This window comes from Cavia porcellus, unplaced genomic scaffold (genome assembly GCF_034190915.1).
Source record: "Cavia porcellus strain 051 isolate PalLab524CR breed Dunkin Hartley unplaced genomic scaffold, mCavPor4.1 scaffold_11, whole genome shotgun sequence".
Lineage (NCBI taxonomy): Eukaryota > Metazoa > Chordata > Mammalia > Rodentia > Caviidae > Cavia > Cavia porcellus.
In genome coordinates this window covers 61,262,188-61,406,366 of record NW_026947494.1, presented here as the reverse complement: position 1 = coordinate 61,406,366, position 144,179 = coordinate 61,262,188, and the positions used below count along the sequence as shown (strand labels likewise).

General features: G+C 42.5%; 2 long non-coding RNA genes across 2 annotated transcripts; both read left to right on the top strand.

Annotated features, from left to right (window-relative positions):
- The first annotated feature begins 1,931 nt into the window (after nucleotides 1–1,931).
- LOC101787949 (uncharacterized) lies at nucleotides 1,932–9,382 on the top strand. The gene is made up of 3 exons (XR_216114.4): nucleotides 1,932–2,292; nucleotides 6,235–6,330; nucleotides 7,465–9,382. It is a non-coding gene; the product is annotated as an uncharacterized LOC101787949 (long non-coding RNA).
- A 17,573-nt stretch (nucleotides 9,383–26,955) lies between these two features.
- On the top strand, nucleotides 26,956–118,882 carry LOC134478015 (uncharacterized). Its single transcript, XR_010050357.1, has 4 exons — nucleotides 26,956–27,056; nucleotides 40,129–40,241; nucleotides 42,785–42,928; nucleotides 116,826–118,882. It is a non-coding gene; the product is annotated as an uncharacterized LOC134478015 (long non-coding RNA).
- The last annotated feature ends 25,297 nt before the right edge of the window (nucleotides 118,883–144,179 follow it).

Here is a 144,179-nt window from a genome sequence, read left to right as displayed (position 1 = left end):
TATTGATAACTAGGTCATGATTTGAGAAATAAGTTAGGGTTAAATAAGTAGTGCAACGATTTGGAGGAATAAAAACTCCAGCCCAGCCACCCACAGTCCCACCGGCCTATAGCTGCTGAGCTCTGAGCACAATAACTATGAGCTCTTGACCAGTGGCCTGGGGTTCTTGGGGCCCCCAGCCTTCCTGGCTAGAGACGGAGTCCTGGTCCTGGGGGCCCCAGCCTTGGAAGCAGTGGTGGCTTTGGGGGCAGCAGTGGCTTTGGGTCCAGGCCCTGGGGCAGCCTTCACTGCGGGTTTTGTACCCTTCAGGGAGGCAGCACATTTTCCAGCCTTGGAGGCTGCAGTTGAAGTTTTCCCAGAGGTTCCTGTGTCTTCTTGCCTGCTCCTGCTGCCTGGGACCTTGGGCTTCCTGCCAAGCTTGTGGACAGCTGAGGAAGCCCCAGCTGACTTTGGGGGGTCCTTCTTGGCTACAACCTGCTGTGGCCCAGTGCCTTTCGCCTTGCAGCCTCCCTGAGGGGCTGTCTCTAGGGCTTTGGCTTATTTGCGGGGAGCTCTTGCTTCACATGGTTCTGCAATCTTTTTCTTGCTGGAGCCAGCAGGCCCTGTCCGAGTACTTTTCCTGCTGCATCTGCAGCTTCTTCTGACGCTTGGGGACAAGCTTGAAGCTGCCATTGGCACCCCTGGCCTTGGAGTTGATGGGCCTGGCAAGGAGGCCACGGCACATGCCTGTGGCAAGGGCCTGCTTCAGTAGGTACTTGAAGCGGGTGACATCGACTGTGGGGTTACTTGTGCAGGATGTAGAGCTTGATGGCTGCCACTGAGGTGCCCTGGCGCTGCTCCTCTGCCTGTAGGGCCTCCAGCACCATGCACAGCACTGTGGGGTGGCGACGGGTCACCATGACCTTGTTTGAGGTCGGGCCTGGCTTTCCATACTCAGGGGGCTCTGCTGGCCCTGCTGTGGAAGAGGAGGAAGAGGAGGAAGAAGAGTAATTGGTGATGCTCCCAGGAGCCATCTGGAGGACACTTATAAATGATCACCTCCGCTGTTCACCTACCTAGTGAATTCAAGGCCAGCCTGAACTACAAAATGAGACCCTGTTTTCAAATAACAACAACAAAATGTGGATCAGAGTACTAAACTGAAATTTGTCTAATCCTCCCTTTTCCACGTTTACCCTTTAAAACCAGGGAGAATCAGCCTCTGGGGCGTCCACATGAGCTGTAGGCCCCAGCAGAGACGGCTCCACCTCGAAGGAGGTGACTCACGGCAAGATCCCTACGGACAGCTTCTTTTCTGCCCTTATTTTCTGATTTCTGATCTTGGCTCCTGAGCCAGATGTCCTGATTAAGGAATAAATGAAGGCTGGGGACGCGGTCCAGGGTTCAGAGAGAGGCAACCGAGAGAAGATGCTTCTGGTAGACCAGGTGTCTTCCGAAAAAAGAAATGTAATCCAATTGTAGGTTAAGTGAATTTCCTCTGGACCCAGGACAACAGGAAATGTCATCTGTCAGGAAAGACAGAGTGGAAGACTTCATTTTCGAGTTACCACGGTTCCTCCGCCAGAGGAACTGCTCACTTCAAAGGCGCAGAGGAGGGGCTGCTTCCAGGGAGGGTGGCAGCCGGGAAGAGCGCAGGGGCGCCGGGGCTCTGCTCGCTGCCTCCCTGGTGGCCGGCTGGGGAATTAGGGCTTTTCCTGGGCCCTTCCTGCGGGGCTGAAGGAAGCCGGACCCCAGCAGATTCTCCCTGTATCCCCCTTTCACATGTGGGTACCCCAGGCCAGAAGGCAAGGGAAGCACCCCGCCCTCGCGCCCACTCCCCTCCGACCCTCAGGCCCCAAGTATTTGAATCCTAATTAAAGAAGAAACGAATTCCCTACTTCATCCTCTCCCCACCCTTATCCGTACCGGGAGCGCCCAGCATTCTGCGTGGAATCAGGGAAATGTGCTTTTGTGAAGGGCTGATTTTTACTGAGCACGACTCAAGCTGCACCTTGTGCTTTTTTTAAAGGATAATCACTTCAACGTGATTAATGATGCCTAAAGCCACCCGTCTCAGTTCCTGCGGTGAAACGCGGAACTTTCGTGCGCGCCTGGGTCGGGGGGAGGCTGAGCCGCACGCCCGCCGGGGGAGGGCGGGGCCGGCCTGCACACACAGTCGGGTCTTTGTTCCGGGAGGGGCTGCAGATCGGAACCGCGTCTCCGGCTGGGTGGGCAGCACTGCTCCGGTTACGGAAGGGAACTGAAATCGGTACCTCGCAAGGTGCCAGAACAAGTTTGTGGCTGGCATAGCAGGTGAGCCTGATCCCGTGTGTGTGTGTGTGTGTGTGTGTGTGTGTGTGTGTGTGTGTGTGTGAAGAACAATGTGGAGGATCTTTGAAAAGTGGCTGGGTGACTGAAAAACCTGCGGAGGAATAGGTAACTGCAAGGACCACCGCCCTGCTGGGATGCAGCCCCCGGACTTCCAGGCTGGGCTGCGGGGGAAGGGGCTTCCCCGGGAGTGTCCACCTCTCCCGGGAGCGCGCTGGGACCGTCCCGGTGCTCTGGCCTTCCCGGCAGCAGCCTCCTCTGCAGGGCTCCTCACCTCCCTCCGCTGCTCACGCAGGGAGGTTTGCAGCTGTGGCACAGGACGTTTCTGTGAATCTTATTTGGAAACAAGTTTGGATTGTTCTTGTTTTATCAAGACTAAGCACAGAATACTGTTGACAGATTGTCTCCCAAGGTTTTGGAAATCTCATGCTTTGTCATGTAAATATCCTTCCTTCTCTTCCCCACCCCATGCTTCAGAGCTGTTCTTTGCCTTTATGTTCTGAGAAGGGTATTAAAATTTTCTTTTTTGCAAATTGCAACAAACTTAGGATCCCTGATGCCTCCCGCCCGTAAGATGCTTTTGGGAGAAGCCAAGCTTTCTCTTCAACAGGTAGACTGCACGGGACACAAGACTGGTTTACAAAAGACAAGGAAAGGAAGGGAGAAGGATGGTAGTAGGGCTCTCAGTGCTAAGGACTGAGCCAGCCAGTGGGTGTGTAAGTGAGTGCACACAGACATGTGCAAGCTGTGTCAATTCTGAACAAATTAATCCCGATAGGGATCAGATTCGTTGGGCACCATCATACTATCAACCTAGAGGGGTTGATGAAGATCAACAAGATCCTACAAAGTAGTATGAAAGCACCAACTATTCTGGCCTCTTGGAAAAGTCAGTTGTGAGAAAAGGCAAACAAGTGAACTGCCCAAACTAAAAAGCTTGTACTGGCTGGAGCTGAGCATAGGTTACATTGTATAGGTCACACTCTCAGTTTACCTCTGAGAGAGATGCAACTGTATACAGTTCTCAGAGAGAATTGAGTTAGCATAAACTGCATTAGACAGGGTAAGTAATTTTGGGCAGACTGCCCAAAGGTTAGAGCCAGGACACTGATTTGTGTGTTAGCAGGCAAGAGCACCTGCCTGAAAATCTGGGAATACAGGTTTCTTCCCACAATGCCTTCTCCATTTTCGTTGGTATATCTGTCGGTTTATTTAGGAGCATGTGTGCTGACAATTTGCTTCTGACTGCAAAATATGGTCTTGGTGGGAAAGAAAATGATTAATTGCCTGCTTTCCAGCGTGTGTATGTATGTGTGTCTGTATGTGTATGCCTGTTTGATGACAGTTACTTTTAGCGTGCATGTGTCTACATAGCTATAGCCAAAAGAAAACAAGTGATCAGTAAAACATTGGAAGGTGTGAATAAATAAAAAGTCTCTTGAACTTGTCTGGATATTTGTGCTTTCCTGGTGGACACAGGAACTAAGGAAATCTTATTTTTCACTGAATGCATTATTTTCAGATAGAAAATAGGGGCTACTTTGAAGCAGAAAGAATTCCTTTTGATCAAGTGTTGAATAGTATGGTGAAGCATCACTTCTTCAAGCAAAACAAAACAGTGCTGTGTAAAAACATTAAGTAGGTCTAACCTACAACAAACAGTTTCAGATATTTGATTTTCCTCCTTTTTTTTTTGGTACTGGGGATCAATGCATGAATATCATCAAACTCCTGACCCCATGTTTGCCTTGCAGGCACTTAAGCCACGGAGCTAAACCCCCAGCCCAGACATTTGATTTTCAAAGTGGTAGTAAACTCTTCATTAATGTGGTAAGAAAAGTGAAATCACTTGGGCCCGTATAAAAATCCAGACTAGAGGATACCATTTCCAAAAATGTAGGCCATTTACAGTTATGAATTCTGTATTTTCAGACATAAAGATACTGACATAAGGCAAAATCAACCTTGCACACATCACCTTAGTTCACCACGGACCTGCTTCCCCTAGCAGGCTTGCATCTTCCAGTTCACTTAAGTCCCCAGCCCAGGAGGCTCTGGAGAGTGGCTGGAGCTGACTCCTTTGTCCAGAGGACAGTGAAGAGCCAGGAAAGGAGAATGCTACAGAGGCAAAGAGGGTGAGCTGGAAGCCTAAGGAGGAAGGGAGGCCAACATGGAACTGAAAAATAAAACAGGAGAAGGCACTAGACAAAGAAAGCAGGAATGGAAAAGCCACCTGATGCCTCGGAGGTCCAGAGAATGGGAGATGAGCAGCAGCCAGTAGCCTAAGAGATTAGGAAATCATCTCATACCACCTCATATCACTAACCCTAGGTTGGATCCAGGGTAGGTTGTTAATAGAAATCAGCTTGCACAGAGGTGAGCACTGGGTTATGAGAAGCTGAGTGACAAAGAGAAGCAAGGGTCATGATTGGGTAGCATTTCCAGAAAGCAGCATGGTGAAAGATTGTTTTTCTTTCTTTCTTTTTTTATGAGAATGACTTAAAGATTCAATCACTCAACAAACATTTATTGCTGTCTCCTAAGGAGAAAGGATTGTATTGAGTTCTGGGGATCTAGAGATAAAAGGAGCTATCTCTGCTCTTAAAGAACTTTCAGTCTGGGAACTTTCTGTGGGAGGTGAGAGGGTAGCAGACAGGTTACTGTGTGTTCTTCCTCCGGGAGAGGAAAGCCTGGGGTTCTGATCGTGCAGGGCAAGGAGTGTCAGCCTTTGCTGGGGACCATTGGTCTGACGGACAAGAGTCAAACAGAACTGGGCTTTGATGGCTGAGTAGTTCTCCAAGCAAATCATGTTGGAATAATTCTTCCAGGTGGAGGAAATTGTGAATGGAGGGAATCTCCGTGAGCTGGAGAGCCCAGTGGGTGTGGTGTTGTGACAGGAGGCGGTTTCTCACTTATATTCTGCACTGAAGAATTTGGTGGTCAGCATGGTAGCAGGTCAAGGGGAATGGCCAGTGGAGCAAAGACGGCCTACCTGAACAGGAAGGATGGTGACTGGGGGCAGGACACCGCAGAGAAGCTGAGGAAGAGGAAGGTCAAGGTTGTTGGTGAGGGATGGCTTTGGTTTCCCCCTTGGGGAGCAGGCTGAGACCATCTGGCTGAGGAGGAGAGGATGGGAGGGGGTGGGACCTGGAAGAGGCTCCCGGGAATTCTAGAGGGAACACAAGAATTGCCATGTTGTCATTATTTGAGAGTCACAAAGGCTTTCATCAGCTATGGAGGTTACTCTCCCTGACACTACTGGCTCTACATCTGTCCTTCTGCTTTTAAATGTGGTGCACAATTCCTTTCCAATATCCATTTTCTGCACATATGAGATGTGGCTGTTCTGAACAGGATTCAAGAGATACTGATCACATGTTTTGTGTCTTTCTGTTGAAACTCATTTATGTTTCACAGACTCAAACATCAACTAACAGAAGGGACTCTTTAGGGAACCCTGATCCTTATTGTTGGTGGGAGCTTTTCAGTCATCAGGGAAATCAGGACCAGTATTAGAATCTAAGAATCTGCATGAAAAAGTAAATTCTCATCACTTTTTAAAAAAAATTTTATCTCAAGAGAAGAACAACACAGGAAGAAAATGTGGCTAATGTAAACAATACTGGCCTGGATACCAGAGGCTGTGGGTTTCAACCAGGTTATACCAGTGATAATCCTTAAATATCTTCTTGGGTCCACTTTGGATTATGAAGCCCCCATGCCACACTCATATAAACACAATTCTAAGTATAGTAGGAGACTTTAGACTTTCAAGAATTTTAAGGGACAAATAAACAATTTCAGGAAATAGCTCTGAATTCTATGCCTATGTCTAGCTTATAAACTGAAATTGACTAGTGCGTGTCTTATCACTTTGGGAAGCCAGGGGATATCTGCTCAGGGGATTCACTAGTCTTTTTTATGAAGGAAGAAGAACAGGACTATGAGAAAACCAGCACCCAGGATGTCAGAGGGACACAACGTGGAAATGTTTTGAAGAAACTGGAAATGACAGACGAATAGGTAGTTTAAAAAAATTTTTTTTAATCATTACCGGGGATCAAACTCACGACCATGCATTTGCAAGGCAGGTGTTTATGCTGCTGAGCTAAATCCCCAGCCCTAAGAATAGGTATTGTCAGAGATAACTGTTGGTTTTGTCAGAGGTATCTGATGAATGATGGTTTTAACATGTAATTTGGCTGACTTGTGGAAAGTTTTTTAATAGAATAAAATTTATAGGATAATTTCCTTTTCCCCATAAAAACAGATAAAGAAACAAGACATAGCTTTTTCACAAAAGTAGTAATATCATCAATTCATGCAAAAAAGTTTTAGCTGTTCATGAACCACTGTAACTTCAAGGTGCACAGAATAATACCACCTGTCAATTTGCCCCCTCAGTGCCCCACCTGTACTGCCCATACAGAAGACAAACATGTCCTCACCCCTTGGATCTGTGTGGTACTTTAAAGGGCAAAGGGACTTTGTAGATGTGATTATTATTATTATTATTTTTTATTGGTACCAGGGATCGAGCTCATGACCATGCACTTACAAAGTAGGCGCTTATGCCGCAGAGCTAAATCCCCAGCCCTTAGATGTGATTCTTTAAAGACAAAGTTTATCCTGGGTGATCTGGATAGGTGAGTACGATGGAAACAGGAGGGTTCTTTTTTCATAGTGCTGGGGATTGAGCCCAGCTTGGCAAAGTGAGGAGAAGATGACAGCTGAGAGACAGGAGGAGCTGTGACAGTGGAGGCAGGGGTCAGAGTGAGCCACAGACACTGGGCCTCCAGAAATTAGAAGGGACAAGGACTGCATTCCATCCTGGAGCTTTCATGAAGGACGCAGTACTGCCAAAGCCTTCATTTTAGCTTCCTAAGACCCACTTTTGGACTTTTGATGTCCACAACTCTAAGATAATAATGTTGTGTAGTTTCAAGACATTATGTTTGTGATTATTTGAGGTGACAGCAAGGGGAAACTGATACATGGTCCTGATCCTCTGTGTTCCATAGCTCCCTGCATTCCAAGTATCATCCGCTTCTCTCATAGGGCTGGTCACTCTCTTCTGTAACTGCTGTTTTAATTGTTTGTTTCCTTATGGGACATGAGCAGAGAATTGTCTTACTTATTTTTGTGCTTAAATTCTAGGTAGAGCCAAGGGCGGAGCAGGAACACAACCTCTGATTGAAGAAATCATGCCCATACTAAGTGTCATTTTGAAATAGAGGATAAGATGGGACAGAAGACATCAGGCCTGCCATTTCCGGCATGGTCAGACCTGGGTGTCATGCTTGGACATAGATGGCTTTGATGGAACATGGGAAACTGTTTTTTGTTTCCTAACTCCTTGGCTCCAGCCATCTCCTTCCCGCCTTTCTTTCCCTGCACCGTGCTCTGCAAAGGTCTGGTATGAATAGTGGGCATGGGTGACTGAAACTGAGTAACATGGAGGCCTTCCCTGGTGACTAGTCCAAGCAAGAGCTTTGCCAAGTCCTGCCCAACTCACAGAGCCTGCACATTGATCGGTCACACCATTATAGTCCCCATGTGCACTGAGTCTCCTTCAGTGTCCTGTGCTGCATCTCTTGGGACTCTTGACTTTCTGAAGACTCTGCTTTGCTACTGCTGTCTCGGCCTTGCCTCGGGGCAGCCTTCTCACTGACCTCAGTCTCTAGAAGCTTCTTCTCTTGAGCTTTTGGTCAGACCCCCGTGTTATCACCATGGGCTCTGAGACCACCTGAAGCTGGTGTTTGCAGGGATTCTATTTTCTTTGTTCTCTTTCTGGCCCTGGCTGAAGCTTCCCTTGAGAGGCTTGTAAGTTCTGCTGCCTGTATCGGCAATTCTCCAGTTTCTGAGCCTCAGGATGCTGTGAAAATCTTTCTCACTCCTACTCTAACTCCATTTCTTCTTTTTATTTCCTCACTCTCCATTCTGAGGTCCCACTTCTTTTGTTAAGCAAGGAAGCTCCAGTCTGCTTTCTTTTATGTGAGCATCAGCCACCCAAGAGGCCCTGCTGCGACTTCCTTCTCTCTGCAGCAGCTGTCTTTCCTCCTGCTGCTGCACTGCTGTGTAAAGTCACCCGGCGCATGTTCATGGTGAAGACAGCTGCCACCCGTTTCACAGAAGTCCCCAGGGGTTTAAAAATCCATACAATTGGACAGAGGATTTAACTTAGTGACATACACCCCAAAGCCTGCCTGGCAAGTGCAAAGTCATGAGTTCAATCCTCTGTCCAAACAACAACAACAACAACAACAAAAATCCATGCAATTAAAAAAGACTGAAGAAAAAACATGAGGTTGTAACTTCTACCACTCTTCTGGTCACCAGAGTTGAGTTAGCTGGTATGGGGGGATAACCCACTTCCTCTCTCACCAGCGTAGTGACAGTTTTCTCAGAAACACACGTGATGTTGAAAGAATGGTGTTCTCTGACAAAAGAAAGCATTTCAGTAAAGATAATTAAAATAGCATGGAAAGCACATGCCCCACAGAATTGAAAACAGGGACTTGACAGATGTTTATTCAGCTGCATGAGCCCAAGATGGGAACAAGTCAAATATGTGTCACAGAATGGATGGTACTGTTGAATGGATCAACACACTTGGTATATATGTACAGTGGAATATTATTTGGTCCTAAAAAGAATAGAATTCTGATACATGCTATACCACGGATCAAACTCGAATGCCTATGTGAATTGAAATAAGCCGTAACTAAAACGACAAATACTGTACAATTCCACTTGTCTAAGATACATAAAAGAGTTAAATGAAGCAGAATGGTAGTGACTAGAGCCTGGGAATGGGAGAGGTATTATTTAATGGGTAGCCAGTTTTAGTTTGGGAGGTGATAGAGTTCTACAGGTTGGTGGTGATGTGATTGTATAATGGTGCAAATGTACTTAATGCTGCTGAACCATACAGTTAAAAATGGTTAAAATGATAAAAGTTATGTTTTCCACAAGAAAAAAAATTAACAAAATGTAACATATAAGTCATGATTTTATGGGTTTTCTATATTTCACATGTTAATAATAATAATAAATAAATAAATTACATTATTTATATTTGACCAGAGGTACACACACAAAAAAAAATCAAAAGGTATATCAAAATTCTTGGAGGTGATGTGGTTCACATTTTGCATATCTTTCTCTTGCCAAGTAATGGTGAGAAAATCTTATTTAAATAACATTCAAGTATGCCCTTCTATTAAGTAATTTTTTCCTGTGACTTTTGGCTAATCTAGGGGGAAAAAACCCATGTTTAATTAGCCAAAGGCCTATTTGCAAAAGTTGCCAAGTAAACTCTGTGACCCTGGCAACTTCTCAGAGTCGGGTTGGGTAACCCGATTTTGTAATCTGTCCACACACATTGGATAACGCCTTTGGTCCTGGAGTCCCTTATTTCACACAGGAATTATGTGACCTCCAGCTCCCCAGGTCCTCTGAAAGAGAGCTCTGAGTGAGGCAAAGCAAGCACCAGCATTCCTCCGGGTTCAGGTAATCTTTGTGGCTGATAGTTGTGGTGAACTTTTGCAAAACAAATACCATCTGTTTACTCCGGGAATGAGAGTTCAGGTGGGATGAACACAGATTCCCTGAGCGTTTGGCAGGCTTCAAGGGTGATTTCTAGTGAGTCATCTGACCACGCTGCGCTGGCATGCAGCAGGGCAGGCAGGGTATGCAGGGCCCAATCACACCTGCTCAGCCGTCCCAGGTCAGCCTGGACTGCATTCCTGTCTGCAGTTTGGGGTGCAGCCACGATGGGAGCAGAAGCAGTTCCTGTAATGTAAGTTAAAGTAAAACAGTATCAAATCGTACAAGAACCCAAACAGATCCCACTGTGTACTCTGATAACGGATTCAGAAGTCTTCTAAAATACAAAATTGCAGTTCCCTTCCTGCCGCTTCCCTCTGGACCTTTGTTCCTTTCCTTCTTCCATCTACCTTTTCCTTCCTTCTTTTCTTGAGTCTCTTTTACAAGTCATGCACCTGGAACGCACATATACAGAGTCAAATTAAATCCTATGTGTCCTACTACACCATCATATCTTCAGGCAGAGGTGAGGGGTGATACAAGAATACACAATGGGAGATGCAAAGGCAGGTGCAGCGAGCTGGCAGATAAATGGTTGATCAAGTTGTTAACAAAGCTGTCTGAAGACAGAAAGCTTAGGGGCAATGTGGAGGTGACCTCCACCCTCCACCGCCAGCATATTCTTTCCTACCAAGAGCTTTCCCAAACTCCACATGCAAAAGCCCAGATTTCTGCTAGGAGAAAAAGGATCATGAGCCTCAAAGAGAAGACTGAGGCGTGGTCAATGCCTGCTCCTTCTTTTTGAGCAGACGAGTGGCATGGGTGGGGTGAGGTTGCTGTGCTGTGAGGGAGACATCCATCCTGGACAGGCAGCACACAGGAAGTACGCTGCCCAGGGCCGTGAGGATGAGGACCTGCTGGCTCCTTCTAGGTTGTCTACATGGCTCAGACTGATATGACAAGATCAGGGGACACATGCTGCCCTTGACCTTCCATGACTGGGAAAATTCTTCCACTAGCACTTGACAAGATGTTAATACATCAGTAATCAGTGATAATAATCACATCTAAGAGATCTGCTTAGTATTTTTATGCATCTCATATTTTAAATCCTGCACCACATTTGTTTCCTTCATTTTAAATGACTGTCATCATTGCTGCTGCCTCTGTCACTGTGATAAGTTTCTTGTCCAGACTAGCCTCTAATATGAGAGCCTCCTGCTTCAGCCACCCAAATAGCTGAAATTACAGAGGTGTGCCATGACTATGTAGATGCTATGAATATCTGCAACATATGGGTATGTCCTGTGAAAAGACAAGTGAGTCAATCAAAATTTTGAGGACATTATTTGAACATACAGAGATTCATGATGGGCAGCTCTGGAGGGTAGGCTGTGCGGTCTGATGAAGGGTGGAGGTGGGGAGTGCTGTGAAGGGAACAGAAGCAGGGCAGGGAAGAAGTGTGACTGGCTGAAGTGGAGCTGGCCAGCAGTCTCCGGTGGGTGAAGCAGTTTGCCTCCTAGGATGTGATGGTTCCTGTTGAGCTGGGATTTGGTTTGCTTATGCTGGAACCCTGAGCACTAGTATCTTGCTACACATAGGAAAGCTACTGGTGAAAATGATTTGCCCCAAGACAGGTTGACTGAGTGGCAGATGCTTCATTACCCATCTCCCTATTACCTTCTCCCGCTTTTTTCAACACCGTTGATTTACCAAGAAATGACTTGATCTCTGTGAACAGCAGGAAACAAAGTGAAATCTCCTTGGGAAAGGGCCCCTGAGAAGGGCTGCAGTAGGAGCCGATACAGCGGCTGCCTCCTGCCTGCCCAGGGGCCTTTCTTCCCATGATGGTGGCCCTAAGGACACTAGGCAGGTGATGTTTCCTTGAACGAGGCCAAGAGACAACAGTAAAAAAGAATAGCTTCAAATATGACTGGAGGTGGCATGGAGATATGCAATTTTTTTTTTTGTCTTTTTCCTTTTTATCGGTACCGGGGATCGAACTCACTACTGCCTGCTTGCAAGGCAGGCACTTATGCTGCTGAGCTAAATCCCCAGTTTTTTTGCCAATGGATTTTGAGCGGACAATTATAGAAGTTGAGCAATGTTATTTTCTGAATAAAAAGAAAAACCACTGTGCCAGTTCAAAGTGACGATGATGCAGGGCTACTTCAGCGGATGGTAACCAGCAACTGAGTGACAGTGGCTTCCGCTGGGGCAGAGTCCCCAGCGAACCCCCTGTGGTGGAGCTGGGCACCCTGGCCCATCCCTGCTCTGCCTCTTTGCCTGGAGAGCCTGGCACTTGACATGTCTATCTGCCTCCCTCTAGGGGTGCTTTTGGCCCCTGGGAGGTATCAGTGAGAGCCTGGTGGGATAAACAGAGAGAGATTGGGGTGTTTCATCCTGTTTGCTGCCTGCTTGGGGGGCATGTCCTCCAATGTTGCTGTTTCCTTCAATGCAATACGGACTCAAGTGGTGCTATTTTCCATCATGTCCCTTTAGCCCCAGGGGCTGCAGTGGCTTCAGTGTTGCTAGTCCACAAGGCACCGCCAACCCACATCAGTGCTAATGGGACTCTGGCCACAGTACCCTAAGCAGACCCCTCACGGACACCTTTTGTCACATGTGGTTAGTGGTGCTGGATCCTTGGAAGCCATTGGCAGTGCTTCTGATTCTGATGTCGATGGTGTGGGCTGGGGGTGGTAAGACACTGCATTTCTAACAGGGGCCCAGCTGCTCTGAGGCTCTGGGCCCGGGACCATGCTTTGAGCAGGAAGAATCTGTAGCACTTCCCTGTTCACTGCACCGTCACGGCTTTTGGGAAATAAGGGCTAAGAAATATTTTTAAAAACCTCATTACAAAACACAGTAAGTAAAAATGAAGGTCTCCACTTCTGAAAGTTAGGAGTGAACTGATGTCAAACCAAAACAACTCTTTACACTTTTCAGCTTGGACTCCAAAACCACATACTGTGTTTGCATGTGTACTATACACACAGGCAAGTGGAGGAAGACAGGTCCACTAATTGCTGAATGATTGTAGCTTGGTCCCAAAAATCTTCTGTTTGAACACAGGGACAGGCAGGGTGCAAAGAGATGTAGAACAAGCCACTGACATTTTTCTTAGATGAGGGGATTGGTGAACTAAGGCCTATAGGCTGAATCTACCGTGCATCTGTGTTTGTAAATAAAGCTTTACTGGAGATCAGCCATGATGTTTGCTTATGAATTATCTTTGGCTGCTTCTGCCCTATGATGGCAGATGTGGGAGGTGACAATGGGGACCATATGTCCTTGAAACCTAAGTTGTTTGCTATCTGCATCTTTGAAGAGAAGACTGCCAATGCCTTCCTTAGACTGTTATGTAGAGTTTCTCAAGAACTAAGATCTCTGAGTAGAAAGGAATCTTAAAACATTATCAGGTCTCATTTTACAGACAAAGAAAATGTGTCCCACATTGTCTTGGTGAACTTCAATCTATGTTTTTAAAAGAAATATGGAAAAAACTGGAGGGATTTTGGAGAAGAAAATAAAAAATTACTAGCTATTCCCTGAGAAAAGCTGACCTAGTTGGAAAGCTAAAGGTGTAACAGCAATTAACTTTAGGTTATCAGAAAAATAGGTGGACTTGGTTTTCTGTTTCTACATAGGAACAATTTTTCTGGGTTTCAATGCATCAGATGTTGGAAGTAGGTTTCCAAGGGAGATTAATACCTGGAGATCTTTAAAATAGCAGAGGAATAGCTGCTGCAAATGACTTAGGTTAAGACTGGTGACCTTTCCAGGGCAGTACCCAACCTGTCACTTATTACCAAACACGGAGGAAGGCAGAGACCTAAGGCGAAGGTAGGGCAGTTAGATCACACTCATGCATGTATGTTCACACACACACACACACACACACACACACACACACACACATCATGCCCATGTACACACTCACTATTTGATTCTCGGCATCACTGGCCTCATTAAAAAATCATCCTGAAGCTAGCTGGCCTCTGAACATTGGCCTGAGTATCTATCACTGTGATGAAGGACCCCTTGGAGCTTGGTGATCCTGAGAGCAGTGATGGAGCTATAATTTGGAGCAATGATTTGAAACACTTGTAGATTCAAGAGAAAAATGTGCAAAATTGTGATTTGTCACACTACATGTCATGGCCTAATATGGTCATTGCTAATGGAAGTCAGCTATAACATTTTTGCACTTTTTTTTTGGTGGAAGGTCTTATTTGGGGATACTCCTAGCTTTGGGGAGAGTCCATTCCCTCTAAACTCAATAAAGAAATGCTCAGTGCTCCTATTTTAATTGAGGGTGCTAAAAGGGTAGAACATAAATTAATTTCTGTATTTGTACCATAAGCATGGCCTTGCACACTGTAGATGAAGAACTGGGGTAGGAGGCATAGAAGGTGTGCACTGAATTGTAGTGTTCAGAGAAACAACCAGGGAGAGCAGGGTGGGCTAACTAAGACAGTCACGCTGGCCAAGAGGACTGCTTCCTGGTCGAAGGCACTGGTGCCCTTCCCTTGCCCAGAAAGGTCAGAGGTTAGCTCCGCTGACAGCTAGCAGTTGCTTAAGTAGCACATTTCTGCCAGTTCGCACCAAGTCTTGACAATCATGCTTGGAATTTATATTGAGCCTTTCATCTTTGAAGTTCAATGTTCTGACTCTAATCTTTACGACTTCTTTGTGAGGTGGAAACTAGCCGGTTGTTTTTATTTCAGCTTTACAGGTGGAGGTGGGGAATGTGAGGAACATACAGGTTCAAGGGCCCGGGTGGGGGCTGGCATGAGTCAAGGTCAAGGTGGCAATGGGGCTGGGCACTTTGTAGGCCGATATTAAAGCATTCTTTGTTTTCTTCTTCTCAATGACACATTCTCTCAGTGCAGCAGGGCCTTTTGTTTTCTCCCTGGGAGAGAGATATCTGCAATGACTCTTTTTTGCTCATTCCAAATATGCTTAGAGCCAGAGAGATGGAAATCAAAGAATTTGCAAAGCCTCTATTTTCTCGAGTCTTTTCTAAAATACTTATAATGTCTTTGGTCCAACTGCTGGATTTAATTTGAAGCTTAGAATATAGTCATCATCTCTACTTTCCCCCCTCAGCCTGGCTTTTCTTCCCAGCTGGTCTTATTCCCGTAAAGTAACTATTAAAATGTTTCTGTTGCAACTCATGGGCTTATGATGCCTTTGTGATTATCAGCCAACTAGAGCTTTAGGCAGATTACCTTCCCTCTGATCCTAACACAGCGACTGTGGTTGAAAACTCATGTCTTTATAATTAAAATAATTAAAGTATGATGATTATTTGGAAGACAACATAGAGTTACAATACAACTTAAAAACAAGACCCTGTAAATAATAATGCATCCAAACATGGGTAGACAGACAGATGAAATAATAGGTGAACAGATAATACCAGTTTCCCTGAAGGGTCTCATTAGCATTTATCAAGCAGTTAGCGGTCTCAAAACTCTTGACAGGTAATCCATAGAACATTCTTTGCAGATAATTAAATATTCTGATCTTAGCTTTGTGGAGTATCCACCAAGAAGCTACATGACTTGACCGGAAGAACAAAATACAAAGTCGCCGTGGAACTGGGAGATGGATTGCAGTCTAAGGCGAATAACTCTTTGTACTGTACCTCAGTCTCTGGATTCAGAGATCCAGTTCAAACCCCAGCAGGGAGAACGTTTATTTTCATTTTAACAAATTTATACTTAATGTGTGATTAAAATGTAGTTAATTCACATTAAAATTAACCCTTGGTTGCTGCCAGCCCATTTGTGCAGACTAAGCAGCAAGTCTTCCCGGAGGTAGAGGGGCTTTTCTAACTCCATCCCCCTGTAGTTGTAGGATTCCTTTTATATGTGAATATATTTGCTTCAGATCAAACTTTGCTACTAAACAACATCTTGTTAGATTGCCTACAGTAATATTAAGACTATGAAAATATAAGACTTATCTTGCCAGGGCAGAAAACAGTTTTATAGACATAATGTGTCTTTGGGGACCATTGTCCACTTCTGTAGCTGCAATGTGTTGTGGAAATTATTTTAAAATCAAATGAACTATTGTTATCTTTTGGTAAGTAGTTCACACAATGTTATTATTTCGCTTTAAAACTCCATTCAGTGTCATTTTACATTTGTAACTCAGAGAGATGGAAATAGCTTTTATAGAAACAAAGCAGTATTGAATAAGGACATATTCAGTGTATGTTTTATACCAGTGTAAGGTTTTATACTAGCGATGATAGATAATTATCTTTTATTTTGGAAAACATATAAGCATTTAAGACTTTTTTCCTCCCACATTTATTTATGCCTAAAGTCTTTTTTTTTTTTTTTTTTTGTCTTTTTCGTTTTTATCGGTACCAGGGATCGAACTCACAACTGCCTGCTTGCAAGGCAGGCGCTTATGCCACTGAGCTAAATCCCCAGCCCCTAAAGTCTTTAAAATACCTATTTTTAATGTGACCAAAATAAATGTCCATGACATAAAACAACCTTGGAGACAGATTTCTGTAAAAAAAATACTGACCTTAAGAAATAAAAGATATTTTAAATTATTACTTTCTGCAGAACCAGTTGCTTTTAAATTTTCATTCTTTTTCTGTTTTTCATTTCTTAGCAGAATTTTATTCATTCACTTATCCAGTATTTATAGGAGTCGGAGGGGTCACGTGGTACTCATTTCTGTAACATCAAGGAAAATATGTTCACACTGATAATGTGAACATACTTTCTTCTTACAATGAAGATGATGATTTTAGCAAATTCTCAAATACCAGCCGTTGTTCTCAGAGCTTTGTGTCACTACGATTAATCTTTCGGATAATCCTCTGAGAACTCAGTGCTATTACTATGCAGACAGGGAAACTGAGGCTCAATAAAACACCCTGATGAGACCATACAATTAGTTTATGTGGGTGTCAGGTCAGAATCTGATATGAACCTCATAACTCAGCTCCAGAGCATTAACTATTATTTATAGCAGTCGCCTAAGTAAGCCCACGAGGAAAGCTTTGTTCCAGAGGTGAGATGGAGAATATTTTTAAAGAAATGTCCATGATAGCAGGAAATTTAAGGAAAGTATACTCAGGGAGGAAATTGGAACAGAACTGATGTCCAGCATAAAGTATTTCTAATATGAATAATAACTTAAAGTCAGAGATGTTCTGACTTCAGGTTAGTAGGCGATATAAATGATTACTTTTAGATTCTTTCATTCTACCTGACTTTGCCAAGAGGAAAGAGAAGAATAGATGTAATGGTAGGTTAACTGCACCAATTTGAGAAGTTTAGAAACTTAACTGAGTCAGCTCAGCAATTCTACACCAAAGGGTGTAAAGGACTTGCCTTTGGGAGGCTTGTCTGCACCCGAGGATGTAGAGATGTAGAGGACCTGCCCTAAAGAAGCTCACCTCCTGGATGGTGTAAAGGGGAAATGAAGAAGGATGGATCTGCTTCTGTTTTTTGGAGGAGCTCCAGTCTTTGCCCTCAGCTCGGACGTCATCCCCTGGCTTCTAGAGCAGACTCCTCGGCTTCTGCCTTGGGTCCTTCAGCCTTCCTGTGTAGATTCTTCAGTTTCCATTGCAGATCCTCTGGCCTCCCGATATGGATTTACATGGGATGCTGCAATGAACTCCAGACCTTGGACTGAAACCTTGTCTCCAGTGTGCAGACACCCTCCGCATGCTTCTTCATCTGACTCTGTGCCTGACCATGGTAAGCCAGTCTTGTAAATTCTTACACATTTGCATCTATGATGTTTTATCTGTTTCTTTGGTAAAACACTGACTGATACAATTGACATTGGAAGGATGACAAAGGAAGAGCCATCATGGTTTCCAGTGACTTAAAACTTTCCCAGCTCTGGGCCCAATGCTATTTTAACATACATAGCATCCATCTAAGTCAGCGTTTCTACTTATAATTTATGTGCACTATCGAGATGTAATATTCTTGATGGTGATTTCAAATTCTTGCATGCTACACATCTCTACTATGCTGATGATTACAATGCTTGAAATGAGTTGTGATCACTTGTTTGAATCATCCTTTTAGCAAAAAGTAGAGATAGATTACTCAAAGGAAAAGAATCCACTCTGCAGTAGAAACTGGCAGAAGTTGAAATGGAGCCCTTTGCCATCTCTCTGTAAAGTCTCATCCCTCAGAGTCAGGGGTGAAAGACAGAAAGTCTCTCTCCTGTTTGTTTATTTCCAGCCTCTTGTGCTGCCAGTGGCTTTGTGTTTATTTTCCTTCTGCTTTCTGTTTTCTAGATAGTCTGAGACAGCCTGCTTGCCAGCTAGCTGTTCAGACAGAGAGACATCAATATTGTGGAGGGCACAAGGTCTATGGGAGACAGCAGGGACCTTGAGCAGAAATAAATAAAGCTGTCAGAATCACTGATTGGGCTCTAGGTGAGATGAAAAAACAGTGCTCCTGGGAGGTTGGTAGGGCTAGGTACCCACACTGGAAGGTGAATTGATGGTTTGCAGGAGGAAAGCTATTGGAGAGTCCTGCTGGTCCTCTCAGGGGAGGTTTCTTTTTGATCTTTTGTTTTACTCCTTTCCTAAGATATTTATTACAGTATTTACAGTGGTCCATATTATCAGAACCATCTCTTAAAGGTAGTTGCCCTTCTCACTTTAATCAGTAGTTCTAGATCTTTAGATATAACAGCCTAGTAAAGATGAAAAAAAAAATCTGAGGAAAGGGGAGAGGAGAAGAGGGGAATAAAAGTGATCGAGATGCTATAGTGTATGCTCCAATTCCTCAGGATAAATGTAATTATTATGTATCACAAAGATACGCTAACATTAAAAATATGCCACATTAAAAATATGACACTTTAGAAGATGGCAAGAATGAGTTAGGTGTGTTCAAAGCAAGGGGCTGTATTTTCTTTGAGGGGGAATTAGTAGCAATATGCCTTTTACCATAATCAGTTTTTATTTTGGTTTTAGAAAAAGTAAATGTATGTATCTGTTGGAAGTTGGGGAGGGGGATGGATCACTTTAGTGTTACCAATTTTTATTTTTGCCAAGTAAAAATGTTTTTAAAAAGAATATTTTCCCTTTGTTATTTCACACAGGAAAAGATAGCGTAATCCTGAGGAATAGGAAGTAGGACCATCTTTCCCAAAGAATGATGCGTGGCAACTTTAAACCCATACATATGTTTAGAAAGATATACTCAAAATTTCTGAATGTAGAAAAATTATCAAGTAAACTTCTGGTTCATCCCATCACCTTTTAGGTGCTCATTTCTTTGCAAGCTTGTCAGCTGGAAGATGATGTTCTGCAGGGTGAAGAGGATCCCAAATGTCCAGCTTTGGGAACTAAATTTACAAATCATAGTCAATATCCCATACCTATACTGATGCAAGTGGAAATGTCATTCCCAGTGCTATTTCATTAAATTAGGAATATGTTGGCACATGATACTGGCAAGTGCCTGAAGCTATGAAATAATTTGGAACTCCTTTTACTCTGGTAACACTTAGTCTGCACCATGGTGTTGGTGAAATGGGGGTGCTAGTCCTGGAGGGGAAGAAGTACAGAGAAGGCTGATGGCAGAACTCAGTCTTGCTTTGAAGCATCTGAACAATTAAACCTTGCTCCAACCTTGAAAAGCCTGCTGCATAAAACTCAAATCCTTTAGCTAGTAGAATCTGTTCTTCTATAGACACTCAGGGAGACCAAGGAGACATCTACTATTTGACCATGGTCTCAGTGGACTGCTCAATCCCACTCCCAGCTTGCTTTATCTCCTTTCATTTTCAGGGCTCCAGTGGTAGCCAAGGTTGGAACCTAGGAAAGATGCATTGCCGATCCCTCCTTCACAGGGCACAATGCTGTGTCAGCAGGAGAAGCTGAGACAACTGTGTCCCCAATGAGTTCCTCTGCTACCCTTTCAGGGTTGGGAGAGAGCAAGCAGTTGTAGAACAGGTGTCTGGTCAGGGCAGGTGACAGGTCTTGCACTGTGGCTCACAGTGGGGAAGACATGACTTTCTCTGCAAAGAATGCATCTGAGCTGAGGGTTGCAATTTCTGTCTGCTTTAGCCCTCAACGAAGAGTTGGGAGTTACTGACTCGGAATTGTTAGGTCCTTTCACATTTCATATGTTGATATGTTAACTCTGAGATTTCAAAATATGACCTTATTTGAAAATAGTCACTCTAGATGTAATTTGTGGAGGTGAGGTCATGCTTTTTGACTTGCTTTCCGGACAACCTGGGGCCATACTGTTCATCCTCCATTTCCTCTAGGTGCTCTGCTGACATGCCTGTAAAATGCCTCTAAACCAGAGGGATGTTCTGAGAACTGGCAGGAAAAATGACTGCAGCTCTCTCTACTCTCCATTAGAGTTCCCCTAATCCATGCAACTGGGGCACGAGACACTTTTGATTGGGGGTAACAGTTACCCAAGGCAATGTGGAATGTTAGAAATGAACTGTGAGAGTTCTCCCGGGGAAGATTCTAGGCCTGTCACGACTAACCAACGTGAAGTTCTCAGGAGTTAAGACGGTTAAAATGAATGGGAATGGAAAGCCACATCCTGAGTTGCAACTTTCTCCCAGAAAGGGTTTGCTTTGCATGCATTAATTGGACCTAACCCACATGAAGATTTTATAAACTTCAAAGAGTGAGGCAAATGTTTGTGGATTTCCTTGACATGCTCTGGAGAGGTAGCTGTGTTATCCTTCTGCAGAATGGCATCTCAGGCAGGAGTGGTATTTTATAACTGCAGGGTGCCATGCTGCCAAAGTCAAGGTTCCTGAGCCAATTTTCTTCTGTTCCTCATGCTTTTAATTGTTCTTCTCAGGGCTTAAATTGGAGACACAGCAAGGGCAGATGTGGAAAGAAGGAAGACAGAGAGTGATTGTTAGACCAAAAGCCAGGCTCTTTTAAATGTCCAGGGGTTACTGACAACATAGCTCAGCCTCTCTCTGAGGCCAGCATCTTTAATTATTAAACACACAAGCTTCATCAACATTTGGACTCCTTGGAGACAAGCAGCAATTATCTCAAATTCTGTCCCCACTGCCACCCTTCCCCAACTTCAAAGGAAACTCATTACCAGGTCCCAAATTCTTCAAATTACTTTCCCATCATCTCAAATGATGTTTATAAGTAGTTCATAATGAGAGTCTAATCTCATCTTTCAGATTGTTAAGAAGCTCACAGAAGATGGACTGGGATAAAATTATTTCATGTCAAGGTTACTATCTTTGCATCAGTCTTCTCAATATTATATTCACTAGTTTGTTAACAATTTTAGAAGATATTTTATGTACATATATTTAAAAGAATAATTTATGTAGACTCTTTCCTGACACTTACTTGCAAATTAACATCCAAATGAGGCATCCTCACAAAATGAACTATTTTATGTATTACAGGTGAATAATTAAAAAATGCATATTATAACAGAATGAATGTGGTAAGCTTGTCTTGGAGGTTGCCAGTAAAAAATAGTTGCCTTTATTTTCTGGAAGATCATAATTTATATATGAAAAATCAAAATGTGCCTGAGAGTTCAAACCTACATTAATAGTCTGCCAGCCTAGTTCATTAATTCGAGCAGTATTCCTTCTTAGATTTTTCTTTCACTTCAAAGAAAGCAAGTAAACAGAAGAGGCATGTAGAGACAAGTGCAAAGTTGTCAATCAAGACTTTTATTCACTAGCCAATTTTAAAAAAATAATTATTTACATGAGGCCTGATGTGTGGCTTAGTGATACAATACCTGTCCAGGTTCTGGCCCTAGAACACACACACAAAAGTACAAATAAATAAATAAAATAAATTACATGATTATTTCTTAATAATTTAAATAACAAACAAGAATTTTCTGGAAATGATCTTCATATTCATAAACACCTCCGTCAAGTGCCAGGCTGGCCTTGCCCTGCTGAAATCTTTACTCTCCACCTCTTGCTGCCCTTCCATCAGGTGCCTACAGCCTCAGACACACTCTCCTCTGTGGCAGTGAAGCATCTGTGGGCAGCTACTACCTCCTTCCAGGTTGCAAAGTGGGGAGAAGGAAAGGGGTGTAGGTGTATGTGTGGGAGAACAGCAGAGACTCCCTGAAAGAATCTCAGCATTTATAGAGAAAGATAGCTACTGAGTAGCAATAGTGACCATTAGGGCATGCAGACTTGGCAAAAGCAGCAAGAACAAGAGGGATCTGATCCAAGATAAGGGGCCCAAGAAAATTCAGCTGCGTCCATCAGACAGACAGAGCTCAGCAGCATGACCCCTGCTTTATGCATAAGAAAGATGACTAGGGAGGCAGGTAGACAGAGAGATGGAACCATGGCAGACAGAAACTATAGCTCAATTTTTTGTACAGCCTTTGAACAGAGTACACTTGGTCATTTTCATTCATAGTAGATCCTCATTTTTCGGTTTCTTTCCCTAATTCTGTGTTAAAACTAGAAAAGTCAGTTGGCGAAATAAACCAAGAAAGGCCATGTTTCGCACAACTATGGAAGAAATTTAAAATCAAGGTATAAGAAGGTGTTATGAATATGATGTGACATTCTTGTACATTTCTGCGAATATTTCCTAACCTTTTTAGGATCAGGCAATACAATAAAGATGGAAATTTTTTCATCTGAGGACATTAATGTTTAACTCTAAACTCGTGGCATCGAAGAATGAATCACCAAATCTAGATAAGGCATGTAGAAGCGCTCTGAAAACTTCATAGACTGTTCCTATGGAGGAGGTCAAGAGACAGAGAAGGGAGAGAGACAGATTCAGACAGAAGAGTGAAAAGGCAGGAAAAGAACTTGTGTCCTTTCTCCTGGTTCTCTGGGTGTCCATGCAGAGTCTGCCTACCGTGTCTCCGGCAGCCCAGTTAAGGGGCAGGGCGTCATAAAAAGAGAAACGAGACTTAAACAGAAGAAAGGAAACAAAAGTTGAGTGGAAAGAACAGAAATCCTGTTTGGCATATAAACCAAAAGGAAAACAGGCCATGATTCATTTCCCTAAGCTTAGATATTGTGTCTCTAAGTCGTCCTACTTTGGGTCCCGGCTTCCAAGAGTTCCCATTCTGAGACATACAGGTAGCTGCATAGTTCAGCTGAACCAGCATAAGTTACAGACATATAGGTGAGATGAAAGAGTCAGGGAAGTTTGCCACCTACACTATCGGTATCCTAGTCACTAATACCACTAATGACTGAGGAAAACCAAGCAAAGCAGGAGGAGGCTATATGGTTCCACTTTCTACTGAATGTTTTGCTAGCTACAGACCCAAATGCAAGCTCTTTCTTTTAGATGATTCCATTTCGTTTGGATCTTATTGGTTTCATGACTTGTCAGAGAAATGTGTTACAGTCTGTGAAGTCAGAACACATCATCACCTCTCCTATTGGTCCTGACAATTCGGAAAAAGGCAACTTCAATTCCCAGAAGGGCCTAAATAGCAAAATTAATGTAATTCTACTATTTTAACACCTACAGAGTAACTCAGCTAATGGTGATAAACATTGCCAATGCAGGACCCAGAGACAGAGTTGCAATTGTCATGTTATCAAGAAGCATAGATATTTATGTACAGGAGATTAGAAGAAAAATCTATATGGCCAAATTTTATAAGAATAATTTGCTTGTAATGAACGTACTGACTGATCAAGAGAATAAATCCTACTAAATGACTATATGCCATTTGTTCCTATATGAAGTCTGAAAATTTCCTCTCCTACCCCAATATTTAAAATATTTAAAAAAAATTTCTTAGGCTCTTTTGGAGATCTTCAGGGTTTGAAATGCTGCAGAACCTAAAATTTTAGGCTCTCTCCTTTTCTGCCACCAGCAAGATACTCCTTGCCTCTGTTCTGTTCCTCTTAACAGGGCACATGGGTGGATCTTAGTCTTACTCTAGTCCTTGTAATTTCCAAACATGAACATGTAACTCCTCATCATTTGTTGATTTTGATAGAAATAATAGTTTAAATTGAAAATGTGGGGAAATTATAAACCATTGGTGTTCAGATATGTAAGGCTTTTTAAACAAAGTCTTTTTTGAAAAATATATAACTTCAAATACTCTGTTTTCTCAAGTAGCTCCCATGAACTTTTTACTCTCCTGGAATCTCTCTGCCCAGCCTGTCCCACCTGTCAGCATATTTAGGATAGCAGTGCTCAAAGCTGCCAGCATTGGCAGAGTGGGCAGAAGGGCCCCTCACTGTGGTGTTTTGCTCATTAAATCTGGGACTTGAACTCCAGTGCTGAAGAGTTATAGAGCATTATCTGTTTTAGAATTTGGATGAGGTGTTGTCTCTCCTAGGGACCTCGGGACTGAGATGGAGACAGAGAGGCCACCACTCTCCTGTCTGCTGCTCCTCTTGCAGCCCTCTTTGATTCTGAGGCTTTGTTGTTCAGCCCTGCTTCCTGACTCATTTCTCTCTTGTAAGGAGCTGCCTCCCAGACCTGCCTCAGTCCTCTCTGAGAGTGACATTTTGCCTAGTACCAGTTGGCCTGCATACCCTCTGGCAGTGGTACAATATGGGCTTGTTTCCAGAAGGCTGCTGGGTTGCAGGCAGCAAACATGCATTAGGCTCCACCGAGAAGAGTTAACCCCAGGGAGCAGATAGAAAGCCACACCGATGCTGAGATCCCCTGTGAAGCCATGGCCCGTAGTTCCTGGTTTGGGGATAGTAATTGGAAGTCCTGCATGTTGGCCTTCTGCCCTCCACTTTATTTCTGAGTGTAGGGCTTGCCAGGGCCTCCCAAAGAAAATGGAATGAATTTCAAAGTTACGAGTTTTGGCAAAGCCTACAGCGGGAACCACGCGTTCTCAATGTCAGGAAGCCTGAGTGGTTGCTGCCTGTTGTAATGAGCTCTTTTAGCTGTTTAATGAGCACAGTCTCTTTAGATACTACCTGACAAACCACAGAGTATAATCTTTACCAATTTCTGGTTATCTTTCCACAAATTCAGAATTTATTGGATCAAGTAAATGAGATTTTCCTGATTTCAACTTTCACATCAAGATGCTGTGTACTGCATTCTGTGTGATTATTGTCGAGGATGGAGCAGCTTTCAAATTTTTGAATATAAAAATACAACCTTGACTACTCCTCCCTTGAAAAACTTCAGAAGATTTTTCTCCTATGCAAAAAAAGGCTCAACTTCAGATGTCATAAATGTGCTAGACAAAGATAAGAGCCAAATCTGAGATAAGTAAAACATTTACTCTGACAGTTGTTAAGTCTGTTCTTGATTTAGAATCTAGAGCTATCAGTCATTTGTCTCTGAAACTCACCACTTTAGCATTCAGTTTCCAGGTCTCTTGGTTGTTACCATGATTTTCTAACTCGCTTTCTTCAAAATCACTCACTATGTTGACCCCCATCTTGATTTCATGTGTTTCCTCAAAGGTCCCAGAGACCCTGGATAGACAGTAAAGTTGACTGTAAATTTAAGGCCACCTCCATGTCCTGCCTGAAGTGAGTTGATTTATGACTCAGTGTTTAGTAAGCACTCAGAAATCCTCCTATGAAATGCAAGATCCAAGTGCTTCACTTTATTTGTCTTTTGTAAAGTGTCCAGTACCATGACAATATTTCCTAAGTAAATAATAAATGAAATGAAACACACTTCCTTCTCCATTTTAATAACGTACTATTCATGCATTTTTTTCTTCTGGAACAAAGAATCATTGTAGGAAGTTGCTTTGCCAATATTAGGCTGATATCTTATTGCAAGCAGAATAAAGAGATAAAATGGCATGCTAACAGGAAAACTGATAAGGTTTCTTTCCAAAACAAAGGACAGCAAGGCAGTAATACAGAATATGAAAGGCCAAGAGACTGTTTACTGGAATTAATACAAATATGAATGCATGTTCTTTGGCATTCTAGTACTTTCTCTGGTTATAAAATAATACTGAGATATCCAGAGGAAACTTCAAATTATAATTTCTTTATCAATTATATGCTGTTTTTGCAAATCTATTGTTCTTCTCTGTTGTGATCTTGTTTTTAAGCAAGTCTGACAGAGATGTTTAACAGAGATTAGAACCATAGCCAACCATTTCCGGTGGGAATTGCGCTACCAAATATTTTTCCTCAAATTGTAGAAAATTGCCATTTGTAGAGTCCACATGATATTTAGCTTCTTAATTTAGGATTAAACATCTGTAATTTGTTGTTAGGACATCCAGAGACCTTGCAAAACTGTATAATATGAATATGTCTCTCTTTTTTTAGTTCCATAGTGTCTCTGAAGCAAATTATTCTGTAAAGATTTGTTGATGGTCAAAAGAACCACTCTATAATTTTAGAGTGAAAACTCTGAGGTCTTCTGCAATGCAATGTTGACATGTTTTCATCCAAATGTGCCACTGGCTGACCAAGGATGTGATAGTGGTTACCACTCAGCTACCTCCTATGCCCCAGCTGGGATCTGGTGGAACAGAAAAAGATTAACTTCCGGTCTAACTTCTCTGGCTTTCAACAAAGATGGAGACACTATAATCACCATTGGAAGAATTTATAAATGGCCATAATTTCCTTCTGGATTTCCCCAAAAACTGTCAGGCAGCACAGAGAATGACTTAGTTTTAAAACATAAAAGTACATAAGTACTCTTTTAATGATTAAGATAGCTGACGAGCTTAGGATTTCTGATGGATCGAGGGAAACATAATTGACTTTGAACCTTTTATTTGCAATCTTTTCAGGTTAGTTCAATTCTGTTTCTTGAAATAAATTCATAGAAGACTTCCAGGGAAAAGCTGCATTTGAAGAATGACAAGGATGGTATTGGAATGAAATTCATGAGGGGATATAATGGAGAGTATTGTGGGCAAAGTGAAGAAGTGGCAAAGTTTTGGGGGTGCTTAAATATTGGCCAGGGTTCCCCAGTAGTGCTAGCAGTACAAATGAAACTAGTAAAGCTCTGCAAAATCCTCACAGATGGCTGGCCATGATATGTCATTTCCACTGGGAGGCTATCTCTGTCTTGCAATACTGGGCAAGTGCCATGTGTCTGGGATTCTGGAACCCTCTGCCTTTGTTCCAAAGCATTCAATGTAGTTCATAGTGCAAGTTATGCATTTACTAGCTTTTATTTGTTATCTCTTTTTCTGTTTTAGGCTCTGTAGAGAAAAGGCCTTGTCTTGACTGCTTTCATTTTGTCATGGTCAGTGCTTCTGGACAGTGCTTGGAAGGTACTCAAGAAATATTTTTTGAACTGAATGAAAAATGCAAATGTTTTCCTTACGTGATGTCTTTTAAATGTTTTACCTTTTTTTCCCCCAAAGACCTTAGACTAGTCCAAATAATTGTTTTAAGGTCATAAAGTAACAAATTTTCCATAAATGTAGACATACATTATAATTAAACTACTAAAAATGAACTTATATGTATCTATTACAGAGGGAATAGAATACAGTATCAAATGAATAAGCTTTGCATCCACCTAAAAGACATTAAACTGCTGAAAGGACCTCCTCATAAGGGAGTTCTGTCTGTAAAATGACTTGCCAGCATAAGCGACTATTTGAAAAGTAACATAAGCATGGGCAAATCCCTTATACTCTGCTAGGGATACTCTGTGCAGAGAACCCTGGTCTTTGAACCAGAAAACATGGGCTCTAACTCTAAAAATTGATTGTGATCCTGGAAAAGTTATGCAAATTCTCTGATCTTTACATTCAATCATATTACCAATTCTGCCTGCTTTGAAGATTTGTGAAGATAAATCTGTCTAGACATGAGACAATACATTATAAAGGCTTCTCCCTCTTATAACCGTCTGTGAAGTAAGCTGATCTCTTGAATCCTATGGTGCCTTTGGTTTACCAGTTGAATAGCAGATTCTGGGCCTTAGGATTTTTAATTTGTTATTCAGTCCATTGACTAGACCCTCCTGACTCTTTTAGTCTCTCAAGGAAAAGAATATGAATCATAGGTAGAGCAATGTAGGACCATAAAAGTTTGTCCTTGGCAGGACATTTTATAACCTCGGCATTTAACACCAAATCCCAGAGACAGTTTCAGCTTCCAGGCAGTTTCTGTGTACAGTGCACTAAAAGTTGGACAGAAACCTCCAGTGACAGATTCTGGCCCCAGTTTTGGCAAGTGCTGGTGGGTCAGATGCACACTGTTCCTCAGCACATTTCTCCATTCTCTCACCTTTCAGGCTGTCAGGGGATGGCTCTTGCCAACAGGTTGGAAGACCTGGCCAGGGTCCCTTCAGTGCTGCTCACTGTAGGTTAGTGTGTCACCAACTCTATTTCTGCATTAACTATTTTGACAAAAATCTAAACTTGATAGGAATTTATCACTCCCTGGTGGCCTTTGGTCTCAGTTCATGACAGGTTTATTATCTTTGATCTGCCAAATCCAACAAGTAGAGGATGGAGCTTGATTTCATATACCAGGTACAATTGACTTTAATTATCTTCTTGAAATCAGTCTTGCAGTCACAGATGATGGACTGAAACCCCAAAGCACCCTCTAGTTTGCACAGTCTCTAAAACCATAATATGCACATATAATATAGTTAGTGCTATTTGTCACAAAAATGCTTTTTATTGAGTCGTGATTTATGATATGTTCCATTTTAAATCAGTTGTTTATGTGTGATAGATCTATAATTCTGACAGGAAATAGCTACACAATGTAAATGTGTAACCAGCCAAGGCTGGACCATAGACAGATTATTTCTCTATTTGGCCTGCTAAAACTGGTCACATGTAAAATCCCCTTCTTCACATCTGGCTAGTGATGGGAAGACTAGAAGCACAGTGCCAAGGGGAATCAGTCACGTCCCACTAGCTGGTCATGAGAGTCAAAAAGGTTTTCAAAGTTTTAAATATTTTTCCCTAAAATGTTACTTGCATCCTGTCTGGTGCATCAGCGAGTTTATACACCAGCCAGTCAGCTGTGGAACTAGAGCTTGATTAAAGCACTGTGTCCCCTGCACCCACTCCTGCATATGGGCGTGCATGTGTCTACCACAGGTTCCTTGGTGGGCATGTACAGCACAGCGGAGTCAAAACTCAATGAGCGTCCATGGCAGAGCAGTCATTTTTCACCCATCTTGTGCTCTTTTGAGAACCAGAGGAAAACTATGGATCTTCTCCTTGGCGGGAGATTTATTAGAAGGGATTCATGAACTACCCATGGGCCCAGCAGTAAGAACTTGTACGTGGGAGCAGAGATAACTAAATATGCAACCACAGTGGAGTCGTCTATTCTCCTGCTGTGTCATTTTCAGAGTGCTGTGTGCTCCCAAGGGAGGAAGTGCTCCACATTTTCACCCAAGAGAAAGACCCAATTGTCTTATCCACGATCCAGCATATGTTTTGACTATTATCTGTTAAAAATATAGTGAACTCTCCCTGTCCTATCAGGGGTACGAAATCTCTTCATAAGTCATAATGTTCTATCATGACACTGACAGTCGCAGGCACTGTATTTGGGGAACTGACAATGTATGATTACAGCAGAGGCATCTGGTTGTATCTGGGGCATTTGGTGGCTTCTGGTGGTGGGAGGGTGACCCTGGGCAGCTGTCAAGACCTGTAACCCTCCGTAGGGTGATGGCATTAGTGGTGGGAGTTGAAGTTCTGGAGTTGAGTCTTGATCCCACCTCTGCCAAGTGGCTCTGTGACAAGACACTTTCTACTCACTGGCTCAGATTTTTTATCAGGAAAACCAGCTAGCAATATGTTGTTTGCCTGCCTTGCTGGACTGTTGTGAATCAAAGACCCTATCTGCTGTGAAAAGTCAGCCATTTATGAGGTTATTATTATTAGTATATAAATATATACATTTATTAATGAAATGAAGAAAATGGAGAAAAAGGCATCATATTACGTGTTTATAGATTGATTGCTTAATTTGTTTCTTACTTAAGCACATGGCAGAGTGCTTGGCTGCCTGGTTCTGGCTGTGAAAGATACGTCTAGAAGTTACTGATCAAAATATATCCAGGAACTCTGCTTTGGCTGTGCAATGGAATCTTCCACTGGAGATTTTCACATTTTATATTTTGCAAAGGGAACATTTTCCAAAACCTTGTTTGCTTTTTAAGAAGCTATCAATTATATTCTAGCTTCTGCAAGAATAAACACCCATATGCTCTCTTTCAATTCTTTCTTGCCTTCCTCCTTCTCAACTGTCTCTCCTCACCTCCTCTTCTCCCTGCCTATTCACTGCATATTTGCAGTCCCTTCTGGACTGCCCACACACTTGGATACTGTGGGTCAAGCAGTGAGCGTATCCATAGGAACCTGAAAAGAACCAGGCAGTCTCTGCTTTCCAACCCACATGTTTGTGGTGTGGCCAGATTGGCTAATGAAGGAGTTTTGTTCCAATTGGGACACTTAGGAATAGTCAAGGCAGAAGCTATCAGCTTTAATCCAGGCCGTGGGATAGGAAAAGGTGCTTGGGGGCAGTTGTAACCCATTTCCTCCTGACTGGATCCTGGAATTTTGCTTTCTTTTCTAAGCTCCAAATTAGGCAGGATACCACTCTTGGAACCAAGGCTCCAATTTATAAGCCATTGGGTGACACTTAGGATGCAAACTATGGCACCTATATTACTATTTTCTGGTCTTGTCCATCAGGTTAGCAATATTACTGACTCCCCAAACTACTCTATCCAGTCTGGACGTGAGGCTCTAACCAGCCTGGTACTCCACCAAGTTCTCTTTATCTTGAGAGAGGGGTTTATTCTTTGATTCAACAATGTATTGTGTATCAGATCCAGATATTTTAATAAGTGCTAGAGAAAAATTCAATTAAATAAGATAAACTCCCTACTTATAAAGAAGTTAATGGTCTAGTGGAAAGAATAAAAACATACCCAGCAAATTACAGCATGCAATAGGTGCCATTTCAGGACCAAGCATTGTAAGAACCATGGGCAACAGTAATGAGTGTTGCTTATGTGCACAGGGGCATAAAATAGGTGACTTTTGACTTGAGATGTACAAGATGACCTAGATTCTAACACGTGGAGGAGAAACAACTTGGCCAAAAGGAAGTCAGGGATACAGGAAGAGGCTGAAGGAAGTGTGAGTAGGGTGTCTAATAAAGCTGGAGCCCAAGACTTGGTGCACAGGGGCAGAGGATTGGGAGGATTTTGGAAGGATCAACACTTAAAGGCACTTGGAGACTGGGATCAAAAACCAGCTAAACCAGGTATTTTAAAAATACTTTTTATTAAGACAAACTCTAAACTTGCAGAAAGTTCATTGAGAGTGTTTTTGCTGGTGAGTGATAACAGCAGATATGTGTTTTAGATGGATGCTTTGGGGGAACATGAAAAAGGGATGGGTGATGGGGACGGGAAACTGTGGAAGACAGGGAAGCCTTTAGACAGCTGTGGGAAGCAGTAAGCCAGCAGCCATGGATGCAAAGTAGAGAGGGCCAAGAGGAAGAGGAGCTTGGTGGGGAATCAGACACATCAGGGCCTTGGTGCAGGCTGCGTAGAAGGGTTTGGGCAGTCAGCAATGTTAGAAGCTGGTGGAGGAGATGGCGTGGGCAGGATGTGGACACAACATAGTAGTCTGGATCGTGCCTGTCCTCTGAGCTGGATGTGTTGGAGGCGTGGTCCTACTGGGATGTGGTCCTACTGGGAGATGGTAAAAGGTCTTTAGGTCACTGAGGGTTTGCTCTTGAAGGGAAATGTGGGACCTTGGCCTCAGTCCTCATTCTCTTGTGTTTCCTGCTGATAAAACAAGGAGTTTTATTCCATCATATATTTATGCCAGTATGCATTGTTTTGCTGCTGGCCCAAAGCAATAGGATCGATTCACTATGGACTGGAATCTCCAACATTTTTGAGCTAAAACAATACTCTTTTTTTTCTTTATAAGTTGCCTATGCCGTATGTTTCATTATAAAGACAGAGATGAGTACAGTGAGCGTCGGGGGTCCTCGGAGGAGGGGAGCCTGCACTCAGCGCAGTGCTCTCAGGCTATTTGGAGCTCCCAGCTGGGCAGGGCCAGGGGCTGATCCTGTTAGTAAGTCTGTGTCCTGGGACCAACCTTTTGGATATCAGAAAGCTGCTTTTTAGTCCTCGCTGAGCTTTCCCATCACCAGAATAAAACCATTTCAATCCCTTTAGTCTTCCTTCAAGGACCTTTAGGAACGTAGGTTGATCTCATGTTTTCTCATATCCCACCTAAAACACGAAGCCACAGGCTAAAAACAACCTGAAGCTCTCTCTTAAGCAACACATGTAATTATATATTGAATGTGTGCTGGGCATGGTTACATCATTTATTAAAGATACTTTAATTTCCTCATTTGACTTGTTACAGTGATTAAATGCTTGCTTTTCCCAAGAAAAGTGGTAAATTTAAAACTATTATTTTGCACTTCCCCCGTGTTTCTTCCTGACAGTGCTTTTGTCATCCTACTCAGTGACCAAGTGTATTCTTCAGGAGCCTCTAATGGGGACACCTCATGACCTCTACTGTAGCATTCCAGACTCTGATTACATTTTGGAAGAGGACTACTTTGGCAAAACATAAAGAGCTATTTTGAGAACCATATCTTGCCATGAATACACTGAGGGTCTGGCAGGGTCTTCTAGAAGGTCTGAGAATTGAGTTTGCACAGGAAGGAGGGCTCTGATGGCATCTTGGAGAAGTTGGCGGCCCAGAGACAAAAATGAACCTGGGGAAGATGTTGTTTATTCTTGGGACTTTATAGTTGGAAAGCATTGCTGTGCAGTGTGTGGCTTGATCATTTTAGGCATCTGAATACCTTGCCCCACCAGAGAAATAGAAAAGAATTGGGCATTTTAGGAAATCCGTCAGTTATATCCAAGGAGACATTCACTGACTCCTCCTTAGAATCTTTAATAATGGGCCCTGTGAATTACAGTTCCTTTCGCGGCTAGGGGAAGGTGCCCATGACTTGCTGAGTGGGTCTTCCTTTCCTGGATCTTGCTGGTTCCTGGCTCTGTGTGCTCAGCAAGACCAGATTCCTTTGTCACATGTCACTGATAGGTCTCGCCCTCCTTGCTGCCTCTCTTTGCTGCTTGGGATGCTTCTGGACTCTTGACTCCCCTTTCCTTCCCTCTAGCCAGGCTTTCTCAACTGGGGTTTCTCATGCAAACCGTGGTACTCAGAAACGTTTTTAAAAGTTATCCTGAGGATGACTAGCCTCTCTCCAGACATGCAGGAGAACAGGTAATTCATTAGATAAAGTGGACCTCCTTAGGCTTAATCCTGCTGTGGAAATTTGTTTGAGAAAGACCATTAGGCTTGTGAAATACTTTTCCTTCCTGGGAAGTAGAGAAAATCAAGCTATCTGTACCCTGGACCTATCTGTACCATTGATCACATTTGCCCCAGATGTTCTGATGTGGGGAAACCTCTCTGATCTACCAAGGACTTGGGTTTTTGGAAACTTTAGCCAGAAAGGTTCTCTGAGAAGTTCCTACCGTGCACATCTGTGCCCTGACACAGTGTGCTCAGGACTCCACATAGGGACTTGTTGGAATTGGGGAAGGGCAAAAGGGGAAGGTACTACAGAAAAGAGTCAGAACTGTCATCCTGTCACCTCAAATGGGAGCTATCTTCAAGTATTTCAAGTCTGATAAGTGAGTCCAGGAGCAGCAGGCTTGTATTTTACTCCAAAAGATACCTGTGTCTCAGTAAATAATGCTACCTACTGAAACACATACCTCTCAAATTCCAGGGAATGAACAGAAGAGACATTTGTTTCTAGCCCGTACGGCAGGCTAAGTAGAGGTGTGTCCATGCTATCGTTTCAGGAACCAGGCTCTCTTATCTCGGGTCTTGTCCTCTTTGCTCCCATAATCTTTTCCATTCAACTAGCAGAAGAAGAAAGACCAGGGACTATACACAGTACCTTTCCATGGGCCAGGCCTGGAAGAGTTACCCAATACCTGGCTCTCATTCCACTGGCCAGAATCCAGTTCTCTGGCTCCAGGTAATTGCAAGGAGGCTAGAAAATGTAGCCTAGCTGTACGGCCTAGAGGAGATGAGAAAATGGCTGTTGGTGGTAACCAAAGTTTAGATGGTTGGGTCTGAGAGTTTTGCTCAAAATTCAATTCTAATTACTCATGAGAATTAGCATAGTCCACGGAAGGCAAGCTCAAGAAGTAATAAGCCCATTGTCACTGGAATGTTGGTTAGAGAACAAATTCCTGCCATTTCTCCTTTGGAGTTCTGTAATTACAGCTCCCAAATGGCATAGTAATTCTTCCCATCCTTCTGCTTGCACTTTCCCTGTGGTACAAAATGCTTGGTTTATATTACTGAGAAAAGAGGGGCTCACACAGTGTTACCTCTTCTGGGAAAGATCGTTTTCATTTTTTCATTTCTCTGACGGTAAGCTGGATTCTGTGTATTGAGGTGGCCTCAGCAGGCAGGCTCTGAGGACAGCCTTGTCTGGCAAGAGCTCTGTGTGGTACAGTGCTGTACTGGCCTTTGGGGGCAGGAAGATCTTGTCAACCCCTTTTGTACCAATAGAGCAAAAGTAAGGATGAACACAAGCACCACAATATTTTGGAAACCTAGTATTTTAATACTGCAACTCTGTAACCCAATTCTTTTGTGAAGAAGGTCAAGCCCTTTGTCCTTTGGTTAACTCAGTCGTTATAAACCTATGTCAAGATTGCCCATGGCTCTTATTAACTCGCCTTCTCCAGATCTGTGGACATCATGCCCTTGTTGGAATCACACACAGAAGGAGCTGTGAGAGGCAAGAGACGGGATTTGACCCCAGCTGTCTATAGTGCTGGACCTGGGGATGAGCCTTGAATTTCTCATACATGAACTGAGGAGTGAGAATTGGATCAGTGGTTTTCAAACAGTGGTTTATATCGGAGGCCTCATATCTGCTGGTCTCTGGTCCCTTATCAGCCATACTGGAGAATCAGAGTGAGTTATTTTAACAACAGTTTCTGGCTGATTTTTGTTAAATAGTTCTGCATCTTAAAATGCTTTTAAAACCTGTGGAAGAGGCATCTTGGAGTTTGTTTCTATCTTTAAATTTTCTGTCTCTTTTAAGTGTACTTCATGAATTTCATTATTAAGGCTCTTTATATAAGGACTATCTAACTGATGAAATAAGACACGAAGTTGTGAAAAGTTATATAACAGACCAGAGTTTGCTATGGTCACAGATGCATATGAAAATACTTCTGAAATTAAGTGGTGCTGTCAATGAAAGAAGTGTTGGGCTGGGATGTGTCTTTCCCAAATTTATAAATTGGAAAAGACAATTTCTAAGTACTCAAGAAACTGATGATATGGACATGGGGCTCCTAAAGAGGAGGTTATGTTAGTGGGGGCCTGCAAGGTGGACCCCATCCTATGTAAGTGGTTTTCCTATCAGAAGAAGAATGTGGATTTAGACAACACAGAGGTCAGATCATGTGAAGATACAGAGAAAGAGCAAAGGAGAGAGGCCTTCAGAGCCAACCTTTCAACATTTGATGATGTATGCCAGCCTTCAGAATTGTGAATAAGTCAATTTCTGTTGTTTAAGGCCCCCACTCTGTGGTATTTTATCATGGCAGCTAGCGAGCTCATACAGAAAGGTGATATGCTCCTGGAGAATGGCAAGGGGTGGCAGCAGGAGTGTCCATGTTGAGTGAACTCATTTTGGCTAAGCAGAGAAGGTGGTCTCCAGTCAGTGGATTACCCCACGTGGGAATATTGGCTCAGTGCTGCCAGATGTTTGGAAAATTCAAGGGAAGGTAGAATATTCTTCTAAACGTGCAATTTGTCAGTTTTAAAAGCTTGAATATAGGCAAATAAATCAAGTCTGTAGGCTGAAGTTGACATCCAAACTCCAGTTTGTTACCCTGGGATTGAGGAAAGCATTTAAAAGTGATCTCCCAAGGCAAATGTGACTAGAGAGAAAATGCTAAGAGACAGAGCGCTGACCCAAAATCCAGGACACCCGGCTGCCTCTCATGGCCTGTCTTTCTGTTTGACCGTGAGCTAGACAATTCCCACCACATCAGAGGAGGATCCTGAACTGGTCTCTCCCGTACAAGTGATTGGAGATTTTAACTCTGAATATCACACTCTGGAACATCAGAATAATTACTCTCTGCCTGGCTGTTTCTTGCGGGTGCAAAGTGTCTGCTTCTCTAGTCACAAAGAAAGAGGCTGAGTGTGATGAAGGATTTTAGTACATAGAAATGGGTAGAATAGCCCCATGTCTTAGCAAGAAAAAAGGTCGCTCAAACTGGAGAGAAAAAGAAAACAGGAGAAACTGATCCAAATTAATATCATTACAAATATTGTGAAATGAAGGGGAACTTAACCCTTTTATTATCAAACCCTGTTACGTGAAGTTGTGCTTCTTTGCTTTTGCACTGGAATTCCTGGCTTTTTTGTCACCATTTCAAGGACAAGTTATGGTAGGCACAGACTTGTAATATTCATAATTTATTTATTTTTGATACCTGGAATTGAACTCAGGACCTTAGGCTTGTCAAGCAGGCATTGTGCCACTGAGTATTCCCTTGGCCCTGTCATTATATTTACTGAGTCCTTACTATGTGCCAGGTCTTCCACATATGCAAGCATTTCTGCTATGACACAAAATAGCACTTTCCAGAATGTTTTCTAGCCTGCAAAACTTTCTGTAAAGAAATAATAGGTCTTAAGGGGAATTTAGGGCTAAGATAGATCGTACAACTAAGAAGCCCATACAACTCTGAAAAGCAGAACAAGACTGGCCTTTTTTTGAGTTGGGGATCGAACTCACAACCTTGCATTTGTCAGGCATGCAAGCTAAATCCCAGCCTTCTCATGCAACTTTGATGAACTAACAATCACTGCTACCCGGAGAGATCATTTTTACCACTTGGGTAGTAGTGGAGTGGCTAGATGCTGCCACACCATGAAAATGCATAGAAGCAACAGCCACAAAAAGCTGGTAACTCTAATTAGACAGGTGCTGGCAGGGGCTGATATAGAGCAATGGGAAGGGAGCTGCACATGTCTGGGGTACAGGAAGCAGGACAAACTTTTGGAAACTGAGAGCTGACGGCCACAGGAGGTAGCTGTGGCCACAGGTGCTCATTTTAAACCTGTAAAAATGTTCTTGATGCTGATACCGCAGCCAACTCTGAGCCTTCCACTCCTGTGGAAGGTTATGGCTCTGTTCCTGCTGTTTCAGCTCTCTTATATTTTTCTCATGATACTGAACATTGAACCTCGGATTTTCACACAGAGCCACATCCCCAGTTACTTCCCATTTAGTTTTTCTTTTAAAATCTGAGACAGGTCTTGCTAAGTTACTAAATTGCCCAGGTCAGGCTTGAAATTATGAGCCCCTCTGCCCCAGCTTCCCAGAGTACTGAGGTTATAGACTTGTGCTACCACGTCAGGTTCAGCTCCTTTTGGTTAGGAAAATAATCTAAGATATTATAAAAGCCAAAGAAAGCTTTCTATTACATTGGCATCATTTCTCCATAGCCATCCCCGATGGGTTCACACAGACCAGTAAGATCATATTTAACTCTCCCACTACCCCAGGGCATAGGAGTACCATCTCTCACAGGGGCCTGCAGCGGCATTTCCTGGAGGGCTTGTTAAAACAGATCCTTTTGTTCTATACCAGGCTTTCTGAATCAATAGGTCCTGGGTGGAGCCATAGAATTCATATTTCTCAGAGGTTCCCACAAGATACTGGCCAGAGGACCAGATTTTGAGAACTATTGTGATAGAGGAAACTGATAATTGGCAAGATTTTGTGGCTTGTTCAGATTGCTGAGGAACGGACCACGCAAGCTTAAACCATGTGCTTACTGAGGCTGCCATGCATGAGAAATTGACCTCTGATGATCTATAACTGTTAGGAATGTGCTGGGGTTGGTTTCAGTGGTTACTTGCACCTAGTTGGCAGGCAGGCATGTAGCTCAGCCAGTTGGGGGTAGGGTTTGCGGTGAGCAGCAGCTGAACATTATCATGGGGTTGGGGGTTATGGGGAACCTAGGCCTCTACTGGGGGGCTGGCTTGTGTGGTCTCTTGTTTTGTAAGACAAAGCCCTAAACTTGTGTCATTTGCTATTTAAAACCTTATGCCTGGAGTGTGTATGTAAGTCCTACCTCCTGCTTTATAATCTCCACACCGAGGCACCAGTGGGCACCCAGCCCCAGGCTTCCTACCCAGTCCCTCTGACCTTGGCACCTCTAGTCTCTGCTGCTATGGTCTGAATGTTGGTGTCTCATTCAGACTGCAGCCTAATCCATGTGCTGAAAACCTAACCCCACAACGTGATGATGGTATTAGGAGACAGAAGCCTTTTCTAGGGCATGATTGTGTTACAGGGAAATGAAACTCCCAGTCTACTGGATGTCCAGTATGAGTCTGTGTTCTTCAAAATCGAAGAGTAATTTTAGGAACAACAGAGGTTAAGAGCAGAACATATTTATTAAGAGGAAGAAAGCTTCTGTCTGAGAGAGAGACAGAAGGGATTGCCAAAGACTCTGTCTTTTTTAGGGACTTTTATAGAGCAAAGTCACGAGGTGAGAGGAGTCCAAGATGGGGAAGACACGGGAACTCACAAGGCAGATAGGCATGAGGTGGGACAGAATTATGATCAGTCAATAAGATTAAGTGTTCAGGTAAAATTGACAAAATCAGGGACAAATGGGGAAATGAGTCACGTAGCAAGCGGGCATGCTTAAAGAGCAGTGACTCTTCCTATAGGGGGTTGGGATGGTGACTCCTGGCTTCCTCAAGGTGATCAAACCTATTAGAGTATCAATCTCTGATGTTTATACTTAGGGTGTCGTTGCATTTGTTTTGCCTTTTGTCTTGAGGTCTGGCCTGAAACAGAGGAGTCTGTCTCCCCCCACAGTTGTAAGGTATCTCATGTTCTGTACTGGCTCCTTTTGGCCTAGCCCTGTCTGTCTGCCTATAATATTTCTAATTCAGCTGCCTGTCATGAGGATGGAGCCTTTATGAATAGGATTAAGGCCCAAGGGAGATTTCTGCTCTTCCCCACATGTGAGGACACAGCTGGAAGGTACCATCAGTGAGATGGGAAGCAACCCCCTCACCGCATCTTAAATTTGCTGGTATCTTGATCTTAGGCTTGCCAGCCTTCAGACTGTGAGAAATAAATGTCCATTGTTTCTAAGCCACTCAGTCTGCAGTATTTTGTTTCAGTAGCCTGAATGGACCGAGACATTCCCCAAGTAGTTGCAAGGACTCTTAAAACTTGCATAAGAGATGCTGAGGTGGGCGTCTTCCTGTGATTTCTTCTTCCCATTTCGTACGGCTTGCTTCAGCTATGGACCCAAAACAACGGTATAAAAGCTGTGGCTGGATAGAAAATGCAAGTTTGACAGTTGCTTTCTATGAGCCCCCTCAAGAATTGATTTTGCTTGCTATTGAAAGGGTTGCTGGCCCAGACCGGACGCTATAGCCAGAAAAAGCCTCAGCCAGAATTAGGGAGCTCCTGCCTACCCCGACCCTAGAGATTTACCTGTAACCCTATACCCCCACCCCTAAAAACCTGTCCCTGGCGCCAAACATGCCAATGGGCTACCTGTACAGCTACCTGTAATGCCCCTTAGGGTCCACCCCAGACTGAGGCTACTTATGTGCCTCACTCCACGTTTTCCAGAGAGAGATCGACGGCCCCGGGGTGGAGATGCCTTGCCCCGGGGGGTCGGGGGGGGGTCTCTCCCCCCATTCCCAAAATAAAGGTTACTTATATTTTATACTTCTTATCTTTTCAGCCACCACCGGCCAGTCCTTCCCCCTCTCTCCCCTTTACAGACCTATCAGCTATGTTTTTCAGATTTAGAAATTTGTGGGAGAAAGGAGATGTGACAACAACCCAGACAGGAATGTTGCTCATTTTCATCATGAAAATGACGAGCATAACCAGTGTAGCTTTTGGTTTACATTGTACATTTACTGTGCCTCTCTGATTCTGAGACCGGTAACATATCAAACAGAAACCTCCCCATGCTGTAAGGTGAAAACTTTATTTCAAAGAACTGTGGTTTATTAATACAGTAGAGTTACGGAGTTGTAGACTAAATTAAGAATTAAGCATGGAAGAAACTCGCTGACAATTACTAAAGGTCTCTATTTCAGATACATCTTGAGGGTATGGCATGATGCAGAGCTTGAGAGGCAGTGGGCTTTGAGTCAAGTATTTCACTGACCATGTGGAAATAGTCTCTACCATTGTGGGATGAAGTAGCCAGCAGTAATGCAAATTTGTGTCAAATACTCACGTGTGTCTCTGGTTTTCTTGCGGTATCACCAGTCTCAAGAAGGTTCCTACAGACTGTCTTGAGCTGAGCTTTGCTGCAAAAGATCCTGAAACCACACAGCAGTGTCCTCTCAAGGATACAGAAGGTGACATCTGTCAGAAATCAGGTGGGTGAAGACTCCAGTCAAAGCATCAGGAAGCTAACAAATTTTTCTTACTTTTTACTAACATTCCTACAAAGAATTAAAAAAAAATGAAGTTTATAACACTGAAAAATGACTAGCAAATTCCAGAATTATGAAGGCACTGACAATAATTCCAAGGCCAATGGGGCAGACTAAGAATAAGCAGGAAGATCTGACTGACATGCATCCTGCTTTCTCTTGCCCCTCCCTGCTCCTGAGGCCCAAGGTCTCTGTCCTGTGAAGGAGCACAGCGCTTTTTTCACCACCTACTTCCTTCTCCTCTTCATCCCCTCTCACCTGCCATCTTGATAGCTTTAGGCCAAGACCACAAATTTCAGAAAAGAAGTGACCAAGGGGTAGAAGGGTGCTGGTGATCATCGGGGCCCTGTGAGTGAGACAGACTCTGAGGTGACTGTGAGGGAGTAGGTGGGCGTGGAGGATGGAGGCCGCTCCTTCAGTTCTGTCCCAGGGGCTCCTGATGTCTCCCCCTGGGCTGGAAGAGGTAGCCGCCATGCTGCCAGTGGGCCTGGGAGGGTGATCTGTGCAGGGAGCTGAGCTGAGCTTTGCACTAACAGGAAGCAGCTGCTCCTGAGCTGCCCGAGGCGCAATTCCACCCCCAAGGCCTGAGGAGGGACCCGCTGAGCCCTTCCCAGATCTCAGGCCCACGGAAGCCTCGAGAAAATAAAGCTGTGTTGTTCGAATTTGCTAAGTTTGTGCTAATTTGTTACCTTAAAAAATAAAATGCACACACCCTCTGTGGTGGTGTATTGAGTAGAAAACAAACAAGAGATCCAGAAATCGGGAATCCTGCGAATTGGGAAGATGAACTTAGTTCTCAGAAACTAGAAACCCACATAGTAAAGCCAGAGGAAGGCACCGAGTCCAGAAGACAGCAGGAAAGTCTGTGGGAGAACTTCTGCGGGAAAGTGCGATAAGCAAACCTGTCCTGCAACTGTAAATCCGATAAGGAGATTCCAACCTCTACGTGCTTGTGACCAACAAGAGCAGGGGGAGGGGCAAAGGAAGTCAGCCTTTCACAGCTGACCAAGAAATGCAGGGTGGGGTGTGGAGGTGGGGGTAGGGGGGTAGAGGGGTGGAGGTGGGGGAGGGGGTGGGTGGGGGGTGTTAACGTGGAGAAACTTACAGTCTACTGACAGGCCAAAAGTATTTCTATAGAAAATACTAGATTCTTTATAGATTAACGCACAAGCTTAATATAATTCCAGCAAGAATCTTAATGGAGAATTACACTGAATTAAAAACAGTAACTCTAAACCAAGCGTGGTGGCGCACTCCTATAATTCCAGCACTTGAGAGGCTGAGGCAGGATCTTTGCAACTTTGAGACCAGCCTGGGAAGTGAGCCAAGGCCAGCCTGAACTGCATAGTGAGACCCTGCCTCAAAAAGACAAAGAAAAAAAAGTAACTCTAAATAACGGAATTGATTTAAGAATAATTAATGTAGTTTTGAAAAAAACAGTAATGAGGGAGCTTTTGCCTTTGAAAATAAAGCACATCTTAAAACTATAATGATGATAATTGTATAGTATTAGCTCAGGAATATGCAGGCAGACAAATGAAATAGAACAGTGGAAGTCCAGAATGTATCCAAGCTTCTATACATGTGCACTCATGTGGATCTGCTCTTTTTTTGGGTAGATAATGATTTTATTTCTCCTCAGTTTATAAATGGTGCTAGGACAAGTGACTAACTGACCGGGATGAACCATTTATAGGACTGCCTCATATATGCCACAATACACATTTTATGTTATAGTATAGTATATTTATAATATTTAATTATAGCAGATGACATTGTGGACATTAAATAAATTATGAAGAAACAGATTTTGGTAACTGTAGGTAGAAAATGCACTTCTAAGTATGCTAAGTTTCCATTGTATCACAAAATGCTTGAGGGAAATCACCTTGAGGAGGGAGTTATTTTTGCTCATAGTAACAGAAGCTTTAGGCCATGGTAACTTGACCTCCCCCTCTACCACTGCTTTGGGCTTGTGATGAGACAGAACATCATGATGCAGACTACACCATGGAATGAAGCTGCTGCCTTCCTAGTGGCTAGGAACAGAAAGAGAAACAGTGGCTGATGGGCCATGCTCCTAGTGACCTCAGTTCCTCTCACTAAGCTGCACCTTCTATAGGTTGGGTCATCTCCCAATAGGGGCTCATTGACCAAGCCTTTACCAAATGAGCATTGGTGGGCACTTCCAATCCAAGCTGTGACACAGGTAAGATCCCAGAGCAAAGACTCACAAAGGAGAAGACTATTACACTTGATCACATACACAATGCAGCAAACTTCTCCGGAGTATAAAATTCCACACAAAATAGTCAAAAGACAGGCAAATATAGAAAAAAATGCACTATGAATGCCAGGTGAAGTAAATCTTTGAGATTTTACAAATGAATTAGAAAAAAATAAGCAGAGAATTGAAAAAAACTGTAGTCACAGAAAACACTACCCCAGGCTTTGTTTCACTCTATTTTTTTTTTTTTTTATTCTAGAAATTGCAGTTTCTGAGGCTTCCAGGAACAGAGGTGATGGGACACTGCCCTGGTGGCCAGCGTTGTGGTATTTTTGGGAGCTGTACAGTACTAATCATCTTTCTGCTAAGATTCATTTTCTTCCATATTCCCCAGAAATTTCCAGTAAGTGATTACACCTTTATTACATCAAAATGTACTAAGTAGAGATTTTTATACCCCTTCAATCTTTTATCCTAAAGAATGCATCAGTACGAAAGCTTATTTTATTAAAAGAATTATATGCCAAAGTGGATATAACTTATCTTTGTATAATTATGAAATTACCTCATGCTTCTTATAAAAAGATTTGTGCTATTTGGAAATATATAAAGAATATAGCAAAAATACCCCATGTGATTGTCCATAGATAACTTCTGTGTTTCTGTGAGACTGTGTGCACATATTAATGCACACACTCTCGTGTGAACATGTGTTAATTTATATTGTTACAGAAATGAGATCATACTCTTTCCCCAGCTCAGCAGTATATCATGAATATCTTTCCATGTTAATAAATGTGAATCTACCTTATGATTTGAAATGGATGCATCTTATGTTCCAAAATGAATATGCTATAATTGATTTAACCAGCCTCCTTCTGATAAAATTTCAAATTCTTAAAAAATCATTATGAAGAGCTCTGTAATTGATTCCTTATGCATACGTTTGGCCATGTCTCTGGTTGTTTCCTAAGAATAGGTTCTTAGAACACAGAAGATTAGTCAGTTGTCCTAAGGGAAGAAAGAGGCAGGCAAGATGAGCTGATGCAACAACAAGCTGTAACATTTGGCACAGAGAAGAGATACTGAGTTTATCAGTCACTATCACTTGAATCTGTGCCCCGGATGGAAAAGCACCTCCTTGGGAGAGAGAAGATATAAGCAGCTCTGTTTCCAGAGCTGAAAGCTTTCCTTTTGAAAGTGGGGATGCAAAGGAAAGGAGGCTGCAGTTCCTTTTTGCTCCAGGCCATTATCCAAGGCTGTGGCAATCTAGGGCAGCGCAGTCCCAGTGGGCTGGAACTTGTTTCTATGCATACACATGAAGTCCATGGGGACTCCCAGAAATACTCAGCAGGGGAATCTCAGGGGCTGGTTGAGACATGTGCCCACGACATTGGAGTCATTACTTTTGCATGAGTCTATCGATACCAGGTATCAGGTGAGATCTGGAGACATTTGGGTGATATTATGACTACATAGGGGCATATAAATGAATCCTATATGCCTACTACCTCAAAAATACTAATTATGCACTCTGATTTTAATCACACACCTGAGACTTGTGCTTTCTGTTGTCTTGCAGTCAAAGGATTGTGCTGTGGGGTCATTTGATAGTCTCAGGATAGCATTTTCTTTCTCACTGCTGGGCACTCATAGCCAAGGCGATGCTCTCGGGTTCTCTTGACAGCCATTGGCCAACTCAGTCATATATGACCCAAGTTCTTTCACCCCTTATTTAAAATTAGCTATGCAACTGCATTTCTAAGTGAAGCTTTTTTTGTGATTGATAATTATAGAGATTATGCCTTTTGACTTATTCCCTCATCTTACTATCTTGCTTTCCCACAGGACTATTACCCAGGGGACTAAACAATAATGAGAAATCAAACAATTCAAAGCCGAGGAGTGTGGTACACATCTCATTGTCACCTACACTCCTGCCTCTTCTTGCTTGGTTTTCTTCCATTTACTTTAAATAAACTCAGCCTAGATCTGCTCTTTCTAAATCTCTGATACTAATCAAATTGGCAAGAAGGGGTTTATGACACTCATTCCAGTCATCTGTCTCATCCTCACCAACATGGGACATGTGTGAGTCTGAACCATTTCACCCAAAAGCGTGATGACAAGTTGTATCCATTTACCTACAAGAGCCTGGTGACTATCCTTCTTTATAGCTGGGTAGCTTTCCATTGTATAAAAGTGCCATATCTTTCTTGTCCATTCTGCAGTCGATGGGCAAGATACCCCTGCTTTTTTCTTGTTCCCTGTTGCTTGGAGCATTGTTTTTTCTCCTTTGACTTTAAGTTTATGAATTTCCTTTTGAGTTACTGTGTTTCTTGTGTCCTGAACATTGATGGATCTTGTTTCTTGAACCACTCTGTGTTTCTTTTTATTGGTGAATTGAGGCTATCTACATTAATGATTATGATCAACATGCAGTATTTCATCCCTTTTATGTTTTTTTCCTGATGTTGGCTCCCTACTTTCCCCCTCCATCCAGTTGTCTGCTCTGCTTGGTGATACAACTCTGCTGCTGATCCTGGAACTGTGGTCATTTTTATCTCTCTCTAAAATACTCCTCAGTATTCTTTGTAGGATTGGTTTGGTGCTCATGAATTCCTTCAGTTATTCTTTGTCATGGAAGTATAGTATTTCTCCATTAATTTTGAAAGAGTTTTTCAGGGTACATCAATTGGGTTTGGAAGTTGTTTTCTTTCAGAACTTGAAATACTTTACTCCAAGCTCTTCTTGAGTTGATAGTTTGTGTTGAGAAGTCTGTTGTGATTCTGTTGGGTTTTCCTTTATAGGTGATCTGTTTCTTTTCTCTAACAGTGTTTAATATTGTTTTCTTGTGCTGAATTTCTGGGATCTTGATTATTATATGTTTGGGTGTAGATTTACTTTGGTTATGGCTAGTTGGATTTCTATATACCTCACTTATCTGTATGTCACATCTTTTTCCCATGCTGGAGAAGTTCTCTATTCTTTCTGTAAATAGTCTATTTATGTCATTTGTGTTGACTACTTTTTTGCTGATACCTATTAATCTTAAATTAGTTTTATTTGTGTTGCCATCATTGAATTATTATTTCCTGGTTCTTTGTTATTTTAAAGACATCTTTTGTTTTGCAATCACTAGCTGCCATCTTGTCTTTAAACTCTGAAAATCTATCTTCAGTTTCTTTCAAGTGGCTTTCAATGGAGTTTTTAATTTCCTGGATATTTCTTTGAGTCTGTTTCATGCATTCCAATTCTCTATATATGCACTCAATGTTTCCTTCATTTTTCTATGCTTCTTTTTTAAAAAATTATGTCTTCTCTAGATATGCTCAGCAACCCTTTTATTATGTCTATCATTTCTTATCTGAGACGGTACTTCTGATCTGATTTCTTTTATAGCCTCATGAGGTAGTATCTTTACTTCACTTGCCATCATTCTAGAAATTTCAGGTGTGTGACTTATTCCATGTCCATGTCTCCTGGACTTATTTGGGCTGGAGGCCAGAGATTGCCTTCAGCTCTTTTGTCTTGACATTTTCCTGGGTTCCTCTGGATGAGTGGGTTGTAGGGTCCCAGGCACTTCCCACATTGGCTATCCAACCACAATGTAGGGGAGATAGGCCAAGCTCCTGGTTTTCCCCTAACCCAGGTTCCTGGGGAGGTGGTGGGGTAAGAGGAAGGCTTTTCTAGAGACTATCAGTTTCTCCAAGGCATGGCTGGTTGGTTTTTCTGGCTCGTGCTGGCTACAGGTCCCTGAAGATGATGGTGGCCAGCAGATTTGTAGAGGTAGGGCTTGCTGCTTCTCTCAGTCTATGCTGGCTGCCTGCCAGTAGCACAGATTTATTAAAAGTAGGAAGAGAAACTGCGTGTGGTAGTGCATACCTGTAATCCCAACACTCAGGAGGCTGAGGCAGGAGAACTGGTGCAAATTAGAGGCCAACTGGGCTACATAGTAAGTCCAAAGCCAGCCTGAACTAGATTGCAAGAACTTGTCTAAAAAAAAAAAAGAGTAGGAAAATAAACACACCTTGCAGAATGAGTTTGGGCAAATAAAAGCAGAAAAAGAATTGCAACCTATAGTGTGAGGTAGGCCAAGAGGGACACAGTGGCAAAAACTCAGTGTCAACGATCCTTTTTGTATTACCCTTTCCTCAGGCTGTCAGGTCTGGGTCAATCTATGGAAAACCTGCTTGAGTTTTCACAAGAAGCCTGCATGCAGGGTTTTGGGAAACTGTTCTGCGTGCCTGTCCTAGGAGTTTGTAATTAGCAGGTCACACCTACTTTCCCAGCCAGCCTTATAAGCCCTAATCTCCTGTCTCACTAGGAAATAAATGGCCACCCACAGTTTCTCTCAGCCCACATGAATGGATGGAAAAGTTGCAGATATTGGCACCAAGAGGTCAAAGTCCAGTTTCATTTCCACTGGGAAGGAAAGGAGAGGTAGGGAGGGGAGGGAGGAATAGAACAAGCCTGGACATGTCTATTGTCTCACTATATTCCCTCCACCACTGTTCCTTGCTATAAAAGACTCTAACACATTTACACATCAAATCCTCAACTATGAACATTCAACTTGTGCACTTTCACAGGTGTACTGTATAAGGCTCACTTTGTCAGACTGTGAATGAATCCAATTTATGAATGTTCTCCTGGGAATAGAACTTGTTTGTGAACTGGGGACTTACTGCACTTAGTGAGGTTGTGATTTGGCTTGTGAGGTCCCTTCACTTCTTTGGAACTAGCTTTGCATAAAGTCTGTTTGCATTTCATGTGTATGTAAAAGCCCAGTTTACTCAGGAGCCATTGTGTCCAGCCCCCTTCTCTCTCAGAAGATAGAAATTATGATTAGTCTAAACTAGTCATGATAACTTTTGCTAGACTTTTGGTTGGTTGAAGAATGGGCACATGATCTTGTTCTAGCAAGTGAGATGTAGGAGACAGTCTATTGAGATTAGCTTAATTTCCAGATGGGAAAAACAAATTACCTGCCAGAAGCATTTTCTTCTACCTTTTCTCCCTCCCTCTAGTGTGGAGTCATATCTGGAGGTTCAGGGGCTACAGGTTGCTAAGCACATGGGTGCTGATATGATGGGGAATGCCCGACTTGCTGAAGGCATTGAGAGAAATGCCAGTGCTTATTCCTGTAATTATTGCTAAGTGAAAAAACATTTCCAAATTTCAGAGGCACTCTTGGTTGTGTTTTCTGTTACTTGCCATCAAAACTATTCCTAAATGATTCTTGGAATAAATAAAACAAGAATAATATGACCATCTAGGAGCATGAACTTTGCAGATGGATAGCCTGTGTTAAATATCAACTCTTCTATGACTACTTTTATAACTGACTGGGTTAGCCTTTCTGCGCCTCAGTTTCTCTCTGTATATGGTAAGAACATCAATAATATCTACTTCACTGGTTATGCATTATATTCCAGAGGACATCCCAGAATCTCAAATCCACTTTTTTGTGAGGTTATCATAATGTTCAGATATTGTCTTAAGTTGCTTTCTCATTGCTAGAATGTAATACCTGACACTCACAACTTAAGGGTTTCTTCTTTTTTGGTTTATTTTAGCTCAGAGCTTGTAGAGGTTTCAGTCCATAGTCAGATGGTTCCAAAGCAAGATGACATGACAGAGGTGCATGGCAGAGAAGAAGCAGTTCCTGGTGTGGCAGTTAGCAAGCAGAGAGCGATCAAAAGATGAGGAGGGATACATATATACTCTTCCAGGTCACCCCCATAATACTCTACCTCTTCCCACCAGCCTTCATCTCCTAACATCACACCCAGCTATAAACCCAGTGAACTAACCCAGTAATGAGTTTCACACATCCTCCCCATCTATCGTTGCATGGGGCTTTCAGGAGACATCTGTGTATGCACCATAATGGGTGTACAGAGCTGGAAATTGTGCCTAGAGTATTTTTAATAAAAGAGTGCAAAGTATCTCTAGATACTTAAGTAAACTTGTACTGGAAAGTACCTTGCAAAAAATTTTCAGCCTCTCATATTTATTCTTTTTTTTTGTCTTTTTCCTTTTTATCGGTACCGGGGATCGAACTCACGACTGTCTGCTTGCAAGGCAGGTGCTTATGCCGCTGAGCTAAATCCCCAGCCCCTTCATATTTATTCTTTCCATACATAAAATTGTTAGTCTCTGAGATAGTGTAGAATAAATGCTTATAATTTTTTTTTCACATAAAACAGGAGAGTAAAGTTGTTCCACGTGGTCTTAGGGTTTCTTGGGTTTAAAGAAGGAACCCACTTTCTTCATAATCAGAGCGCTGAGCATGTTTGTCATGTGGCCATCTTCTTATCCCTTCTTAAGTTTCTATTTTATTCCAGAAATTTTTGTAACTGATGGAGTTACCATTTCTGTCTCTGATTTTTCTCACTGTATCTTTTTAAGAAAACCCTGAAATAGTAGTTTATGACAGTGAGGCAGCAGAGACACCGATCTTTGTTCTCTTGCTGTTTTTAGTCTTGAACATCAAGGTGGGAGGTCACCTGATGCTGTGCTGTTACAGAAGGGTTTGCATTTGATCTGGAAGCTCAGAGGCTTTCTCTGCCACTGCTGATGAGCGGGGGAGGACTGGAAGACAACAAGGTAAAGATCTTTTTAAATTTATTGTTCATTATTATCTTTGGAATTATTTGTGTTGGGTAGTCCAGACATCTGACTTCAAGGGAGTTGTTCTTATCTGCCAAGTAAACCTATGGTAATGGGAGTGTCAAATTAAGAGATAAAACCAACCTTCTATTTGGGAATGCCTGAGTCAAAGAGATAAGCTGGTCTGATTTGGACCTAGTTGGGAACATGGAAGCAAACACAGACCATTTCTTCTAGGCTGCTATTGACAGCTTGGATGTCATTTGCTTAGGAGTTTATTATGCCCCCATTTAATACATGGTACTGGATTAACAGCTCAGAGTATTGAACTCTGATTGGAGAGTTCAATGTTATACTTTTCCCAAAGGTAACAAAACATTCAGAGAAACATCAGTTCTCTTTAGACTGATGACTCCTTTTTGTTTTTCCATCCATAGTTCTCCAATGAGGACATACGCAAGAGGAGTCAGGGACAGTTTAAATATAGCAAAATTGCATGACTTTGAAATTCAGCATCCTGAAACCAGACAGCATAGATAGAATCATAAGCTAAGACAGTGGTCACTTCCCCAGCAGACTCAAACATTAGCATCAGGATCACTTGGAGGGCTTGTAAAAACACAGATTGCTGGACTTTGTGCCCAGAAATGATAATTTGCTAGATCTGGAGTCCATTCAAGAATTAGGGACTTAATTGAATTGGGCCCAAGCAAGAATTTGCATTGCATGCTACAGGTGTGGGTACCACATTACAAGGACAGCTGATCAGACTATTTCTGTGCTTTACAAGTGGAATGTGAGAAGATGGAGGATCATTCAAGGTAACGGGGGAAAAGTGGAAGAGACAAGGCTCCGTTTACTTCTTCTGAGTGTAGGTGCATTGTTCTTTCTATTCTGCCATTCATGACACAAGTTAAACTTATCCACAATAATACATCTTTGCTTGGGAACAACAAGACATTGGCATTAAGACTTTCAAATCTTTGGCTGCCCACTTAGTGGCTATTGACTTTGAAAGTCATTTAAGCTCTTTCTTATTTCTGTAAAACAGGAATAATAATAGGCTAAAAATCTGACCTCTTAGGATAGTTGTAAGTCAGACACATAATATTACAGACACAAACTATATATCAAAGATGTATAAAGTTACTAAAATAATACCCTATAAGCTGATATTATTTCTAATTACTTTGAAAGTATTTTATATTACCAAAGTTTCATCCTATTGATCAACTTGTTGATACAAGGGTAGTAAAGGCAATTAGATAAAAAGGTCAGAATATGGCTAATTCTAAAGCAGATAATCCAAAATGTTTGACTTTTAGAGAGAGTGAAGTCTTCTAACTTGTATTCTTCTGTCCTCTCTTCTTATACAAGGAAAAGAAAAGTTGGGAATTCGGTGACTTGCCAAAGTTTTATAGTTAATTAGCCACGCTGCCAGTTTCAGAACTCGGCTTAATTCAACACTTCCTATTCTCTTCAGTGTTTTTCAGTGTTGCATTATCAGAGTTGGTGACTATTTCCCACTGCTAGAAATTCCACTTACTCGTACATTTGACAGTAACCCACTAGTCCTTATCTTTCTCTGTTTACTTGGAATTCCTTTGTTGCTGCTATTCCTGCTTGGGGAAAGAGGAGATGACTTCATTTTTACTAGATTTCATAGATACTCAGGACTCATTTAAAGTATCTAAATTCCAATTTGGACAGCAAAAGGTTAATAGTGCATGGAAAAAAATTCCAGCAGCCCACAAATCTAAGCATAATTATGTATGAACATGAGGCTTTTATTGCTGTCAAAATTAATCACTTTTCAACTTCCAGCTGTTAAAACCCTTCTGGCAGTTCTCCAAGCAATTCCCCTACAGTTACTTTCCTTCAATTAAATTCTCTGCAGTTTCACAGGCTCCTGTTACATCAGAGCAATTTTAAAATGGACTTCATGGATTTTCTTTCTTTTTGACTTTGCTTAAAACTAGAAAATAACATAATATGAATTTTGCTTTGTTTACTCTTTCAGTTTAATTCTTAATCAAGAAGCCTAAAAAAACAGGCAGAGTAAGGGTAGAGCAGTGGTGTTTAATACAAATCATTTAGTTGTATGAAGTGTCTTCAAAATTGTTAGTATCCATTTCTCTATGCCATCTCTGAGGTGCATCAACATCTTTGTGTTCAACATCTCTCTCTTCTTTCTTCTTTAACTAGTGAGAGTAGTCTTGGATATGGAAACCATCTGAGGTTTCTGCAGTTGCCCAGTTGTGGGAAGTTCTTGTGGTGGACTATCCCACCTGTTACGGCTTGTGTCTAGATGCCCCCCACAAAGTTCATGTGGTCATAGGCAAAGCTTTTTCAGAGGTCACTGGATTAAGGGTGTGTGTTACTAAATCAGTTTGGCACCTTCCCTAAGCCTGGTAGCCTAGATAGAATGTAAAAGAAACAGACAGAAGCTGTTAAATTTGTGACTTGTTGGTTTGCTTTTGCTGTTTTCTGCCAGCCATGAACAGTTTCTCCTCTGTGATGCCCCTCTGCCATGCTACCTTGCCCTGGAGCCTGCCAACTAGGGACTGAAACGTCTAAAAACTGTGAGCTAAACAAACTTTTCCTCCTTTAAGTGTTGGGTATTTTGTCTCAGCAATGAGAAAAGTAAACCCAGACACAACCTCAAGCCCAGTTCTGTGAATAGCTGCTCAGAGGCTGGCTGAGTTTTGAAGGTCCTGTCTGACCAACTCTGCTCTTGTGCTGTGTATGTCAACTCAGTGAGATTCATAAATGGTTGCAACATGTTATTCACTTTGGCCTGTGAAGGGAAGTGACCCCACATCTTGGCACTGGTGTGGCAAGCCAAATGCTTGCATATGGGTAACACGATGGATGTGCTATCTTTCCACTCTTCGTTCCTGGGATTCTGAAGAATATCCTTACATCCTATTTCAGTGCTCTGTAATGAATGGGATGGATGAGGGCTAAAGATTGGCCTCATCTCAACCACTAGCAGCCAGTTTTACTCCCTGGGTTTGTCTCCCAATTCCAGTGTTACCCACTGTGTAGAATTTGGGGTGGAAAGCCCCGTAGCCATTCCTGTAGATCTCCACTCCCTCTTCCTCCTCAAACCTGCTTTTTGCCATTGCATAACATGTGTTATAATGCTGTGGTCAACAGAGTTTGCTGCCTTTGTAATTTTGGCTATTGTCTTCTACTTTAGTGCAAAATTGCTATATTTCTAAATACTGATTTCTTCCTGAGTCTTTCCACCTGTTAGTGGCATCTGGCCAGCAGCAGATGTGAAACTGGGATCTGAAGATGTCTTTGTGGCAGGAAAGAGAAAGTATGGAGGTCTTATGTATAAAAAATGCAAGAACCCAGCAGGCACCTGCATCCCATGTGATTCTGAAAACGTAACTGTATGCCATCCTATGTGGTTGGTAGGAGGGATTGTACTGGCAAGAGAATCTTAGTGCCACTACTATCCAGACTCAAAAGTGACTTCTCATTAAAACTCTGGGCTTTGGAGATCTGAGCCAATCATAATTTAAGATATTGAGCAAAATTCCTTGTGCAAGCGGAAGCCTCATGGGTCAGTGGTCTGGAGAATGATTTATATGAACTGACTGTAGCCCAATTCCTGTGGTTGGTTTCTGGCCACCTTGGTTACCAATAGCTTCTGCTCAGGTTTACGCTAGCATACAGCCCAAGGAAATGGCTCAAGGCTTGAGGGCCTTGCAGGAACATGGGGAAGGGACGGGATTCACAAAAAGCCATCAGATTCTCTACCTCTACCACAATTTTCACTGCAGGGAAACATCTATATCATTGTCTCTCTCTTTTGCAAATTGGTTGGTTAGGTTCTCAAGTGTCTGATTGATTACTAAATCAAGGTAACTTGTGCAAAATTTTCTGGCTCTTGAAATGATGGCTTTGGTAGACTTAATCAAGATTAAAACCTGCTCTGACTTTGGCAGCTAAAGGTCAAGATTCTTCTTTAGCAAAGCCACAAAGATGTCTGAGAAATGGGGTGGGGGTCAAATTGAAAGGACCAAGCCCAGGAAGGACTGCTGAAGAAGTTTTGCCCTTCTGTTTTGTATTTATGCTCCCTATCTGAAGGTCATTCCTCAGACATTGCCAAGTGGGTAGTAATTTTTGTTAACTGGTTTATTGAATGTATGCATGAACATTATTTTTTTCATAAATAACTATGTATTTTTTATACTTGTTTTGCTAGTCTGCTACTCTGTGGGTGGCTTGGCCAAATTTGGTGTCCTAAGACCTTTACATTCTGATTCTAACTCCACACATTTCACCAAATTCTATCCAGTGTAAATTAAAAACAAATATATATGCAATCAACACGTTGGAGAAAAGAAATTTTGTTTGCAGTTAGAGTCACTTTACAGTTGGCAAAATATAGTTACACTAATTTGTATTGCTCTTATTCCATCTGCTTTCTGGTTTAAAATGGCCTGGATTGTCTCAGATTCTCTATGTAATATTTTCCACTTACAAAATTTTCCTGCATAACCCATTTTATTTTTCTGAGGACTTTTGAAAAGTGATATTAGTTAGTCTCAAATTCCCAGAGTCCAGTTTGATGTGATATGCTTCTTAATCTTATAAATGAGCGATAAAACCTAAAGGGAGAATCCAGGGAAACTTCTAGAGCTTGATGTGTTCTGGACACAGTGTAAATTCTGGCAAAGAATGGATAACTTAGAGCAGCTGGTCTTGGTATAGCAGAACCCATATGTTCTCCAGCAAATTCTTTCTGAGGCTACGGCTTCTTCCCACCACTCCTTGGTTATGTTTAAATACATGCTGCCTACATGCTTTCATGGAACTTGCTAATTTTTTGGAGCCATGGCAGCAGGAGTGTTTATAAAAGTTTTTCTTTACTGCTCAATTATGAAAGGAGGGGCTAGAAATGAGGAAAAACATCAGTGATTAGAGGAAAACATCATGAGAGTAAACAGAAGTCTGTCTCTGTGACTCAGGAGAGCTGGAGGTGAGGCTGGATCTGCCCTACACCTGTCTGGGTGCCAAGAGCTCTGCTCAAGCCACTTCTGGGCCTGGTGTTGGGCGGGCAGGGATGGGGCTCAGGGAGCAAAGAGACTCATCCCTTACTGCCAGGTGCCTGAGTTTTCAAGTAACAAATAGGATTGTTCTTGTCAAGTCTCTGAACTAGACTCCTGCTTAACTCCCCCAAACAGCTCTGTTATTCATACCTAGAGGGCCATGGCATTCAACAGGAAGCTGGTAGCCGACCCCACACAGCTCAACCTGCGAAGAGCTGTGTTGGGAGCCGCGGCCGAGCCCGGTCGCCTTACTTGGCGGACGTGAGGCCTGTAGGAAAGAGCAAAGCCTGAGCTAGATTACCCCTCCCATCGAGTGTGCTAAGATGGCGCTTATCTCCTGCTTCCTGCTTGGTAAACAACCCGCCCTGTAAGATCTCCTGCTTCCTGCTTGGTAAACAACCCGCCCTGTAAGATCTCCTGCTTCCTGCTTGGTAAACAACCCGCCCTGTAAGATCTCCTGCTTCACAACCCGCCCTGTAAGATAGTCTGCCTAGCAACAACTGATGTTAGCCAATCAGCCCGCATCGCGCGCTTTGAACTGATTGGCCACTGTAACCCTATAAAAGTGAGTGCCTCTCCCGCCACGAAAAAAGAAGCAGAAGAAGCACGCAAGGAGCCACGGAGAGCGGACCGGTAGAGGCTTCGGGACAGACTGTAGGGAGAAGCACGCAAGGAGCCGCGGGGAGCGGACCAATAGAGGCTTCGGCCGGGAGGATTCCCGGGGCAGGCTGTACGGAGAAGGAAAATAAAAGAAAAGGTTGTCCACTGCCAGACTTTGTTGTGTGTCCTTCCTGCCGGCCGGGAGTGACACCGACAGAGCTGGTCCCACAAAAACCCATGAGAGACATGCTGTGCCTGCCAGCCTGCCCTGTACCCAATCCTGTCTCTCACCTAGCCTTAGACACCCTACTCAGCGACCCCAAATTTTGCACCCTGCTTACCAATACCTCCCTTCCCTACCTAAACTCCCCTATAAAGGCATGCCCTTCCCCTTGCTCAGGGCCAGCGGTCTTTTTGCCTTTGGCCGAACTGCACCTGGTCAGCAATAAAGTCCTAGCATGTTGCTTCAACTTTGCCTGCCTCAGTGGTCTCAGTTGGGCCTTGGTTTAGCCTAACAGTTCTGAAGGCAAGTTGTCAGGCTATTTTCATGGTAACTGGAATTGTTTAGAAGAAAGATCATTTGAAACTGTTAGTCTAGAAACATTTGCAAGAATTTTCTGTTTTGTCTCTTAAGCATAGAACACCGTTCTATACTTAACTTATTGTACAACACTTCTATTGACTTAAAACACTTCACATTTTAATTCTACTTTCTTTTTCCCCATGTCTTCCCCTAAATGGAGGTTGCCATCTTTGAGAACTGTACAAGAAGCAGGACAGTGCCATGTCCATGTTGGTCCTGGGAACGCTTTGTCAGCCATCCCTTCACTCCAGAACAAACAGTGCCAAAAGAGAGAGAACGAGGAGAAACTAGCTATACAGCAGTGTTCCTCTTGCTAAAGGTGTAATCACTGGATGCCCTGAACTGTGCAGGACCCACAGAGCTTGTTGCTAAAACCCCAAGGAGAAATCTCCGAGTAGCCATGGTGTTTTTGTGTTGGGTGGATGGGGTGAGCATGGGGGTGGAGGTGGGGTGTTCAATTTTCTGGTTTGATTTTTGAGACATGGTCTCGCTATGTAGCCCAGGCTGATCTCCACCATCTGGCCCCCCTCCTGCTTCAGCCTTCTGAGTGCTGGAATTACAGGCACGTGCACACAACCTCCTGCCTCCCAGCTGAACACAATGTTATTAGATGAATGTAGAGAAAGGGAGGTGTGGCAATCATACTTAATGTGCACTTCTATGCCACCTTGCCTGACTGTCTCCATTCTTCCTACTTTAAGGGACACTTAAGGGATGACCATTATCACCATTTCATACATAAGGAACAGCGACCCTGGACTTGGCCCCAACCATCCAATCTGGAACAGGGCTGATCTCTGTCTTGTCATAGCCTTTTCTTGTCTGGCTAGGAACCCCATTCTTTTGGTCATTCCACTACAAAACCTTGAGACCTTTCTTCTCTCCAGTAGTGGGTAAACAGAAACCTCTAAGTGGTGGTACTGTGTTACAGCATGTGTGACTAAGACCTTTATTTTGAGACAGGGTCTGGCTGTGTATGTTAGGCTGACTTTGAACTCGTGGCAGTCTTCTTGCCTCAGACTCCTGAATGCTGGGGCGACAGGCATGCACCACCGTGCCTGGCTTGTGACTATGACCTGATTTGGGGAAGGATTTTTACAGATCATGGATCTCAAGGTGAGATCATCTGGATTATCTGGGTAAAACCAACATCCAGTGACAAGTTTCTTTAAATGACACAAAAAGCACAGTGGTGAACACCTGCAATCCATGAACTCTTGGAAGGCTGAGGCAGGAAGAATATAAAGTCAAACCCGGCATTAGCAAGAACCTGTCTCAAAATTAAAGACTTTGTTTTTAAAGTCATGGAATGTAGCTTAGTGCAAAGGCCCTAGGTTCAATACCCAGGGCCTCAAAAAAGAGAAGGATGAGCCAGGTGCTGTAAGCACATGCCTGTGATCCCAGAATCACTCAAAAGCCTGAGGCAGCCAGGTGTAGTAGTGAGAAAAAAAAGGCTAATTCTACTTTCCAGTATCTATCTAATGTTCATAAATATTCTTTTAGTCAAAATTCTGGAGAACAAAACATCACAGAAATGGATGACATTATTCTTTTATTGATGTTGGTGTGAGAACTAAAGCCACAACTTGTTTAGGGACACAAAGCAAGTAGGTGGCAGAGGGACTGAGGGCTGAAATCTCTTGATGCCTAGCACAGCCTTTGTTCTGCTGCAAAAAGCAGAGCTTACTGAAGACACTGTGATGTCCCTCGTGAAGAGGATCCCTCTGGGCTCTGGACAGGAAGTCATTGTACTGTCCTTTGCAGACACTCACACCTAGGTTGTTCTTCAGTTGGTGGATGCAGACAGCGTGTGTCATGACAAGTTAGTCTCATCTGGTCTACTGGATTTTCTGGACAACTGACAACCTTTGCTCAAGAAGAGCCAGAGCGTGTCCCATGTCTGGAGCCTCACTAGTCTGCTGCAATCAGGTCTCAGGGTGCCTAGTGGCTTCCAAGTGCTTGAAGCTGTGCTGTCTGCACCTGTGAATTGCATTGCTGTTTCCCAGCATGCACTTACCTGACTGATGCTTTATAAAAAGCTGTCCAATTGCCATTAAGCTTTTCCTCTTTGGTCCAGACCCCAGGAAGTGCTTAGGAATGGACAGTGTTCCTTAAATAGCAGTTGCCTTTGGTGTTGCTGTCTTATTGACTGCATTCCAAAAGGCTGAAAGGAAGCTGGTCTCATTGGCTTAGCATAATCATGGATGCTTTAGCTTTGCTGATGTGCATAGAGTACTTTCCCTGCTTTCGACTACAACTAGGAATTCAGTGCCTACTCGGTAGTACAAACTCCCAAACATGTGCTGCTTTTCTTCCTCCTCCTCCTCGTCGTCCTCATCGTCCTCGTCCTCGTCCTCCTCCTCTTTCTTCTTTGGTTTGCTGTTGTTTTTGTTTTTTTGAGACAGGGTCTCCCTATGTAGTTCATGCTGGTATCAAACTCACTATGTACCCCAAGCTGACCTCGAACTTGCAGTGATCCTCCTGCCTCAACCTCTCAAGTTCTGGGATTATAGGCATGAGCCCACGACTCCTGGTACTAGTGGCTTTCTTGAAGGTGCAAAAGTGGAAGCTGTCAACATTTAGTTTGCAGATAATCTGCACATTTTGTTCTTCCTTCTGGCTGTATTCCTTGGGCTTAGTAAGAATAACTTAAGATGTATACCTTTTCTTGTCATTTTTAGTGAACCCCTCATTAATTAATACAGAAACCTCTCAAGAAAAAGGTCATCATCTTGGCTTTTGGGAATGTAACTCAGGATTTGCTCAGGTCAGGTTTGTACTCTCCATGCGCTTGCCAAGGTTCAAGTGAACTTCCTCATCGTCATACCTCGGCTTTCACTGTACTCATCCCAATTTAGAGGTTTCTTTTTTACCTCTAGATCTGTCCCTCTGACCTTGATATGATTTTAATGTTGCTACCCCTACAAAAACCAATTTGAAACTTAGCCTCCCGTACAATGTAGTGTTTCACCTTTTTCCAAAGGGAATAAGTTCTGAGGCACCTAATGGATGCCTGAAACCACAAGTTACATCAGATCTTCTATGCTAGCTTTTTCCTATCTATGCACATTCTTATGATCAAGTTTAATGTATAGGCTAGACATGGTAAGAGATTAACTTCAACAACTAATAATGAATAGAATAATTATAACGGTATGCTATGGCATGTGAATGCATTATCTCTATGTCATATCCCTATATTAATAACTGACTGACTCCTATGTTAGTTTTAGACGAAAACCCTTATATTTTTTCAGAAGGAAGCTGGAGGGTATGATGCCTTAGCCAGAGGTGCTTCTGATCAGTGAGCAGATTCTTGGAAGAAGTGAGGATTATTAACACTGTAACATATCACTGGATGTCTACCAAAGTTGCTTTTACCTCTACTGTGTCACTTTTTTCTAAATAAATGATGATCCTGTGATCTTCTGTGGACATCCAAACTGCCCAGGGAGAGCTTGGGTGGCTTTGGCTGTTGCTGCAGCTCACTCTGGACCACTTATGCTGGACCCAAGGCACAGCGGAGGTGATACACATGGCTGTCAGGTCTCAGCCACTGCCAAGCAGAGGCAGGACGCAACAAGGCACATAAAAGTAGAAATCTTCTTGTTCCTGTAACATTTTCAGCTGGAAAACAAATCAAAGCCACACATTCCAGCTGTGCTTGGGAAGCACTGAAGCATCTAGGCAGTCATCACCTAGGTATGCTCACTGTAGCTCGAAATAATTCGGGGGTTGCCTGTACTGTACGCCTTGTAGTCTTCCAATTAACTGTGCTCACATTCACTTTCCTCTAAGGAGCAATTACCGAGAAATTCAGCGTCCCACTCCTCAGTGACTCAAGAAAAGGTTGTTATACACCAGAATGTCTGGTCATTGCAGTGAAGCTATCAGGCACAGGTGTCAGAAGACAGTCATTGAAACATGGCTCAATACTTGAGGTTTAAGAACATAGAATTTTTGTTAGTGCCTAATGGATGGAAAATTCTTCAGGGTGAGACAAACACACATTCCAGCTTAAACAGGATATTCCCTGTCTCAGTGTAATGACTAACAATGTCTTTTTTTTTTCTCTTAAAAATGCTTAGTTTTGCCCCCAAATCACACAGTCACTTTGCCTTGAGGATTATCTAGCCTGTCTTTCTGATTGGCTTACATTTAATGCAGAAAATATCTTTCTTTTTCCCCTATTCTCAAACAAGTAAGTCTTCCATTTACTGCTTAATATTACCAGCGACAGGAGGGCCACTGCTCTGCCAGGTGTCTGATCAGTGACTTCATGGTTCCACAGCACAATCTTTTCCTTCTGTTAGCTCCACCCTTTGAGTCTAGTTTCTAGAGAAAACTAGAATCCAGCTCCTTCATATGGAAGAACACAAGAGCAAGGCTCCTGTCTCTTCCGCAGAATATTTTCCACCTTGGTGTTATTTGTGGTATGTTTCTCCCCTCCGGCTCCCGGAACCAACTTATGTTTTCTGCAATTACTTTTTCATCATTTCAAATTCCTGGGAGCTTGATCTTATTTTGGCATCATACATCTGAAAGACAAAAGCAAGAATTTTGCTAAGCTCTGTCACAGAACTCCTTGGGAAAAACCAGGCACGTTTATTTGAAGTTGGTGGATGAAAGATACTGGAGTTAATATGAACATCCTGTAGTGAAAATTTCTTTGGAACATTTATCATTTTATGAATGGAGGGGAGTGACTTAGATAATATCTCTAGATGAACATTTCATGAATCAAATGAAGCTCCAGTTAAAGAATGTCATAAGCTAATGGCATAAGTAGAATTCATTGTGTTTTTTTATGATTGTACCAATAATACAAGATGAGTGTTGAAGATTTATAGTGCCTCAAAAAATAATGAAGAAAAGACCTGCATGTAATCCCACCATCAGAGATGATATTTATGTTAATATTTTCATATTTTTCTATGTATATATTTGGTAATTACACAGTTCAACATGAAGATCATATTGATAGAGTTTTCTCTATTTTTTCTTTTGAATTATGCAATAATCATTCTGTACATAAATGAATAAACCTTAAAATTTGCTTTCAATTGTTGCAAAATTTTGTGTCTTTCAAAGGACCTTCTACTGTTAAAGAGCAGGCTTAAACTACTCCAGTAACAATATCACAGGTCATGTTGAATCCTTGTCAAGCCACTGATTACTTTCTTGGTATTGATTCCTTGAAATAGAAATTCTAGTTAAAGAGCTATGCTAGTTTTCTAGGCTTGTCATAACAAAATGAAATCAATAGGAGCTTAAACAATATCTCTTTATCTCTCATAGATCTGGAGATGCAAATTTCCAATGCATTTAGGTCACACCTGCTGGTCTGTTGACTGTAGACACAGAATTCTGGTTTTGCTTCCTGGTCTAATAAAATCATAATTCCTCTCACATTATGACCTTGTCCCCATGTCCTCATTTAACCTTGGTTATCTTCTCCTTAATGGTGACGCTGGTCAGATTCCAGCTTAGGAGTTTAACAAGTGAATGTTGAAGGGATATAACATTCTTGGCCTAAAATACCAGGTGCAGGTTGATTCTCTTTAGAACACCCAATAGAGCAGGAGAATCTTTCCTTTCTTACTTCTTCTCTCCACAAAGGATTGTCATTCATGAAAGAAAACAAAGCATAGCTAATCTGTTATTAGAAAAGCCATAGCTCAAAGATATGTATATGTATATGTATATGTATATGTATATATATTATTTTAAAGGGATTAAAAGAGAACAACACAATAAAAAATGAAACAAAACTGTAGAACTGATACAGAATTTTAAAACAAGCTAATAGGAAATTAACAACAGTCGGTAACTTGTTATCTTCAAAACAGTCGCTCAGATCGTAAGGCATGCAAAACAGATCAACATAGCTCAATTTTTAAATTTGAATTTCTTTGATTCTTCATGAAATGAACATATTTCATGTGCTCATGTGCTATTTATGGTTCTATTTCATGAAACTTTTCATACTTTTGATAGTTCTCTATTGTTTTTAAAAACTGCTTATTAATTTGTATGAGTGATTTATAGTGTAATAATAAGCAAGGGATGTTTAGTATTTAGAGTGTAAAAGTACCGAAGCCAAGCACACAACACATAGAATCTTCTTAACCATTCATAAAACCCTCGGTGTATTGTTTTAAAACCGCATTTTAAAGACAGAAACCCTGGCCTGAGCAAATTGTATTTCCTAAAGGAAAAGTTTCTTGCCCCTGCCTTCAAACTATCTCTGCGATTGTAGCTTTGGTCCTGCTGTGTTCAGTTCCACCTTTGCTAACACCTACTATCTGTAGATTGAATTACTTTTTCACTTCTCTACATACAGATTTCGCATTTATCTTCAAAGCTGACAGTTATTTTGTTCCTCCTCCTTTTTGCACCCCTCTGGTCTGGGAGAGCGTTTCAAGTTTGTTCTGCATGTCACAGGTTTGCTTTCCCAGGGTCTATGTCTCTGCCCTCTATGCTGACTTCATTTCTCGTCTTGTGACTCCAGCCTCTTATCTCAGCAGCTCACTTTTCATCTGGGTTTATCGGTTTTTGTTCCACAGTGCTGGCTTTTCATCCCATCGTGTTCTTTCAGTTCAAATTTTTGGCTTTTTGCTCCCGTTTCACAGAGCCATACATTCTTGGATACAATTAAACATATACAAACATTTCATACTATATCTTCTTTTGGATATAACAGTTTTCAGAGGTGTGCTCTTCTTGATCTCCGGGATATTGCTCCTTTTTTCATGTGCGTTGGCACTTTTGTCATAGACCCCCACCGCCTGTTTAGATGACTGACTACCAGGCTTTGGATTAGACAGGTTAGCTCAGGGTGCCGTGTTTGCCAGCTGACAGATTTGAGCGTCTTCTGTGTAGTAACAAGATCTCATCCACTGCCTGATTCTCTGACACTCAGAACTGAGGAGATTGGTGGACTCTTACAGCCCAGGCGTGCATTGCTGTTGCATTTCTGTTTCCTTTCTTACACGTGTCCCTTGAATTGGATAGCCACACTCTGGACATGAAAGTGCCATGGTGGACCTCTCCAATCCTGCTCAGTGCTGTCAGTCTGTAGAGCCCATAGAAGATGTGGGGGGATGGGGCTAGTGGGAGAGAACAGGGTACAGAAGACATGGCTGGTGTTCTATGTCAATACTTCAGAAAGAAATTCCCGTGCAATGGTTTTCTATGTGGTACTGACCTGAGCAGACCCTGGGAGGCAGTGGGGACACGGGCTCTTCATGAGGCATAGGCTTCTCTGCTTCTCCTCATGGTTCCCCTGAAGCCACCTTCAGCCATCTGGGAGTGGGGGGAATTCTTTCCACAGCTGGGCAATTGTGTGTCTGGAGTTTCATTCTTTAAAATATGTGGGTCTATGTCTGTTTAATGGGAGTTGGGGGAGAGACTGAGTCAGGGACTGCCAATCAGGTGTCATTTTCACCTGGAAGCTCTTCACACTGGTTCTTGTTTTGTTTGTTCCTTGGTTTCGTACAGGATTGTGAACTTGGCTTGCACAGGTGTTAATGGCGCTGTGGGTCAGAATCCTTCCTGATGTCTTTTTTTCCACTTACCAACTATCAGGTGGGGCTTCTTGCCCCTGTGGTCCCTGCCTTCCCACCACTCCTGCTGTGCTTCAGCGCCCACGTCCTCTGCTGCGCTGCTCTGTGGTCACTGCTGGCCTCAGCCCCACCCCTGAGCCTTGCTCCTTCCCATTCTTTGTGTCACTGCTGGATGCACTTCTCTCCAGGGCACCTTGGGAGGATTCCTGGATGGGAGCTCCGTGGCTCCTCTGTGTAATTCTGTAAGTTTTATCTTTGGACTGACGTTCTGGATATGTGGTACTCCTCTCACCTTACCAGTCTTGGTGCCTGACTCTACCCTGGACCCTTTGCTACGCCAGTCTTCACACTGTGCTGGGATCTGTGTTTCTATCTGTCTCTGTTTCTGTCTCCCCTTCTCTCCCACTATCTTATCCATCTTCTAGAACTGCATCAAATGCAGTTTTCTCTAAAAAGCCTAAATGTTGTCTGTTTTTTGACCCTTGAAAGCGGGATCATCTATTGAATTTCTTGTTGTTGTTGTTTTGGTTCTTCTTCTTCTTCTTTTTTAGTACTAGAAATTGAACTCAGGACCTTGTGCCTGCCAGGCAGATGCTTTGCCACTGAGCTAAATCCCGGGCTCAGAATTTATTCCTCTTTGTGTTAGTGTAAGCGTGTGCACTACCTAGTACCTCAGTCTCCAGCTTGTAAGCGTCCTGAAGTCCCCTGACCACATTAAGCTTAAGTTATTCTGTCTTGCTAGACCTTAAATTTCTGGTAACAAAGAGTGAGTAGACTCTCTTAGTGACTCTGCAGCATTGCTCCAGGGGATAATTGCAAGAAGACCACAGAGCAGAGAGCTTGATGCAACAAGGTGCATGTCATTTGTGGGTGGAGTGCATGAACCAGTAAGTCTTCTGATTTCCTCCATATCTCATTATTCTAAATGCAAAGTCATTTTCCTAGCCTAACCTTGCTAGGTTTGCAAGACTTTCACTACCAGTCACATTCTATGTATTTGTTGCCTGCTGCCAGAAAGTTTAGGGGCAAGGAGGGAGTGATCAAATATAACGACCATTAGTGAAAACCGCAGGCACCAAACAGCTGGGTAATGTGAACAGGCAAGTTCAGCAGAATCTCCAGAAATGCATCAATCATAGGATGATGGCAACTTTCTGGGAAAGTGAAGAGATGCTTGAAAAGGAGCCAAAATGTGGAAGAAAAAGATTCTTGGAGTTGGGTTTTCAAAACCAAAGTCTCCATCCTGGCCAAGACACTGGAGAGGTAGTGAATTTGTGTGTAAGAAGACCTCTTCATTTTATGGCCATCTTTAGGAAATTGGAGAGTTTGCTTGGTTTGGTTTTATTTTCTTTTTTTGAGCAGTGTAATAATAGAAATTGCCTGGAGGATGGTGTCTGCCTTTGCTCTAAGAATGCAACACTGCTCTCCCTCTGGGTATTGTACTGCAGGCTTCTAGAATGAGTATTGCAAAACCCACTAATATTGTCCCTTCTCAGGTAACATTTTCTGGTATAAAATATCATGGCTTAATATAGTTTAACTCCACTGAAGTGTAATGTGGTCAACATGATAACTTTCTGACATACAAGCCTACTGTCTTCACTTTTGTCTTGGTTTCTGTGGTATCACGTGTCCAAAATGACTCAAGATGACACATCCTTAGCTATAGAATTTATAGTCTCTAGAGAGGAAGTGCAGGGTAAAGTAAGAGATGGCGAGTGGGTGTCAGGAGTCAGTCCTAGTTCTCTGTTCAGGCGGGTGAAGCCAGTAGGCTTGAGCCCAGCATTTAGTCGATGTGGTCCTTATCTCTTAATTGAAAGGAGCTTCAGGTCCTTTGAAATACAGACTGTTCCATTTTAAGATTTCCTCTGGCTGGAGAGGTATGGATGCGGATGGCTGGATCCCTGGAAGCATCAGGCTTGGTTTTGAAGCAAGCCCATTTGTAGCTGAGAGTCTTAGCTGAGGTTGCCGCTCTGAGACCCACTCTCCTCATCTATAAGATGGGGACTATGATAACAACCTTTGCAGCAACTTGGCTGTGTCGCAGATTTTGGTTGAGCCACTGAATAGATCTAAAACCCAGGGTTTGTTTTTTTTTTTTTTTTTTGACAACTCCATCTTTAGTTTCATTTTTCTTTTGGTTGCCTCATCTCACAAGATAGCTGAGGTTTTCCCACGAGGCAGATCTGTATTGACAGCAAGAAGCAGGAGCATGGAAGTGGGAGGTGATAGCAGGGTCTAACATACACACACACACATACACACACACACTTGCAGGAGGGGTCTATGTTCCAGGGTTGTACTCTCCTTTATGTGAAAATCTTTCCTCAAAGTTTGCAGGTGGCTCTCCTTCATGTTTTGTGGTCCAAAGTGAGGCCCAGACCCCTCATCTGCAAGTGAAGTTGGCAATATGCTTTTCCAGCTTCTGTACTGGTGGTTGAGGGAGGAGGGGCTGGGAGTGCTCTGGGGTTGGCCCACAAGGTCTCCCTCACTGCCCTCAACCATGTCATAACCTTGCAGGGGGAGTACAGTTAATACTAATGGAGTGCTTAACTACCAGGTGAGAGCCCGAGTCAGTGCCAGCACTAGCTGGCTGTTACTATTATTCCCCGGAAGCTTATTCTTTTTTGTGTCTAATTCGTCCTCACCATAATAGTTTTCACCTTCATAGCATGGGAATCCAGAATCACTCATGTTTGGCATTAGAAACTGGTTTGATGTTTCTCCCTCGGAGTACTGTGTTATTTTCTCTGCTCCTACACATTTCCGTGTGTTGTCTTGAGTATGTGCATTTGAACTGGAGAAGAAAAAGATGGGCAGCTGCATTAAGGAGGCTGTCTTAGTTACTTTATGCTCGTTGCTGAGACAAAATACCTGATGCCCAAGTTGGGAAAGGAAAGGTTTATTTCTTACAGTTTTTGGAGGTTTCAGTCCATGCTCAGTTGGCTCCCAGGCAGGTGGGCATGGCTGGGCTGCCTTTCATGGTGGCTGCAAACAGCAAACAGGAACCAGCAAAGAGCAAGACACACCTTCTTCCTGCCATTACATCACATCCTGGCTCCACCCCTATGTGGGTGTAGCACTGACACCATCAGTTCAAGCACTAGACAATGAACCAATCACAAATACACAATGCAAACTCATGAGGCCTGGGGGACCCAGACATAAACCATGACAGAGGCCAAGATTGTCCTGGGTCAGATATTTGCCTGTCCTGCCGGCCATTCTGAACACAGTCACAGGGTGATCCTTTTGCCTGGGTTGCCACATTTTGTATATTGTCCTTGCTCATTTGGAGCAGAGGATTCAAAGGCAGCTGGTCGGAGCCGTCTGGGGGATTTCTGTTCAGTAAGGAAGTTCCACACAGTTCTTCTGTTTTTGTGCCACTACTGAAGTGTCAGTTTCTGGGATTGTACAGAGTGAGAGGCATGCAGAGAGGACAAGTTGTAGATGTCATGAGCAGGTGGTTTGTGAGAAGGTGGAAGTTAATGAGGTGGATGGAGGGTGCTGGTGTAGGAGCTGCTGCGTCTGAAAAGAATGGTGGAGGTACCATGTCAGGAGCAATCACTGAGGGTCAAGAAGACCAGGCTTCTGGAGCTGCTGCTTTGCCATATGGTCCCTATAACTTCCCCAAACCCTGGAACTTGTCCCCAAGTTGGGCCACTACCTTCCATGTTCCTCCTGTATCCTTGCTCTTGCCCTGATTCTGGATGACATGCAAAGACCTCCAATGTTGGTCATTGTGGGGCCTGATTCACAAAGAAATGGAGATGATTTAGGCCTAACAGGGAGCTACTCTGTTATTAATTAGGGTAAGAGAGGGAGGCTGATGTGCAGGCCTCTGTAGTGACCGCCCACCCCAGCTGTACTTCTGAGTGGCCACCCTCATGGTGGTAGAAGCTACTGGCCAGAGGAGGGGCAGCTTTGTCCTCACAGGCATCCTGGCCCCACTTGCTGGCTGTAGAGTCCTTCACAAGAGAATTTGGGGCCTCCTTTGCTACCAGATACCAGCTCCATTCACATAATCTTCCCCAGGCTGTGGCTGGTGTAATTCAGTTATTTAACTGACTTTAGTACTGAGTGATGCTACAAGAAGTAAAGGAACGACAGGATTTTGACTGTCCCCTCTGGCCTGTTCTGTTCTGTCTTGCTGACTTCCAGGAGTTCACCAGCTTTGTGTCCCTGCAAGCTGTCTCTCTGGGTGTTGCTCACAAGTGAGATCCTGCTTCTCATGTGCAAATTTCCAAGGGCCCAGCAGGAAGTGGGACAGGGACCTAGTCCTCAGGTTGCTGCCATGTGAATGGGGTGTGCAGACTGCAGAGGTTTGGGGAGATCCTGTCCAAGGCCCCACATGCTGCAATATTTCTCAGACCTTTAGGGCTCAAGCTCTGTCTTTTTCTCTTTTCCCTGGGAGAAAGGGCTGTATTTATTTGATTGGAATCATCATGTTTTGTCTGGCAGCTCTCGCACAAGTTAACATAGTTTTAAAAACCAGTTTCCCTAACATCTTGGCACAGCCAGTTTCCTGGTGTGGCATTGTTCAAAGCCACATTTCAACGTCATTTCCAGACATGTGTCTTCTTTATTAACTCCAAGTCTCTGCCATTTCTTATGCAGCCCTATTCCTCCATTATTTATTGTTGACATATTTTTTCTTTCTTTCTTTTTTTTTTTTTTTTTTTCAGTTTTAACTGAATTCAAGAACCCTCTGACTTGCAAACACGAAAGTTTCCCACACATGATTAGATGGCCCTGGGCCCTCTGGGCAGGGAATGTGGGCCTTTTGCAGGGGCCCAGGAGGGGAAGCTTGGCCATCATCTTTGTCCTCTGCTTCCCCTGGCTGCATACACATTGCAGTATGTGGGTGGGTAGGACACAAGGTGTGGGGGCTGCTCTGTGCCCAACATCTGGAATTAAAAACTAAGCACATTTCCCCCCCAGAAACAGCATTATTCATGGAGACAGAAAGCCCACTATCCTCCGCACAGAGCCAAATACTACTGTGTATAACATTCCTCATTTTGGTTCTGGCTGTATATTTAATCCCCTGGATATTTTTTAAGCTCAGGTGAGTACTGGAGATTCTGATGACACTGGTCTTAGCAGGGGCTGAGGAACAGGTACTTTAAAAATCTCCCCTGAGCCTGGCTTTCTGGCTCATGCTTAGAATCACAACAATTTGGGAGGTTGAGGCAGGAGGATCACAAGTTCAATCCAAACCCAGGCAACTTCACGACTTAGCAAGACTCTCAAAATAAAAAAGGACTGGGGCGTCTCTGGAAATGCTAATGTGAAGATGGAATTGAGAACGTGAGATTCTAGGCAGGATGAGGACGAAGCCAAGAGGTGCCCAGATGCAGTATAAGGAGAGGTTTACTCCCAGAGCTGTGCAAGTCAGCCCCTCTTGGGGTCACATCCGAAACTTAGTTAACGCGAGAGGGATTCAGTGTTTTGGGTGGAGATGAGCGTTTAGATTTACACACTGCTAACAGATCGCTAGGGTTCGACTCACTTATAAATGGAAGTTTCCTCACTTTCTGTCTTCCTGCATCTCTTAATATCATCTGTCTTTTTAACTTCTCTCAACCCAAGACTTTCTTGTTTTTTCCCTCTCCTCTCCCCACTTCAACCCCCACTTTCCTCTTTTATTTCACTTGCTGAAGCCCTCAGCGTGGCCTCCTGGACACCAGAAGGAGTTTCCAGGCACAGAGGGTGAGGAGAGATCATGCAGCAGAAGGAAGGAAGACCAGCAGGTCAAACTGCCCTCATGATTCTTCCCCCTGCAGCTACTTGGAGAGGTAAAAATCTGTAAAAGTATTCAAACTTTGATTCATGGCAGAAGGTGGTTCTCATCTTGCTATCCTGTCCCTGGCAGCAGCTAATCTTTTGTATGTTCCTGCCCTCTGGGTTTTTTGAAAGATAAACAGTTCCATTGAACACAGCTGTTTGCAGTCTCCCTGTTTGAATGTCGACCTTGTGTTCTTTGATACTGTGATTTGAGGAACTATTTTCAAGAAAATAGTGTGTAATCTACTAGCAGGTAATTTCTTACTGTTATGGTTTTTTGTTTTGTTTCGTTTTGTTTTGTTTTGTAGTTCTGTATTGCGTGTACCCTTACGCCGCTTTGGTTTGTTTTGTGTTTTTCTCTTTTTCCTCTTAAATTAAAAAAAAAAAAAAAAAAAAAAAAAAAAAAGATAAACAGTTCCCCTCCGCTGGGCTGGATTCCCCTTTTCTTGTGTGGGAAAGCTCAGAGTAAGGAAAAAAGCCCAAAGTCTAGAAGCATCAAGTGGGAACTGTCAAAACATTTCCTTTCTGCCAGGCTTTCCAGGAAGGGTGGGAGAGGTAGCACCCTGGGGAATTTGTCCCTGGAGTGGCCTGCGAGAATCTTGTGGGAGAAGACTAAGCTGCTCATCTGAGGTCTCTAGTCTGCAGCTGGCTGCTGTCACTCTGGAGTCTCAGCCTGTCTCTGCATGTTCTGCCCCTATCTATCCTAGGAACACAGGATGGGTGGAATGAGCAGGTGGTGAGCCAGCATGTCTGTGTGTTTTCTGTTGTTGTAGTGAAATATTGGAGACTGTGTAAGTTATATAGATTTGAGAGCATGGCACCAGCATGGTACTCAGTGAGGGCCTCATGGTGGTGGGTGACACTACCATGGTGCCATTGTGTCTGCAGGAGAGATCCCAAAGCCAGACAGGAAGATGAGGTGGGTGTGCAGCAGGAGAGAGTACCAAGGCAACTGTATGTACTTTCTTTATAGGAATCCATTCTTGTGAGACCTAATCCACCTCTTGAGATGAGCATTAATCTCTCCAGTCGTCCTTCTCATGGCCTAACCGCCTTCTTCTAGGCCTTACCTCTTAATAGTTCTGCTACCTCCTAATGTCCCGTCCTTCCTGCAGGTGAACATGTGGGAGACAAACCATATCCAAACCATGGCAGGAAGGGCTGAGGTAGGCTTGTCTCTGTGGGCATCGGAGATGGACTGGGGGTGTCTGGTATGGCTTGGGAGTGCCTGCATGTGGTTGGTTCTGGGATGCACTCCTTGGACCCTCCCATTGCAAGTTGGCATTAGCAGAACTGTAAGAGGCTGAGATGGCCACAGCATACTAAGGAGAGAGAGAGAGAGAGAGAGAGAGAGAGAGAGAGGAAGCATGGCCATGTGAAACTCACTGTGTGTTCCTCTGCAAGGTGTGTTGTGCCGAGAAAGAATGAGTTGATGAGGTGGCTGGGAGGTGATTTGTGTATTTTGACTGTAGGGTGCCCAGCCTCTGGAGGCAGGGGACAATGCTATAAGAGCCATATTAGTGTCCACATAATAATAATAATAAAAATAAAATTACCTGTTATGTGTTATAGTCTTCAATCATTCTCATATATTATACCTTACTTGAGCTCAAGGATAAATATAAAACAGCAAAGAACTCTTATTCACATAGCATAATAATCTAGAGAGTTAAGTGACTTGCTCGAAGTTTACACTGCTGGCAAATTGCAGAGCCGAGTCCTGTCCTGCCTGGTGCCCCGGAGCATCCTGCTTGAATATCATGGTATTGTGAGCTTGAAGTGTCGAGCCAGCTGTGTTGGTAAGATTCATGTTTGGTGACACACAGAGAATGCCCAAGTAGGTAAAATGAGCAGTTTTATGCTGATGCGGAAGGTAAGAGAACAAGGACCAGTGCTTTGGTCTAGGCAGCAGCTTCTTGGGAAGTGACAGTGGGCTGGGACACAGAGTAACTGCCCCAGGAGGGCTGGTAGACCTCTGCTCAGCTGGGCTGGGTGGATGTGGCAGGAGGTGATGGAGGGGCAAAGTGGCCCACCACTCCCACCTCTATGGTGCCTGGAAGGGTTATATTAGGTCAGCATGTCTGTGAAGTCAGAGTGGCACCTGTGAGGGACAGAGACCAGCTAGGGGCTGCCATGGGCAAGGGGAGGAGGCCTCGGTTTTCAAGCACAGGGGCTAGACTTTTAGGGGACAACTGAGGACAGAACAGGAATCCAAGGTCATTATAAGTAGAACAAGGACATTAGGACCAGATAGTCTTGTAGGATGGAGGGGCTGAGCCATGCCGTTGGATGCTGGGCCCTCCTTTCCAATGGATGTGACAGTTGTATTCCTCAGGGATGGCTGCAGTACCACCTCCCACCCGACATCTGTGTTTACACTGTCCCCTTAACATACCGAGATGGAGTCCATCTCCGCTCTGCATTCTTGTGACTGTGGCAGGATGATACCATATCAGAGTGATGCGGTCTGAGGCTGGATCATGACAGGTGCTGCAGTTTCGACCTTGCTTTCAAGAGCATTTGTTGCTGAGCCCAGAACCACAGTCTAAGAAGTCCAGCTGTCCTGAGGTCACCACCCTGGAAGAAGACCTGGACCAGCCACATGGCAGAGACCATGAGTCTCTCTCGACCCACTGGCTGCAACCCCATGAAAGACCCTTGCTGGACTGGGACCCAGAATGTCCCTCAAAGGCCCAGTGATAAAAGGTTGGTCCCCAACCAGCAATACAGGAAGGTAGTAGAAACCGTAGGAGGTAGAGTTTTAGATCACTGGAGAAATGCCTTCCAAGGGAATCTGGGGATCCAAATCTCTTCCTCTCTGCTTTTTTATGTCAGGTTGTTAAGTGAACAGGTTGCTCTACCATAAACTTCCAAAACAATGCGGTCATTAGGTCATGGATTAAAACCTCTGAAACCATGAGCCAAAGTCAGCCTTCTTTCTTTATAAATTGATGGAAATCTGACCAACACAGCCCCCATCCCAGGACATAGCCACTGAGCACTCCCCAAATTCCTGACCAAACAAGACATGAAAAGTGATAGAGTGGCTTAAAGGTGCTACCACTGGGGACCACTTGTTAAGCAGCAGGATCTGGAGTTCAGTTCCCACAGAGCAGGATATTCCAAGAGCACTGGGGAGCAAGTGTGAACAGGGAGGCGCCTGAGGATGGGTGACTTGGGGTCAGATCTTGGTGCTTGTATTGGGAGAAAGCTCCACTCAGCTTAAAAAACAGGGAATTTTGAAGATAAACAAAAGCTCAAGAAGGTACAGCTAGCTGATGTTAAGAGAGTCTCACCTGGGAGAACGAGATAGTCCAGTGGAAGGACTGCATCAGTATTCATAAATCCAGGCTACTTCAGCCCTTCAGTCCTGCAGCTGGCAACCTGGGAGACAATGGCTCTCATGGGGGGTGCTAAGCACTAGTAAACTGAGCTTAGGCACCCAGAATTGTACCCATCACATAGCAAGTGCCCAACAGATACTAGATTTTTATTGTTATATTATTATAGACTTCTTCACAGCAAGTCCTGTTGTTTCTGGTATTGCTATTATTAGATGTAGCAGAGTAGGCAGAGCTATGGTTGCCACAGAGTTGATATTAAACCATAAGCAAAGCCCCTGGTGGAACCACGCATGGCCTGGCTTCCTAACACTGACAATTCAGAACTTACCACTTCTGAGTGGAGCCTTTAGTTTATTCAATTCCCAGGGAAACAAGTAAACTGAATCTTTAATATTGCCAATTTTCAGATGAAGTCCAGAAAATCCGTTAACATCTAAAATTCTTGTAACAGAACTTAAACCCAGGGCCTCCAGTCATGCAGTAGTTCTGCTTCTTTATGCTCACATGTGCAATGAGTTGTTAGATCAAAAGTCCTCAATGTCTCCCTGTCCAGAGACCAGAGCAGGGTTGAATTTGAAAATGGTGGCAGGCCACTTGGTGACAGCTGTGCTGAGTAGAGACCTCATGGACTGGGGAGCTGGCAGCACTTCCAAAGACTTTTCTCTTCTGTAAAGTGGAGATCAGGGTCCTGTGTGTTGTGGGCACTGCCTACTGCTTACCCAGATGTGATGCTGTGCTCTAGAGGGCCTCCTGATGGTGGTATCTGGGGACAGCACTTTGTTTTTTGAGTTGCGGGAAAAGGCCAAAATCATGAAGGTTGGAAATGTTTCTTTGACTATGAAAGTAGGTGTTCTTTCTCAACGTTTTCCTGGTCTTTCCCTAGCAGGGATTTGGTGTCCCCACCCTATTTCATAGTAAGCATGTTCACCTGAATTTATTTTTGTTACATGTCAGAACTTGGATTTAAAGTTGCCTATATGTGAACCACACTTTGGCTTCCTTCTCATTCACAGAGTATTAAAATGTGGGTATGAAAAACATTCCTGCTTAATGGAAAGCCTCTGCCATATTAGAACTATGAGTGTACTGCAACCCTATTAACTGGATGTCTCTGTATTTAGCCCCAAAGCTGGGGATAGTGGCATTAAGATATATGCATTCTAATTCAGACATCCCTGTCCTAGTTTTCTCTTGTTACTGAGACAAAATACCTGATGCCCAAAATTAAGGAAGGAAAGGTTTATTTAGCTAGCAGTTTGTGGAGGTTTTAGTTTATAACCAGCTGGCTCCAAGATAGGGCGGCATGACAGAAAGACAACAGTTCAAGGCAGCAAAAGACAGCAAAAGCAACAAGAGCAAAAGGATGAGAAAACAAACCTCTTTTCCTCCCTTATATGTAAGCAGGCTACCCAACCTAGAGCAGGTGTAACACTCACACCATCTCTTGTAATCTCCTCTTACACAAGATGAGGGTGCTTACAAAGCGAGGAATCGGGTCTCTTGCTGAGTTGCCTAGTTAAATTACTAAACTTCTCAAATTGACACACTGTATCAGCCATTACAAGCTCCATCCAGCAGGAGGTCAGGTCTTCCCCTCATGTCCCAGACCATCCATATTATCACATAGAAAGGGGAGTTACTGAGTAGTGAGTTGAAATCTTTAGGGGTTGGGGCTGTGGCATTTACGTTTCCCTTCCCATGGTGCACTTCAAACAGGTGAGGGAAGGTCAAGGAAAGCACTCATCAGAACCTCCCTCAAATGTAGTTCTTAAATCCCTTCTATATCTGTTGTAAGGGGCTCTCTCTGGAGGTTTTCCAACAGACTCCTGCCTACACGGATACGATTCTTTGTAACATCTGCCTCTTCTCCCTTCATCATGTTCCATGTGTCCAGGTTTCCCAGAGTGCCCAAGTGTGCTTCCAGGTTCTATTCAGACCTGTCCTGAAGTCCAACCACCCAGAGTCGACTATGCTCAGCTCTGGGACTGTGTGTGTTTAAGGGGCAGCAGTTTGTGGGGAAGTGGGTAGATCTTAGATGCACTGTCTGGGAATCCACATTCATATATTCATGGCTTCCATGGTGTGAGATGGAGAAAGAGGTAGAAAGAGAAGCAGCAGTACTTTAAGCTTAATTATAACTTTTGCATATTTAAATATTTGGCACATGGACTTCTGTATTACCCAGCTTTCCTATCACTGGGACAAAAATCCCTGACATTCCCAGGTTAAAGAAGGAGAAGTTTATTTTGGCTTGTGGTTTCAGAGTGTTCAGTCCATGGTGGATAACAGCAGCTCAATTCATAGTATCCAAGAGGCAGAAAGCAAGGGAAGTGTGATGGGGAGGAAGGCATAGGATCCATATATAGTCCCAAAGGCCATGGCCCACTTTCTCTAACTACATCCTGCCTCCAAATAGCCCATTCTATAAACTCACCCATGGGTTAACTCATTGATGAGGATAGTGACCTCTCAATCTGGTTATCTCTCCAGGAGTTATCTCTCCAGTCAAGTTGAAAATCATTTTTTGGCGGGTAGTACTGGGGATTGAACTCAGGATCTTGCACTTGCCAGGCAGGTACTGTACTGCTGAACTAAATCCCAACTCAACAATCAAGATTACCTAGCATGGCTTCTCTTTGAACTCTTGCTTTGGGCCCTATAACATGAGCATGGGTGGTCTTCTGAAGAATGGGGATGTCTGGAAAATAGAGAAGGACTCTTGCTCCCTAGTTGTCTGGCTGTGAGCTACAGAACACAAGAGGCTCACCCAATGTCATGGGAGAATTTTGCACATATCCTTAGGAGTCTAGGGGTGAATACAAACCCAATTCTCCAAACTAGGATAACACATAAAGGCAGGAGACAGGATAGCTATGACTGTTGGCATCTTGCTTTTTCATATTTTTGGTTGGCATGTAAGAAGTCCCAGTAGACCCAATGGATGCAAAATGTCTTCAGAGGACCTTGGCTAAGAGGGTTTCCCGTGAGAACAAAGGGTCAAGGTGAGGGCTAGTGGCAGGCCCATCATTATGGTTCAGGTCTTGCATGTCCGCCCAACGCCCCACATGTCCAGAGGTGGAGCAGAGATTTGTCCATTGATAAGTTCGGCAGCTGAATTAGCTGAATGTACTATCTGTATGGGACCTCATTAGGGTGCACTCTTGCCCCCAGTTCCTCCCTTGCCCACTACTTCAGCTGTGGGATGAACAGCTGTCCCCTACCCATTCTCTTCCACTGTGCTTCCTGCCGCGGAGGCAGCCGACCATGCACTTCAAACATGAGCCAAAATAAACCTCTCTCCTTTAACATACAGGGGTTGAGTATTTTGTCCCAGCTATGAGAAAGTAACTAAGACAGAAAATTCTTCCACAGTGTTCTTTAGCCTTAACATGGAATTGTGTAGAAAGGAGTTTTTTTTTATGTGGGCTCCTCAGAGAATAGCCCTCCAACACAGACAAAATTCCCTGTTGAGAGGTACTTTTAAGGGTGCTGCCAATCAAAACCCCATGTACCTCCTAGCTCCCTCCCTTTTTTTGACCCAAAAAGACCAGAATTGGAGGAGTAAAACAAAGTGGAAGATAAGTACCACCTACCTTGCTTCTCCTGACTCAGTGGAGTGAGGCCCAGCTCCAGGAAGAAGGAATCTTTAGTGTACAGTGAGAGAGTTCTGACTCAGATGACACTTTTACTTAATACTTGAAAGACTCTTAACTATGAACACGAGGATTGTACTTGTAAGTGTAGGCAAGCTATGGAATGACACAAAGATACTGTAGAGATGACAAGAGGAAGCCCCTTGGGATTTGTGGGAGGTGGACAAACTGGATTCCTTTTGTTCTTTTTTTTTTGAAGATTTTAATGTGGCACCCTTTTCCTTGACCTTAAGTTGGCCTTGAATACACATTTGTGAGGAAAAGGGTGTTGGTTTGGTCAGTGTTTCCTGGGTAGAAGTCATATATCAGCTCTTGGTCTTCTCTATCAGGAGACAATGGGCAGTGAAGAAGAGGAGGACAGATGTTTACCACACACGTTTCCTTCTGCCCTTTCCTATCAGGCAGTGTGTGCACGAGTATGTTTGGGAGGAGAGATGTGAAATCCTCTGCTTTGCATATGAATAAGTCCCTAACATGGGCCAAGGGTCTGTGCTGCTGGTGACTACTGTCCCGTGTTCGCAGGTCTTCGAACGGTCAGTCCTGCCCTTCCTGCCACATTTAGAGAAGCTTTCTGCTCAAGCAGAAAATGACATGAATTTGTGGCCCAGCCTCTTCCTTCCATTCTTATGTCCAGGGATAATGACCTCACCATGCCTGGTGGATTAAAATGTCACTTCCAAACCAATGTGTACAGTTGCATTGTTTATCCTAGAATGATGGTGGCATGGCCAAAGATCGTGTTTGGCACTGGTTCTTCTTTTGTTCTGCACGTAGCAAACTTGAGAACAATGGGTTTCTTAGTCTACGTAAGAATTAGGAACAGTGAACTTTTCCAGATCATGGCTTGCTGGATGCCAACCTGGAATTTATGAATCCCCTTTGAGGAGCAGGTGGTGCCTTTGGGGCTGAGTGTGGTAAGGAAGGGAATGTGCCTCTAATTCTCTTGCCATTTATTGTTCTGTGTTAAAAAAAAATCTCTTTTCTGCCCAGAAAAATAGTATTCCATGGAGGAACCGCCCATCCTACATAGGTCATCATCACCATACCAGATTGGTTTCTTACATTTCCTTGGGTTCTCTCTGCTGTCTGGGCAACCCCATTGCTACCCAATCTGCCTCTGTGTTTCCCTGTTAGGTTCAGATGAGAGTGACAGCCTAGGGAAAGGAGGAAACAGTGGGGTACTTAGGTAGTCGGGGCTCTCAGGGTAGCCAGTGGCACAGGGAAGTGACACTGGAATGGTGGGGTGAGGAAGGTTGACATAATGGTGCGGTCTTTCCTCAGCTGTACTGTTGTCTGTAGGTGTCCAGTGGTCTCTAGTGGAACTCCTGTCCTGTGACATGATGGCCCTTTCTGCAGACCTCTTGGAATGTTTTGGCCAGAGATGAAACTTTAGCTTTTGGTATATGTCTTCTCAGTAGTAACTGTTTAGGGCAGTGATGGAGAATCTTTTAGAGCTTTTGATGATAATAAACAGCTGGGTGTGGCATACAGGCAGTAGGTTTACCTGGAATATGATCCAGCAAACGTTCTTTTCATGATGAGATGGCAAGACGGTGGTGATCAGACATGTAATTCTCCTTTCTGTCAGTTCAGGAGACCTAGAGGAAATCCACTCTCTGGTGTTTAATCTGCTGTGCTTCTAGAAGGGTGTGTGTGGTCCTGGCTTGGAGGGAGTCCTCTGGGAACCTGAAACCCTGCAAGATGGTATTGCTGCTCTTTAATACTTCAGAGGAGCTGTCTGAAAAGAAAGAAGGGATGAAGTTGAATTGGTAAACATTTCCAATAAAAGCCATTAGGGGAGAACTTCCTGATTCAGCACGCTTTAATATTTTTTTGAAGTTTTTCACAGACAACATAGTGTTGCTCTTTTGTGTGTGTTTTCACCGATGAGGTAGCTGGGCAATCCCAAGGCCCAGGTGTTGTCAGGGAAAGCTTGTAACCGGTCAGTGACCGGTCATTGCCAGTGCCAGGGGAAGCTGGAGTGACCTTCACCACCTTAGCCTCTGTTGAAGTTTGACTCAGCCTCATGCGCTCACTGCTCAGCAGGCAGCTCCAAATCTGGGAAGTCTTTTCCTTCCTACTCCTGTGGAGCTCTGGCCTTCTAACCTATGGTCCTGGGACTCTTTCACTGCGTGATGGATTGAATGGTGTCTTCTTAAAAATGGTATCTGACATCCTCACTTCCAGTAGCTTAGCAGGCTGGGCTGAGTTCTTAGGGGCTTGGCCTCTGTCTGGCTCTACTCGAGTAAAAATAAGATTCCCTAGGGTGGACCCTAATCCAGCGACCTTACTAAAAGGGCAGGTTTGGGGGCACAACCGCAGTGGGAACAACACCATGTGCAAGGTAAAGATAAGAGCAGGGAGCTGGTCTGCCTGCCAAGGACTGTCAAAGAGCACACAAATCTTGGCATGCCGGATACTGCGGCTTTTCTGCAAACAGCAGAAGCTGGAAGGTCACGCTTAACTTTCCCTGGTCCTCATCCCCCACAGAAGATCATAAACCTTACAAAGAATTATTTGAACTTCTCTTGAAGTAGGTGCTAAGTAAGTAGGTGCTGCATTCAAGAAGTGGTTGCCCTATACCTGGAGGAGAGGAATGTCTTTATCTCTGAAAATAGGGTCACAGAGCAGAGTCTGAACAGACAGGCCTCCAGAAGTCTCGTCAGCTCCTGACCATTCGATCAAACACCACCCCCATCCCCATCCAAACATACCTCTTCACAACTATCTATATCCTTGTGGAATTTAGCTCCAGAATAATAAGATTTCTCTGTTTCTCTGGGTCTTTATGTCCAAAGGCTTCTGAACCACACAAAACTTAAGACATGTGCTATTCTCTTATTAACCTGTCTGCTGTTAGAGGAGCCCCAGTCATGAGCGTACAATGAGAAGAAAACACACTCCTTTTCCTCTGCAAACATCCTGAACAGTGACGGTACACATTTCTGTGGTTTAAACCTCTCAGTCTATGATACTTTGTTACAGAAGGGCTACCGAGATGAGTTTTAGAGTTCTTCAAACCAGGCCTTTTTTGGACATCATAGACAGATGGGTTCCTAAGTTATCAACTTGTTGAATTTTGCCTAAGATTGGAGATAATATAAAATCACAGGCAGCAACTTGGAAAGTAGTATTGCAGAAATCAGGTGAGTAAGAGTGGGCTGGATCCAAGAGGAAAGGGAGAGAGGTTTTTGGGTGAATTTAGGGAACAGGGGACCCCAGAGCATAAAGGTTTGGGGTAGTGATGACAGCCAGCCCTTGATAGGTTTTAGGCCTTCTCCAGCTGGCTTTTCATGGGCTGTTTTACTTAATAGTTTATTATTTGTCCTGTGTGATGGAGGAAGAATGAAGGGCCCAGAGAGGTTCGGTACAGGGGGGAAAGGCAAATGAAGGATTTGAATCCAGATCTGTTTCCGTAAACACAGAGTCACAGTCTGGGGACACGTGGGTACCCTGTGACTGAATCAATGGATGGGCCATCTCAGGGCTGCCTCTTCCTTGACCCTCTGTTTATGGTGTATATTCCTTCTGTTTTGATCATTTTTCTTCCAGCTGATGACAGAGGGATTCCAGCCTAGGGTGGCAGGAAGGGCTGAACACATGGCATCTGTCCAGTGGGTACACACGTTCCCAGCCCAGAGCAGAAGGACACCCTACTCTATGTAGGACCACAATGGTTCTGCAGTTGGGAACAAAGTAGGACAACAGACAGAGGCAGAAACAGTCAAGCTTGTTGTGTCAAGAGAATGGGCTGCCTCCTCTTCCGGAGGTGGGGATGAGACTGGTTTGTGTGAGCAATACCACGGTCAGTGGGAGCTGAAACCCACTCCTCAGGACAAGCAGGTGCCCTAGTTGGCCTCTGATGAGGAAGGCTATTGGCTTGAGGGCCTTGGGAGCTGAGTGGGAGACAACTTGTCTAGCTTACTGGGGCTGCCATATTTTGCCAGATGTCAGTGGAGCAAATAATTTTACATCTTAGACTGCATCTTCTTTTGTTCCCATCTTCCCCTTGTTTCCTGTGTCTTCCCTTTCTTGCACCTCATTCTCAAGCAAGCCATGGATTTAAGATCAAAGACAAAGACCTGGGCTCTGATGTTGGCTGTCCCACTTAGGAGCTGTACACTGGTACTGAGGCTCTCAAAACTCTGGGCCTTGGGTTCCTTATCCTTGTAAACCAGAAAGTGAGAGTTTCTTTGCAAAGACATCTGTATTGAGACCTAAATGGAAATAGAGTGCTCAGTGAATGTCAACCATCCTTCTGTCTGTGGGTGCACCCTGGGACATTTGGGGCTGGTGACTGGCTTTTGCAGCTGGCTCTTAGAACCTGTCTCAGAATGAGATGGTGCCTGCTATAGTGTGGGCTGGGCTGAGTTCTTAGAGGCTTGTTCTCTGCCTGCCTCTAGCTGAGGTGTCTTTTCTTTCCCAAGAGTCTTAAGGGCTCAGGCCGGCCCATCCTGTATACTCACTTTTGAAAAACTGCTGTGCCAATAGCTGTTGGGGCCCACGTTACTCTCTTATTTCCCACCAGTGCCTGGGAGAGCACATCAATTGTTCCATTGTCTCCCTGGGTAATGTGGAGACTATTTGTGTTGGGGATCTATGATAAGCATTTTGGCTGGAATTAATGTCCTTTCCTAGGTGAGAAGTGAGAAAGGAAAGCCATGTGACGCGGACAAGGGACAGGCAATTTTCCAAATTTTGGGAGAAAGGGATCAAGTTTTTGAAAGAAAGTAACTAGAAAGAGAATATTGTTCTTCTTCCTTTTTTCCTCCTTCATTTTCTTGGCTCATATTTCTAAGGTCTTGAGTTTTCAAAAGTTAAACAAGAAAGTGTGTTAATCTTAAATGTCTCCCATTAATCACCGAATCCGGCCCTGTGGCGAGAGAGATGACTCACTTCCACAGTTGATTTCTTGGTAATGGGGGGGGGGTCAAGACTTGCCCTTACATTTCCCCTCCTGTCGTGCTAATGGAGAAAGCTTCCCCTTAGGAAGCACCTAGCCTGGAGCAATTTTTCAAGGGGAAACTGCAGACAGGAATAGCCACTGACACGAAAATATCTCTCTTAGGAGAACAAGGTGAGCGGCACAGCATAGTGATTATAAGCACAGGCCATGCCTTTGAGAGTTGTTGTGGGATTGCATTACAGGATTAAATAAAGCACATAATTCAGCGTGTGACACATTAGGAGAGTCTACAGTGAACAGCAAGCATTTGCTGCGCCTCTTCTGTGTGCCAGACACCACGCTGCGTGCCTTTCTTTTGCTACTGTTGGGTCATCATCATATTTTTGTGACAGGTGCCACCATGTCCTCTGGTTTGCAGATGGGAAATCCAAGATGCTAAGTGACTTGTCGCAAGTCCCACAACTCGTAAGAGATGGAACTAAGATTTGCGCCCGTGCAATCCAACACTGAAGCAAGTTTCCTCTTACTTCTCATGTCATCCTTCCAAGGAATGGTGACCCTTACCACGACACAGACAAAACCAGCTTGTTCCTGTAGGACTGAGCCTAGGGCTTGTTGCTATAGTGATGTTGCTGCTTCTACCACAAAGACCCCTGCAGGCCCTGCAAATGGATCACGGTGTCATCCCACTGCACTTATCACCCCAGACCCAGGTTCCTCTCCAGAGACTTAGAATGCTGCTCTGTTGGTAGGGAAGAGGATGGTTAGGTTTTGTCCCCAGGCAGCTGTCTGGAGGCTTGGAATTTTAAAGAGATGCCCTTCTGGCCATGCAAATTTCATCATATGAATGTCAGGTCAGTTACTGTGCCACCTGTCCTGCTCTGTTCTGACGTCCCATTGGTGCTGAGGAATAGTGCAACCTGGAGTGGAGCCCTCTGGAGCCTGGAGAACGTGAGTGAGTTTCTCCTTACTGGCTAGGGAAGAACTCCGAAAACCTTGGTAGGAGGCAGTGTTGAGGAATTGCCCCAAACCCTGAAAATACTTGGTGCAGTCAAGAGGCTAATTCACTCTAATGTGGCTTAAGGGAGCCTGACTGTCTAAGGAAGTTTACACAGATGGGAGCCTAGCATTTTCTACAAAGTGCCTCTATCACCAGGTAAGAAATTCTAGAAAATCTCATTAGGAATGAGATTTTCTCATGGAATGGCCCTATCTGGAGACTCCAGGCTTTGGTCACCCTACAAGCCATTCTGTCTCCTTGGAGTTGCAGCGAGGAAGGCCGGAACAGACAGCATGTTCAGGAACACCTTCGTGATGTCAGGATGCTTTTCATTACTCATTTATCACTTAACAGCTCAGATTTGTAATGTGCTACCCGCCTTCTCCCTTCGTGGGGACAATGCGTTCTTTCAACAGCGCGAGGCTCACTGGGAAGCGCTTTGCTGAAAGCAGAACAGTGGTGTGTGAGCCAGCCCCCGGGGAGGAAGCAGGAGTGGGGGCAGGTGGGGACCAGATGCTTGGCCACAGCCAAGCTCAGGGATGAGCACATGGAACAGCCACTTCTGCTTCCACTTACTCCTCGTCTCTGTGCTGAAAGGTGTCATATAAATGCTAAACAGAACACAGAGAGATGTGGCCTATCTATTTGCATTTTGTCTAATGTGAGCAGATGCAGATGGGAAAACAGCTTAGCCTGGGCTCTTCACCTGCGCCACTAGGCCTAATGTCACATGCCTAGTGTCATGTCAATGCCACCCTCATCAGTTCTGCTCCAGTGCTACAGCAGATGTGGAACTGGTACAAGAGGGGTGCATGATCCTCAGTGGGTTTCCAGGGCTTGTTGGAGAGATGAGTTTAAAGGATCCACCTGAGGACAATACAGGCATGGGAGGAGTAGGCACCAGAGGAGGTGCTGGTGGAGGTGGTAGAAGAGAGTGCCAGATGTGGGGACAGGAAGACTTCTTGGGGGAAAGGACGCAGTGGCCTCGTGAAGGCTGATTCAGGGGCTGGGGAAGCAGAGCTGAGGGTCCGAGCCCTTCGCAGGGCTTCCCATCTGCTGTCCTTCTGCAGGCTTGCTCCTTTCTTCCTCCTCATTCTTTAGGACTTCACATAAATGTCAGATTTCTGGAAGATCTGTCTCCAGTATTTTAGGAGGCAGCCTTCCCCATCATACTGTTCTCTGTCACAGCATCATGTTTGTTCCTCCCTCCTCTGAACACAAAGGGAGATTGCTAGAGTTTGCCTGTTGCTTGCTTCTCACTGCATGGGAACCACCACACAGGCAGGAATCCTGACCATGTGTGTCATTCATTATTATATTCAGAGCAGCACAATGCCTGGAGCCTAAGAGGCACTCAGGAAAGACTTGTTGAATGAATGAGTGGCATTTGAGGAAAGCCTCATTTAGCAAATGTGTTTGTTGGCCAATTGGATCCAAGCTCTTGTATTATAGCCTAGGAAGACAACCTACAGATTGCAAGGATCCAGTATGGAGATGGATACCTTTCTGGAGGAAGAGTTTGCATTCAAACATGCAACTACGAGAAAGCAGGAGAAACACAGCAATTGAAGTTAAGCATGCTTGTCAGTCTGCATGTTAAAAAGCAGGAGAAAAAGAAATAGAAATTTTTGAAGAATTGTCCTGGGATTTTGCATACACATGAGCTGCTATTATGCATAATACAATGCGGGGATTTTAGTCTGGACCCTGTCCAAGGGGGTTTATTGCTAGATGAAGGGAGAGAATCTTACTCAAACAAGCATTACCTAAAACGTGGTCCCTAGACGTGGACTTGGAGGATAATGTTACAGGGAGGCTCTGACATGGTTTTAAGTAAGGAGGAGTTCTCCTTCCATCCTCTGTTCAACTTCTTGTTTTGAATGAGTGAGTAGCCTGGATTATTATACTTTTAAAAGGAATAGTTTTGTTTAATGAAGACACAAAGAGCCATGTCAGCAACACTGTGAGAAACACATTTTAAAAGGTAAATATCCTTGGGTGTACAGCTGATTGATTTTCTATTTAAATTTAACTTGAGGAATATATAATTTTAGTTATATAAATCAGAGGCTACAGATCAAACTATTTTCACATTTCCTTGAAAGAATAAAAATGATCTCTCCATAACATTACATTTGGGAAAAGGCAAAGGAAAACATGGAGACAGTGATTTCTCTTGTTGACTCTGCACCGTTAGTATTGTGATAGTTGTAAAGTCTCAGTGGCAGAACCAGAGAGTCAACCTCACTACCCAGGGCAAGTCCAATTGTAGAAAAACCTATTCTGATTAGGAAAATAATCTTCTGATGGGACTAGGGCATATTCTTGAAGCTGCCATGAAGGAGTTTTACAATTTTATAGATTAGGTACTTTATGATTTATATGATGGTGGTTAGGATTAAAAAGCATTTTTTTCAGGCCAGCCTATGAGTTCCTTCTTAATATTTACTATGAACAATGACTCATAATCCTAACTATGATAGTTGGGCTGGATGATGGTTAAAAGCTGGGCTCCATAAGATACCAGTGTGAATTGTCCCCATCCTTGCCACTTCCCTGTTTTTCCTGTTCTCTGGGCTTAGTGTAGCTTCACAGTCGGGGGGCGGGGGAGAGAGAGAGAGAGAGAGAGAGAGAGAGAGAGAGAGAGAGAGAGAGAGAGAGGGATGCAGTTGGTTTAGGCTTGTTGTGGAGATGGAGAAGCCCCATCTATCCTCCTGCACTTCAGGTTCGTATTGATCCATGCTCACATTCTCTGCTAATGGTATATGTGTGCTGGAGGAACCTTTTTTCCAACAGCTGCATTTTAGATCACAAATAAGTACAGAGAGTTTCATTCTGCCATAGTTTGGAACTTGACTGTCCCCCAAAGGCTCATGCATTGAAGATTTGTGTCTGGTTTGTGATGCTGTTGGGAGGTTGAGGGACACTTAGGAGGTGGGACCTTCTGGAAGGATTAGCTTATTGAGAGCATGACCTCGAAGAGAATATTGGGATGCCCATCTTTTCTTTTCCTCTCTTTGATTCCGAGTTACCTCAACATGAGCAGGTTTGGTCGTCCTCATGCCCCCTGCCTCCTGCTATAATATTCTGCTTCACCATAGGCCCCAAAGCAATGAAAATGGCAGACTGTGGACTGGACCTTCTAGAATCATGAGCCAAAAAGAAGGATTTTTCCCTTATTATTTGGTTATCGCAAGTATTTGAGGTATGGAAAGCTGACTAATGTGAACTTTGTGAAATGCTATAAACTATAGATTAAGATGAGCTAGAAACCCATGCCTAAAATCCTAGCGCTCTGAGGCTGAAATAGGAGAACTAGAGCTTGCAGCCCAATATGAAAAATTTCGCCACTTAATGAGATCTTGTTTCAAAATAAAAAAGTTTCAGGACATAGCTCAGGGTGAAGGCCTTGTGTTCATTTCCCAGTATCATCATAAACAGACCAACAAATAAAACTACAAAATAAAACTAGAGATCATTACACAATGTGAATAGAGTTGTTAGCCAAAAGGTAAGATGATTCTAGACCTGAATGTTTTTCAGTTTTCTTTCTATTCTTGTATTATCAAAAATGGAATGTTTGGTCAACAAATATTAATAGAAGAGTGATTAGGAATAGTATATGGTCACTGATGCTGTCAAAGAATGGGTATCAACAATGATGGTATCTTTGTGTGTGTGTGTGTGTGTGTGTGTGTGTGCTTGACTGAAGACCCATTCTTTCTCACTCACTGCCTTTAGAATGCAGTCCTGCTTCCACTGCCAGGGAACACATTCCATGAAGGTAGGTCTCTCAGTAGAGCAAGTGGAGTCTTTAGCATGGAAGTCAAGAATCTTCATGTGCCATCTGGTCTGCCATCTTGATGAAGGGTTAGGAACTTCTCAGATGTTTGGCACTGGACAGTAGTAATGATGTGAAGACACAGGAGGCGGTAGATGTAGATATGGATTATTTTTAATGTGCAGACTTAAGCTGAAAGGAAGCTGAGTATAAAAATAAATCAAAGAAATGCATAGATGTCCAGGAAACAGATCAATATGCATATGTTACTTGGTCATGTGTGTAAAAACAGAGTTAGAAATCAGTCAGGAAAAGATAATTTGCTGAATGTATGCTGATGAACATTCTTCAAGTAGAAAAAATTATTAGATTTCTTCATAGCACACACAAAAGTAAACATAAGAAACAAAATTATAAATCCATGAGAACAAAATACAGAATTTCCGTATCTTCACTTACAGTTTCTTCTACATTAAAGTGAAAAGCCTTTCTTTAGAGTAGCAAATAAGGACACTTTATAAAGAAAAAGATTTATGGATTTTACTATATTGAGTTTAAAACTTCTGTGTAAGAGAAGACTGGAGAGATGGGGCTGGGAGTCGCGAGAAAAATTTGGACCAGATATAACAGGCAGATGATCAGCATCTAAGCTCTGTCAAGGCGAAAAAATACATACGAGAAAAAAGAAGCTGTTTTTAAAATGATGAAGGAGCAGATAAAGGAAAATCAAACAAAGAGTAAATCTAAGTAGCAAATAAAGACTTAAAATACACTCTCCTAGTAATTAGGCAGTTGCAAATAAAGACAAAGAGGGCCCCTTTTTACACTCCACAAAATTAAAAAAGTTTGATGGTATAAAAGTTTCCTGAACTTATTGTATCTTTAACTTCTTTTAAGGATTGGAATGAAAGATGGGGAAAGGAAGGAAAGAAGGAACAAAAAAGAATGGAAGGAAGTTTTAACCAGGTGTCAGGAGGCTGAGAGCTAGTTTTAGTTTTTCTCCATGTGACCCAAAGTTAATCACTGGAACCATTTTAGACCTCAGTTTTCTTCTCTGGAAAACCAAGCTAAGGATAATATTCATTTAAGGGAGAATTTTGAGAATTAAATGAGATTTGAGGGAAGCTCTATAGATGTAAATCTCTGTCCTCATGTCTATTAGAATAAAATGGAGTTGCTGGATTAATAATCCCTAAACTTCTTTAACTCTAATGGCACATGGTTAGTGGAGGTATATGAAAAATACTCCATGTAATGTCTATAAGGTTCGCAGCTCAGGAATTGGCACCAGCTCCTGTTCGACGCCTGAGGTGTTCTTGGCTCCCATGACACCGCCATGGCCTGTTGGTGAGTTGAGGGGAACCTCCCTGGTAGTCTGGCAAGGTCAGTGTCCTACTTGCCACCCTGGGTCATATACAAAGGCAAAAGAATGAAAGGAGACAAAAATAGCTCTCTTTGCAACTGGGAAAAGGGAGAATAAGATGAACTAGGTTCATTCTTGCACAATCTTGTGCTTCCTATGTGATCAAAAGCTTTCTGTGGCTTGATCCTGGAAATTGCAATATACATTCTGTAAGACCATTGCAATGCCAGTTATAAATGAATACTAATCAATACTAAGCAGCAGGCAAGACCTTAGTCAAACTCTGACCATATGGGAAGTAGGTGATCATGTTTTTAAATGGAGAAGTGGGTAGAAAAAGAGACATAAGATGTTCCCCAGCTTGTAGTAAAGAGGACAGTAAAGGGAATTGTCAGCTCTTTGGAGCTACATGTAATATGCAAGGTTACAGATGAGAAATTCTCTGGCATTTAATGTGTTAGCACCAGCAAAATTTCACCAGGCATACAGATGCCATTAAAGAAGTAGGTTAAAAAGAAATAAAACAGCAAAAGACAGACAGAAATTGAGAGAAATGGGAATATAAAGGAGAAAAGGAAGAAATGAGAGAAAGAAGAAAGCAAATGAAAGAAATAGAATAACAGAAAATAAAGAAAAAGAAACAGATGAACAGGTAAACTAGCTTAGAACACTTCTGATGGAACTGACAGTACTTCCCAAGTCAGCAGAAGCGCTTTCCTAGCCCTGGGCCCGTGTGGAAGGGGCGGCTGATATGAATTCAGGAGCGAGTCCAGGACAGGTCTCAGCAGTGGGATCCTCGGCCTCCTCTTCTCTGCACAGGTCCAGTCAGGGCTTTTCAGGCTGTCTGCCATAGCTGCCATGGGCTCTGCTGTGCCCCCTTCAGGAGGGAATGCAAACCTCACTCCTGGGCAGCCTTATGTGGATTTCACCCCTGATTCTGCTGTTGAAAAGCAGTAGGCCGCCTCTGGTAGCGACTGTAGAAGGGGTCTGTCCCTGGGACACACCTAGAAGTGTGCTTTACTAACCCCATGGATGACCCCCAAGCCAATCGGTTTGACAGTGGGGTATATTTTTGTTAAGTGTAAATTAATTTGCACATAAAATATTTGATGATATCTTCAAAATTGAATGTACTTTTAAAATTATCACTTAAAACCAAGAAAAAAATCTAATAAGTAAAATATTACCATAGTTCCATAACTTAATAGTGCTTTTTGTAGAAATTTTGGTTTTATCTTTTGTGGAATATGGTCAGCCAACTCCAAGGCACACACACATCATGGTCAGAGGGATTTTATTAAAATCATTTGCTCATATGGAGGGTCACACCTGTATCCCAGGATTCTGGATTTAGCAGAAGGAATGCAAGTTCAGGCTCTCCCTGGGCAACTTAGGAAATTTTTAAAAAGTGTGAAGTGAAAAATTTTCTTAGAATCTACTAGACAATTTTTATATAAAATAATATAGTATATTATGAAGAAAAGATCAAAGTTCAAACTAAGGTGACTATAAAACTCTTAAGAAATAGTTGTAGTTTTTCCTTTCATACACAAATTTGTTATATAATAAAATAATCTCTCTCTTTCTGGCAAGATTATACATACCAAATACAATACAGGAAAAATTTTACTGTCTTTCCTGCCCACACTTTTTAAAAATTTTACTTCCAAGTTATTGATAGCAATAATTTTCTGAGTAGAGGAAGACGTGCTAAAATGATCTTTTCTGCGTGTTCAGTAGTAAGAAGGCCATGGATAACAGGTCCTGCAGGCCTCAGCACAGATGCATAGATCGCCCCCAAAACAATGTGGTGGCCAAAGCACAGGGCCTCCCAGTTGCTGAAAGAGAACACTTTTTCTCGGCTCAAGGCACTGGTGTTCCAGCCTGGGCGCTCCAGCCTTAAAAAAAATAGCAGCAGCAGTAGTCAAAACAAATAGCTTCTCCAGGCATCAGGCAGATATTTCCATCATGTTCTCTCCCAAATGGCTGAGAGTCAGACTTCCTTCATTCTATTTCAGACAATCCAATAGTTGCACCTTAAAATCCACCCACTCCACAAATTGCACCAGTGTGAGTGGCCACGTGGAGTTGTTTTCTCTGTGAAGCTCATTGATTCCTCTCTGTTGCCCAGAGAAGTGCTTTCTTCTGAATGCCCTTTTGACACTGAATTAAAGTTTAATTCTAGTGAGGAGGATGCTCTGGGAGGACTGGGCGGCTGTGATGCACCATCAGTGAGACTGTCTGGGAGCTAATTATGCCATAACTCTTTTGCTGCCTGGGAGTGCATTTGCCCCCTCCTCTGGCTGCTTTTCTTTCAAGCTGTTTAGTTATTTCTTGCTGAAGTTGCTCATCGCCTGCCCAGAAGAGTCCCGCAGGATCTAACTGCTTACTAAACAATAACTGGGGCTCTTTCTGCCCATGCTGTTAATGCTCTTCTTTGCTGGAGATGCTGTGCGAAAAGCCTAGATTTTCACACAGCCAGGGCACTGTACTCTGCCGAACTGGACTGGGCCACACCAGGTCAGTGAGCGGCAGAATGCAGAGGGCAGTGAGTCACCTGCAGACAGCAGCTAATCTATTTTCCTGGCGTATCATTAACATATGGGAACACGAATCCACATCAAACCTGGGTGATTTTTTAAAGGCCATATTTACATCTCATTAGAAGTTAGGGCGAGTGAGAACAAGGCTATGGGAGGAAAGTATGCAAAACCATCACGATAATTAAATGAGTAAGTACAGCACCACTCTGGGGAGTGTGAAGAGTTCTGTTTTGACATCCTAACCTAAAAGAAATGAACGGAAATAAGGAAAGTCCCCGTTCACTGTCTTCCTGTTAATCCTTTTAGTCTGCTTTTGTTGTCACAAGTCTATCTCTGTATTCCTCTGCACTGGCTGGCTCTTTGGTTATCTGTTTCTCCATCATCCCTCCTTCTATTTTCCTAGGAGATCTCTCTCTTACCAAATCCTTCTTTCTCAATATGAAGTAAATTCTACCAAGAACCAAAATAAAACAACGAAAATCCTTCAGCTCACTGCCCTTACTTTCCACACTCGTCCCTTTCTTGAGGGATTTTGCCAACACCAACTGCAAGAATGCACTTGACTCGGCAATTAGATTTTTAGTGAAGATTTCAGAGTGGTTTTGGTATTGCTCCCCATCTTCCCCGTTATTTGATTGGATTCAGGTTCTTTGGTCCATGGGCAAAAATTCAACCTACTCAGATAATTAGCTAGGTCTCTACCCTATAGCCTCCTGAGAACATGAGCATTCTTATAACGTACAGGGCTTAGGTGTTTACAAAAGAAGCAGCCAAAAGCTGTTTTTTTTTTTTTTTTTCTTTTACCTGTACACCAGAGCATATCCGAGAGCCTGGAGTTGAAGTGAGGCGTCTGGGACATCAGCCTCCCAGAGCAGCTGCTTGTGGAGGGCTCCGGCAGCTGTTGAATATACAGAGCAGCAATGCACACTGGTACAGGACAGAAAGGAAGAAGGGGGTCACAGGAAGAATTGTGGCCACAGGAGGACATGAACTAGGCAGGACGTAATTATGCTTGATGCATCTCTGTCTTCCAAGTTTAAGAAAGTTTATAATTCCTCCTTAGTTAAAAAAATAAAAAAATTATACATGGTCATAATGCCAGTCGGTGTTGGCTTCTAGAAACAGCTTTAAAATTTGCCTCTGCGGGAGACATCACACAAGGAAGGAGAACACAAGCAAGATGAACCACATTTCTGAAGACCTGGCTAGAGGTAGCCAGGACAAGGCAAGAATTAAGAGTTATCAAAAAATACTGGTTCAGTTTATTTTTCGTAAGTGTATTGTTTGTGCTGCAGTGGTCATAGTCTATACAGGAAGGGTCTTTTTTTTTTTTTTTTTTTTTTTAACCCTTCCACAGTAGCTTCTGCAGCAGGCTATAAGAGATGAAGCAGGGTCGCTTAGGGAAGAGGTTAGGTTCATTGACATGAACTCTTGGACCAAGAAGATGGTATCTATATATATATATATATTTTTTTTAATTAATTAATTAATTTATTTATTTATTTTTGTCTTTTTCCTTTTTATCGGTACCGGGGATCGAACTCATGACTGCCTGCTTGCAAGGCAGGCGCTTATGCTGTTGAGCTAAATCTCCAGCCCTGGTGTCTATATTTTTAATGATAATTTCTTAACTGTGAGTTTCTATTTAGAGAACTTCTGCTTTCATTTTCTATCTTATCTCTTTAAAAAATCAAGAAATGTAATATACACAGAAAAATACAGGATAACAAATAATGAATAGCAAGCTTCCTTTTCGGGATTGGAATATTAGCAGCATCCTGGAAGTATGCTTCTTACTATTTCCCCAACTCCTACCCACCTGCTTTGCTTGCATCTTTATGGTGGTCACTGTTTTTCTTTTTGTTTAACATGATACTTACACATCCTGGAACTCAAGTTTGGTTTTTTCTACTCTGGAACTTCTTATAAAGAAAATTCTGTAGCATATAGTATTTTGTGTACCTGCATCTTTCACTTTACATTGTTTATGAGCTTTATTAGTCTAGTCCTTACTAGGGTCACTGTTGCATAGGCAGAGCCATTAGCCTTTGCCATAGTCAGACAGGAAGTAGGTTTTTAACATTCATATCAAGCAGTGATGTTGATTCTTTTTCATTTGGATACAATGCTTTGTTCTTAAACCACGGAGTTATTTTCTGAATTTGCAGATTGCTTGGTTGGTCCATGATCTAATTCTGCTTTCTTCCTAATGCACAGAAATATTTGTTTCGGAGGCCATAAGCCCAGCCCCAGTGAAGGGCCACAAGTGACTAAGTCAGGTAGGATAATTTGTTACAGATTTCCCAGGCTTTCTCACCTCTCTGGGTGGGGCATCACAGCACTCTTGTGATTTACTATTATTGGTCAGGACAGCTATGAGAAGAAGCAGATATGGCTGGAACCCTTCCCTCCATCATTTCTATGTGCTCTCAATACTTGAATTATACACAGAGTTTTAGGAACCATCTCGCAATTATAATTTGATACAATTAGAAAGTTCTGACAATAATGGACCACTGAGTCAACATCAGCAGGCATTTTCTTCCAGATTCTCATGTGAGAAAGCAAATACTTGTTTGTTTAAACTGGCTTATCAGGTTTTCTTTGCTGTGCAGCCCAATGCACTCCTAACTGATTCTGTAAAGGAAGCCCAAAATGTCTTAGTACAGAAATTTGTCGTTTAAAGCAGAATAGAGTTGCCTTCAAATGATTCAAACACAGATACCTGGTGGAGGAGGACTGCTTTTGCCTTTTAGTCTACATTCATGTCTTTATGTTTGCAAAGATTATTCTACACATTGATTTATTGCATATCTGAGCATTTACTGTGTGTTAGTAGATTGAATTATGTGTTGGGGATAACTAAGACAGTTTCCGTCCTTAAGACACATGCAATTTATTAGAAAGAGATGCAAAGGTAGCAATGGTAGCAACAGTTTGATGGTGGTGGTGATGTTAGTAATGGTAGCAATGGTAGTAATGTTAGTGTAGTATGTGATCCAGAAATCAGCAAAGTACTTTGTTAGCAAATAAAGAAATGATTCTTTTACTGGCACTGACAAAGGTCAACATAGGGAGGGAGGGAGATATGCTTGTTGGTAATGTTTAATTTTGAAGTCTGGATGTATCAGGATCATTTGTTAACCAAAAGAGAATGGGCATTCCAGGCAGAGAACTGGAGGGTAGAGAGGCACAGAAGCATGGAACCACGTGATGTATTGGGGGAACTCCAGTCCAGTATTATTGGAGTGTGCCACTTGAATGACCTAATAAGACTTCCCAATAAGAATTGGGCAGGGTCAGATGCACATTTATGACATAGGATGACGGGCACATTTTGAACAATTATACTGGCCAGGGAGTCCAGTTGTCAATGGAACCATATTGTGGGATCAGTTGTTGTGGGATTAGGATCAACTCTGGGCAAGCTTATTTATTAGGAAGCATCTACATTTTAAATGGCAAAGAATTTTCAATCTATAGTCAGGTCTGATTGGTATGTGCCCAGAATACTATGTCTGAAAGAATCCGAGTCCATATTTGATAGCAACCAGAAAAGTTTGATTGATTGCTTGGGAACCATGTGTCATGGATCTGTACTTTTTATCTAGATGCACTCATTCACACAATTGAGAAGTTCTGCAGAAACCAGGTCTTGTTTTTTTGCATCTTGTTTATTTCACCCATGTTCAGTGTTGCTCTGATCACCAGAGAACCATTATAAACAGTACCAGCCATCTGTGTGCCTGGGAGCAACAGTTACTGGGGCAAACTGAATTTTAGCTCCTTTGGTTATCAAGTGACAGCAAGATGAGGTAACGAATGTCAAGGTCTTATTTAAGGAATGATGCAACAAACAGTTTTATGTGCTATCATTATAGCAACCACATTTGCGACAGATAAAAACAATAATTTGTATTCTGAGGTCCTCTCTGCTCTCTTTGTCAAACCAAAATTATCTCAACATTCCATCCTACAAACTGAAATGTACAGTGTGTTTATAGCTAGCTGATTTGCTTCACAAGTCATGAAACTATCAATTTCCCAGCATCAAAAAAACAAAAACAAAATGAAACACAAAGCCCAACAAAATAAAAAACAAAAAAAATCTCAACAAAACAAAACCAGAAACTTAACTATAGCAACAAACAAACAAACAAACAAATACACAAAACATAACAACAACAAAACTACACCAAAAACCAAAACAAAAAAAATGCCCTTCATAGATGGCAAGACTTTGAAGATTTTGTGTCAGGTTCTGGGAGACAAATTTATCAAATTAAGTGTCCAGAAAAGACTGGGTCTTTGTGCTAAAGAACACCAATGAATTGTTAGTGCATGTAAGGAAAACAAAGGTGAGTTTTCATATCAAGCAGCTATTCCCAGCCTTGTGAAAAGACCTTGGTCACATTAATGACACATACTAAAACGACAATTGACCTAGTAAATACAGGTAGGAACCAAGCACTTTTCAATGCCATATAACACATCTAAGAGCAGTTCCTACATATTTTCAGTGAAAAAATAAAAATGAAAACAAAAACAAAAGACCATAGAGCATTTCAGTACTCAAGTGGAGGTTGTAAATCCCAGTAGAAACCATTCTTGTGTGAAGTTGGATGAATTTTTTGGTGACCCCTGAACTTCAGTTTCTCCTTTTGTAAAAAGCTACTTCACAGGGTAAGCAGGGTTAGAAAGATCTAATCAACTGAGATTACCATGTGAAACTGGTCTTTAATTATATAGTATTGCCGAAAGTTAGGTATTGTTATTATCATAACTATTATTACCTCTTTAGGTCATTGTAAGGTTCAAAAGAGATAATGCAAGTGAAACTAGTTGAAAGAGGGCCTGGAAAATCTGTCTGGAAAAGTACAAATGTAAGGTGCCAGCTGAAGCACAGTTACGCCTTTCATAATGATGTTTTGGTCAACAATGGACCAAATATGCCACATTGGCCCGATAAGATTATAATGGAGCTGAAAAATTCCTAAGACCTAGTGATATCACATCTGTTCTAACAGGAGAGGACAATTCATTGCTCATGTGTTTGTGGTGATCGTGGTATAGACAAATTAATTGCACAACCAGTTGTATAAAAATGTAGAATATACATTTGTGTACACTAGGTGTGTAGAAGGCTGCACCATCTAGGTTTGTGATAGTGTAATCTATAATGTTCATATAAGGACATAGGTTTTTTTTTTTTTAAACAACATATCCTTGTCTTTAAGTCCATGTAATGTAACAGCATCAATATTTTTAGTTCTAGGAGGGTAGAGGCAGAGGGACCGGAGTAGCAAGGAGTATGACAGTGTTTGTGGAAATAAAAGGCTTTAGGGAATTTTTAACAGGCAAAGGGTCAATTTGATAAAAATGAATGGATCCTAGAATTTCCCAGAAGTTGTCATGTAAATAGAATTGTGCACAGGCTGAAGACATTGCTCAGCAGATGAATCCATATGGCTGGGATTTTAGATTCGATAAGCCTTTCGATGATAAGAATGAACCACCAGCTCAGGTTACAACGAAGCAGTGGAGATTCCTTGATGGAAATATGTACCCAGAAATACGCACCATCCTTCATGGGAAATTAACAAGAGCCATGTATCCTGGAGAGGGGAATGTGCAGCAGGAACTGGGAGGTTATGGATCAAAAGCACCTTTAGGAATCAGGTTGTCTCGTTGACCTGGAGCGGCAGGAGTTTTCTACTTTTTTGCTGTTCACACCATGACACAGCTAATCATCTCATCTTCTTTTCCGCACATCACAGTTCCTACTTTCCAGTACGTACTCTAGGCTTATGCTTAGTTTCCACCTGCTCATGCTTTGTCTGTGTCTTCTGCTGATCTTGCCACCTGTATCCTTCCCACCTTTCAACCATGGGTGTCTCTATGATTCTCAGCTAGACTTTGGGAAAAGAATCTGAGTGGTTTCATTTATCCCTATTGTCTTTGCTGGGTGTGGCTTTTATGTCAGGCAACTCAGAGACAGGCTGCTGCTCAGGCAGGCCAGTTACCCAGGCTTGTAGAGGTAGAGTCACATGATCTGAACATACCAATTTGTGCTCCAAGAGTCCCTTCACTCGTTCTGTCATTGGAAATCCTTGGAGTGGTGTGGGGGCAATCTATTGGCGGGCAACTACTCCATGGCTTTCCTGCTATTATGTGTGTAAGGGTGCTTGGAATTCTGGAATTAGTTTACTTCCTGTTGTGAGGTCAACAGACTTGCGTAAGGCACCCTTATAAAAGTACACACCCACTGGAATTATGATCATGAGAGTAATGATGATAAAGAAGATGAAGGAGAAGGGAGGGGATTTTGAAATATCATTTCTTGTAGAGCTACTCTGAAAGGCAATGCATATTACAAAGTTAGAGGAATGTTATGTTTGGCCAGAATCAAGTCTTGGTTGGGGTTCTAGTTATTATACTGATAGTAGTTTCCACATAGCTTCCTTGACATGATGAAAGATTTTAGAGTTCTGGAACAGTAGGGAACCATGAGGCACCCCCTTCTTCATTTTGCATGACTTTTCCCCTTCACTTTAGAGAAGCAGGGACAAGGTTCTGGGAAGCTAGTGGTGTGCAGCTGGCCTCATCTTCCTTCTCTTGATGCTGAGCAGAGGCACGAATTGCAAGGGTGCTGCCTGTGGTGGTGTGGATTCTCTGCCACAGAATTGCTAACTTTGGTCAGTGGCTTTCTTGTGGACACTTGTGGAGATGGAACCCTTATTGTCTGAATAGTTCCTTCTGTCATTTGGAACAGCTAGCCTAGAATTCTTGTCATTCTTTCTTCTGTGAAACAGAAAACCTGCTTCCTATATAAAGGGATGATGTTCCTTTTAAGCTTTGTCTTTGCCAAGGTTAATACACTATCTTCCCTGTCCTATTCTCTCCTCCCATTTGTTAAAGCTGAGCTAACTTTGCTAGTGCTAACATCATTTGCTCACTTCAGCATCAATACCAAAAGGTCGGAGTAACAAGCCACTCTGGTTTCTGTGTGCTTCTGAGGCCCCTGGCTGCTAACAGAACAAAACAAAGCAGCAATTCATAACAATAGCCACTGCTGACTTGATTGGTCTTCCAAATTTATCAGCCCACAATGGCTGTCCTGGGTGAACCTTTTTATCAGTTTTGTGTTCTGCCTCTGGTTGTTCAAAAAAAAAAAAAAATATTACCACTGGATTAAAAAAATCATGTAGGTAGTGGTAATTAAAGCTCTCTTAGTTCCCAAATGATAAACAAAATAACCAAACTATGTTTTATGTATCTGCTATATTTTCATTGTGTCCTTGGGCAAATTACTTGGTCTCCACTCTCTATGTTTCTCTTCTCAGAAAAAGTCTCTGTTCTTCACAGAAACAGAGTGGAGACCAAGTAACGATTACTGACTGTTTATAGGCATGCACTTTATACATAATTTGGATGCGTTCTACGTGAACTTAAGGGCTCACGTGTTGGAAATTTGGTTGCTGGTGTTAAGATGTTAAGAGGTTGTGGGACTTTACAGAAGTGGAGCCCAGTGAGAGGTCACAGAAGGATCTGCCCTGTAAAGTACTTCTCATAGGGCCCCAGTTATTTTTTGTAAGAAGCTTGCTGTAAAAGAGCAAGAGCAACCCCTCCTTAACCACTTTGGCTTCTTGTCTCACCACGTTATCTCTCTTTCATGTCCTCCCTGGCAGGAGGTCCTCTCCTATGTAACACAGTGGAAGAAGGCCCTCACCAAAAGGGAACAGATGCTGGTGCTGTGTTTTTGAACCACCCAAAGTGTGGGCTAAATAAACCTCTTTCCTTGTATATTACCCAGCTTCCAGTATTTTGATTAGACAAAAATGGAAATGAACACATACACAGGGAATGCTTAATAAACTCATAATTGATAGTATATACCTTTTGGCAAATATTTTTATTTAGTCATCATGATTACTTTATGAAGGATGAAACTGAGAAAAGCCCACTGATTTGCTCCAGTTCTGGGAGGTAGCAGTTGCAGAGTTGGAACATTTTGACCTAGGTGGTCTTTTGTTGCACCAGAGCTACATAAAACCACAGCTGCAAATGCAAGCACCAGTGCTGAAAAACTTCTTCCTCCTTTTCTCTTCTTCTTGAAGAGGGCTGGGCAGATGCTCTAGGCCTGACTCTGTCTTGGCCACTTTCTCATCAACAGAACAAAGTACTCACAATTTAAAAGAGGAAAAGTTTATTTGGCTCACAGTTTTCAGAGGGTGCAGTCCATGGCTAGCTGGCTCCAAGGTAGGAATAGCATGGCAGAAAGGCATGATGGAGAAAAGGTCAGGAAGCAGAGAGAGAAGAGGGGAGCAGGGGATAAGAACGTACCTTGTAGGCCACACCCCAGAGCTTACCTCCAATCAGGCACTACCTGCTAATAGCATATTCAACTACTGAACCCATCAGTGAAAGAATCCATTGATGAGCCTGCCACTACATGACCCAGTCCCCTTCCTAGCAAAAGAGACTTTTGGGGGGACACTGCAGATCTGAACCATAACACTCTCCTCTCCAGGGATTCAAAATTCCCCGTGCAGACTGCCTCGGTAGATGTTCTTACCAGCATCTAGAGGGCCTCTCCAGTGCCCACCACCTCTCGGTCCTGACAGGTGGTGGCATTCTGGGCTTGGGAGGTATTTAAAGAGCAGTCTGATTCTCTCCATCCCTGTCTGTGGCTTGGGTTGTTTGAAACTCCTTGAAGGGCCTCAAATACTTCCTGCCACAGACTGAATCTAGCCTAGGTTCCTTATCTTGGCAAATCAAAATAGAAGGCTTCTAAGTTTCACTTTCTTCACATCACGGGGGCAGATATGCAGGAGACTGCTCAATAAGATTTATTGAGGGCCTCACATGAAACTGAACAGGTTTTAGTTCTTAGTTGATATAAAAAAGTGGCCCTGGCCAGTGAAAGGCCACAGTGTTGGCCATCCCTTCTGAAACAGTCTTGTTAACTGTTTTAAATGGGGTTTTATTGTCACCTATAAATAGACCAATTGGCTACTCCTCATTTTCTTTTTCATTGACAGATGTGGTGGTGAGGCACAGTGCATATTGTACCCCAGGAGAGACCAGTGAGAACTAGAATGACAAAGAAGTTAGAATTCTGCTGAAACCAAAGGTGTCTTCTGGAAAGGACCTTTGCATACATTATCCAGAATGATAACTGCTAGGACTTATGCAGTGTAGCCTAAGAAGTGTTGCAGAGGGCGTGTGTGTGCGCGGAAAGGTTCCCAAATGAATCTACAGTCACATGCATATGCTAAAGCCCATTTCCCAAGATTTAGCCTCCAATTTTTGTACAGTTACTGAATTTGCTGACCTGCTTGTCTTAACATGAACTATAGATTCTTTTTACTATCCTTCCAGACCAGGTGAATGACCACATGGGGAAAGTCTACCAGCTGGCTGAGTTGCCAGGCATCCCAGAGACAATTCAGGCAATGTGATTTCTAGCAAAGGAATTACTATTATCCATCTTTCCCTTAACCCCGTGAAGAGGACAGCCTCTGCCTTTGACCTTGGCATTCTCTTATGGCTTTTTCCTCTTCCTTGACACCTAGGCTTGATAGTTTCTGATTCAGACATTCCTGGGACTAGGTGCTGAACTTTAATTGACATTTAATACCATTTTGAAGTTGCAGATCTTCTGAGAAAGGTGTGAGTGTGTCAGAGAAAAGCTTGTCTCCTAGCTGAGAGGCCTTTTGAGGCATCTGAGCTCAATCTGGGGAATACAGCAGATTGATTACCTTGTCTGGTGAGTTTTATCAAAATGTGATAAAACATGGTAATGAAAAATGTTGGGCTGAGTTTGTCACACTTCTGTTGAAGGGTTCTATACAGGTAAACCAGACTATAACTCATGTGTCCTGTGACAGTTTTTATTCTTCAATTTTGTGTGTGTATGTGTGTGTGTGTGTGTGCATGCACATATGTGCATGTGCAGTTTTGGGGAGTGAAGGGAATGGCCCAGACAACAGATGTGGGAGATGTTTTTTTTCTCCCCATCCTGTGGACAGGCCTGAGACTCCAGCGCAGTGACTCACTGTTGTGGTATTATATACCTCAAGATTAAGTGTGTGCTATAGAAAGTGTGGGGCAGGATTTATCAGTGCGAGTTTGTCCTTTGAAGTATCAGGGCAGGCTGCTTTGCTGACGGTTTCTGGAACCTGGCCAAGCCCCAATCTGCTGTGAAAATAGCCGTCTCAGGTTTTCTTGGCACATGAGCACATTTGCACTCGATTCTCAGACCTCCACAGCTTTCTGATGTTTTGAGGCCAGTGTTCTTGGGACTGAGGGCCCAGGGCCAAATTGTAATCCTGCCTGTTTGTGCTCCTTCAAATGCCCCATCTCAACAAGGTTTTGATGGCTCCAGATACAGACTCTAACACCAATTTGATTCTAAAGCGCTGGCTGGCTCTGAGTCGCTGCTAGGCACTTGCATATACATTTCTCTGCAGCCTACATTTCCTGCTGTCCTGTCCTTACTAACAAAACGCTGACCTGTGAGCTGTTCACTATAGCAACACTTTCTACAACAACACACATGTGTATTTCCAGCTTAAAATGGAAGCAAGGTGTATGTGAGAATAAAACCAGAGAAACCATTATAACTGTCAGTAAATTAAACAAGTACAAGTCATTCTCCTGTAGTGAAAAACCCATCTCTGCCTGCATTTTCCTCTTGCCATCTTTACTGGTCACCCTACTTGTGTTAATTTGAGAAGAAAGAACATAATAGCTGAGTTGTGTTCAATTCCCAGACACCTTCTAGAGAGGGTTATATGTTGGCCACATTTCTTATCTCTCAGCTATGTGTAATAAATAGTTTTCTAATAAATCGCTATTTCCCAATAGACTTCCTTGTTCAGGTTTCTCTCTAGCCTTGGAATCAGGCTCTGTGCTTCCTGATTTAAATCTTGCCAACCTGTGTTGGAGGACTCCTATGTAACCCTCCTGAGTTTCACTCACCCTTCTTTTGGGTGGGCAGATCCATTAGTAACGTACCATGAGATGACTGAGCTTGAACCTCAGGGAACACTCAGAAAGCTGTCAGGTGCACACCTGCTTGTCCTGGTTGCCAATATGATCCTGTATAGTTGCATATACTGAGTCCCATTATGAGATACATGGTGTCTCCTCCCTGCCTGTTAGTTTCACATCTTGACATGCTGTCTCCTCGTGAGTAAGAGTGTAAGTTTGTCTGGAGATGGTATCTTTATATAGGTAATCAAGTTACCTGCTATGATTTAGGTCTCAAATGTCCTGCCAGATTCTCATGTGTATGGAAGGTAATTGAATCATTGGGGTGTTATACTCATCAGTGAATTCATCCATGAATGAGTTCAAGGGTTAAATGTGTCATTAGGAGGCGGGGTCTTTCATAACAAAATAGCAGGAGATTAACAATGGTTAATATATTGAGTACTATTATCTTCAAAGTAGTTGCTAAGATTACAAGGCATAGACATGAAAAAAATGATCAAACAATTTAAGCACAAACTGTTCTTTTTGATGAACCAACAGAGATTAGTTATATAATTAGTTATATAATTATCTATTTTGTCTATATCTATAACTAGGTTTTTCCTTTCTTTCCCTTCTCCTTTCTCCCACCCCAAATTTCCTTTTTTCTGAATAGTCTGCTCTCCCTTCATGTTCATGATATTTATTGTATATTTTGGGTCTTTTTTACACTAGGGAGACAATATGATGTTTACACATGCAAGTCTGATTTATTTCACTTATGAATATGGTCTCAAGTTACATTCATTTACCTATAAGAGCCTCAGGGATATCCTTTATAGCTGAGTAGTACTCTATTGTACAAAAATATCACTTTTTATCCGTTCTGTGGTTGACGGGCATTTGGGTTGTTTCCAAGATTTAGCTATTAAAAATTATGCTGCTTATAAACATGAGTGCACATACATTGTGATATGATGTTCTCAGTTCTTCTGGGAAAATACCCAGAAGGGAAATACCTGGATTGAATGGGACCTCCAATCCTAGTTTTTTGAGAAATCTCTGTACTAATTTCCACAGTGCTTGTACCAGTCTACACTCTCACCAGCAGTGGAGAAGGGTTCTTTTTATTCCTCCTGGCCCCTCCAGCATTTGTTATTGGTTGATTTCTTGGTGGCATTCTTTCTGGAGTGAGATGGAATCTCAATGTTGTTTTAATTTGCATTTCTTGAATGACCAGTGATGATGAACATTTTTTCATGTATTTATTTGCTATTTGTATTCTTCAACTGTGTATTCATCTCAGATGTCCATTTTTGGATTGGGTCTTTGAATTCAAGGTTTTGCAATTTTTTACATATTCTAGATATAAGTCCTTTGTCTGAGGGACAACTGACTAAAGTATTTTCCCATTTCTGTGGGTTGTCTTATCAATCCTTTGGTAATTTCTTTTCATGTGCAAAAAATTTTTTTTAATAAGATGAGATCCTAGTTGTTAATTCTTTGAAGTACTTCCTGTGCAGTTTGGGTTTTGTTTATGAGCTCTCTACCTATCCTATGTCTTCAAGATTTCTACCTATCTTGTCTTTCAGTAGATTCAGTGTTTCTGTTTTAATATTTATATGTTTGATACATTTGGACTTTAGTGAATGATAATAGGCATGTGTCTAGTTTTTGTCTTTGGCATGCAGAAAGCCAGTTTTATCAGCACCATTTGTTAAAGACACTGTCTTTTTTCTAGTGAACATGTTGGGTCTGTTTGTCAAAGAAGGTGGCTGAGTATGTTTGTAGTTGTGTTTGCATTTTCTAATCTGTTCCACTGACCCTCAGATTTTTTTTCCAGTATCATGCTGATTTTATCATATCTTTTGTAGTCAGGGATTGTGATACCTCCTGCCTTGCTTTTGTTGCTCAGGATTTCTTTTGTTGTTTTAGGTCTCTTCTGTTTCAAATGAATTTTAGGAACATTTTCTTTAGATCTATGAGGTATGCTAATGATACTTTATTGGGAGTGCATTAAATCTGTGTAACAGTTTTGAGAGTATAGCCATTTTCACAATGTTGTTTCTTCCTATGTGAAAGTGATAGCTTTCCATTTTCTGATATCTCCTTCAATTTTTTTTCAGGGTACTGTAATTTTCAATATATAGATCTTTTATATCCTTTATTAGATTGATTCCTAAGTATCTCATTTTTGGGATGCTATTGTGGAAGGTGTTGTTTTCCTAATTTCTGTTTCCGTGAGTATGTTGTTTGTGTATAGGAATGTTACTAACTTTTGAGTGTTGGCTTTTTATCCAGTTATGCTGCTGAATTCGCTTATTAACTGTGGAATCTTTTGGTGGAATTTTTGGGGTCTTCTATGTAGAGTATCATGGCATCTGCAAATAATGATAATTTAACTTCTTTCTTTTCTATCTTTATTCCCTTTATTTCTCTTTCTTGTCTAATTGCTCTGGCTAACATTTTCAGAACTATACTGAATAACAGTGATGAAGTGGACATCCTTGTCTTGTTCCTGATGTTAGAATGAAATCTTTCAGTTTTTGTTCTTTTAATACAGTGTTGGCTGTTGATTTGTCACAGATGGCTTTTATCAGATTGAGGTAGATACCATGTGTTCCAAGTTTCTGAAGGGTTTTTATCATGAGCATGTGTTGGATTTTATCAAAAGCTTTTTCTGCATCTATTGAGATGATTGTGTCATTTTTGTCTTTGGTTCTATTGATATGGTGTATTACCTTTTTGATATGTGTATGCTGAATCATCCCTGAATCCCACTTGGTCATAGTGGATAATCTTAATGATTTGCTGCATTCTGTTTGTTAGTATTTTACTGAGGATTTTTACATCTATGTTCATTAGGGAGATTTGCCTGTAGTTCTATTTTTGGTTGCATATTTCTCTAGTTTTGGATCAAAGTAATTCTTACCTCCAGTAATGAGTTAGGGAGAATTGCTTCTCTTTCAATTTCCTTAAAGATTTTGAGGAGTATTGGCATTAAATCTTCTCTAAATTTCTTGTAGAACTCAGCAGTGAATCTATCAGGACCTAGGCTTTTCTTTGTTAGTAGGTTTTAAACTACATTTTAAATTTCATTGAGTTATCCAAAATTTTTTATCTTCTTGACTCAGCTATGGTAATTCATACATTTCTAAGAATCTGTCTGTGGTGGATTGATAACTGGTGGTCAACTTGTAATATCAGCTGAGCTGAATCGGCATGGTACTGAGTGTGGACAGCCCATGTGAGAACTGTTGCCAAGATATAAAGGAGAACTGGAGAGGAAGAGTTTAGTCTTGTTGATTCTCTGTATCACTGTTCGTTCTCCACAGTGTTGTTGGTTCTCCTGTTGCTATTGGTTCTGTTGGAGGAGCTTGTTGAACTTTTTTCCTGTTGTGAAGTTGGTTGTTCTCATCATGGAGGAACTTGAGACCTTATTGTCACTGAGAATGGCTGTGGTTCACTTTGAGGGAGCTCTGATATTTACCTTACTGCTTCCTGGATCCAGAGGGCAAGATGGTGTTCTGTTCAGTCTCCAGGAAGCTTGTCACACTGGCTTCCTGAAATAAACTTGGCTGTTCTCATTGTTGGAGAAGCTCAAAATTTTGTTGTTGAGGATGACTGTAGTACTTTTTGGGAGAATTCTAGTTCTTATTTTGAGCTTCACTTCTTGGTTCCAGTGCAGATCTCTCAACCAACTGGCACAGATGCTTCATCCCACTGGCATAGACTTCTAGCTTCCACCACTGATCTTTGGGCCTTCCCAGTGCAGGTCTCAAGACAATAAGGTCTCAAGTTCCTTCTGTGAAATAGACTTTCATGAGTCAATATGATGGGTTCTAGGCCTATGGTTGGCCTCATGGAGAAAAGATTGTCATGGGTTGTAGGTCTTCAGCTGGACTCATGCAGGACATTGCTGTGGGATCCAGGCCCTCAGCTGGATTCCTTGGGTTTTAGTGTGTACTTTCCACAGGATTTGTAGTAGTTTCACCCTTTTCATTCTTCATTGCACGAGTCTGAATTTTTTCTTTCCTTTTTTGGCTGGGGGTTTATCGATTTTGTTTATTTTTTCAAAGAACTAGCTCTTTGATTCATTAATTCTTTGTATTGTTTTCTTAGTCTCAAGTGTATTAATTTCTTCTCTGATCTTTATAGTTTCCTCCATTCTATGAGTTTTGGATTTGACTTGCTCTTCTTTTTATAGAAGTTTGATGTGCAGCATTAGATGTTTTATTTGTGCTCTGTTTTCCTGATGTGAGAATTCACTGGTTTCAATTTCCCTTTTAGGACTGCTTTCATTGGGTCCCACAGGTTCTGGTACATTGTATTTGCATTTTCATTTGATTGTAGACATTGTTTAATTTCTTCTTTAATTTATTCTGTGACCTATTGGTTGTTCAGGAGGATGTTATTTAATTTTCATGTGTTTATAAGACTTTTGCAGTTTCTTTTGTCATTAATTTCCATTTTTATTCCACTATGATCTGGTAAATCCATGGGATATTTTGTATTCCTTTGCATTTACTTCAGCACGTTCTGTGGGCTATTGTATGGTCTATTTTAGAGAATGTTCCATGTGTAGCTGAGAAGAATTTGTATTTTGATGTTGTTGGGTGGAATACTCTCTACACATCTATTAAGTCCATTTGTTCACAGGTTTGATTCAGTTCTGTTATTTCTTTGCGGGTTTTTTGTCTAGCTGATTTATTTCTTTGTGACAATGGGTGCTAAGTTATCTCATTACAATTATGTTATTCCTTATTTGAATTTCATGTCTATTAATATCTGTATTATATAGATGCATATATGTTTTTGATGCATAAATGCATATATGATGCATTTGATGCATATATGTTTATGATTGTTACCTCTTCCTCTTGAATTTCCCCCTGACAAGCATGTAATGACCTGTATTTCTTTTGATAATTTTTGTTTTGAAGTTCACACGAACAATAAGGTACAGAATAGGTACCCCTGCTTTTTTATGGGTTTCTGTTGCATGGAATATTGCTTTCTGTCCTTTGACTTTCAGTCTGTATTTTTTTTAAATAAATGTGTTTCTTATATACAGCATATTGTTTGATCTTATTTCTTGATCTATTCTGCAAATCTATTTCTTTTGATTGGTGAATTGAGGCCATTTACATTGATGGCTATAAGTGATATGTACTGGCTTATCTTTGTCATGCTATTTTCCTGCTGTTGGCTACCTTCTTTTCCACATATCATTAATTGTTTGCCCTACCTGGTGGTTTCTTTCTATTGTTGGTCTTGGAATTGTGATCATTTTTATCTCTATCTAGAGTATCTTTTTTATCTCTATCTAGAATATCTTTCTAGGGTAGACTTGGTGGACATGAATTTCTTCAGTTGCTTTTTGTCATGGGAGTGTCTTATTTCTCCATTAATTTTGGAAGATATTTTTGCAGGGTACATCAATTTGGGTTGGAAATTGTTTTGTTTCAGGGCTCTAAGCTCTCCTTGATTTGAGGGTTTGTGTTGAGAAGTTGGCTGTGTTTCTAATGGGCTTTCCTTTATAGATGACCTTTTTTTTTCTCCAACAGCTTTTAATGTTCTGTTTTTGTGCTAGATTTCTGGCATCTTGATTATTATACATCTGGGTATCGATTTATTTTGGTTATGACTCTTTAGAGTTCTATATGCCTCACTTATCTGTATGTCAGATTCTGTTCCCATGCTTGGGAAATTTTCTGCTATTATATCTGCAAGTATTTTTTTTTAAATGATATTTGTGTTGACTCCTGTGTTTTCATTGATACCTATAATCTTATGTTATTTTTCTTTGCATCATATTGGTGCTGTTAAATTGTTATTTCATGTTCCCTTGTTATTTTAAAGAGATCTTTCCTTTTGTGATCACTAGCCATGATCCTGTCTTCAAGGTCTGAAAGTCTAACTTCAGTTTCATTCAAGCAGTTTTGCCAACTTTTAATGAATTTTTTAATTTCCTGGATATCTCCTTGAATCTGTTTCATGTATTCTATTTCTTTCATTGTTCTTTCAAGGGTTCCATCATTTTCCTATGCTTCTGTAATTTTTTAATCTATTTCTTCTCTAGCTATGCTGAGCATTTCCTTCATTAAGGTTGTTGTTTCTTTCTTTTACCTGAGAGACTACTTCTGATTTCCTCTGTAGTCTCATGGATTTAGTTCTTTACTTCACTCACTATCTTTTCAGAAATATCAGGCATATGTCTTCTAGTTTTCTCTGTGTCTGTGTCTCCTTACTTGTTCTGGATGTTCTGGAGGTCTGAGATTGCATTTTGGTTTTTTTGTCTTGTTATTTCCACCTCTTGGCTCAAATTTTGGTCTTCTCAATCTTGCTAGTCTCCCTTGTCCATCCCGTGTACCTTAGTCAGGATGCTTTTGTGTGGCTGGTGTTCACGCAGTTATCAGGCCCCACAAGTGTAGGGGATGGGCCAGTCACCTGAATTCTTCCTCTGGGGCCAGTTGAGTGAGTCCTGGATTCTTCCTGTGCTTACTAGCCTAGGAGCATTGATATGAACCAACCCCTTCCTCATATTATTACTGCTGTTTTAGACTTTTCCAGGTGTCTAGATCCACCTGTCTATGGTGCCTACCTATCTGGGGCCCTGTTATGGGGTATGCACCCCAGCCGGGGCCCTACCATATCACTGGGTTCCTGTAGGCCTGTCTGGCTTCATCTGAATGGAGGAAGGAGTCACTGGTACTCTTGCAGGTTTGCCAGGGTCCTCTCAATGAAAGAAGGCTCATCAGTGCTCTCACAGGGCCGGTGGTTTAGCTCAGTGGCACAGTGCCTGCTGGGCAAGTGTGAGGTCCTGAGTTTGACGCCTGGTACCAAACAAACATAAAAACCCCACCAGTGCTCTCACAGGCTAGCTGAGGTCCTCCAGATGGAGGGAGGGCTCACCCACTCTGTAACAGCCTGCTGTGTTCCCCTGGGTGGGGGAAGGGGTTGCCCATTCTTTCCCAGCCCACCCAGATCCTGCACGTGGAGGGAGGGCTCACCTGCACTGAAGGGTATATTCTTGTGTCCCACTGCTTCCTAGCCATGCTAGGTAAAGATCTTTTTCTTCTACCATGCCCCTCTGTCATCCTTTGCTTTTTTTTGGCCTCAGAGTCAGTCAGCCATGAACTAAAACTGGAGCCAAAATACATCTCATCTCTTATAAATTATGAGTGCTGGGAATTTTGTCCCAGTGACAGTTAAGTAACTAAGAGATTTATGGTGGGCATTGGACCAACATGAGCAGTATCATTTTAGAAGAGGGATATTTGGAGCCAGACCCATACAGAGAAAATTTCACATGAACATGAAAACAGTTACCTTCATGCAAGATGAGAGCCTTGGAACAGACCTTTCCCTCATCCTCCAGTCCTTTGGAAGGAAACTGTCCGTAATTGCTATGGCAGTCCTACAAATGCACTTATGTCTACCTTAGTCTGCCTGTGCTCCCATAACACAATACCCAAGAATGTACAATTTACAAAGGAAAGAAATGTATTTCTTACCCGTCTGGCCCTGTGAGAGCACTGATGAATCCTCCTTTCATTTAGAGGACCCTGGCAAACTTGCAAGCCCTATCTGGAGCTTGGGAAGCCCAATACAAAGGTGCCTGCATATTCAGTGACTGTGAGGACTGCTCTCTGCTTCTGAGATGGTGCCTTTTTGCTGCATGCTTCCAAGGGGAAGAACACTGAATCCTCACATAGTAGGAAGGCGAAGGACAAGCTGGGCAACAGGGGAAGTCAAAAGTGGCTGAGTCTGAGGCAGCTGACATTGTAATCCTCAGCCTGGGGATAATACCTCAGAACTCAGGACACCACTGGTGGGAGTCCTAAGCCAAATAACATGGAGTTCTGACACTGAGGGCAGGAGAAGAGTATCTCTCCTCCAGAAGGGGGAGAGTTTTCCCTTCCTTTGTCTCTGTGCTCCATCAGGTCCACAGACTGATTGAATGATGCCAGTGTACAGTCAGCACAGTTCTTCTCCACCCAGCCCCTTGGCTCACATGTCAGTCTTTCTTGGAACCATTTTCACTTGGGGCAGCCCAGTTGTTCAAACTACGTGCCAAACTAGTTGGGCCTTCCCTCCAACAGGAGAGGGCTAGGTTCATTGACTATTGAAGTACTGAGAATAGACAATGCTTTCCCCGCTACCTGCATGCTCTTAGTCCAAACTGACATCTAAAACCAACCATCATAAAGGTTGCTTTAACAGTAGGCTCCCAGGAAGGGACTGGCATGTCTGGGGATGAATTCATGAAGAAGACAAAGCAGAGGGGCCAGTTGGAAAGAAGGAGTGGTGGAGCTGTGACAAAGTCCCAGCCATGGCTTCAGCTGGCCCTGTAGGCAGCTCTGGAGCAGATGAATTGTCACACTGGACCTTCAGAACCTCCTGCCAGCTAGTTCTTGGGTGGTATGAGCTCTGGAAGGTGCTGTGACCTTCAGTGAGGCAGTTTTCTTCAGCCAAAGCAGAATGTGAAGAGCCATGATAGTTGGAGGTGATCTGTTGGTGGCAACCCCAGTAACTGCAGGAATAAGTCTTATGCTCTTCACAGGCATGTGGTGGTCCATTGCAGCATCTATTATACAGGGGTCAGAACGGGTTTGTTGACTTAAGGATGGCTTGCTCATTTTCAGGATTTTCATAATAGAGGCAAATTTTGCAAGGTGCAGCAGTCACTGTGGTTCTTTCTTTTTCACCTTCTTGATGAAGCAGACAGAGCCTTTAGTCTTGTGAGGAGACAAGCAGGGCTATAGTGCCACATATATGGGCCACTATGTAGGCAGGGTGATGGGAACCACTCTAGGCATTTCATGCAGAAGGGATCATTGGTGAAACAAGGCTACAAGGTGAGGGTGGAAGGGTAGAGAACAGAGTGAGTTGGGTATTCCCCAGACAAGGTAGCAGGTTGTGGCCTGGATTGGAGTCACAATTTCAGCCTCTCTACTGAGCTGCTCAAAGATGCTTCTGTGGTCACTGCCACAGCAGTGGCCAGGTCTGTGGGTTCCTCTGAAAACGGGACTCAGGACACTATGTTTTGATCCTGGCAAAATCAGGACTGATATTGCTAGAGCTCAGTGTCACCCATGGAGCTGCTGGAGCCGGTAGTTCCTGGCCACAGCTCTGCAAATGTTGGTGGCACTCCCAGAAGCAAGCAAAACAACTGTCTCCTTTTCTTATCTCCCTTCTGGCAAGGAAACTGCAGCTTAGAGGATGACAGGGAGGAATGAGTCTGGATCTAATGCCAGCAGATAGTAGTCCACTCTCTCCTGATCTAGCCTCCTGCCATGTGTCTGCAGATTGTCCTGAGAGGGAGGTCACTCCACAAGGACAGAAAGTCCTCTCCAAATCTGAAGAGAAACCAGGGTCTGCCAGCTCTCAGCTAATATGCTCTTGATTGCACAAAATGCAGCTAAAGCCTTACTTCCTCTTCTCCCTTTTTGGGTTCCAAAGAGGAATGCTGGGTCACCACTAAGGCATACGGGACCCTGTCCACAAAAGAGCCATTACACCAACTACAAGGCTCAGTTATTTCTGCAAATTTATCATCAAACTAATGGTCAATGGAATTTCTGTTTATTTCATTGAAAGAACAAATAAATATTCTTTCACAAATTTAATTCTCTGGGATATTGATAAAATAACAACATTGACTTTATCTTGAGTAAAAGCTCTTGTGTTTGGTATCTGTGATTGTATATTTTCCTCTCCATTCTCTCAGTGGTGATGGGTCATACCATAAATTGTACTTCTTTCATTTATTTGTTCTTTCAGGAGCAATTTACTGGATGCCAATCCAGGACAAGGATTTGAATTATGTATAGTGACAAGAATACAAAGAAATAAAAGAAATATCCCTACCAAGAAATTTATCCTTACTAAGGAGGGATCTTTTTTAAAAGATAAAGTGGCTGAATTGCAGAGAGAAAAACTAGTCAGGCATGGGCACCCTGACTGACAAACCAAGCCATTATAATGAACAGCCGCAACCTTATGAATACTGATGTGACCCATTCAGTAGCATTCAGTTCTAGAATTCAAGTCATTATCTCTTATTATTTTGAATGCTGCCTGGTTACAGATTGATATGGATTTGGTCTGAGGTTACTTTGCAGCATCTTCTTTTTTCCTCATGAAGTGACCAGGGAAGCTTGTTTTTCTCCACATCACTTAGCTTTACAGATACAAAATAAGTAGCGTATTGTCTTCCTTTTGTCTAAGCATGTGGTTGGTGCAATTTTTCCACAAACAGCTGAGCTAAACAGCCTGTGCGTGGTGGTTCAACACAAGTGAGGATGAGATGGTAGGCGATAAAGGACATCAGAAAAAACATCAGGGCTTCTCTTCACTCTGCTCAATCTTAGAAATCTCAAAGATGCTGACAAATCTTACTGACCAAATTCTTTTCACCTGAAAATTTTAAGCAAAGGCTAGATCCCCTATTTCTCCTAAATGTAGAGGGCTTGGGGAGAATTTTATCAAATCAATACTCCAGTTAGTAACATGTGACTACCGCCAAGGATATTAGCTGGCCACCAATTTCTTCATGTCATGCAGTATTTTGGAGTATTTTCCAAATCACACTTCCAATCTCAGACAATAGGCTGAACTCACTTCTCAGTCTTTTGAGCAGTCACTATGCTCCATGAAGTGCTGTGTTACCATGGTTGCCTTAGCAACACACATATTACAAAGGGGAGAGTGTGGTCTGATGAGGGAAATAATGAAAGAAAAGGGTGCTTTGATATTCCTGAGTGGAGGGTGCCAGCTAGACCTCCCTGTCTCATTCTGGGGACAATCGTCCACTCATGAAAGCTGTTAACAGTTGGGAAAAGCTTCACTCAGCTCACTTAAGATTTGTGAAACACGTTCTGGGCATGGCACATTTTACCACTATAACGCCTCGAAAAAAGAAATCTAACTTTTCCTGATGCATCTGAAATGCTCCGAGAGAGAGAGAGAGAGAGAGAGAGAGAGAGCAACAAAGAGAGACAGAGAGAGATGTTTCATGGTGCCACGGTTGTATATGGGCTTAATTTGAAATAGTTGATTTCATTGGCCTTGGTAGTCTAATTATGTCTCCATATTTCACCATGCAACACTGTGCTGCATGGACAGATCAGCTCCCATAGTTGCCACACTTTTGCAGAGAGACTGCAAAACAAAGGACTATTATATTGACAGTACACAGAGTGGCTTTTTTTTTTTCTTGTTTTCCTCCATGTTTTTAATAGAAGTCAATCTGGAGTGTCCCATAAGGCCCGGGGACAGCTGAAGGCATCTGGAAGAGCCCTGCAGGGTGTGGGCCACCTGCACAAATATTGGATTGACATACGACATGTACTGAGTCTTCCAGTGCTGCTAGAGAACCCGTCTCATTCTCTGTGTTAGCCCAAGTTTGGTAAAGAGCTAGGGCCAGCAGATTTGACTTCTGAGCCATCCCCTTGCCATCACATGAGTCAGAGTGACTGGGGATCTGCGAAATGCTGAGTGTTTGTAAAGTGATGGAGTTTTATAGGACAATAAACTTTGCATGCCTGGGTGGCTAGGGGATCTCCATTTAGTCCACTTTGGGACAAGGAAAATATGATAGGAAAAAGAAGTAAATTCTTAGAATATTTTCACTCATGGTTCAGTTCTGATGCAAAATTCTAGAAAGCCTGGTTATCTTAAGCCCATGTTGGTCAGTTCTCAAGGCTGAAAGCAGAAATTTTGGAAAAGTATATGACAGTAAAAGGAGAGATGAGATGGTTCCTGGAAGGGCCATTTCCCCTTGGAGTTCCTTGTTTTCTAGGAGGATCAGCACAGAATACTGTCTATCCACAGCCCTCCAGATCTCTGTCAAGAGCTGAGGGTACTGCTTCCAGATCGGCAGGTGGTGATGTTTATCGAGCACTTGCAACACATCCAGCTTTGGGCACAGTGAAGTGGTGAAAGCCAAAGATACAGAAGATCTGGTCCTTAGTCTTTAAAACCGTCTTTAGGCTGGCTGGAGAGGTGAGGTCCAGCTAAATGAATTCATTTAGGAAGGACTTTGGGTGGTCAGTAAGCCTGTACTTGGTGTGTTCTAGTTAGAGCTTCCTTCCTGCAGCTGAGGCAGAGAAAAGACAGAAAACACCAAGCCTCACAGTGCTCACCAAGATCTTCTGGAAAGATGAGAAGCTTCAGTCGGGGAGAAGAGATTCACAGGCCACAGGGAGGAGAACCAGACACCAGCCTCTCCCTATGAGTGAGCACCATTCGTGGGCCATACGGAGAAGAAGCCAGCTACTTCCTGTGAGTTGGCACCAGGTGTGGCCTGTGTGAACGAAGATCAGATGCCAGCCCCTTCTGGCAGTTGGGCTGGGAGACAAGGGCCAGGGTCCCCTCCCCCTCATAAGTGACCAGCTGATCCAGAGAAGTCCAGGCGGAGATGATAGCTATGGAAGAAAACACAACTTGATGCTTGTAGTGTTCAGTGTTTCACTGACTTTGCAGGCTTAAAGCCAGTGGTCCGAATGTGTATTTGGAGGACGACAATATACAGGGTATCATCTATGGGGGTCTCCTTCTGAGGGTGGCGGCCATTGTTAATTCCTATCATCTTATTTTAAAACAAGTCCTGGATCATTTTCACTGTTTTGTTTGGTTTTGTTTTATTCTGTTTTGTCCTATTTGATTTTGTTGTAACTGATGGCACAGGCAGCTGTTATGGTAGCCATTTTTGGATTTACTATTGCCTTGTTTTGAAGTCTTTTATTGTGTTCATTCTTTTATTTTTATTGGTTCTATTTTGTTTGATTTTACCATGTCTGAAGTATGGGCAGCTATTTTGAAGACAACAAGAGACATTATGGTAACCATTGTTGATTTCCTAGTCTCTTGTTTTGAAATTCTGTGTCATTTACACTGTTTTGTTTTTATTCTGTTTGGTTTTATTCTTTTTATTGTAGAAAAAGTTATAAAAAATATGGAGAAGCAAAAGAAGATCTAATAGGTTCCCAAAGTGCCTGGTTTCACCAGTGCCATGATGGTGCTCTATTTCTCCCACAAACCACAGTAAACACCAGACATCAATTTGGCCTCTGCAAGCAACATTTGACTCTTTTGTGTTCTGAATGAGAAGATTTTGCACAACACAGAGAGGAGGGGTGGATAGAAAGTCTGACCTAGCTAGAGATGAAATTTTGGAGGAAAACAATGGAAAACAAGATTTACTGGTAAAGTTCTGACGCAGTAACTAAGGAGAAATGACTATATATTACTGCGCAGACTAGTGACATGGGGAAATAGATCTTTTGGAAATACTGGAGTGGAAGTAGCAGATGAAATAACTGGACGGGAAGATACATCAGAATCAAGGAGATGAGTGAAGAAGAGGAGGCTGAGGCGATGGAGATAAAATGAGCAGAAGTGAAAGAATAAACTAACGAGACTCAGCAAACAATAGGCCTTGGTGACAAATGCACACGGCCACAAGGAAAAGATGACGGGAAAGGAGGGTGGGGAGAAGAAGGGGTCTTAGTCGTGTCCTGCGGCTTGCCTGTAACCCATTGTCTGACACTGCTTTTCCACTGTGCATGTGTGCTCTGTGATACTTGGTGTGCAGCACTCTCATTCCCATGGTCACATCTTTAAAATGTTTAAGAATTTTTAAACGTGGTAAAATATGCACAACATAAAACTTGCCATCACAACAGTTGTTGATTACATAGTTTAATAGTAAAATAACATTCACAACCAGACTCTAGGACTCTCGTCTCTTGAAAATGAAACTCTGTAGCCGTTAAACAGCAATTCTTCATTGTATCCAACCCCTTTCAAGACTCCCGTATTTTCTGTCTGTCTTTACGTAACTATTCTCTTACAGTACTTACGGTTTCGCTCATTCTTATGTGTTCAGCTTTCATCTATGTTGTACTTTGTGTTGGAGTTTTCTTTCTTTTCAGAGATGAATAATAAATATTCCATTACATGTATGTACACATTTTTTTTAATTCCTTCATCCATTGATGGAAATTTGAGGTACTTCCACCTTTTGCCTATAGATAATAAATGATAGTGCTCCAAATACTGATACAAATATCTCCTAATGACTTTGTTTCAGGTATCTCTAGTGTGTACCAAGAAGTGGAATCTTGGATTATTTAGATCATTTTCTGCTTTGTAGGGAACTTGTGTCTTCATCAATGGCACAATTTTACATTCATACACATATCACAGAAGTGTTCTGAGTTCTTATTCTCACCAGTATTTGTTATTTTCTGCTTCTTTTACTGGTTGTTATATACTGTTGTCCTAATGGATGTAGGGTGGCCTGTGGTCGTATATTGAAGGTAAGAAGTTTCTTTCATCGGCTGTAATTTCTTTATCTGCCACTGAGAGAATGCGCTGGAACACATGAGTTTATGAATAACTTTGAAATAGAATTTTGAGTTGGGTCTCTTTATGATTTGAGTCTTGGTGTCCCCCCAAAGCCTCAAGCAGTCCCAGGGGCAGGCTGTTACAGTTTGTGATTGATTGATGGTCCAATGCGGGGATTATGGGTGTGAGGGCTACACCCGCCCTGGGGTATGTAGCCTACACACAGTATGAGGGACAGCAATAATCTTGTCTCAGGCTCCTCTCTTTTTCACTCTTGTTGCTTGTGCTGTTTTCTATTGCCATGAACTATTATCTTCTGCCATGAGCCACCCTGCCCTGGAGCCAGCTGGTTATGGACTAAATATTCACAGATTGTGAGCTAAATAAACCTTTCTTTCCTTAATTTTGGGTGTTGGATATTTTGAAAGTAACCAAGACACATCTCACTTGTCACTTGTGAAGGAACCCTCTTGCCTATGCTGCCACGATCTCATTTGTCACATTTCCTGTGAGTTTTTGAAACACATCGGTCTCTGCTTACACCACAGCTTGAGGACATAGCCCGGAGAGCTAGGACATTCTGCTCTGCACTAGGGCTGCCAACAGGAAGGGAGTAGCAAAATGGCCACAGAAAGCCCAGCACAAAACTTATGTGGTTTTATCAGAGACATTTATCAAAAACAGTGTCTGCTTTCACTTGCAGAAACTGAAATTTAAAACCCAGGGCTAAAACACCGAACCTCCCTCTTGGACAGGTGTTTAGTGATCCCCACTGGTCAACTTGGTGGTAGCATCCAGGAGGGAATCATTATAACAATGAGCAAGGGGTTTTATTTACTCCAACAGGTTTGATTCAATTTAAGGAAACTTTTTTTTGACACCTGCACACACCCCAGCAAGGAATTTACCCCTAAGGAGCTGTGTAGACCTCTTTAGTAATATGCTTAATACTCACTTTGGGAATTTTTAGGTGTTCCCTCATAAAGGGAAGCTTAGTATATAAAGAGCTGTGCTTTAGACCCAGTGGCACGTTAGGCCTTTGGCAGGAGACCCGGGAGCAACTCTTTCCCAGCGATTTCTCCTCAAGGGCAAGAGCAGAAATCCACAAGGTAGGGGAAGCAGAGAGGTCATAGATCCCTGTGAGCATTCACTGACTGAACAGCCCCCAACTCTGGTCTCTCTGAGTGCTATGTCCTCTGTTAACAACTTCTGAGGTAACAATGGGGCAGCTTTGTGGTCTTTAGCTCTAGCTTGAATCTTTTAAACACTTTGGTGTACTTGGAGAATTTTTAAGTCATGAGAAGGGGCTATAAGGTGACAATGACATCCCCTGGAAACCCTACCTCTACTTAGCCAACTCTCAGGATCTACTAAAGAGCAAAGGAAAGTCAGGGAGCCCCCAGCGGCCAGTCTCTGAGTGCCTGCTCTTTCTATTTTGCTGACCATCCATGCCTGACACATGCAGCTCACTTTTCTAAAACCTACTTGAAATGTCCTTCCGTCCACTTGTTCTTGTTTTAACAGGCAACACTGTTTTTGAGGCACTATTACTGAGCATAAATGTAAACACACACCCAAGTACTACGATCTTGGAGAAGTGGGAGAGAGGGTGGGGTCTAGGTCAGAATGGCCATGTTTAAATCCTGGCTCCTGCACTTACTCTGTGACCTTAGGCAGGCCATTGGCCTCTCTGGGCTCAAGTCCCACTCTGTAAGTGGGGTGAGCAGAAGATGCCCTCAGGGACAGTAGTCATGTGCTTTGAGTTGAAACATGGGAAGCACTTGCAAGACCACCCGTGTGTGACTTGTGTCATGTAAATATTAGCCGTCATCACGCTTCTGGATCTTGAATGCCATTTCCTCTGCCCTGCAGAGGGAAAGCCCCAAAAGAGTCAAAACCCAACTCTTATCTATGCCGAATTCTCTCAGGCTCTGCTGGGTGCCAGGTCTGAAGGTTTAATTTGCTCTGAAGTCACTGGGTTGCTGACCTCTTGACAGTGAAATGGCCTCTTTTCCCCTGCTCTGGAGTTCTCTTCCTGCTCTTATATTGGCAGGAAACAGATTGAGCTCCTGCGTAGATGCTTTCCTTCCCCCCGTATTGTAAGTATTATTTTAACTTGATTATGTTTGGATGCTCTGTTCTGTCTCTGCTTTCTTCCCTAGGGCTGACCTGCTGCCCCCCAGGAGGCACCTGACATACGCATATCCATGGCTCTGCAGAACCTTGTGCAGACACATGTACCACGGCGAGCATCTCATGGAGTCCTTGGAGAGTAGTGGAGCAGGTGGTGTCATGTGTGGTGAGGCTGAGTGGGACAGGCATGGAGTCCATGATGGGCAGGCAGATATAGACAAGCGAAAGCAGGGACCTCAAGCTGAGAGTCAAAGGCAGCCATGATGGCCTAGGCAGGTCCAAAAAGGGAAGGAGGCTGAGGCTTTCTTTATGACTGGGCTTTAGGAACAGCACTACTGCTGATGCAACCTCACAAAACTTCCAGAATATTCTCTCCTCATCCCTGTACTGTCTGTCCTCTCTCCACTGTCCCTCAGGGTCACTCCGGCTCACACTTTCCTTTCAGTACCTTCTGGAATTTCTTAGAGGTCCTTCCAGTCCTGCCTGGTACCACATACCTCACTCACTGCTCACAGACCTGGTGCCATGGCAACCGTCCTCTCAGACACGCATAGATGGCCAGATAAAGCCTACCAACACAGTTCACACTGAGTCACAGGACCTCACCAGGGAGGCCACACCTTCTTCGCTCTAGTGCCCAGGCAGGAGCACGACTCGTTCTGTAAAGCCACGGTGGTGAAAGAACGTGTAGGATGCTTTTCTTCCCGGCCCCTTTGACGGGAGAAAGAAGGTACCCTCAGGATTTCCAGGCCAGGTCAGTGCAACAGTGTCCCCAGTCAGCCTCCTCACATACACCAGGAGGGCTTCCAACAAAGAAACTCTGCAGGAGCCCCGTGATAAGTTCCTTTTCATGAACTGGTGGCTGCGTTGCTTAAGTACCTGGGACACAAAGCACATTTATTTGCAGACTTGATAAATTCGGGCAGACTGGGGTTTGATGCCAATTTAGAATGCACTTAACCCTGCCTTTCCATTGGCTAAGGTAGAGCTCTTCATTTCATCTAATGCTCATCTTTTGCCTTGATTTTTAAGACCCAAGGACATTAAATTCCATTTATTTTATTATCAGAAACTGCAGCAATGTGATCCTTTTAACACTTTATCTTTTAGTAAAGAGTAATATAAAAAGTTATTTTTATGTTGAAATGTGTGGGCTTCTTATGGGCAAAAATATAAATTTCTGTAAGTTTTAAGATTCAGCATAAAACTTCCATTGTTCATTTACTGAAACTCTTTGGACTATTTATCCAGTGATGTGCTAACTCTTCCTAGCCTTGGGAGATTTTGGTGGGAAAGTCAGAGAAGTGCCCCTATGCATTAGTGACCCTTGATATTGACTGTCTCTAATGCTCCTTTTGAAAGAACAGTGATTTTATTGTGGACCAAATGCCACACAAAATTTGGAAATGTGGATTTGTGGAAAGCTGAACAGATTCCTTTGTGATGAAGTCTGGATAAATGATTATATAATCAGTTTCTCCCACCATGATGGGCCATGTTGATCTGCTGCAGTAAGACAAATACAGGTGGCAGAAATAGCTGTGTGGTCAGCTTGTTCTCATTTTGAGAACCTGTATTCTTCAGTATAGTTCTCTTTATGTATGAATTCCTGCACTAGCCAGAATGCATACATTTATGTATAATCTAGAAATGTATGCTAGTTTTTGGCTTTATCCTCTTCAGGGATCCCATACTATGCCCTTTTAAGATGTAGAAAAACTATTTATTTTAATCATTATCTCTTGTTCAAGAGGCCAGGTAGGAAGATAGGCACTGGATGCCAGGGTGCTGGTAGCACAGGGCGCTTTGATTACCACATGCAAGTTTCTTATTTTAGTAACTTCTAAACACAGTCATTCCCCAGTGTGCATTGCTGCAAAATGCTCTGCACATGACAAAATTCTCAGATGTTCCAGTTCCTTATTTTAAATGGTGTAGTATTTCCATATAATCTGTGCACACCCTCCCATGTACTTTAAATTAGCTCTAGATTATTTATAATACCTGATACAATGTAAATGCCATGTAAATAGTTGCTGCATTATATTTTATGAAATTATAATAAAAATTGCACGTTCAATACAAACACAGTTTTTCATAATATTTTGACCAGCATTGATTGAATCTGACCATGCAGAACCAGAAGATGCATAGAACTGACTACCAAGCTTTCAGCCCTTTGTGCTGGTCATGGTTTATGCTCTGAGGTTCAATTGCGGATTTTCACAGAGGGGGAAAGAAACACTCCTGGTGTCCTTGTACTCCCAGCAAAGTGGTTAGGAGGAGTGGCAGGCTTTTTATTACAAGCTGAGCAAACACTGACGATCACGTTTTTCTAATACATGGGAATATTGCAGACATGTTATGTGGGAATTGATCATAGACCCATTGATCCTGGCTCACATACATTGAGCAAAGATATAATCTTGGGGAAGTAGCTCTGGGATAGAGACTTAGAGATTGGAGGTATATACAATTTGCAATTTTTCAGTCATTTATTGTGTTAAATGGCTTTCAGTAAGTAACTTACTTTCTTAGCATTATCAATTATAAAATGAGATAAGTTATCTACTTTAAAAAATGATTGTTGTCTTTAAATGAAATAATGTACACAGATAGGCTAAGCCCATCAACTGGCACATAGTCGATGCTTATTAAACAATAAGGGAGCCAAAAACTCCCAGATAGCTGTAACACATAGCTGTAAAAATGACAATAATATTTTCTCGATCCCCAAACAAATGCACACTATCAAAGACCGCCAAATAAAAACTCCACTTGAGCTAACTGAATTCCAGCATAATTTTCAGGCAGAAAGAGCATCTGCTGAGTAGATTCCATGTGACTGGCCCTCCTTCTGCCATCAGTGACCAGGAGGATAAGTGATTAGCATAATCCCTCTTTGAGTCTTCTGCTCACGGAGAATGGCACCATCTTCAAGTTGGTAAATAAGCTCAAAGGGATTTAATGTGCCCTATGAAGTGCAAGGAACACTGCTTTATCTCCTGGAGAAGACGTGCTTGCTGTCTTGTCAAGTCGGTAATGAGACCACTGCCATCTGAGAGCAGCTCCCACCTGAGTTCTGAGAGCTGTGGGTCACACAGCCATGATTCATCTGCAAATCATACTCTCTGTTTAGAAATCTTGGTGACAAGGATGACTTTTTGGCTGTGCATTTCTGTCTCTGTAGAAGGAAAGGCAGAGAGGAAGGGAACGGAGGAGAGAGTAATGGGATCCTGGGCTCCCTGCTGTATTTTGTAAAATCACTACCCTTCTCTGTTACTTCAAGAGCACCCCATTTCTGCAGGATATTTTCTACTCAATTGATTCTTGGAGATGTTGCCAGAGACTAACATGTTTTGTGTTCATACTGAGCAACCTTGGGATGTTTTCATGTTGTTATTTATTTATACCATATTTTTGCCAACAGCAGTAATATGTTAATTGTGCATTGGGGACACAGAATAGCTAGCCTGGAGCTATCCATCCTCATTTGATTTAGTTCATCTATTCATGTCCCAAAAGCCACTGGCAATGGAAATCCAGAGCTAAGGAACCTGGTCTGATGTATTTGGAGTGTTAATTACCTAGTAGCTTGCTTGTCTTCAATTTTCAAGTTTGTTTTGGAGTGGAGGGGTACTGGGAATTGAACTCAGGATCTTGTGCTTGCAGGGCAGGCACTTATGTTGCTGTGCTATATCCCCAACCCAATTTTCAAGTTTTTTAGATAAAAATATGTATGAAAAATGATCACTGGTGAATCCAGATGCTCCCTCAGGATGGAGTCACTGAGGCTGTATGAAAACAGTGACTGGGGCCAAAGTCCCCAGGTCTCAACTGGATCAAATGCCACCTGACCGTTTTAGTCCTCACTTGATTATGTTCCCTGCCAGTAACAGGATTTCGTATGTTTGAAAAATTATTGCCAGACAGCTGTTGATGACTTGAGCCAAAGAAGAGGACTGGGGCCCATTGTGTAGTGGGAGCTCTCTGTGGAAGGTCAAGCTACACCCTTGGGTCCTGTCTGGAAAGACTGAACTGAGATGGCAGAGGTTTGCATGGAGACCAGTACCTCACTTCCAATTGTTCTTTAGCAATAGACTTTCACTGTTTTTTTTTTTTTTTTTTTGGCCAGGTTGCTGAAGTCAGGATTAGGGGACCATTTTTGGGACTCCCTTGATGCCAGAAAAGGCCCCATCTGAGCACTGTTTCACAACCTCCTGTTCTTAAAGGGCACATTTTCCCTTTTGATCAGCAGCCATTAGAAAGCAAGCTTTCTCTCTGAGATTCTCAGTATCTTCAAGTCCTGTTATGGTACTGGGTTAGGTTTCAGAGAAATTATTCCACTCTTTGAGCAATTAGTACCTTTTAAAATTCAGATAGCTTTCAGACCCTATCCTGCAGATCCCACTGAAATGGTTTGTCAGGGTGGTTTTATCAGCCATAGATCATGTTTTGCCAGCTGCTCTGAGGAATGGCAGACAGAAAACACTTAGGCATATGGTTCAGCTGCTTACATTTTTATCTGAGGAAAATCTGTGTGAAAAAGCCTCAGAATTTGAAAAGCCAATCAGCACATATGATGTCAGAATGTTCACTGTTTTTCTCCTGGGAACATTTTCTTGGCATCCCCTAGTGATCTCCTAGGTGTGTCTAATTGTTCTAAAGGCACAGCTGTGTGAATCTGATTTGCCTACAGAGAAAAAAAAAAAATTCAGAGCTTCTAATGTCAGGGACACTCTTCAACTTCCTGCTTGCTTCTCACCTTTGAATTTCCATGGAGCCCTCAGACTTTGAACTTTTTTGGCGGCAGAGTAGAAAGTATTTTCCCTCCACCCCCAGAGGCTGACTTTTGATACCTTTGAACTTATCCTGAAGAGCAAAGTCTATTCAGAATTGATTTGCTTCTTCCCTTGTACTTGTGTGTTCATAGCTCAGAACTAAAAAGGGAGAGAGAGGGAGAGGGAGGAGGAGAGGGGGAAGGCAGGAAAAGGGGGAGCAGGAGGGGAAGGAGGGGGGAAGAGAGGAGGGAAGGAGGAGGGGGAGAGATGCAGATTTTCCTTTTTGGTTGCTTGGGCGACCTTTGGCTGCAGGTTGCTGTGGGGTCATTGCTTGGAAAGAGTTTTCCTTCCAACAGCAACTCAGTGGAAAAGCAACTCATTTTCCTGGAGCTGAAGTCAGTATTTCAACAGTGATGCTGAAGAGGTCCTCTGAGCCCTCTTAAGGAAACAGGAAGCCACTATTTTTAGTTAAGAAAAATATCAACCTAAAGTGAAGAGAATCAAGTTGAGGCCAATATTCTATTATATCTTTGTGTCACCCAAGGTTAATAATGCCAGAGATACTCATTAAGCAAGGAACATGCCACTGGACATATTCCTTTGGGTAATTTTTTAAGTGCTGGGGTTCAAGCAAGACTTTGCCCGTACAAAGCTTGTGCTACACTGATATGCCCCAGCTCCAGGCAATATTTTATCTAATGTTCAAACAATGCAATGCAGCTGCTGCCAAAATGCAGCACGGGTAGACACTTTTGTAAACAATCCATTCTGAGGACCACATTTTGGACTCTAGGTACAGCCTTTCCCCATGATCTTCCATCCCCATGGAAAGGTTCAAGGTATGGAAGACTTGTGAGTTCCATCCTGTGCCATCCAGCCACCCTTTCTCTTGTCTCACTTTGGAGATATTCACCACACACCTTTGCAGATGACTCAGGCACAAGACTTCCCTTACTGGCTCAGTTGGACAACTGCTGCTGGACTTACCAAGTACACAGCCCATCCACAAATATTAGTCCTCATGGAGGATGCCAGTAATATAAACCAAAGCCCAGATCCATATCGAAGTCATTTTCCAAGACCTTGGCTTTGAAATTGCTATGCTTTTGTTGCCAGGTTGTGATATTTGCTAACAACAGCACAAATGTCACCTAATAAGCCCTTTCTCATGTGCCATCAGATGGATTAGTTTTGCAGTTGATAGGCATCAAAGCAGGTCCTTGTAAATGTTAATCTCAGGGACTCTGTGTTAGTTATACATGATGGAACTTCAAACAGCTTAATTGGAAGAGGGAATTCATTGATGAGAATGACAGATTTGGGGCTCAGTAAGTGCAGCTTTCACTGTTGTCATTGTTATATTTTGACTTGGTCTTTTATATATTTTTTTGTTGTTGACAGCTTAAAAATCTCTATTCCCTGTGATAGCAAGATGGTTCTTAGCTTCCAATCAAAAAACAGTAAGAGTGACTCTCTCATGAATATCTTATAAACAAATCCGAAGTTATGTCATTGGCCTGGATAGGTCATAAAAGCCAGTTCTTGAGAAAGGAAGTGACCTGAATCACATGGATACAGAGTCATCCTTCATGGAACACAGACTGAAAACAGGTGGCAAATAGGTTCCCAAATGAGAGTGGGGGCTGTGTGCACAAGAAAGACAAGAAGAAACCGGGCGTAGCACAGATCACACATACATAGTGAATTAAGTGTCTGTGCAACTGCACCTTCTCAGAAGGTGCTGATTTCATGGCAGACCCTGAACTGAGTCTGAGGAAAAGGAAAGACAGACAGACAGATGTGAAGACCAAGACAGCAGAGCAACTCAGCGCCTCAAATTTTGCTTCCCTGAAGACTGTGACTTCCTGGCTCAGGTGCCTTTTGAGCTGGACGTGGCTTTGGAATTCTTTGCCTCACAGCATTCCAGGAAGCCACTAGACATAGATACTGGCACATGAGAAGGTACTTAAGTTTCAGCCTGTGTTAGGATAGGGGAGATGTACCCAGTGAACTTTCACTTTTAGTGGGATGGGACAAGTGAGTTGGCTGCAAGTTGGAGTCAGAAGGTTGCTGGTCAGTAATTGGTCACCTACTAGGCATCAGGGAAACCCCAAACCTATATATAGATAATTATTCATGTAGGTAACAGTATTTCATAGCTTGAGAATATCTAGCTTCTTACCAACAGGTCAATGAACATGCCATACTCATCCCTTTTCAAAGCACTTGAATATTTTAAATAATTCTAGCTGAATACAACAGCAGGTGACCAGTAGTGAATAAGTTTGCTTTTCAGAAGGATTTGAGCAAAGATGGTGGAGAGATAACAGCTGGCTACATAGGCTCCCTGAGATAGTCAACTTAGAATTCAACATAATACAGTGTGAGGAGTCCTGAATAGAGGGAGATGAATTCTCCTGTCCCAAGTTTGCTTTTTAGGTAATTTTGCTGAGTGACATCTGTGCAGGAGACACAAAGAGAATTCTTATTTCACATTACTGTAGCAGCATTAATATCTCCCTCTACTCTCAATGTTTAGAAATCATATTTAATTCTTTTAATGATGCATAAAGGTTAAATTTGTTATAGAGTGATATATGAAGCCAGCAGGAAAGGTGCAAGTATAAAAGGGTAAAGAGATTTAGAAACATGTTTGGGTGCATGTTTCCTTAAAGTTCTAAAGGTTGTCATGAAAGTGTGCCAACTGAAAGAATGTGGAGAGGCCAGCTTCAGTGACTGCTGGGGTGAGTATGTTTGAGTCCATCAGGAAGGAAGTTAGCAAACAAGAGCAGGAAACGTTGACCAAACTTCTACCAGACAGAAGTTGCTTTCAAACGCTTTGTGAAACACAGAGAAAAGCTGCTCCCTTTTGAGAAAGACATTTCATCAAATTGAAGACATGAGCTTTATAAATATGAAAATTTAACAATAAAACAATTAACTACAGTAAGCAGTGATGGAAGAGATTTGGGCAGGCAGTGTGTGGTTGGCTACCAAATCAGTGATCATGTTCTGCTGGGGAAAACCACCTAAGAAAAAGGAGATGGAAAGACCAAATGGTACTTGGAAGGCGATGAGTAATACATTTGTCTGGAATTGAGGCTTTGTAGAGGACAAAGGAAGATGTGAAAATATTTTGGGGTCCATAGTGAAGGCTCTGAGAAGCCAAAATGAAGTTTTAGATATAATCCAGGAGGCCCTAGAGAGTTAGAGAAGGTTTCTGAGTGGCAGAGTGGCCTGGTCAGACAGTGTTGTGGGGAGGAGTAGTTAGACACACATATGGGGGAGCAGTGGCCGCCATAGATGTCAGAGTTGAGGGAGTCACTAAGGATCCTTGTTGAGTAATAATCCTAAGCAAAATATGCCAATTTAGTTTTCTGCCTGCAGGTATATAATCAACGCTGTGAAATAAAAATCAAGATTTTGTCACAATTAGCTCTTTCCACAGAGGAAGGAGGAGAGATTGGTGCTGCGCTCAGATGATGTTATGGATTAAGAACTGGTGATCAATTGAACGCCAGCCGATACTGAGCATAGATGTTCCATCTGCGGAAAGTTGCCAGCATAAATAGAGAGGTGGAGAAGGGGGGTGTTAATGTGTTAATGCGTTACTGCATTGAGGCATTGTGGGTTCTCCTACGAGTTGCTGCTTGAGCTGTTGGTTCTCCTGGAGAAACTTTAGTCCTCACATCGAGCATTGCTTCCTAGATCTGGAGGGGAAGATGTGTGTGCTGCTTGGTCTCCAGGATGAACTTGTCATGCTGGCTTCCTGGCATGTACCCGACTGTGCTTGTTGGAGGAGGAGCTTGGGGCCCTCCATGTCGCTGAGGGTGGCTAGGGTGCCTTTCAGGACAGCCCTGGTCTTTGCTGTGTGACTTCTTGGCTCCAGCACAGAACCCCCATCCCACCAGCACAGCTCCTTCACCCCGCTGGCGTGGACCTTCTGGCTTCCACCACTGACCTTTGGGCCTTGCCGACACAAATCTGTAAAAAAGACTGGCATGAGTCCTTGTGGGCTCTAGACCTCCAGTTGGACTTGTGGGAGGCATTGTCATGAGCTCTGGGTTTTTATCTGGACTCATGTGGGACATTGCTGTGGGATTTAGGCCCTTGACTAAATATTCTGTCTTTGGTGTTGCGGATAGATTTCCTGCATTTTCTTGTGTTAACTCCCAATGACCATTATAAAAATAATACTATAAACTCCATGTCCTGATCCTAATTGTTCTCTGCACAACCCATGACTACAAAAGATGAGAAGTGTGAGAACTGAAGGTTTAGTGAAAGACCTACTGATTAAGTGCGGGACACTTGATGGCACTGATGGCTAGAGAGTCTTTGGCTAGAGCTTCAGGAGTCACCTGCACAGAGGACCTGCTGGAGAAAAGAGGGTAGGGTGTATCCTAAGAGGGTTGGACAGGATGCATTGAGCCAAAGGTGTTCTTGGTTTTTTAAGAAGAGGAACAGAAGGAGTTAGTGGATCCAAAGAAGTGGTCAAGAGGCTGAAGGAGACCCAGGATAAAATGACACCTATAAGACAATAGACATATGTGATTTCCAGAGAGAAAACTAGTCAAGAACCCAGACTGTGAGAACAGGAAAAAACCTTTAATTTTCATAATTGGGATGTGAAAAGTGACCTTCCAGGTATGAAAACTGAAAAGTTGAGGAAAAACTAATGTGAACTAGAGGGAAAGGTTCAAATCACTAAAATAATTTTTTTTTGATCTTTTTCATTTTTATCGGTACCAGGGGATCGAACTCACAACTGCTTGCTTGGAAAGCAGGCGCTTATGTCTGAGCTAAATCCCCAGCCCCTAAAATAATCTTTGATCAAACTCATGACCTTGCCCTTGTCAGAAAGGCACTTATGCCACTGAGCTAAACCCCTTAACCCCTGATTCTAGGTAAATCTTGCACTGACAAATGCATTTAGCATTTGCAAGGAAGGGGAGGTTAATACTTTTGGAAAGTACTAGATTAATTATTCATGCACTGTATACTGTATGAGTAGCCTTTAATTCAATGAAGGCAGTAATATGAAAGCACTGGCAAAAGTGAACACAGTCTGTATTCTAGGTACTACAACAAACACTGTGTGTAGATTACCCATAATTCCACATTTTGGAGTTAAGGAAATCAAGTCTTGAAAACTTAAATACTGCACCTGAGATTATACAACCAGTGAGCCACATAGTTATTATTTGCTATAAACTGGATCTTTAATGTTCCTCAAGGGTCTAGATGTTAAAGCCATGGTCCTGGGGTGGTGCTATTGGGAAGTAGTGGCACGTTGCGGGGGTCTATTGGGGGTTCCTTAGTCAATGAGGATGTGCCTCCTAAGGAAACTGTGGGAAGGCTGCCTCTTTCTCTCTTGTTTCCTAGCTAAGAGGAGAAACGATTTTCTTTTTCCTAGGCTCTAACTGTGACAAGCTTCAGAACCAAAATAATGGAGCCAATCAATCATCTACTGGATTGTTGAGAACCATGAACCAAAATAAGCCTTTTCTATTTATAACCTAATTATCTCAAATGTTTTGTAACAGAAAAGTTACTAGAGCAGTATTCAAACTCAGGTCAGCACCTGACTCTAAAACCCAGCATTGTCTACTGTGCACTGTGGGTCAGGGTGGGGCTTAAAAGTGACATAAAAACCTTTATGTATAAAATTTTCTTTTAAGTATCAAGCTTTATTGAGAATATTTCTCCTTGATAGAAATATTCTTTTATAACCTGAGTTTTTATTTTCATTTATGAATTGGGTCTTACTAGACTAATTTTCTATATTTGCCCTCTGGTATTTCCCTTCAATGCCCTCTTGCATTCTTTAACATTCTTAGAATTATGACAAATTTCAAAAATCACTGAAAATAGAACCAATGGTATTATTATCTCCAAGAATCAACCATGCAGGTTCAGTTATTACCAACATCTGGTCACTCTTGCTTCACTTATCTCCTACCCCCTTTCCTCTACTCGTTTCTCAGGTAGGAGAGTATGCTGACTGACCTTTCCTGTGTCTCCCTGAAAGTCAGCCCATTTGTTTCTAACAGGGGACATCTTATTTAACATAACTTGGGATGAAATGAATGGATATGAGATTTGAGGATGAAAAAATATTTCTCTTTAGAAACAATACTCTTAGGGCACTGCTTATAATTACAATAAAATAAATGGCTGGGTCGACCCATTCTGCCTCTCCTTAACTCCCACTCAGGGGGCCCTGAGTTTTAGAAGTTGTTTATCTATGGCAACATCTGCCTCTTAGGAATCCATCTCCTAAGAGGCAACCATCTTCTCCTTCAGCCCAGGCCAGCATCTTGGTGCTGATGATCACTAAAATTGGAACTGAAGTGGAACATGAGCAGGAAGGAACAGCTCTGATCTCTATGGGAAGCTGGAATTGACCTCTGCTCTTCTTTCTTTCCTCTTTCTCCATCAGAGGTATCCAAAGCTATAAGGAGGAAGAGCTGCTCCAAGAGGTCACCAGCAGGAAGCCAGGATCATGCCACCACCTCAGTATTGAGCAGAATATCAGACACCTAGGCCTGCATCCCACTTAAGTGTCAATTTAAATTTCTATACAGGGTTTGTTCTTCAGAAAGATTAAGAGAATACATTTATTAAATTACTCACTTTCATTTGATAAGTCTCTTGATTTTTATTGAGAGATAATGCATATACAAAAAGTGTACCAAGTATATAGCTTGATGAGTTCTCAGACATATTTGAATATACCTATATAATGAGCAGCCAGATCAGGAGACAGGATATTACTGCATCCAGATGCATCCATGAGGTCCTGCTCAGTCATGAGTCTTTCCCTGTGGTAACTGCTATTCTAAGTCCTTATAGCATGGACAGTTTAGAAATGCCTTTAAAAATAGAGGGGCAGGTAGCTCTTAAAGAAAATCTTTCTTTTCAGGACCTATCCCTTTTTTGCCATATGTATGCCTAACATCTTCTAAAAACTAAGGCAGCAATATTAGTGGTGTGGAAAGTGCTCATGCAAGAAGCAAAAACCATTAATCTAGAGCAGAATCAAATTTCCTCCTGATCTCACATGGATTTTTCCTTAGAAATTGTCTTTCTGCTTTTACCAGCTCCAAGGAAGTGCTTGGAGTTGACTATCATAACAGAAGGCTGAGAATTTGATGTTCAGTGCTTTGGAGTACTTCTCTGGAATATGCTAGAATTATTAAGTCTTCACGAACATTCATAAACAATGGAACAAGAGAGTCAGGGGAGTTGAGTTGTTGATGTGCAATGATCACTCATAATAACAAGCCTTGCTTTGAAACAGCCTATATCCTCACATCCGGCCTCTGTTGGGGTTGAGCTTGTACTCAGAGAAACATGGTAGAGCAGAAACACAGGTTTTTCAACCATCTGTCTCCCCATAGTCTGTGGTCAAAAGGAAAGTCAGGAAGGAGCAGTGAAGAACCAAGGCCTGTCCCGGAAGTTAGTTCCTTACGGACAGGCCATATATTAGGTCTCTCTTTACTTTAGGTGCCTCAAAAAATTTTTTTTAAGTCAATTTCTCTGTGTGTAAAATTAGGACAGTAGTATCTTCCTAGGAGGACAGTAGTAAAACTCAAACATAGCAATGCACACAAAGCACCAGGAAATTACAAGGCATCTGCTAAATGCTCAGTGAATGTGCAGTCTAGTTATTTTTTAAGATTTGTTTTGCCAGAAAAAAGGGCAGAGGCATTTTAGATTTTCAGAATGACTCAGCACTTGACTAGCTTTTGTTGAAACAACTGACCAGAGTTTAATTAGATAATCTGCATCCTCCCAAACTTTGAGTTTCCATCTATAAAATCAAATTGGCGTTGGTACCCCAGAGGCAGCACTGCCAACATGGAATGGCAGAAGGACAAAAGGCTTCACCCATGAGGGGTCCGGTATTTTGCTGGGGGGAGAGGCCCTGGGACAAAAGGAGGTTTTGCTAAAAGTCACGAGGAAGAAAATCATTTTAAAGTTCATCATGAGATAAGAGGACACTGGATTGTTTCATTCTTAGGTTATTTTAGATTAAAATGGGATCCTTTCTAATGCTGCTTAAGTATAGAACAATGGAAGCTGAAATGTTCTTTGGAACCAAATCTAGGTCTGCTAATGTTGTCTAATTTCTATGGCTGTCATAGTATCCTCATCAGGTCACCCCCTCTTGTCACCTCCTGGTTCCCCCCATTTATCAGCTCTGTGGACCACTTCTAACTCTCCAGCCTGCTGTGGTCAGCAGACTTTTCAGTGAGATGCGTTGTTCCTTACTCTGGACCATTTCCCAGGATCATAGCCTGTTGTTTACTGGTTGTAAAATTGGGAAGGCATCTGGAACTCTTGAAGCTCCAGATTTCTCCTCATGAAAACAAGGTTACTGACAGTAGCTCACCCAGATATCTATTGTGAAGAGTAAATGAGGCAATGCATGTAAATGGCTCAATACAGAGTGTGGTACTTAGTAAGCACTCAAGAAATAATCGCTGCTGCAATTGAAATCGTCATCATTGTCATTGCCAGGCTATCACTCCCACCAACATCATGAACTCCCAAGACGTGGCAGTCTCATGCAGTGTCTAAAGCCTCACAGTGCAGTCTTCTCTCCTGACTTGCTGTAAATGTACACTTTGAATTTGCTTGGTTAGGTCACACAGTTGTCTCATATATTTCTGTGTGGGATGTCTACCCACCACCTGGCTATTCCTAGGTTCTTTTTGAGTCTGAATGCTTAGATGAAAAGTGAGAAGCTCAACCCATGCAGCCTACATAATACCAACTCCCCCTTAAATTATTCTAAATATCTGCAGTGATGACTAAACATTTTAGGTGGTTTTTGGATGTTTGGCAGTCTAAAAGTCCTAAGACAGAGCCTTATCTGACCATATTCAGGAAGAAAGAAATCACTTTCATTTGATCAATTTGTCACAGCTATTGACGTGGAAGACACTTTGATGAATGAAATAATTCAAAAAATTCTTTTTATCCAAAGTAGGTGTGCCACATATCCCTGTACAATGATGGCTAGGGTGAGCAATAGGTAAGGAGATACCTTGCAAACATTAGAATATGCAGTTCCATGATGTTTTAAAAAAGGAAATGATGCACATCTGTTATCCCAACACTTCGGAGGTTAAGGCAGGAGGATCACTGTGAGTTCAAGACCAGCCTGGGCTACAAAGTGAGTTCAGGGCCAGCCTGAACTGCATAGTGAGACCCTGTCTCAAAAAGACCAAAAAAGGGACTTCTGGGAGAACATGGCAGACAGATAGCAGCAGCTACGGAGGCTCTCTGAGAGACCCAGCTTAGAATCCAGGAATGGTGCAGAGTGAGGAATCCTAAGCAAGAGGAGATATACCCTGCTGACCCAAGAACGAACTGGGCTGAGAGAAACCAACTGGGAATGCAATCCTGGTGCTGTAACACGAACAGATAAAGCCTCAGCATGGAAGCTGGAGCCCATTGGAAGCCACGCCATTGGAAGCCGCGATTTGGGTTTCCTGCCGCCGCTGCTGCATCTGAATCGGCTCGGCAGGGAGAGAGACGCGTGAAAGCTATAAGAATGGGAATCGGTGAACGGAGTTGAGAGCGGGACAGACAGGGAGCCATGCATCGACCTGCAGTGAGTGAGGGAAACTGGCACTCTTCCACGGTCTAGGAGGCTCCAACAGAGGACATTCTGGGACCGGGCAGACTTGCCGGAACAGGGCGCTATAGTGACTTCAGTCACATATGCCCCTCTCAAGCAGGATTGGTGAGCAGTGCCTAGCCTATGTGACGCTGCTGGCTGAGATCCAGTAGGTTAGCACAACCCAGGTCCCAGTGCCTGGAGGTGTAACCTAGCAGTGAAGCCTTCAGTAGGTTGACCTGGAGGGGTGGGCCCCACATAGGATGCCCGGTCCATAACTCCCTGGTGCGCTGTAGTGGGTGGGAACACCTAGCCAGCGCAATTCAAACAGACTGTGGCCAACTGGGAAGGAAGCTGGGCCTCCTATATATGCTTGTATATAAGGAACAAAGAATATGGGAAGAGGGAGCAACAAGAAAGGCTCCTCAGCCCCCAATCCTGAGAAACAGGCAATAGCAGACACGGCACCAATAGACATAAAGCGCTATCTCCAGAGCTTCATAGATGAGTTCAGGAATGAAGTTATTAATGACCTGAAGCAAGACATAAGCAGCATAGTTAGAGAAATGCTAAGCACCATCCAAGCAAAAACAGATGGTGGAATGGAAGAACAGAAAAAAAGGGGAGAATTGTTTGATGGAGAAAATAGAGAAAGCATAGAATACATGAAGCAGGTTCAAAGAGATTACCAGGAAACTAAAAACTCTATTGAAAACTGGCATAACAGTTTGAAAGAAACTAAGGATAGATTATCTGAACTGGAGGGCAGATTTGTAATATAGGAGCATGAAATGAAAAACTTCTTAAAAATAACAAAGAAACAAACAGCAATATACAAAGACTAGAAGATGATAAGAGGATCTATAACATAAGAATTAAGAACATAAAAGAAGAGGTAGGAACACAAACAAATGAACTACAAAAGCTACTCTCAGAAATAATACAGGAGAATTTTCCTAATTTAGCAAAAGGTAAAGATACTCAGATGTATGAGGCATACAGGACCCCAGCCACCTACAACCCAAACAGAGCTACACTCAGGCATATAATAATTAAAATACCAGAAATCCAATATAAGAACAGAATACTAAAAGCCGTCAGAGACAAGAAACAGATTACTTACAAGGGAACACCCATCAGAGTTACAGCAGACTTCTCGGCACAAACTATCAAATCACGAAAAGTGTGGGGGGAAATAATTCAAGCTTTGAAAGATAATAACCTCCAGCCAAGATTGATATATCCTGCACAGCTGTCCCTAGAAATTGATGGAAAAACAATGTGGTTCCAGGATAAAGAGGAACTAGGGGAATATGTAACCACCAATTCCAGTATATCCTGGAATACTGCAGGATATTCTAAAAAAGGAAAATACTGAGATTCCACAAACAGTGGCAGAGAGGCCACAATGAATGGAGCAGAAAACAAAATGAAGAAAACAAACTGACAACTAATGACAGAAAAAGCTCAACAGAAATGAGGCAGAGAAGATTGGATGATAGGAACAGCTATTTTTGAGAAAACGACGTCATAATAGGTAATGCTGATTTAATATCATCTTGTTTTTTTTTTTTTTTTTTTTTTTTTTTTTTGTCTTTTTCCTTTTTATCGGTACCAGGGATCGAACTCACGACTGCCTGCTTTCAAGGCAGGCGCTTATGCCGCTGAGCTAAACCCCCAGCCCCTATCATCTTGTTTTGAAGTCCCATCAAGCTTTTATTCTTCTGTCTCCATAGGTCTTAACATGTATCTTACTGGATTTTATTATATGTGATAGTATAAACAAAAACTTTTATAGACAAGGAGATTATACAGAAACCATTGTTCATTTTCTGTTAGTTGATTCTAAATACCCTGTAATACTGTCATTCTCTTGAATGGTTTTACATTGTTTTGATATATTTGATGCTATAGTATCTGAAGTTATACTCAAAGACTTCAAGGAAAGAGACAATATGGTAACTACTTTTATGTCGGGATTATCTTTTAGTGAAACACTATTTTGCTTAAATGGTTATGTTTTGATCTGTGCTGTTTTGTTGTTATGCCCTCTTTTATCTCAATCTCCATTTTATTATTTACTTTTATCCTTTTAATTAAGAGAAAATAAGTAAAAAAATAGCAGGATATATTATAGCAACCCACTTTGATTTTCTATTAACTTGATTTGAAGCCCTGTATTGTTCTCACCATCTTGTTTTGACTGATGTTCCTCTATTCTGTTTTGCTTGATAGTACCAGGTTCGAAAGTTTAGGTAACAGCTGTGAAGATAGTGGGATTCATTATGACGCCCATTCTGGTTGATTATTATCTACTTTTGAAGACCTGTAATGTCTCCAATGTTTTGGTTCTGTTGGTTTTATTCTTTGCTGTTTTGTTCAATTTTATTATAACTGATGATATAGGCAATTCTATTTGAGACAGTGGGAGGCATTATGGTAACCACTGTTGATCACCTTGTATTATGTTTTTACATTATCTATTATGTCCACCTTTTTGATTTAACCAAGTCTGTTCTATTATGTCACATTTGGTTTTACTCTCTTCCAAAAAAGTAATAAGAACTATGGGAGTAATAAAACCCAAAATGTGTAATAGCCATTGTACAAAAGAGAGGAAAAGAAAGTGCTCTAAACCATATAACTGCATGTATATTTGAGTGTATAAGATAGACAATGATATTACTGAGTTTTGTTGGATCATTGAACAAAACTGTTTGTAGTCTCACTGTTTGAATGTCCACTTTATATGCTTTAATTTTGTAACTTGAACAAATATTGCTAAGATGACAATATGTAATCCATTAACTAGTGATTTCCTACTGTTTATTTTTTTTTCTGAAATTCTGTATAACTTGTACCCTTTTCCTGATTTTTTAAATTTTTCTCCTTAAATTAAAAAAAAAATCTTATCACTGAAAAAGACCAAAACAAAAGACCAAAAAAAAAAAAAAAAGAGGAAATATAATTTACATTCAATGAACTCACCAATTTTGAGTACTATGTAATTCAATGAATTTTCAGCATGTACATTTTATCACGTAAAGGGGTAGTACATTCCTATTACTACAGAAAAGCCTTTTATCTTCCTTCACGGTCAGTCTTCCCTTTAACTCCCACTCCAGTTTCATTCAGTCACCAGCCTGTGACTTGAATTCTGCTTATCTAGAATTTCATGTAAGCGAAATCATATGATATGTAGCTGTATGTCGGGCACTTTTTATTCAGTGTAACCTTTTGAGATTCCATATGGTGTCACATGCAATCGTAGCCCGTAACTGTTTACCACTGCATAGTAGTTCTGCATGGGACTCAATGTGCTACGCATTCACCTACTCATTGACATCTGTGTTGATTTTGCTTATCGACTTATATAATGGAATTATGAACCATCAAGTACAGGTTTTTGTGTAAACACATGTTTTAATTTAATCTAGATAAATACCTACGAGTGCAAATGCTAGGTTGTAGGGTAAGTATATGTTTCCGTTTTTAGGAAATTCTTTAACTGTTGCCCAAAGTGGATGAACTATTTTACATTTCCACCACCTCCATATTTTCACCAGCACTTTTAATGGTTAGTCTTCCTTATTTTAGCCATCCTTGTGTCTTTGTAGTGGTATTTCATCTTAACTTTTCATTTCTCTAATGATATGTCAGTTGGAACTTACTAGAAAAACAGATTCAACGCAAGACATATAAATATATAAGAATTTGTTAGATTGGTTTACAGTGGAAGTATGATTGGACAAAAGTAGTATGATCTAATGCTTATAAACGGGGGTAGCTTAATGAAACCTGTCCACATTCTTCTATATCCCTGTCCTCAAAGATAAGGGTCTTTATTTCCCCCAGGAGTAGGGCAGGCACCTCTGAGATGAGGGTCATATGATCTACTTTGGGGCAAATCAGAAAACTTTCTAGCTTTCTAGCTGCCTGTAGAGTTGGGTGTGGAAGAGTGCAAAAGGGCAGTCTGTGCTTTGGAGCTCTGAAGATTCGGGGTGCAGAATCCTGTGTGAGTCCATATCAGGAGACTGAAGGGTCTGTGCTGGCAGCCAAGAGGCACCGTCCAAGGTGAAGGCGAAGACTGGAGCTCCTCCGAAGGAACAGAAGCGAGCCTCTCTTTGTTTCCCTTTTGTATCACTGGGATGACAATCATCCCCAGGATGACTATTTCACACCCAGAACTATGCTGAGCCAATCCAGTTGGGTGTTTCTTACTCAGATTGACACAATCAGTCAACTATCATCACAGTTGACTGTGATGTTAAACAACTTTTCAAGGGTTTATCAGTGATTTGTACATCTTTGGCAAGGAGTCTCTTCAAGGCATGGGAACACTTAATTTTTTAAGTTTGTCATATCTGTTATGTTCTAAGAGTTCTTTACATAGTCTTATCCTTTATCAGACACATCTTCTGCAGTTATTGGCCTGTCTTGCCTCTCTCTCTCTCTCTCTCTCTCTCTCTCTGCTTCTTTTCTCTCTCTCTTTCTTGTCTTTTGTGTTAACTTTTGAAGAACAGAAGTTTTGAAGAGCAGAATTTTAAATTTTGATGAACTTCTACCCATTAATTTAAAAATCTGTGTCCCATTGAAGAAATTTGATTATAGTAAGGTTATAAAGATTTTGTAATTTGTCTCAAAGACTTTTATATTGTTAGCTTCTATGTTTAGAACAGGACTCATTTTGTGTTACTTGTCTTATAGAGTAAGATGTAGCCAGACATTCGTGTATTTGCGCATGGACATTCATTTTGTTCTTGTACTGAGAATCGAACTCACTACCTTGCACTTGCCAGACAGTGCCACTGAGCTCTGTCCCTGGTGGATCCAGTTTTTAAAGTACTGTTTTCTGAAAAATGCCTTGAATTGGCTCACACTGAATTACAGCAAACGAGTAAGTTAAATTACGCTAGTTAATTTTTAAAGACCTGACAGTTCTTTCTTCCAAAATGCCAATAACTCCTTCAAAAAGATGTGTCTTATTATTGGCCAACACTTTTAAAAATTAGAAAATTATGGAAAACTCAAAGATCTATATATAAGAGTGGTTTTTATAGCATTATGTATAATAGCAAGAACTGGAAATGACTGCAGGAAATGTAAGATTTCCTTACCCACTGCCAGGCTCATGGCAGAGATATCGTTACAACAGATTAATAGGAGAAAACAATACAAGTTTATTTATACAGGCTTTGTGTGACACAGGTGCCTTGAGAAATGAAGACTGAAAGAAACTCACGTATTTTTTAGGCTGTTTGGTGAAGAAGTGGATAGTTGTGCAGTATGAGTGGACTGAAGTGGTGTGATCTAACGGTTAGAAACTGGGCTAACTTAATGGAGCCTGAACACTTTTTTCTATGTCCTTGCCCTGCGGGTAGGACAGGCACCTCCGGGAAGAGAGCCATATGACCTACTTTGGGGCAAAGTCAGAAAATTCTTTCTAGCTTATGACTAGCTTTAAGGCATGGAAGATCTGAGTGATCGGCCTGTTTCTATGCTTTTCTGAATGCCAAGGTGCCAGATTTAGTGTGCTGTGCCCTGCATTCTATCACAGTCTAAGTATCTACCTGTAGATATTAAATAAAATATGGTATATTTGTTCAGTATGATATTGTAACCAACAGAAAATTGATGATCTACATATACAAACAAGGATTTTCCAGTTTTGTAAAAGCAAAAAGAATCATAAACATTAGAATAGCTTATGTGCGTGCAGGGAAAGATGCAGGATGGCAAGCAGCAGCTACCTCTGGATACTGGGATTACAGAAAACCTGGTCTTTTAAAATTTTTATTTTTAAAAGAGTACATATGAGCTTTAAAATCATGGAAAGCTTTTCTTTACTAAGAAAAGTGTTAAAGGATTTCCATAAATGTGCCTAAATATATTGATATATATAATATTTTCACCTTAAATGGTGTTAGATGGTGCAGAAAGGCCATCTACAGTTGAAATCTAATTGGCTCAAATTAGAGAAACCCAAAAAAGGCTTCAAGGACTGAAGGCAACGAGACATTTGAAGTCTTATTCCCATCACGATGCAAATTAGAGTTAAGGTAATCCATATGGGGATGTGTCTAATTTTCCTCAGTACTCTTTCCAGTCCAAATAAGGAACAATTTCTATTTCTAAATTCTTCAGTGATGTAATTCCTCATAATGATAAGTGCATGTAAAACGCTCTATTTTTCTATCAATAGCACATACAAGTGCATCTGATCGCTCCTATGGCCATATGGTGTGATGAGACACTAATCTACTTCTAAAAGTTTCACTTTCCCAGAATATATTCTGCCTTCAGCTATCTGTACACTGTCACTCAGCTTTTGAGTGGGTGGCTCTCAGAACTTTGAAAAAACCTTAAAGAAGTTTAAAGAACTGAGGACACAGGAGAATGATGGAATATTAGTGAAGTAAAAATCAAGGCACCACAGAGCTGGCCAGAAAGGTTCCGTGGGGACCATGCACCTCAGTGCCCAGCACTGTGCCCAGTGCCCAGCAGCCTCCAGAAAATGAATTGGAGACACTGTTGCTCACTCAAGAACCAAGATCAGGTTTATACTTTTATGGTCAAAGAAACCATGTTTTAATTTCAGGGGTCCTTATATCTTTTGTGATGTGAACATAGTAAAACAGTTAGCACTGTCTTATTTGCTGTATCACTCTTCATAGTTCTTTGTTTTCAACATGGGGAAACTGAAGTGTGGATCAAAAATATTAATGTCTAGACTCCTTCCTAGGTCTTCTGATCAAAGTCCCAAGGCCAAGTTCTACATCCTATGTATTCCCCCTCTGGTCTCGGCTCAGAATTACTCGAAGAAATAGTCATAGAACCTCATGGTACATGAGTCAAGCATAATGTGGATGACACATTTTTCCATTATACCAGACCCTCCACTAGCTTGCCCATTTATTTTTGAAAATTCTATAGAAAGATCACAGAACTAAGGAGTATGAATCTGGCCACTTGGTAACCACAGACACATCAGAAAAAGCTTACAGGACTGACCAGTTAACTAACCCAATGACGTTTGCATCCACCATGGGTGAGGCATATGGTGTGATTTACCACATTCTCATTCATACTGCACAGGAACCTGGTGGTGCTAAAGACTAAGTAATTGGCACAAATATGCATAGATTGAGTTATTTAATGGAGGAAACTTTTGTATGTAGGTAAGAAAGCTCAGAGGTATTGCATTTAAAAAACATGCAAAATAAGTATTAGATAATGCTTTCTAATCTCCAAATCACTTATTCATTGGTTGGTGAACCAAGTAGCTGTTGTGCTGCTCTGCAGACAAGGAAACCAAGACCTAGAGGGGCTATGTCTAGCCTGTAAGTATGTGATCTTGCCTCTTTGGAGTCCTACAATTCATTTTAAGTCTTTATTTGGACAAGTTCATTTTCCGTTTTGAAGAGAGGTAGAACTATGTCTTGCTTTGCCAAAATAGGCAAAAAACTATTAACTAGCTTGGCAGGATCTCCCTTTCCGAGACTGGATGCAGCAAGTTATAACATAGCATTCGAGAGCCCAGGTGAAGCATCTGTCTGTGGTCACCACTTGCAGCCCTGATGTGCACAGTAGATCCATTTTTTCTTAATGTGAAGATCGTGGGAAACAGCCCAAAGAATTGTGTCCATTCTGGTGCTTTACAGGTGAACAGACAGAGAGCCCAGGTGCATCAGCTACTTGAGAATGTCCTTAGGGAAGTACAGAGCACCGAGGTTCTTAGCCTGAGGTGACTGCTGGGAGAGGCCTATCGGGACACATCCCACGCTTCATATCACAGAGCTTGGATTCTGTCATGGATGTTCCCAAGCAAAGGAAACAAACAGGGCTGGGGAGAGTGAACCTTTGGGTAGAGAGAAAAGTCAGCTAAAGCAACTCAGGTGAAAAATGCTTCCCACAGGTTACTCACTTGGGAGTGCCTGTGAGAACACTTCTCCAGGAATGAACTGTCCCCAGGGAAATAAAGTCAAGCTATGATGGCTGAGAACGAATGACATCACACCAGGCCTTCTGTCTCCAACTGCCACTTACTTCATAAAATTTTTTTTTTGAAATATTTGCTTTATCATTTGGTGCTTCAATTCCACAATATAATATGGACTAGTGAATCTCTTTACTTTAGATAAGCACATAATAAACTTAGTAGAGTGAAATCAGGACAAGTGGCTGGTTTTTGAGAGTGGTTCATGGTGAGTGTCAAGGTTATTTGTCATCGTGACCTCAATAACTGCCAATTAACTGGCTCATCCAGACCGCACTGGTCAGAGGCTGTGTGCCAGGGGCTGTGCTGGGTCCCAGCAGGTTAGAGGTGAGTTAGTCAGCAGGTTTAGAGTGGGTGAGGAGTCCCCCAGGTGGTCTGGGGGACCCTGGACCTACAAGACAGCTACCCCCAGGACAGAGATCTTTTTCTGCAAGAGTTAAGAGAGGGAAGGGTTGGTATGGGATGGAAGCAAGGCTTGGGGAGGAATTTCAGTTCAAGGAGTGGTCAAAAGGGGTAGAGCCATTTCTTGGGAGTCATAAGTTTTCTTGTTTTTAGAAACCATAAGTTTTCTTTTCTTTTTGACTGAATAAGGGTCTAAGAATATAGCAAATGCAAGATTGGTGTGTGAGTTGGAGCCATACTTTGCATGGGTTCAGTGTAGGGCTAAGGAATGTTTCCTGGGCAGTGGAGAGTTACTGAAGGGCTTTCTGGTGACAGTAGGTGCCAACAAGCCCATGCTAGAGAGCGATTACTCTGACTGGTGTACTTGGTGGACTGAAGTGGATAAATGCCTCGGTGAAGAGAGACAGATGAAGCCAGAGGCTATTGCAGTAGACCAGATGAAAGATCACAGGGTGCCGAGCCAAGAAGGGGGATGCACAGGCAGCATGTTTAAATTAATTACAATCAGCAGGCCTTGGAGACTGGTGAGTTGTGGCTTTTGAGGGAGAAGGAAGAGACTTTGGTCTGTCAAAACAGGTGAAGGAAGAGGGGAAAGTTTAAAGAAGATGCAGGGGTTTCAGCCCAGGACAGGTATTAGTTCACTGGGCTGCTGTAACAAAATATGAATCTGGATGGCTTAAGCAGTAGATGTTTATTCTCTCAGGTTCTGGAAGTCCAAGATCAAGGTGCTGAGCAGGGCTGATTTTCCTGAGACCTTTTTTCCTGGGTTCTAAGGAGTCCCCTTGTTGCTTTTCCTACTCATAGTCTTTCCTTACGGTGTATACATGCTGGTGTCTGTCTGTGAACCCGTCTCCTCTTCTTATAAGAAGCCTTCTTACCAGAGGCTTAGCTTACTTGCCTTCTGAAAGGCCTTGCTCCAAGTATGGTAATATTTTGAGATGAGGTGTCAACACAGGAATCTTGGAGGGACACAATTCAGCCCCTGGCAGAATATATCAAGCTTGAGGTGCCCAAGGACATCTAGAGAAGGTGATAGTACATGGTTTGAAGCATGAGATGGATCTCAGAGGAAAGGAGGAGGCTGGAGTGTAAAGCAGAACCAAATGCTAGAGATGTGGTCAGAGGAGATGAGAAGAGATTTGGGGGAGCAGGATCCAAGATAATGACGGCAGAGCAATTGTTGCTGCCATGTGTTGAATTGCCCATCAGCACAGGGTGAATCTTTTGCCTGCTTGGAACAACTCTAGGAAAGGGTGACTTTGCTTGATGCTGTTATTATCACTTGCCTTGCTTTTATAGCAGAGAAAACTGAAGCATGAGGGATGAAGTGGCTTTTTCAGGATTAACAGTTCATAAGCAGTATCAAAATATAAAATTTAAGGATCTCTGACTGGAAAGATTTGTGCCGAAGCTGTGGGCTGCCTGACTCCAAGGAAGCAAGCAGAGTAGAAGGAAGTCAGAGGCAGCTTTGAGTTTTGGGGTGGAGGATGCAGGGAAAGAAGGACAGGATCAAAAATGGTGGAGTTAGCTTTCTGGAGCCGCAGCTGTGAGTTTTCCTGTCTGGCTGAATGCGGGTGTAAGGGAGGATGCAGCAGACACAAGATTGGTGGGTGACGTGGAGCCGTGCTGTGGTGGCTGCAGCGCCAGGCTGAGGGGTGTTTCCTGGGCAGTGGGGGTTACTGAAGAGCGGCACCACTCCTTTGTCAGAAGAGTGAGGAAGAAAGGGGTGTGGGGCCACAGCCAAGGCAAGCGCAGAGGGAGCTGAGGCATAAAGTACGTCTGTAGGCTGGGTGACAGGGAGACTGCTGGTGACCTTTGTGAGAGTGGGTTTTCTGCAGAACTGGTACCACGGTTGACAGATGGCGGCAAAGGAGGAGAGAGAGGGAAGTGAGAGAGGAGGTGGCAAGCTTCCTCATCGTCATGGGGGATGGAGGAGGGAACAAACTGTGGCTGGAAGGAAGGAGAATTTACTTTCAGAATAGAACAGAAAGGTTAGAAAGCATAGGTAAGTAAAAAGAAGGGAGCATGACTTCTGAAGCTAGGGCAAAGGAATTAATGAGTAAGGCTTTGGTGGACGCAGGGGAGGCAAGGTGGGACCCAGGGTGAAATGTTCTTCAGAAGAAACACAGACCCTTCCTGAGGAGGGGATTAGTTGAGCACAGGTGATGAGAGGGAGAAGCTGGGTGGTGGGCTGGCTTGGAACCGAAGAAGGGTAGAGTTATAATAAACAAAAGTTTCTCAAGAAAGTTAGGGTGAGCATGATGAATTTCAGAACTGTAAGTTATATCAACGATAGGTGACACTAGTTTATCAGTCTAAGGATTGGGTTGGACCTAGGACTTTGGGCAAAGCTAAGCCTACATGGAGTAGACCCAGACCAATTTCATTGAAAAGATTACTAGGCTGCCCATGATCAACTCTTTCTTGAATGCACACACTGAAAAACACTACCTATCAGATAATGTTGTGAAATCATCTTTATGTGCAAAAATTGGTAAGTTTTTCAGAGATTAATTTTGCGGAGCTCTTATTTTACCTTAATATAAATTTAGTCTCACCCCAGACCATGACAAAAGCAGGTGCAAAAGCAGAAACTGGGTTAGAAATGGCTAAGTCCTAAACCCTGGTCTTCTCTACCTTGTCTTTATAGCTGTTTATAATTTTTTAGAGTTCACCTGGGTAACAAGAAAGTCGCACAAAGGACTCAGTGATCTGACTTGGTAACACCAAGAGCCGATAAATTAGAAGGCATTTAAGAGCAATGCTTTTAAATCATCCACATGACATGGTGGAGGATTCTGGGCCTTGTGGGCCTTGTCTAGGGCATTGTCTGGGCCTTGTGAAGTCATGGCAGGCGTGCATGCACCACACAGGGTAGCAGTGATAAGGAAGCACTCGGCTCTTTTGAGAGCTTCATTCAGGCTCCCCTCATGCAGGCACCACGGTTGAACTCAATTTTGACTCTTGACCACTGAGACTGATAGATTCCTTCCTAGAGAGGCTTCCTTGCAGAAAGGAGAGCTTGGCCAGAATGTTTACAATGAGTGTGAAGTGGACCTTGAGGAGGCAGATGACAGGGGATGGTTTGTGGACATGTGGAGCACATCAGAACCTCAAGGGAAGGGACATCACGGAGGTATGGTATCTCCCAGCGCCTGGCAGGTCGCTCACTGGCATTTGCCTCCTTACAGGCACCTGGGGCTCAGCTTCTAACATACTTAGAAGCAAATCAGTGCCTTGTGAATGGCTAATGGATTCTGGGTCTGGTGTTCCACCGTACACCAAGGTTTATGCTGGGGAATTTTGCAACCAGCACCTCAGTGTGGCGAGACAGTGGTCAAACCTGCTTCTTCCAACTTCGATGCCCCTTTGGCATTACAAAGTAGGCATCTGTTCAAGATGATAAATGACATTCCGGGAATCTCAACAAAATTTGTAATGTGGCTAATGAAAAATTTGACATGGTTTCTCTGGGAGGCTGGGTTGCGGGTGGTGCTAGGGCCTGGGAATGTGAGTCCCAAGATAAGAGACGTTCAGGTTATGAAAGAGCATAACATGCATCATTTAAAAGTAGAGCTCTATTCTTCAAAAAGGACAAATGGTAGAAACACTGGACTGCAGGAGACAAGGCCATTCAAGAAACTCATTGCTTCCTACCATTGTCTCTCTCTAGACAGCAGGATCTGAGGTGCAGAGGCTGCTCAGAGAAGGAAAGAGGGAATGAGGTACTGCTTGTCCTTTTCACAAGAGTTTAAGGAGTTGTTTACATTGACCACTTAGCAAACACTTCTGAAATGGCTTTCATTACAAAATAGGTTCAGTGCATCTAAAGGTATTTAAATGAAAATCAAAACCTTAAAGCAGATTAATAAGAGTGAGGACTAGAGGGATAGTTATACCATAAACAGCTAAGGAGTGCTACTAACTTTGAATACAAACTGTCTCTGAGTTTCTTACTCTTGAGAGGATGAGAAGAAAAGAAGAAGCTTGATGCATGAGTTCTTTTTTTTAAAAGCATTTTGTTTGCAAGGAGAGAAATGTCAAATGTTGACTGGAGTTTCTCCACTGGGCATGGTACACAATAAAAGCAATTCTAACTACGGCTGTTTCTAACACTGATTGTTAATAGCAACATTGAGCACAATCAAAAGCCACACTGGCATGAAGGAATTCTAGAGGAAACTCAGTGTAATCCAGCTGCGTAGGTCTCTGGTTTGACATGAAGCACTGCCATGGGGCTTCCTAACTTGGGATACCAGGCAGTAATCAAACGCATGGCATACACACGGCACAGTGAAGATTGTTTCTTTCATTTAAATATGGGGGCAGAGGACATAAGGCAAAGTGTTTAACTGGTATCATAAAATACACCATGTTAAAACAAACATGGATGTAGGAGCAAACAAAAAAAGTCACAAGAACATTTTTATGATGGAATATGGTTTTTGAAGAAATTTCTTTCCATAGCTGGTCACTTTAAGCTATTATCCTAGACCTCGTGATAAATACATTTACTCTCTGTTAAGTCTGTGAAATGATTTGATGGGAATCTCTGTGAAACATGTTATTTTAT